The 138,408-nt window shown below is 38.4% G+C and overlaps 20 protein-coding genes across 21 annotated transcripts; 10 read left to right on the forward strand and 10 right to left on the reverse strand.

The window, feature by feature from the left end:
* Nucleotides 1-4,599: 4,599 nt before the first annotated feature.
* On the reverse strand, nt 4,600-8,842 carry LOC141014860 (thiosulfate:glutathione sulfurtransferase). The gene is made up of 4 exons (XM_073488791.1): nt 8,630-8,842; nt 6,182-6,304; nt 5,940-6,102; nt 4,600-4,991 (listed from the first exon to the last, which is right to left on the reverse strand). Exons 1-4 carry the CDS (start codon nt 8,805-8,807, stop codon nt 4,937-4,939), a joined length of 519 nt encoding a protein of 172 aa, XP_073344892.1. The 5' UTR covers nt 8,808-8,842; the 3' UTR covers nt 4,600-4,936.
* Nucleotides 8,843-11,984: 3,142 nt separating this feature from the next.
* LOC141014466 (cystatin-B-like) lies at nt 11,985-13,485 on the forward strand. Its single transcript, XM_073488276.1, has 3 exons — nt 11,985-12,160; nt 12,273-12,374; nt 13,120-13,485. The coding sequence occupies exons 1-3, from the start codon at nt 12,089-12,091 to the stop codon at nt 13,246-13,248; spliced, it is 303 nt and encodes a 100-aa protein (XP_073344377.1). The 5' UTR covers nt 11,985-12,088; the 3' UTR covers nt 13,249-13,485.
* A 5,847-nt stretch (nt 13,486-19,332) lies between these two features.
* Nucleotides 19,333-26,895, reverse strand: LOC141014845 (cystatin-A1-like). 2 transcript variants are annotated; one of them, XM_073488772.1, is made up of 4 exons: nt 26,835-26,864; nt 19,975-20,048; nt 19,771-19,872; nt 19,333-19,598 (listed from the first exon to the last, which is right to left on the reverse strand). In XM_073488772.1, the coding sequence occupies exons 2-4, from the start codon at nt 20,035-20,037 to the stop codon at nt 19,464-19,466; spliced, it is 300 nt and encodes a 99-aa protein (XP_073344873.1). In that variant the 5' UTR covers nt 20,038-20,048; nt 26,835-26,864; the 3' UTR covers nt 19,333-19,463. The 2 variants fall into 2 exon arrangements, with proteins under 2 accessions (XP_073344873.1, XP_073344872.1); XM_073488771.1 differs by lacking the exons at nt 19,333-19,598; nt 19,771-19,872; nt 19,975-20,048 and adding exons at nt 25,204-25,480; nt 25,647-25,748; nt 25,842-25,924 and having other exon boundaries at nt 26,835-26,895.
* LOC141014958 (leukocyte cysteine proteinase inhibitor 1-like) lies at nt 22,264-23,038 on the reverse strand. The gene is made up of 3 exons (XM_073488901.1): nt 22,909-23,038; nt 22,707-22,808; nt 22,264-22,540 (listed from the first exon to the last, which is right to left on the reverse strand). The coding sequence occupies exons 1-3, from the start codon at nt 22,978-22,980 to the stop codon at nt 22,406-22,408; spliced, it is 309 nt and encodes a 102-aa protein (XP_073345002.1). The 5' UTR covers nt 22,981-23,038; the 3' UTR covers nt 22,264-22,405.
* A 2,621-nt stretch (nt 26,896-29,516) lies between the features above and the next one.
* Nucleotides 29,517-30,244, reverse strand: LOC141014943 (cystatin-B-like). Its single transcript, XM_073488885.1, has 3 exons — nt 30,162-30,244; nt 29,960-30,061; nt 29,517-29,793 (listed from the first exon to the last, which is right to left on the reverse strand). Exons 1-3 carry the CDS (start codon nt 30,231-30,233, stop codon nt 29,659-29,661), a joined length of 309 nt encoding a protein of 102 aa, XP_073344986.1. The 5' UTR covers nt 30,234-30,244; the 3' UTR covers nt 29,517-29,658.
* A 9,463-nt stretch (nt 30,245-39,707) lies between these two features.
* LOC141014327 (cystatin-B-like) lies at nt 39,708-40,282 on the reverse strand. Its single transcript, XM_073488065.1, has 3 exons — nt 40,211-40,282; nt 40,009-40,110; nt 39,708-39,842 (listed from the first exon to the last, which is right to left on the reverse strand). The coding sequence occupies exons 1-3, from the start codon at nt 40,280-40,282 to the stop codon at nt 39,708-39,710; spliced, it is 309 nt and encodes a 102-aa protein (XP_073344166.1).
* Nucleotides 40,283-42,667: 2,385 nt separating this feature from the next.
* On the reverse strand, nt 42,668-43,253 carry LOC141014131 (cystatin-A1-like). The gene is made up of 3 exons (XM_073487789.1): nt 43,182-43,253; nt 42,978-43,079; nt 42,668-42,802 (listed from the first exon to the last, which is right to left on the reverse strand). Exons 1-3 carry the CDS (start codon nt 43,251-43,253, stop codon nt 42,668-42,670), a joined length of 309 nt encoding a protein of 102 aa, XP_073343890.1.
* A 7,542-nt stretch (nt 43,254-50,795) lies between these two features.
* On the reverse strand, nt 50,796-51,376 carry LOC141014328 (cystatin-A1-like). The gene is made up of 3 exons (XM_073488067.1): nt 51,308-51,376; nt 51,105-51,206; nt 50,796-50,930 (listed from the first exon to the last, which is right to left on the reverse strand). The coding sequence occupies exons 1-3, from the start codon at nt 51,374-51,376 to the stop codon at nt 50,796-50,798; spliced, it is 306 nt and encodes a 101-aa protein (XP_073344168.1).
* A 5,959-nt stretch (nt 51,377-57,335) lies between these two features.
* Nucleotides 57,336-57,919, reverse strand: LOC141014329 (cystatin-B-like). Its single transcript, XM_073488068.1, has 3 exons — nt 57,851-57,919; nt 57,644-57,748; nt 57,336-57,470 (listed from the first exon to the last, which is right to left on the reverse strand). Exons 1-3 carry the CDS (start codon nt 57,917-57,919, stop codon nt 57,336-57,338), a joined length of 309 nt encoding a protein of 102 aa, XP_073344169.1.
* Nucleotides 57,920-63,433: 5,514 nt separating this feature from the next.
* Nucleotides 63,434-64,243, forward strand: LOC141014650 (cystatin-B-like). The gene is made up of 3 exons (XM_073488529.1): nt 63,434-63,536; nt 63,639-63,740; nt 63,911-64,243. The coding sequence occupies exons 1-3, from the start codon at nt 63,465-63,467 to the stop codon at nt 64,037-64,039; spliced, it is 303 nt and encodes a 100-aa protein (XP_073344630.1). The 5' UTR covers nt 63,434-63,464; the 3' UTR covers nt 64,040-64,243.
* A 5,380-nt stretch (nt 64,244-69,623) lies between these two features.
* LOC141014649 (cystatin-B-like) lies at nt 69,624-71,052 on the forward strand. Its single transcript, XM_073488528.1, has 3 exons — nt 69,624-69,758; nt 69,850-69,951; nt 70,125-71,052. The coding sequence occupies exons 1-3, from the start codon at nt 69,678-69,680 to the stop codon at nt 70,296-70,298; spliced, it is 357 nt and encodes a 118-aa protein (XP_073344629.1). The 5' UTR covers nt 69,624-69,677; the 3' UTR covers nt 70,299-71,052.
* A 5,466-nt stretch (nt 71,053-76,518) lies between these two features.
* LOC141014802 (leukocyte cysteine proteinase inhibitor 1-like) lies at nt 76,519-77,164 on the forward strand. The gene is made up of 3 exons (XM_073488716.1): nt 76,519-76,647; nt 76,752-76,853; nt 77,030-77,164. The coding sequence occupies exons 1-3, from the start codon at nt 76,576-76,578 to the stop codon at nt 77,162-77,164; spliced, it is 309 nt and encodes a 102-aa protein (XP_073344817.1). The 5' UTR covers nt 76,519-76,575.
* Nucleotides 77,165-80,933: 3,769 nt separating this feature from the next.
* Nucleotides 80,934-83,102, forward strand: LOC141014330 (cystatin-B-like). Its single transcript, XM_073488069.1, has 5 exons — nt 80,934-81,002; nt 81,092-81,205; nt 82,555-82,597; nt 82,696-82,784; nt 82,951-83,102. Exons 1-5 carry the CDS (start codon nt 80,934-80,936, stop codon nt 83,083-83,085), a joined length of 450 nt encoding a protein of 149 aa, XP_073344170.1. The 3' UTR covers nt 83,086-83,102.
* Nucleotides 83,103-88,315: 5,213 nt separating this feature from the next.
* mix23 (mitochondrial matrix import factor 23) lies at nt 88,316-90,871 on the reverse strand. Its single transcript, XM_073488485.1, has 5 exons — nt 90,781-90,871; nt 89,863-89,988; nt 89,605-89,751; nt 88,712-88,771; nt 88,316-88,624 (listed from the first exon to the last, which is right to left on the reverse strand). Exons 1-5 carry the CDS (start codon nt 90,829-90,831, stop codon nt 88,574-88,576), a joined length of 435 nt encoding a protein of 144 aa, XP_073344586.1. The 5' UTR covers nt 90,832-90,871; the 3' UTR covers nt 88,316-88,573.
* A 425-nt stretch (nt 90,872-91,296) lies between these two features.
* fam162a (family with sequence similarity 162 member A) lies at nt 91,297-94,580 on the forward strand. The gene is made up of 5 exons (XM_073488174.1): nt 91,297-91,416; nt 92,101-92,214; nt 92,815-92,926; nt 93,350-93,458; nt 93,681-94,580. Exons 1-5 carry the CDS (start codon nt 91,374-91,376, stop codon nt 93,795-93,797), a joined length of 495 nt encoding a protein of 164 aa, XP_073344275.1. The 5' UTR covers nt 91,297-91,373; the 3' UTR covers nt 93,798-94,580.
* Nucleotides 94,581-94,820: 240 nt separating this feature from the next.
* On the reverse strand, nt 94,821-102,971 carry kpna1 (karyopherin alpha 1 (importin alpha 5)). Its single transcript, XM_073488173.1, has 14 exons — nt 102,884-102,971; nt 102,005-102,138; nt 101,174-101,287; nt 100,942-101,041; nt 100,498-100,592; nt 100,113-100,244; nt 99,799-99,887; nt 99,589-99,688; nt 99,236-99,399; nt 98,806-98,884; nt 98,574-98,699; nt 98,334-98,461; nt 97,682-97,857; nt 94,821-96,824 (listed from the first exon to the last, which is right to left on the reverse strand). The coding sequence occupies exons 2-14, from the start codon at nt 102,128-102,130 to the stop codon at nt 96,637-96,639; spliced, it is 1,617 nt and encodes a 538-aa protein (XP_073344274.1). The 5' UTR covers nt 102,131-102,138; nt 102,884-102,971; the 3' UTR covers nt 94,821-96,636.
* Nucleotides 102,972-104,555: 1,584 nt separating this feature from the next.
* nanos2 (nanos homolog 2) lies at nt 104,556-105,014 on the forward strand. The gene has a single exon (XM_073487850.1). The coding sequence runs from the start codon at nt 104,556-104,558 to the stop codon at nt 105,012-105,014; it is 459 nt and encodes a 152-aa protein (XP_073343951.1).
* Nucleotides 105,015-107,254: 2,240 nt separating this feature from the next.
* LOC141014331 (uncharacterized) lies at nt 107,255-110,007 on the forward strand. Its single transcript, XM_073488070.1, has 8 exons — nt 107,255-107,310; nt 107,434-107,551; nt 107,693-107,837; nt 107,959-108,072; nt 109,117-109,261; nt 109,369-109,517; nt 109,596-109,735; nt 109,856-110,007. Exons 2-8 carry the CDS (start codon nt 107,452-107,454, stop codon nt 110,005-110,007), a joined length of 945 nt encoding a protein of 314 aa, XP_073344171.1. The 5' UTR covers nt 107,255-107,310; nt 107,434-107,451.
* A 2,593-nt stretch (nt 110,008-112,600) lies between these two features.
* On the forward strand, nt 112,601-114,645 carry LOC141014332 (uncharacterized). Its single transcript, XM_073488071.1, has 6 exons — nt 112,601-112,734; nt 113,190-113,303; nt 113,751-113,895; nt 113,975-114,123; nt 114,225-114,364; nt 114,494-114,645. The coding sequence occupies exons 1-6, from the start codon at nt 112,601-112,603 to the stop codon at nt 114,643-114,645; spliced, it is 834 nt and encodes a 277-aa protein (XP_073344172.1).
* Nucleotides 114,646-116,075: 1,430 nt separating this feature from the next.
* On the forward strand, nt 116,076-124,464 carry LOC141014970 (uncharacterized). The gene is made up of 17 exons (XM_073488915.1): nt 116,076-116,386; nt 116,840-116,883; nt 117,103-117,167; nt 117,259-117,413; nt 117,556-117,616; nt 118,031-118,244; nt 118,450-118,542; nt 118,698-118,778; nt 119,176-119,355; nt 119,494-120,173; nt 120,450-120,974; nt 121,191-121,800; nt 122,027-122,097; nt 122,872-123,012; nt 123,582-123,742; nt 123,865-123,955; nt 124,148-124,464. Exons 1-17 carry the CDS (start codon nt 116,363-116,365, stop codon nt 124,228-124,230), a joined length of 3,279 nt encoding a protein of 1,092 aa, XP_073345016.1. The 5' UTR covers nt 116,076-116,362; the 3' UTR covers nt 124,231-124,464.
* Nucleotides 124,465-138,408: the final 13,944 nt, after the last annotated feature.

Genomic DNA, 138,408 nt, shown 5'->3' on the forward strand with positions numbered 1-138,408 from the left:
CCACCCTAAGAGGTCCGGTTGGCTTCGGTCCCAGGCTCTGCTCCTGCTACTCCATCCTTCCTCTCATTTATTCCCAATCCTCCCTGTCTGGCCAGAGTCCAAATATCCAAAAGGCAGGGCTGTGGTGATGCTCACACCTGTGCCTGGATGTTAAAACAAACCGATCCATCTTATCCAGCTGCCCCCCTCTTCTCTTTCTGTGACAGAAATAGGGACAGGGAGAGACTAAAGGAGCGTCTTTAGATCTGGCTCAAATCCAGGAGGCTTTTAAAGATTTTCCTCAGTCTATAATTCCTCTCAATGGCTCCAGTATCATATGATTCTCCACCAGAGAATCTCAAGAAGCAAAAAAGAAAAAAAGCCACTGATACAAATCACCTTGGAGTCTCCTGATGGGAGTGCAACAGCAAGTTTATCACAAAATTAGGTGTGACAGGCCATGAGAAGTAAAAACCACATCGGAGCACACACACATTAATTTTTAATCCGAGGGCACTGGTTATGTGAGAGCTTGGGTGAATGGTTTGCTTATACTTGTAGATCAAGTGCCAGTGAAAGTGATTTCCCTCTTCAGAGCTCCCTCTCATTTTAAATACCAGCTGATCCTGCTCACTAAGTGTCAGTGTGCAGGAGTCTGACCTCCTGTGCAAAATTGGACCTTTAAATGTAGGTGCCCACTTATATAGGCTGTATATGTAGTGTTGTGCTGCATGTGCCTGTATGATCTAAAGCCACTAGGAAATGAGGAGGAGATGTTAAACTGTATAAAACCTAAACTTAGGCACATTATCAGAGCATGAATGCTAGATTAAGTGAATTAAATGAAGACCTCACTGTCAGCAACTGTTTTATAGCATCCAGGGAATCTTAATTTGCGCCAAGACAAGCCTTGATCGTAAAATTAAATTAGACCTCATGATAGCGCACCTTATCAGGCTTCATAATCAAGCTCCCAGAAAGATTGGGGTCAATTTTTACTCCGCTGACACAAAGAAATGACGAGTTTCCAACATGGTCACATATCAGAGCACAAGCAGAATGGAACAATTAACAAACAAAGCAGCAGATTTGAGTGTAATTTAAGGCGTAATTTAACACTGGAGCAGAAACAAGAAAACAAGATTTCACAAAACCGAGTTCAGGATCATGAAGTAGTACCCCCTCTCTCCCCTCCTCCTCCTCCTCATCATCCTCCTCCCTCAAGTAAACACACTTACCTGTTACTGTTTCCGAGTGGAGGATTCATCAGATGCCATCGAGGAAAAGCCCGTGTGCGAGAGTTAAAAGTTATCCGGTCATCGCGTCCAGGTCCGCGAGGCGAGCGGGAGGAGCTGGAGGAGCGCTCGGTGCCATTACGCACGGGGCGAATGTGAACGTGGGAAGCTCTCAACCCGCGGCGCACTCACCACCTCCCCCCCCACCCCCACCCTAAGCTCCGTGGCTGTGTGACGGCAGGTAACACGCGTTGAGCTTATTATTTTTTTCCCTCACACTTTGGTTTTGCATTCACACCGGAGGCGCGCCTGCGTGGTTGGAGACGTCAGGTGTCTCCAGTTTGTGCGTCTAGCGACCAATTATGAAAACCTCCATCAGAATAACATATGTTTAATCTATATGTAGTTAAATGATGCTACAGATGATCACATGTGCTTGAGTTGTTACCCGCGGCCGTTCTCCTCAACATGACCCTGAACCAGTCTGGGTCGTGCTTTGCTGGGAGTGACATCCGCATAAAAATAGCCTAATGTTGGCCTCATAAAACAGGACCAGTAAGATCTACAGAGCGTGAATTGGGTCAGTCTGGGTCCATGTGTGGAAAAAAAAATGTATGGACAGTAACACTTTTGTAGCTCTGGCATCCTATTGGTCCCCTTCCAACCCCCTTCCACACAAAGAAGAAACCCTCAGTGCAGATAAAAAGCACCTGCAGCACTTGTCTTCTATCTGACATTCCCAGCCAGTGTGCTTTGTTTTGCAATCCTCCACATTTTGAGATAAGAGTAATAAGCCCAGCGGGAGCAGCAGCCGCACACCAAACAAATGAGCATTTGGTTGTATGTTAAAGGTGCAGTATGTAGATTTTTTTTTATTTTTTATGTCTAAACAAACTCAATAAACAATTTTGTTTGCATGACTGAATAAACAAACTTAAAGGACAACACAGTTTCATACAGTTTTACTTTGTTTATATGTGGCGGACCCTGCCACCTTTCTAGCTTTAGACAGCGTTCTGGGGACCTTATTTTCCTCTGAGAACAGCTTGTTTATTCAGTTATGGAAAAAATAAATATTTCTGAGTTTGATTTTCTTAACCAAAACTACACAGTGCCCCTTTAATACATATACTGTGTGTTTTTTTTTGTTAGCACTACTATTATCTGACAGTTTGGAGGCAAATGAGCACCACATACAGTAGCTCACATTTCCAGATATTCTCGTGCCTTAATGAAATCAGATACGCAGCTTCACATTACAAAACCTCCCACAAAGTGCTTTTTTAAAAACCGCAGCAGCTGACAAACAGACCCAACTGATCATTTTTCACCACCAACCTGCAGTCGGTTTATGTTTTATCGAATGCAAAGGTGTCCAAATGTCTGTGCTCATTGGAAATTTGACCCATCCTCCCCCTTAACAGCAGCATGCACACTAGAGATTGTGCTCTGCAGAGCTGAAAGGAATCTTGATACACACTGTAGCTGGCCTGAATCCATACATTTGAATCTTGACAAAACTGATGGCTCGTGACATCCATAACACACTGGATTTTGACCTTGGACGATATAACAGTGGTTTCTCCTCTCATACAAAACATGTCCAATAAATCCAGATTTCCCTCGGAGTCCGTTTATGTACATTATGCAACATTCAGGAAATCAATCTCAGTCTCTCCCACTTGAATGGCAGCTACTGGAGGGGTGTCATTTAAAAAAATAATAATTCTGGAGGGGCTATTTCTATACTCTCTGGTTTTTTGAATAGAGGCACCTCCAAACTCCTTTATCATGGTCACATGGTACGTATACACCCCCTACAGGGGGCCATCACAACCCATTCAGTCCCTACAGAGATCAGAACCAGAGAATTGAGTCCTACACACACACACACAAACACACACACACACTTGCTGGACTGTTGATGTTTTGCAAATACTCCCGTTGATGGGTTGGAAAGGAGGAAGGTGAAGTGGGATCGTCTTTGCCCCAAATGAGGGATGTATGGACGTTTTGCAGATTGGGCTCTTGGCAGCTGCTCTCAAAGCTGTTACTCGCAGGATGTATAGCTGTCGAGAACCAATACCAGTGTGAAGGTCAGGCCGTAGTGGGCATTGCTACAATAATGATAAAGGACAGTGGTAGGAGATAAAAATGACAATAAACATTTTCTGAGTTGGTTGACATTTTGCTGCCATCTAGTGGTCCAGAGACTGAACTGTCCATCCCACACTGTATCCCAAAATCCAGACTACATACTAATTCAAAGCAGGTTTTGAGTCTGTATGTGTTCGTATGTTCACACTGGAGAACTGACAAAATAAAGTATACTCAAAGCAGTCTGAATGCTTTTTGATTTTTTTTGTGAACTCCCTGCTAAAACCAAATCAAGAGCTGCGACTAAGTTTTTTTTCATCATTTATTAATCTGTAGATTATTTTCTCAATGTCAGAAAATACTGCAAAATGTCCTTCATGATGTTTTGGATCAGATGTCCAAAACTCAAACATATATCAAAAGAAAAACAGTAAAAAGTCACAGCGAATAGACTGAAACCAGAGAACTTTGTCTTTTTTTGCTTGAAAAGTGACAAACAATGAGCTGATTATCATAACTGTTGCCGAATAATGTTCAGCTGATTGACCCTTGCAGTTTTAATGAATGGTGCACAACATACTGTAAACGATTAGTATTTAGTATGGAACTGGAGCAACAACTATTTCCTAGTTTCACACTTTTAAAGCTAGTTGACGATGTAGTGTGCTCACTCTAGAAAAGTGCCAACACTGTATGGTATCACTGACCGCTGTTCTGAATTTAAAGACAGATTTGTTCAAAAAGGAGTCGTATGACGACCTATCTCTTAAGACTTAAAACAATAAAGGCAAAAAAGTTCCTTTAACACTGTATTCATATACCTAATTTCACTTTCTGATTGATATTTAGAGAATGTCTAAATTATTCTATGTAAATGTTTAATGGAAGATCAAATTGTACTTATTTTATAAATATAATTGTGTTTATTACCAATATTTTTGTTTATTTAGTCTTATTTTATACCATTTTTGTATTGCTTATTTCATTTCTTCTTCTTCTTCTTCTTATTATTATATCCTTGCTATTATCCAGGTGATTATTGCTCTGTGTATTGTGCAACAAAAGGTGCCTAATTAAAATACACAGGCAGTAAAAGAAGTAAGTAAATGCTTGATTTGGGGTTGTTTTCTACTATTTTGTTTGCTTGCAGCTGCATTTGTAAGTTCATTTTTTCAAACTTCTCAGAGCAAATAAAGGTAAAAAAAATGCATATATATTTCTTTTCAAAAAGTTCAGTATGTTGACTTTTGAAAATGCAAACTACAAAAGAGAAAATCATACAAAGCCCTGTTGTTTCCATTTGTATATCATTTATTTAACAAGAACACTTTCACGTTAATCAGTGCAATCATGTGTCTTCACACAGAATGGAAATGGCACACAGTGTATGGAAAACCTTAGTGATCAGGCTCAATCAGTAGCTAAAAAATGTTACTTGGCAAAAGTGGTGTTAACCTATAAAATCAGTCAATGTGAATCTAAACTGTAACATATTAACAGTCAACATGATAAAAACCTGTAACTGAATGTTGCCCAAGAGTAACAGAAGTTTCATCGCTCATTCATTTTGTGTAGTTCTGTATTCATTGTACTTTTATTAAAGATGTGCAGAATTCAGCCTGGATTCACTTCCCTTCTTGCTCCACCCACTCACTGTAGCCTCCTTTATAATGTCTCACCCTGAGAAGAAGAAGCATAAAGAGAAGAGCTCAGTCTCTTGTCACTGATGTTTGATTTTACACTCAAAGGTCATCCAGTGTTCAACAAACCAGAGCAGCATCCGAGGACATTGAACTTGAGTCGCAGCGCTGGGACTGATTAATTATTAAGTAACAACGCAGCAAAAATTTACCATTTATAGAGCTGGATATGTGTGTGGTAGAGCAAGACCCATATTATCAACATTATTGAAATTCAGTTGAGTTTATCTGGAATTTAAAACAACATTATGTAGCTTTTTTACCTTATTATAACAGCGTTATTCATGTGTTTATTATTCAAGTTTTACACTTAAAGGTAATTATTTCAAATTAGTTATTCTGTCTCCTGTAATTAATCACACATCTAGTTATTTAATTTATACACACTGACTCAACATGATTGAATAACTCTGCAATAAAGGTGCAATATGTAAGAATTGGCCACCTGTCAAATTCATACTCCATACCAATAGGGGGAAACATATCACCGAGTAACCGCTAACTGCTGCTAAGTGTAGCTGCCATGAGGTAGTTAGCTCAGTTAGCTGTGCATCTAGTGGTCTGGATTAGGGGTTCGGAGCAGGGGGAAAGTGCTGGTGTTTACAGCACAGCAGCTTTGGACTGTGACGGGCCGGGGCTAGCTGGTTAGCATGCTATCTTCAGTAGATATCTCTGCAACAATACATAGATGTCATAACATCAAAACAGTTGTTTCTTTTGTTGATAATTTCAGATATTTTTTGGAAGTTTTCAACTAAAACTCTTACATATTGCACCTTTAAATGTGACCCTTTACATGGAACCTATGTAATAATATCAGATGGAAAATTTGCATGTAATTTGAATACTTAAAATCAGTGTTTGAGGCATAATTACTACTTAACAATATGTTGCATGTGGGTAAACAGGCGCATCAGCTGTTACTCGCCTGCTAAATCCCAGCTGACGGGCGATGTCCAGCGCTGTTGAGCTCCTCTTGCCACTTCTGCAGTGAAACACGATGTTGTCGTCATCTTTCCCAGGAGCCCTCACTTCAAACTTCTGCTGAAAGTGCTCTGGGGACAGCTTCAGAGACTCCTCCAGGTTGCCCACTGATATTCACAAACATACAGACGAACAATATGGAAGTAAAGGTCTAAAAAAAATCACTTTACATGTGCTACTACTTACGTGGGATGTTGACAGCATCTGCAATGCGTCCAGCCTGGTACTCGTCGGGATTCCTCACGTCAAACAGTTGAATGTCACGATTGGACAGCATGGTCTTCAGCTGCGAGTAGGTCACCACTGAAGCTAAAGTGAAAACATAAAAGATCACATGAAGTTCAGATTTACTTTTTGCCAAATTACCAATTCCTGTAAAAACCTATAAACTCACCATCCATTGATGTGATAGTAAGCTGTGTTCATTTACTACTGGTCAATGTCACTGTGAGGGTAAACTAGAGCTTTCCCTCCTGACAGACTACGTATATTGTTGTCCATTTGAAACAAAAATGCCAGAGTCGACCAAACTCCCTGTTTTGAACAATCGGACGAAAAACACTGAATACACATTCTTCAGTCCATTCAGTCTGACAATGCTGGTAGCAGCAATGGAAGAAGTACTCAGATTTTTTACTTAAACGTAGCACAAGAAACTGTTAATTTATGATACAGTCTCAGACACCATCAGCAATAAGATTGGCTATTATAATTATTAGCTTTTCTTGATGTCTGTTAGCAGGTCAGATAAGTCAAAAAATTAAAACTATTGTTTCAAAGGAGTGCTGAGGATGAATTGAGGGGTCGCACAGCCTGAGGAAAGAAGCTGCTCTGTAGTCTGGTGGTACGGCACTAAAATAAAGTTTACATGTTTCACCAGAATAAAAAAAAGAAAAAGTTGTAGTAGCTTTAGGTACAAATGGTAAAACCCCAGTGTAGGAATACTGAAGAGGATTAGGTTAACTGGAATAAAAAAGAAAGTGAGATCTGACTTTTCTTTTCCAAAATTCTGACGTTAAACTGAGTTTGGGGTTTTACCATTTTTACCTAAAGCTACTACAATGAACTTTCATTATATTTTTGAAAGTCAGAATTGTGAAAAAAAAGAACTCTCAGTTAATAGAAAGTTAAATATGCATTTAAAATTTTACTTAAATGATGCAAAATATACATAAAGTACAAAAAATATGCAGAGTGTCCTATTTCAGAAAATGTAGCCTATATTATTATATAAGTTATGCTTATTGGTGCATTCATGTGTACATCACTTTATTAGGTCGACAGAGGATGCTGTCAACACAGCACTCCACACAGCCCACACACCTGGATCAGCCCAACACGTATGTAAGAGTGCTGTTTGTGGACTTGTGGACATCCCCCACAAACTAATCCACAAACTGAGCAACCTGGGCTTAGGCAGTTCAGTGTGCACATGGATGATGGACTTTCTCAGCAACAGACCACAAAACGTCAGGATGGGAGGCTGCACATCATCCACTCTCATGCTGAACACTGGCACACCACAGGGGTGTGTCCTCAGCCCCCTCCTCAACTCCCTCTTCACCCATGACTGCTCCCCCATCCACCCCACCAACACCATCGTCAAGTTTGCTGATGACACGACCATAGTGGGACTGATAACTAATAACAACAAGTCAGCCTACAGGGAGGAGATTCAGCATCTGACAGAATGGTGTTCGGACAATGACCTGGACTTAAACACCTCGAAAACCAAGGAACTAATTGTGGATTTCCGGAAATCCAAACGCACAGAGCTCTCTGCCCTCTCTACCTCCTCCCCGTGCATGTAGAGGGCAGAGAGCTCTGTGCGTTTGGATTTCCTTGGGGTTCACATGTCGGTCGAACTCACCTGGACCACACACATCTCTAAAGACTTTCACACTAGTGCAATAAACCCCCACCCTAAAACTGAAGTGCAATAACACACCTCATTTACATACTCACTTGTGTACATATTCACTTGAATCTTGTGTTATTTATCTTGTTATATATATTTTACTATTTTTCTCTATTTTTATACTTGTTTATATTTAATATTTATTTGTCAAACCAAGAGCTGCTACCCATGTTTCGTTGTTTTTGAAACAATGACAATAAAGATCTATTTTATTCTATTCTATTATTAGTAAAGGCTATAAAGGCTATAAGACTACCAGCCCACATCATTTATTAATGCAAAGTTTTATCTTAACCTGCAAATATAACGTTGATTATATTTTGTATTAGCCTATATTTTGTTATTATTAAAGAAACTAAAGTTATCAAATAGATGTCAAAGAAAAGTAAAGTTTCTGCCTCTGAATTAAGAAAAAAGCAGCAGAAAATGAAAATATTCAGGCAGCTCAAACTTGAGTCAATGTAGGCTCATTACCTTCCACCACTGGCTGGCAGCATTACGCACAAGCAGCTTATTATAGTGCAATAACTGCTGCAGTGATAACACCTCATAAAATGTTTACAGTGATCAAACAGATCTGACCACTGTGATAAAGAACATTATGACACCCAGCAGATTAAGACTTGACCATAAAGTGAGAGGAGGCCAACAGGAATATGACGACGGGGCTGTAAAGGTGATTCCAGCTGATTGTAAAGCAGGAAATAAATGTTTACCGCTGTCGGAGGCTTCTCCGCATTTAGGACTTGAGGTTGTAAAAGTCCGAAAAGCTGAAGCATAGGTCGGGTAGGACCTGCGGTTCGCTTCCGCAACAACCTGGCACAAACTTCGAGACAGCAGACAGGACAGCATGATGAAGACAAGTGCGCCCTGGAGATTCATGTGAGGCGTCATCACTACTGCGCACTTTCACTTACAGACGTGTCTCTTCTTCTTCTTTAGAGGTGTCCCACACTACAGGCTGCTTCTGCTGCCGCCATCCTCAGGTTGGAAAAGTTAGAGTCAGGATACATCGTGCAAGACAGTCTTTTTTTTATTGGAAACCAAGAATTGTAAAGTATTAACTTGCCTGTGTGGCGTTGGTATGAGATTAATTTTTATTTTTATTTATTTTTATGTAAGATATTAAATTAAATGCTTTAATTCTTTTCACCATGACAGTGTTGAGTGAGATCACATTGAAATATAGTCTTGTTACTGAATACAAGAGTTGTGTAACACAATACAATGGATTACAAAATGTAATCTAACCTGAATTACTTCAAACTTATACTGTACCTTATACCAAAAGCCACAAAATAGTCAAAACAAAACTAATGTTCTACAATATTTCTGATGCTGGTTTTTGAAGACATATTTTAGACACCTAGGCCTGCTTAATATAATGTAATATGACCTAATAATAGTTTCTTATTTTTTTGTAATTTGATCATGTAATCCCGATTATATGTAATCCATTACTACCCAACCCTGCACTTTGAACATGTGTTTTCCACAGAATTAAACCGATCCAAAACAAAAACAAAAAAAACAGATGATATGGTCAGTTAATCACATTTTTTAAAAAACAGGAATTAAATAGGCTAATAATCAAAATAATGTGCATCAACACATTAGTACTACAATTATTAATACAAAATCAAACCAAATGAAGAAGTACGCTCACACTGACTGAAGTTTCCTGAATTAAACAAAAATAAAAAACACTAACAAAACTGAGAGTCTGGAGCCAGACTTAGACTAACACTATGAACTAGATGCTAACATCAGAATACTAAGATGCTCACAATAATAACATGCTGATGTTTTAGTAGTGTTCACCATCTTAGTTTAATGAGACAGCATGCCAACACAAAGTAGTCTACAGCTAAGGTTGATGGGAATGTCATCAGTTTTTAAAGTATTAGGTCATAAATTAACGTATTAACAAACTGGAATTTTGATGTCACGGTGGTGCCAGAGGTAAAGTCAGAGGATCATCGAGGTCATTAGGATTAATCATCTGGGGGACATGAATATCTGTACAAACTTGGGGGCCAATATGGAGAAAATGTTGAGAAATGTCAACCTAATGATGACAAAAGAGAAAAAGCATAAGCATCAACAAAGTCAGAAGGGTAAATCATCTGAGGAACATGAATATCTATACAAACTTGTGGGCTAATATGGAGAAGATGATGAAATAATTCACAGGATATGTGGTAATGTCGATTTAATGTTGACAAAAGAGGAAAAGGCAAAAGGTCATCAAAGTCAGTACGGTAAATCCTCTGGGAGACATGAATCTCTGCGCACATCTTCATGGCAATCAATCCAATATGATGGAAATATTCCGATATAAAGAAAACAACTTTAACCTCATGGTGGTGCTCGAAAAACAAGTTGTGGGATCACCAAAGTCAGAGTGATTTATCCTCCGGGAAACGTGAATGTCTGTACCCAGTTTCATGGCAACACATCAAGTTGTAGAGATTTTTCAGTCTGGACCAGAGCTGTGTTGCTAACATGGTAAAAAAAAATTTTAATAAAGTTTAATCTGGAGGAAACATGAATGCTTTGCTGAACTGATCGCAGAATCTGCAGGGATTCTTTAGGAACCAATTCAAGACAAAACCTTAACTACAATGTTGTAACACTAATATAGAACTAAAGCTATTTTATTGTATTTTCCACTGATGGATATCCTGATTCAGAATTACAGAGTCTGTCACAGCTGAATCTCTCACAGATGGATTTGTCACACTTGTCCAGCAGATGTCCTCATTAGGTTCACCATTTGCTTGTTCATATGTCTCAATCATGCATCTGGCAGAGTCAATTCAGTTCTTGCACAGAGGACAGATCTCACCCCTGACCCTGCCAGTACAATAAATGAATGTCTCTAAAACTGGAAAGACAGGTTACATAGTTGGAATGTTGTATGCCTTCTAAGCTAGGATGGCGTTAAGGTAAATAGAAAGCTTGAACATAAAGAACAGAAGATTATAGACATTGCCCAACCTTAGATGCCATTGAACAGTACTCATGCTGTAGGCTTCTTCATGCAGAGGGCTTCCCACAGAATATGCTCTCGTTCAGCCACAAATAAACTAGTGATATTGGAAGTGATTTAAAAAGGGTTGAAGTCATCCCTCTGTGCAGGCCAGTCATCTTCTTCGACACCAAACTTGAAAAACATTTCTTCATAGACCCCGTCGGCCATGTTAGAAACACTTCAAAATCACTAAATGGCAAACAGCTGCATGTATCTCCTATATCACAGTATAAAGACAAAATGTATGATGATGTATAGTCTCATATCACGATAATGATGAATCGTTATATTGCCCAGCCCTAACTTGAATATAATGATTTACTAATGCATGTAGTTACTTTACACCGCCACAAATAATGGAAAATAAGTGCACAAAAATAGAGAAACACAGAGGATGAATCACTTCTTCTGGCCTGTTGAGTGGTTTACACTGTAGCTTGTGAAATCTTTTGTTTTAAAAAAGGGTGATTGGAAATCTAATCCATATGCTAGAAACTTAATCATCCACTGTGACAAATCTCTTTTAATGAACCAAAAAAAAAACATAACTGGACTTCATAGAGGCTTTTGATTCTGATGCAGTAGCCTATAGCCTACTGGTCATTTTAGGGAGCTTTGTGTAGAAAGCAGAAATGACTGTACAAAGGGGGAACTGGAGAAAGATGAAGAAAACCTTATTGAACTGTTTAGTTAGTGCATGACTCATTAGTGATACAGAAAACCCCCACACATTTTTTCCAGTCCAACCAGACCCTATTGCCCGAATCATGTCCCAGCAGTGTGCTGAGCCTCATCCAAACACAGGCACGCCTCGGACTACCCCACATCGGCTGTAAAGCGGGTGGACAGAGATAAATACGGAAAATACATTCATAGTATTCATTATTTTTTCTTTGAACGATTCTCACCACAAATTTAGAAACTTTCTCTAGAGTTATTTACATTACAGAGACTTGATTTGTTGTTTCAGTCGGTTTGTGACGTCGTTTACAAAAAAGCAGACACCCCTACGCTGATGGTACAGTCGGAAACAGAGCGTCATATGACTTCCTGACTCAGCTCGGACGCCTCAGTGAAAACAGTGAGACAGCTTCTCATTTATTCGTCTTTTGGCAGGTTTGTATCGCTGTAAACTGTCACAATGCCGATGCTTTGTGGAGGAACTTCCGAGCCCATTGCGGCTGACGCTGAAATCCAGCAGCTCTGTGACACAGTAAGTAGAAAACATATAATTACACCGTTAGTTTATTTCCTCAAAACTGTTCACACACAGTGAACTTGGCCTGGCTTTCATTTTGTGTCACTGTCATGTCATTGTTGCTCAGATGAGGACCGATGCAGAGGCAAAAGCAGGGAAGACTTTTGATGCTTTCACAGCCAAGAGCTACACGAAGCAGGTTGTGTCCGGGATGAACTACTTCATAAAGGTAATTTCCAGTTTTTACTGCAGTGTTGTGTTCATGGCTTGTTTTCAATTCCTCCAAGTGACAATAAATGCAGGTTTAAAGGGACAGTTCAACCCAGAATCAAAAATACATATATTTCCTCTTACCTGTAGTGCTATTTATCCATCTAGATTGTTTTGGTGTGAGGTTCAGAGTTTTGGAGATACCAGCCGTAGAGATGTCTGCCTTCTCCTGAGTGTAATGCAACTAGATGGCACTTGGCTTGTGATGCTCAAAGCCGCCAAAAATAAGGTTACTCAAGATAGTCCACAGACCTTGTTTTCAACAGTTTCTTGTGGGCTCTATTTTCCTTCCGTATCAACGCGCAAAAGGAACTACTCATGGATGAGATGCTAGCTTACTAAGCTAACTAAGCTAGCTCATGTTTCAGCTCATCGATGTTTACATCCTGCGCTGTCGCGGGCACGAGCCTCTCGTCCGTGAGAAGATGCTCGCTTCTTCCTCGGGTGTAGTTTGGTAGAAAGAGAATAGTTCCTGGATGAAACTACTCTCTTGTAGTTTGAGTTTTCCCACAAGCCGAGTGCCATGTTGCCACAGTCAATACAAGGCAGACATCTCTACGGCCGATATCTTCAAAATGTGGCAACTCGCACCAAAACAATCTCTACAGATAAATAACACAAGAGGTAAGCGGAAAAATATGTATTTTTGATTTGGGGATGAGCGACCCCTTTAACATCTCCCTAATACCTTTACTTCCTTGCAGGTCCATGTGGGAGGAGAGGAACACGTTCACCTCCGTGTATACAAAGAACTCCCACATGCAGGAGGAAAAGTGTCGCTGACTGATATGCAGCATAACAAAACCCATGCTGACCCAATTGCTTACTTCTAATGGGATCTAAATCCAAACCAAGCAAAGCACCAGTGCCTACAGGCTGCAGTCTCATTATACCCAGTTATTATCAGATTAGTCTGACTCAGTATACAAAACAATGTTGTCATTCCTAACATGTAATAACAAACTGTTTTCGTACCGTAGATCATGATGTTTAGAGTTTGTCAAAATGGAACTATTTTGTACAAGATAATAAATAATAATAATAAATCTGATTTGTTGTGATTCTCTTAAGTGTTGTTTTTCTGTCTGTGGTATCTGATTTGTGAGATAGCTGCAGTTCGGGGCGTAGGTCTTCAGCTGGCAGACAGCTTAATGAAAAATGTTTCCACGGATGCAAAGAAGGCAAAGAAAAGTCCATTCTTAAACTTAAGGTTTTTGTCAGCTGTGGACGTTGCTCCAGGTTCTTCATTGATATTATTGACCTTTAAGATTACACAGTCTTCCTCTTCTGTGGTCCACTCAGACACAGATTTGTGCAACAACACTCAACTCACTGTTAGTTCCTGTTTATGTCATCTATTTCTTGTTCCATAAAATCCAACATCTACCCTTTACACACAGTCATCAGGTTCATGATTCACCTACAGTTCAGTGGATGTGATTCATAAGTGTGTGTTAAGCTTAAAGGAAAGTATACAGTCACGGTCAAAGTTAACATACACTAGGCTGAATTTGATTGATAGCCTTTTTAAACTTGTTTGACCACAATAATCCTGTGACAGCCCAACCTTGAATGAATAAGAATCCTCTGAGCTATTTTATGGATACATGCACATATTCCTTTTTTAAGCTGTTGACCTTATTGGGAATCTAAGGTCCACTATGTAGTTGTGGAAAAGAAATTCAAACTCTGAAATGTAATATTTACAATATTAATAAGGTAATGATACACACTCAGACATATTTCTACAACTGAATAAACAAACCATCAACAGAGGTTGATCCCAGAACAATGTTTTAAGCTAGAAAGGTGGCAGGGTCCACCAAATATAAACAAAGTAAAACTGTGTTGTCCTTCAAAGAAAGTTTGTGTATTCAGTCATACAAACAAAGACAGTCTGTTCTTTATGATCAAGCTTTCCATTTACCTTAATGCCCTCCTGGCTTAGAATGTATACAACATTCCCATCATGTAACCTGTCTTTCCAGCTTTGTTAAAGCATTAAAAGAAATCCATCAATCAAGATGTTTCGCCACTGAATAAGATTTCCTCCCCAAACATACATAGTGTACCTTTAACAAGAACAATGATAAAAGTATAAATATTTTTCGCATGTTATATATATTTTCAATATTTACTGTTATTATTATCATTTATTATTAATTATTAATTATTATGAAGAGAAATCATAGCACTCCACCTTGAGATCTCCACCAGAATTGGAGATGTATGTTTCAATGATGTGTAACACAGCATGAGTTTGTTAAGACTGGCCCAGTGGCAGGTCAGTGGGGTTGAAGTATTAAAGTATTTATCTCTGGAAGAAAATCTACATACTTTCTGTGCACACAGGTCAAATTGTCATGTTTACCAATAAAATAGTTTTAAAGGTTTATCATCCATTTTAATTAACCACTGTTCAAACCGATAACTGTTCTGGTACACAGAACAGGCTACATATTCTCAACACACAGGCAAAAATATACAGTCGAATTTATATTCTGCACTCAGGTGCTCTCACATAAACTAAACTGTTGACCAAGCTGACAAAACTGTCTTTTCCCCTGATGATTCTTTCAACTTTTCCAGCAGAACAATGTCAACATCCCTCTTCAGACATCAGTTAAATGAAATCGACTCAATCCTTATAATCTGATTAATCACAGGTCCCCAAGCCAGACGAAATTCTGCAACCATGCCGAGAAAACTGTTGACTGTACCACAGTGACCACTCTTGTTACTTCACAATTTAGACTGACACTGCAGTTGCTGTGAGCCACGTGAATATTTGTAAATCCCTAAATGTTAGTCACACCCATGTTAGGTTCATCTTGTGACTACAGTTCCTCTTTGTTGATCATGTCCGTCTATCTGTCCCTCTCTTCAACCTTCAATACTTTCACAAGCCCCTTCAGCTCTTTTTTTTTTATACCTGTCAGACTTTTATACTTCCTTTCCTGATCCTGCCACTGCCATCTGCCCTGCAATCACTTCAGTCCCCTCACCTGAGCTTCACACCTGGACCTCATCAGTCACTCTCTGGCTGTGTCCAAATTCAGGGGCTGCATCCTTCAAGGACCCGGCCTTTGCGGCCCACGAAGGCCGGGTCCGTAAATGGGACGGTCTAGCCTTCGGAGTATTTCCTGCTTGCGTCACCAGGTGTTCGTGCATTAAAGTCTGTTTTGGTTCAAATCTATCAAACGTGTACATTTATTTGTGTGTGTACAATGTGTAAAATCTAAACTGAACTATCAACATTACAAAATAAACATTAACCCATTGGTGAATGACAACTATATTTACCATAGCATTACCAAAGTTAAAATTTGGAGGTTTTATAGTCCCTTGAAGTTTAACATATCTGGCGTTGGATGTTCAAATGAGTAAAAACCGAGTATGAACCCATTACTTAAATTTGAATGTCATGTCTGCACCACTTGATGTCGCCATTTTCTCTTGCTTCCTCTTCTGTTTCGGGACTGAGCAGCGGTGTGCAAAGGATCTTGGGATATAGCAGGCCGCGAAGGATAGTAGCGGTGCGTCCTCCAAAAAGAGGGAAGGGCAAAAAGAGGGAAGGGCAGGCTGCATTTGAAAGAGCCTTTGATTTTGGACAGCCTTCGCGCGGCGTTGTGACGTAATTGGCCTTCAAATGCGCCCTTTGAAGGCTGCAGCCCCTGAATTTGGACACAGCCTCTGGAAACAAACATGGCCGCTTCCTCTGTGTGAATAGCTTCGTAGATTCATTTGATTTTTGAAGCTCGAGCTGTTTTAAGATCAAATTTTATACATTTTGTGGACGAATTTACATTTATTCCTTAAATTACCAACAGAACATGAATTTAAATCAAAAATATTGTGAAGAAGCTGCTTTACAATCACACTGAAAGCTCGGATGTGACATGCTGGTTGTTGAATGAAATAGAAATGGTCTTTAGGGCGAGGAGGAAAGTGGTTGGTCATGAATAAGTCTGTGACTGCATGAGAGTATTGTGAGTCCAGTGACGTCGCTGTCGAAGCGTCCCTGTTATTTGCAGCTTATAAAACAGGAGAAAATAACAGTTACAGGTTCCTCTCAGTGTGAACAGAAGCAACAGATGCCTGTGTGCTTATTTTAGAGAAGCCTTGTTGGTCATGATGCTCATGATATATTCAGCTTTCTTATGTTTTTGAATCACCTACTACTTGTCATATGATTGTAGCAGCAGAGGTGTGACTTACTGTTGAAGCTGAATGTGATCATCCTGTGTAGACATGAAGTCACATTTCTAGGAAAAGAGGAAGTTGAGTATGAGGAAGGTGACGACATCCCCTCTGCTCCTCCTTCTCGTTGTACTTCTCATCTTCTTGCAGGAATTCAGTTGCTGTGCCTCAGTGACCTCTCTCTGTCTTTAGATGAGGAAGGTGAGTTTGTTGGTGAATATTCAGAAGTTGAGTACTACCCAGTGCTGTCTTCAGATGAGGAAGGTCAGTATGAAGAAGGTGAGGACAACCCCCCAGTGTCTTCTGATGATGAAGACAGTGATGACAGCATTAATCTGTCCACCCGGTATGTTATTATCAGCAGTGATGACTCTGGCAGTATCCAATTATTGATAATAATTCAATGATTTTTTGTTCTCCTTGTAGGAACACATATCCATCGCCTCTGCATTTCATTGAGGTTCTGTTTCTTGCATTAATTGTTGTCAGCTAAGAGGCCCTTGGAGCCTCTCCCCTCTTCACCTGGCAAGGAGGACGTTGTTGTCTTACAGTAAAACCGTCGAATAGATGATTTGCAGGAGACCATCTACTGTTATTTACAACTTTTAACACCATTTATCCCCTGGTTTAATGGTTCTAAATAACCATTAAACCAGGATCTCATCCTTTTAATTTTTAACAAATTATTAAACAGGAAGATGTCTTCTTTTTAAACAAGTATTAAGCTAGAACTAGAAGAAATATGTACAAGTGACCAATTCCATTCCATTCCATTTCATATTTTATTATATTTGTCTTAAATCCAGCTCCATTATAGCAGGTAAAGCACATCCTGACATAATAACTTTAATATCCCAACTAATTTTCTGTTTCTTTATTTAAGAAATCCCTTCACAAAATGAAGCATTCAACTTCCTCCCTCTCAATGCTGAATATCCTGACCAACAGACACAAAAATGCATATAACTTGTATATGAGACTGCAGCTTTTCAGCTCAGGAAAGTAGAGAAACAGAACTATAGTCAGTCAAAGGTGAATTCACAAAAGATTCAGAGTTTTAAACTGCATATCACAGTCTTCAAAGACAATTATAGTTTATATTTGCCCCAAAAGGTAAAGCATGAACATCAATGCACAGATCTATCTTGAATATAAATGTTAATTTTGCAATAAATAAAACAAGCCACACATAAGAAGACATTACAAGACATGCTAAGCATTGAAATCGGGAATATTCTCTGTTAGACTTTAATCGCTTTCATTTCATTTCTTCATCCTGACCTAGAATTCAAAGATGAGTATTTAAGACAGGACATCCATTTAATCCCACTCATATGTGGTTGATAGTGATATAGTGGAGATAGTGAGCAGTGTGCTCCTCACACATGCTTCAAACCTCTGCCAAGGCCCTACAGTTCAACTGACCTTGTGACAATGTCTAACTTGTCTGGAGGATTCAGTGAGACACAGGATGCCACTGAGAACATTCAGAAGATTTGTGATGAGGTGAGCTTCAGTCTACCTTCATTCTTCACCACCTCCACACACGACCCTCTGGTCCGTATCTCAGTCTGGATTTACCAACAGCAAAGCAAAAGGAGGGTCAGGGGGTCTCTTCAACCCTTAGGTTAAACAAAACTTTAATACATTTCCTAGTCTATGATTATTTCTATCTGAGTCACGTAGGTAGATTTTTATTTGCAATGGTGGTTGTTAAAGATGACGTGTTCTTTCTCCAGAACTTCTCTTCTGGCAGTAAAGTCTCATCTTAACAGATAATGAATGCTTAGTAGTTGCGCTCATATCTAATGACACATCATTTTACTACTACTTTTCCATTTGCCATCAATTTTTGTATTACTGTCCATATTTGAAATCGACACAGTTGATTTTCTTGAGTAAAATATTCCCAGAAATGAAGTTGGGGCGGCTGTTTCTCAGGGGTAGAGCCAGCGTCTTGTGATTGGAAGGTCGCTGTTTTGAGTCCCCTGGTCTGCATGTCGAAGTGTCCTTGGGCAAGATACTGAACCCCAGACTGCTCCTGATGTGCTGGTCGGCACTTTGCATGGCAGCCATCGCCATCAGTGTATGAATGTATGAATTACTGTAAGTTGCTTTGGATAAAAGCGTCTGCTAAATGCCCTAAATGTAAATGTAAGTTAGTGATGAACTGGCATATGAACATGGCAAATAAAACTCCAGAGTGGCGCTTGCTCATGACTTAAGAAGGACAGAGGAGACAAAGAAACAAGACGAAGATAATGGAGCCCACACCTCACTGATGGGCGTGGTGTTTGATTGACAGGTTAGATGCAGCCTCTGATCCAAAACCAAACTCTTCTTAAATCAAAGGCACTAAAATAAAAGTTAATAAAAGAATGAAGTTATGATTGTAACATATCAACTTAAATGATGCAATGATTCTTTGTTTTAAAATCAAATATAGTTAATTGATGAATGATGGTTTTATATTAAAAAATAAATTGTTGCCTTTTTAAGTCCCATGAAATGATATTTAATTAAAAAGTACATTTATTTCATTGATCACTACTAGTTTTCTGTTCATTGTTATATCCACCCCTCATTTGGTTGAAGAGACAAGATTGTCAGCACTCTAATGTTTTATCAGAAAAGTTAAATATGTAAAGTTTATGAATAAGAATATCATGATTTAATGTGTCAAATGCCTTTAGAAAATACACACATGACACAATATATGCTTCAGACTTTCTTTATTTCTTATGAAAGTCGTTCATTCAACTTGCTCCTTCCAAACAGCAACATTTTAATCTTAATGTGTAATGTGACATTCAAAATCAAAGAGCAGAGTACTGCAGCTTGTAAGCATTTAATTGTTGAAAGGTTCAAGGCCGTCGTCTGGGGTTTTGTCCTCCTGTACACTGCTCAGCTCAAGATGTCCTCCATAACAGGGAAGTGCTTGGAAGACCAACAGATGAATGTAGTTGGGACCTCCAACACAAACCTGCAGGAAAAAGAGAGGAAATTGGACTTTAATTAATATATTAATCTTGATCTCATGTTGTTGAAAACTGAGGAGCAGTGTTAAATGCTTGCCAAGATGTCACACTTTAATCAGTTCATGTACCTGAGACATTCTTACTACTCTTTAAAATAAATATCACAATATTAATTACCTGGAAGAGGTAGGTTACTCCAGCCCCACACCGATCCCTGTATTTAATTGCTCTGAATTCCTGGTATATCTTGTTCGTCTTTCTCTGCACGAGGCTCTTCACCTGTGTATGAAATGAATAAAATGTGATGTAAATCCAGACTGATGTGCAGACCACAGAGTTTTATGTAGAGATTGTAAAGAGTGAAGACAGAGAGAAGCTCACCTGATCGCAAATCCCCTGAGTTTCCTTAGTAGCATCCATCGTCTCACTCCATCCTCGACACATTGTCTCAAGTTCTGTCGAGTTTAACAGAGAAGTCAACTTTCTGCTTTTATGTCTCAACTGTTTCAACTGTGTATCAAATACACATGTATTTATATGGAGTAACCACACCCACTGCATGTTGGGTGGAGCTACATGTGTAAGCACAAACTTAACATGAGCATAGATTCATCTGACTACTTTCAGTTAATCAAATGTATGTTGCAATCAAACAAAGACTACAAATGTCTGGAGCTTTAGTAATCTGTTCATCTGGACATCAGAGAAGAAACACAGCTAATTTCCTGTTGCTTTATCTAAGAAATCCCTTCACAAAATGAAGCAATCAACTTCCTCCCTCTCAATGCTGAATATCCTGACCAACAGACTCAAAAATGCATATAACTTGTATATGAGACTGCAGCTTTTCAGCCCAGGAAAGTAGAGAAACAGAACTATAGTCATTCAAAGGTGAATTCACAAAAGATTCAGAGTTTTAAACTGCATATCACAGTCTTCAAAGTCAATTATAGTTTATATTTCCCCCAAAAGGTAAAGCATGAACATCAATGTACAGATCTATCTTGAATATAAATGTTAATTTTGCAATAAATAAAACATTTAGATGAAATAACAAAAGTAAATACTTCTTCTAAACAACTTTCCCTTTCAGGCAAAATATCTGTCAGATAAATGATGGCCATCCCACAATCATTCTGTGTTAAAGTGTCTAAAGCTGATTAGGCCTTTGTTCTGTGTTTTGTTGAGTTGTGTATTGTTTCCAACAATGTTCAAACCCAGAGAAATACATAACTTTACTCAAGGTAATGGTTCGTTATATTTGGTTGCCTTCCAAGAAAACATCAGATGATACATCAGAAAGTGAGGAAGGAAGAAGACAAAGAACATGACAGAGTGCAAGTTAAATTAAACTTTAAGACATTACCTAATAGTCCATGAGTATTTCTATCACAGTCACGTAGTTAGATATTTATTTGCAATGGTGGTTGTTAAAGATGACGTGTTCTTTCTCCAGAACTTCTCCTCTGGCAGTAAAGTCTTATCTCATCTTACTTCAGATTAACAATGCCCAAGTGATCAACAGGCTTTAAAAAGAGTGCAAGTGAAGTGCAAAGAAGCTGTAATGCCACACTGCCATATTATCACCTTATTCAGTCAATATCACTAATTTGTTCGCAGTGATTATTCTGTAACTTATCGGTGTACTTCAGTCTTTCAATTGAGAATCAGATAATGATACCACTCAAAATGTCCTACAGGATGAAATTAATGAATTTTCCAAATGTTATCATATTAAAACTTTTTCAATTAACCCATTTTTTCTCCCTATGAGTTACATAAGACCTGACCGTACTTTACAAATTTATATCAATTTACATTCAAACACTGTCCGTATTTAAAATCAACACAGTTAAATATTCCCAGAAAAATTAAGTTGGGGCAGCTGTTTCTCAGGGGTAGAGCCAGCGTCTTGTGATTGGAAGGTCGCTGTTTTGAGTCCCCTGGTCTGTATGTCGAAGTGTCCTTGGGCAAGATACTGAACCCCAAACTGCTCCTGATGTGCTGGTCGGCACTTTGCATGGCAGCCATCGCCATCAGTGTATGAATGTATGAATTACTGTAAGTTGCTTTGGATAAAAGTATCTGCTAAATGCCGTAAATGTAAATGTAAGTTAGTGAGGAATTGGTATACGAACATGGCAAATAAAACTCCAGAGTGGCGCTTGCTCATGACTTAAAAAGGACAGAGGAGACAAAGAAACAAGACGAAGATAATGGAGCCCACACCTCACTGATGGGCGTGGTGTTTGATTGACAGGTTAGATGCAGCCTCTGATCCAAAACCAAACTCTTCTTAAATCAAAGGCACTAAAATAAAAGTTAATAAAAGAATGAAGTTATGATTGTAACATATCAACTTAAATGATGCAATGATTCTTTGTTTTAAAATCAAATATAGTTAATTGATGAATGATGGTTTTATATTAAACATTAAATTGTTGCCTTTTTAAGTCCCATGAAATGATATTTAATTAAAAAGTACATTTATTTCATTGATCACTACTAGTTTTCTGTTCATTGTTATATCCACCCTTCATTTGGTTGAAGAGACAAGATTGTCAGCCCTCTAAAGTTTTATCAGAAAAGTTAAATATGTAAAGTTTATGAATAAGAATATCAAGATTTAATGTGTCAAAAGCCTTTAGAAAATACACACAGGACACAGGATATGCTTCAGACTTTCTTTATTTCTTGTGAAAGTCGTTCATTCAACTTGCTCCTTCCAAACAGCAACATTTTGATCTTTATGTGTAATGTGACAATCAAAATCAAAAAGCAGAGCAAGCAGAGTTCTGCAGCTTGTAAGCATTTAATTGTTGAAAGGTTCAAGGCCGTCGTCTTGGGTTTTGTCCTCCTGTACACCGCTCAGCTGAAGCCATCCTCCGTTACAGGGACGTGCTTGGTAGACCTGAAGATGAATGTAGTTGCGTTCTCCAACACGAACCTGCAGGAAAAAGAGAGGAGAATTGGATCTTTTAGTGAATATCTTTATCTTGATCTCATGTTACTGAGCATTGTGGAGCAGTGCTACTGGATGTCACACTTCATTAAGTTCATGTACCTGAGACATTCTTACTTCTCTTTAGAATAAATATCACAATATTAATTACCTTGATGAGGAAGTTTTTTCGATCCTCAATATGATTCCTGGATAAAGCTGCTTTGAATTCCTGGTATATCTTGTTTGTCTTTCCCTCCACAAGGCTCTTCACCTGTGTATGAAATAAATAAAATGTGATGTAAATCCAGACTGAAGTGCAGACCACAGAGTTTTATGTAGAGATTTTATAAAGAGTGAAGACAGAAGCTCACCTGATCGCAAATGCACTGAGTTTCCTTATCAGCATATGACGTATGACTCCATGCTCCGACTTTTATATCCATTGTCTCAAGTTCTGTCGAGTTTAACAGTAAAGTCAACTTTCTGCTTTTATGTCTCAACTGTTTCAACTGTGTATCAAATACACATGTATTTATATGGAGTAACCACACCCACTGCATGTTGGGTGGAGCTACATGTGTAAGCACAAACTTAACATGAGCACAGATTCATCTGACTACTTTCAGTTAATCAAATGTATGTTGCAATCAAACAAAGACTACAAATGTCTGGAGCTTTAGAAATCTGTTCATCTGGACATCGGAGAAGAAAAACAGCTAATTTCCTGTTGCTTTATTTAAGAAATCCCTTCACAAAATGAAGCAATCAACTTCCTCCCTCTCAATGCTGAATATCCTGACCAACAGACTCAAAAATGCATATAACTTGTATATGAGACTGCAGCTTTTCAGCTCAGGAAAGTAGAGAAACAGAACTATAGTCAGTCAAAGGTGAATTCACAAAAGATTCAGAGTTTTAAACTGCATATCACAGTCTTCAAAGACAATTATAGTTTATATTTCCCCCAAAAGGTAAAGCATGAACACCAATGCACAGATCTATCTTGAATATAAATCTTAATTTTGCAATAAATAAAACATTTAGATGAAATCACAAAAGTAAATACTTCTTCTAAACAACTTCCCCTTTCAGGCAAAATATCTGTCACATAAATGATGGCCATCCCACAATCATTCTGTGTTAAAGTGTCTGAAGCTGATTAGGCCTTTGTTCTGTGTTTTGTTGAGTTGTGTATTGTTTCCAACAATGTTCAAACCCAGAGAAATACATAACTTTACTCAAGGTAATGGTTCGTTATATTTGGTTGCCTTCCAAGAAAACATCAGATGATACATCAGAAAGTGAGGAAGGAAGAAGACGGAGAACATGACGGAGTGTAAGTTAAATTAAACTTTAACACATTACCTAATAGTCCATGAGTATTTCTATCACAGTCACGTAGGTAGATATTTTTTTGCAATGGTGGTTGTTAAAGATGATGTGTTCTTTCTCCAGAACTTCTCCTCTGGCAGTAAAGTCTTATCTCATCTTACTTCAGATTAACAATGCCCAAGTGATCAACAGGCTTTAAAAAGAGTGCAAGTGAAGTGCAAAGAAGCTGTAATGCCACACTGCCATATTATCACCTTATTCAGTCAATATCGCTAATTTGTTCGCAGTGATTATTCTGTAACTTATCGGTGTACATCAGTCTTTCACTTGAGAATCAGATAACGATACCACTCAAAATGTCCTACAGGATGAAATTAATGAATTTTCCAAATGTTATCATATTAAAACTTTTTCAATTAACCCATTTTTTCTCTCTATGAGTTCCATAAGACATGACCGTACTTTACAAATTTATATCAATTTACATTCAAACACTGTCCGTATTTAAAATCGACACAGTTAAATATTCCCAGAAATTAAGTTGGGGCGGCTGTTTCTCAGGGGTAGAGCCAGCGTCTTGTGATTGAAAGGTCGCTGTTTTGATTCCCCTGGTCTGCATGTCGAAGTGTCCTTGGGCAAGATACTGAACCCCAGACTGCTCCTGATGAGCTGGTCGGCACTTTGCATGGCAGCCATCGCCATCAGTGTATGAATGTATGAATTACTGTAAGTTGCTTTGGATAAAAGCATCTGCTAAATGCCCTAAATGTAAATGTAAGTTAGTGAGGAACTGGCATACGAACATGGCAAATAAAACTCCAGAGTGGCGCTTGCTCATGACTTAAGAAGAACAGAGGAGACGAAGAAACAAGATGAAGATAATGGAGCCCACACCTCACTGATGGGCGTGGTGTTTGATTGACAGGTTAGATGCAGCCTCTGATCCAAAACCAAACTCTTCTTAAATCAAAGGCACTAAAATAAAAGTTAATAAAAGAATGAAGCTATGATTGTAACATATCAACTTAAATGATGCAATGATTCTTTGTTTTAAAATCAAATATAGTTAATTGATGAATGATGGTTTTATATTAAAAAATAAATTGTTGCCTTTTTAAGTCCCATGAAATGATATTTAATTAAAAAGTATATTTATTTCATTGATCACTACTATTTTCTGTTCATTGTTATATCCACCCCTCATATGGTTGAAGAGACAAGATTGACAGCACTCTAAAGTTTTATCAGAAAAGTTAAATATGTAAAGTTTATGAATAAGAATATCAAGATTTAATGTGTCAAATGCCTTTAGGAAATACACACAGGACACAGGATATGCTTCAGGCTTTCTTTATTTCTTGTGAAAGTCGTTCATTCAACTTGCTCCTTCCAAACAGCAACATTTTGATCTTTATGTGTAATGTGACATTCAAAATCAAAAAGTAAAGCAAGCAGAGTACTGCAGCTTGTCAGTTTTTAATTGTTGAAATGTTCGAGGGGGTCGTCTTGGGTTTTGTCCTCCAGTACACCGAGCAGCTGAAGCCATGCTCCGTCACAGGGACGTGCTTGGTAGACCTGAAGATGAATGTAGTTGCGTTCTCCAACACGAACCTGCAGGAAAAAGAGAGGAGAATTGGATCTTTTAGTGAATATCTTTATCTTGATCTCATGTTACTGAGCACTGAGGAGCAGTGCTACTGGATGTCACACTTCATTAAGTTCATGTACCTGAGACATTCTTACTTCTCTTTAGAATAAATATCACAATATTAATTACCTTGATGAGGTAGGTATGTCCAGCCAAAATATGATCCATGGATAAAGCTGCTTTGAATTCCTGGTATATCTTGTTTGTCTTTCCCTCCACGAGGCTCCTCACCTGTGTATGAAATAAATAAAATGTGATGTAAATTCAGACTGAAGTGCAGACCACAGAGTTTTATGTAGAGATTTTATAAAGACAGAAGCTCACCTGATCGCAAATCCACTGAGTTTCCTTATCAGCATATGACGTATGACTCCATGCTCCGACTTTTATATCCATTGTCTCAAGTTCTGTCGAGTTTAACAGAGAAGTCAACTTTCTGCTTTTATGTCTCAACTGTTTCAACTGTGTATCAAATACACATGTATTTATATGGAGTAACCACACCCACTGCATGTTGGGTGGAGCTACATGTGTAAGCACAAACTTAACATGAGCACAGATTCATCTGACTTCTTTCAGTTAATCAAATGTATGTTGCAATGAAACAAGACTACAAATGTCTGGAGCTTTAGAAATCTGTTCATCTGGACATCGGAGAAGAAAAACAGCTAATTTCCTGTTGCTTTATTTAAGAAATCCCTTCACAAAATGAAGCGTTCAACCTCCTCCCTATCAATGCTGAATATCCTGACCAACAGACACAAAAATGCATATAACTTGTATATGAGACTGCAGCTTTTCAGCCCAGGAAAGTAGTGAAACAGAACTATAGTCAGTCAAAGGTGAATTCACAAAAAATTCAGAGTTTTAAACTGCATATCACAGTCTTCAAAGTCAATTATATTTTATATTTGCCCCAAAAGGTAAAGCATGAACATCAATGCACAGATCTATCTTGAATATAAATGTTAATTTTGCAATAAATAAAACATTTAGATGAAATAACAAAAGTAAATACTTCTTCTAAACAACTTCCCCTTTCAGGCAAAATATCTGTCACATAAATGATGGCCATCCCACAATCATTCTGTGTTAACGTGTCTAAAGCTGATTAGGCCTTTGTTCTGTGTTTTGTTGAGCTGTGTATTGTTTCCAACAATGTTCAAACCCAGAGAAATACATAACTTTACTCAAGGTAATGGTTCGTTATATTTGGTTGCCTTCCAAGAAAACATCAGATGATACATCAGAAAGTGAGGAAGGAAGAAGACGGAGAACATGACGGAGTGTAAGTTAAATTAAACTTTAACACATTACCTAGTCCAAGGGCGTAGAATTGGGTAGGGACGCTAGGGACACGTCCCTACCAATATTCAGCCGCTACTGTGTAGTCACTATCAATACAACCGCTGTCCGTAGTGTTAAGTCAATAATTATGGCACACAAAGGGTTAAATGTCGGTCTCTGCTAGAAGTCCCGCCTCTAACCTAAATACCGCTCCCTGATCGGCTGCCGGTTTCTCGCTAACTTACATGTGATTGGCTGTCCCCACTGTCACTCCTTCTGCTTGTAATACTACCTGCACCCTGCTAGCTGGACCGGACGAGAGGCTGTGCATGTTATCTGCAACTGCGAGTGTAAGTTGTCAACATGTTCGGCATTTGTTCTTCCTGGGTCACGTCAGCTAGATGGATTTTAATATCAATGGCGTCATTTACATTTGTGTTTGTGTCTGTTTGCGTGCGTGTACGTGTGTGCGTGCGTGTGTGCTGTATAGGATTTGAAGGATGTCAAAAGAAAAGAAAACTGGATATAAGACTTCTTTAGGAGTCAAAGTATAAGTTACTTCAAGGGTGTATAGGTAGAGGCTCAACAATACAGATATTGAAAAAAAAGAATATTTAATGCCAAAGAGATACACTTTTTAAAAGTTATTTTTAATTCTTATTTTCATGTATTTGTGTAGAAGAGAGCAACGGTTTAAAAACACAAATAAAGACAATTTGTGGTGGACATACAATAAAACCTCAGATTCTAGATGATCATGTGATTTTATAATTATAATTATAATTATAATTATAATTAATTAATATTAAGTAATCTTAATATTTAGTAAAAGCCTTTTTTGCTCAGGCAATAACTGTACCATCAAGCTCTATGATCATTGTATCCCTAATGTATCTGGTCATGTCATGCATCAACATATTTTTGTAAGGTGACAGACAGCAGAGAGGCTGGAGGAGGTAGAGAAGGAGAGGCCAGAGAAGGTAGAGGAAGAGAGGCAGGAGGAGGTAGAGAAGGAGAGGCTGGAGGAGATAGCGGAGGAGAAGCTGAAAGAGAGGCTGGAAATTCACAGGTGAGGTTAAATAATGATGGATATGTTAGTCATGAGATTCAGGACTGTGACAAATGTTAGTGTGATGATGATCTGAATAGCAACGCTTCACCCATGTGGCTTTAAAATCAGAGCTTTATATCAAGTCTGGTGTTCTAAGAGGCCTCATCATGTATTACTAGTGTTTATGTGTTTACAGTAGTTGCTATACAGTTGTCAAATTTATATTGTGGTTTATTCCTAAGGAAACTGATGCACCTGGAGAGAACAGCAGGGAGAGCAGCAGAGAGAGTGGCAGTAATCAGGAGGATATTCGAGCACTTTTGTGTCCCCACCAATCTCAAAATCAAACCTACTCCCTTGACCTAGTCCATGAGTATTTCTATCACAGTCACGTAGGTAGATATTTATTTGCAATGGTGGTTGTTAAAGATGATGTGTTCTTTCTCCAGAACTTCTCCTCTGGCAGTAAAGTCTTATCTCATCTTACTTCAGATTAACAATGCCCAAGTGATCAACAGGCTTTAAAAAGAGTGCAAGTGAAGTGCAAAGAAGCTGTAATGCCACACTGCCATATTATCACCTTATTCAGTCAATATCGCTAATTTGTTCGCAGTGATTATTCTGTAACTTATCGGTGTACATCAGTCTTTCAATTGAGAATCAGATAACGATACCACTCAAAATGTCCTACAGGATGAAATTAATGAATTTTCCAAATGTTATCATATTAAAACTTTTTCAATTAACCCATTTTTTCTCTCTATGAGTTCCATAAGACATGACCGTACTTTACAAATTTATATCAATTTACATTCAAACACTGTCCGTATTTAAAATCGACACGGTTAAATATTCCCAGAAATTAAGTTGGGGCGGCTGTTTCTCAGGGCTAGAGCCAGCGTCTTGTGATTGGAAGGTCGCTGTTTTGAGTCCCCTGGTCTGTATGTCGAAGTGTCCTTGGGCAAGATACTGAACCCCAGACTGCTCCTGATGTGCTGGTCAGCACTCTGCATGGCAGCCATCGCCATCAGTGTATGAATGTATGAATTACTGTAAGTTGCTTTGGATAAAAGCGTCTGCTAAATGCCCTAAATGTAAATGTAAGTTAGTGATGAACTGGCATTCGAACATGGCAATTAAAACTCCAGAGTGGCGCTTGCTCATGACTTAAGAAGGACAGAGGAGACAAAGAAACAAGACGAAGATAATGGAGCCCACACCTCACTGATGGGCGTGGTGTTTGATTGACAGGTTAGATGCAGCCTCTGATCCAAAACCAAACTCTTCTTAAATCAAAGGCACTAAAATAAAAGTTAATAAAAGAATGAAGTTATGATTGTAACATATCAACTTAAATGATGCAATGATTCTTTGTTTTAAAATCAAATATAGTTAATTGATGAATGATGGTTTTATATTAAACATTAAATTGTTGCCTTTTTAAGTCCCATGAAATGATATTTAATTAAAAAGTACATTTATTTCATTGATCACTACTAGTTTTCTGTTCATTGTTATATCCACCCCTCATATGGTTGAAGAGACAAGATTGTCAGCACTCTAAAGTTTTATCAGAAAAGTTAAATATGTAAAGTTTATGAATAAGAATATCATGATTTAATGTGTCAAAAGCCTTTAGGAAATACACACAGGACACAGGATATGCTTCAGACTTTCTTTATTTCTTGTGAAAGTCGTTCATTCAACTTGCTCCTTCCAAACAGCAACATTTTGATCTTTATGTGTAATGTGACAATCAAAATCAAAAAGCAGAGCAAGCAGAGTTCTGCAGCTTGTAAGCATTTAATTGTTGAAAGGTTCAAGGCCGTCATCTGGGGTTTTGTCCTCCTGTACACCGCTCAGCTGAAGCCATCCTCCGTTACAGGGAAGTGCTTGGTAGACCTGAAGATGAATGTAGTTGCGTTCTCCAACACGAACCTGCAGGAAAAAGAGAGGAGAATTGGATCTTTTAGTGAATATCTTTATCTTGATCTCATGTTACTGAGCATTGAGGAGCAGTGCTACTGGATGTCACACTTCATTAAGACCATGTACCTGAGACATTCTTACTTCACTTTAGAATAAATATCACAATATTAATTACCTTGATGAGGAAGTTTTTTCGATCCTCAATATGATTCCTGGATGAAACTGCTCTGAATTCCTGGTATATCTTGTTTGTCTTTCCCTCCACGAGGCTCCTCACCTGTGTATGAAATGAATAAAATGTGATGTAAATCCAGACTGAAGTGCAGACCACAGAGTTTTATGTAGAGATTTTATAAAGAGTGAAGACAGAAGCTCACCTGATCGCAAATCCACTGAGTTTCCTTATCAGCATATGACGTATGACTCCATGCTCCGACTTTTATATCCATTGTCTCAAGTTCTGTCGAGTTTAACAGAGAAGTCAACTTTCTGCTTTTATGTCTCAACTGTTTCAACTGTGTATCAAATACACATGTATTTATATGGAGTAACCACACCCACTGCATGTTGGGTGGAGCTACATGTGTAAGCACAAACTTAACATGAGCACAGATTCATCTTACTTCTTTCAGTTAATCAAATGTATGTTGCAATGAAACAAAGACTACAAATGTCTGGAGCTTTAGTAATCTGTTCATCTGGACATCGGAGAAGAAAAACAGCTAATTTCCTGTTGCTTTATTTAAGAAATCCCTTCACAAAATGAAGCAATCAACTTCCTCCCTCTCAATGCTGAATATCCTGACCAACAGACTCAAAAATGCATATTACTTGTATATGAGACTGCAGCTTTTCAGCTCAGGAAAGTAGAGAAACAGAACTATAGTCAGTCAAAGGTGAATTCACAAAAGATTTAGAGTTTTAAACTGCATATCACAGTCTTCAAAGACAATTATAGTTTATATTTCCCCCAAAAGGTAAAGCATGAACATCAATGCACAGATCTATCTTGAATATAAATGTTAATTTTGCAATAAATAAAACATTTAGATGAAATCACAAAAGTAAATACTTCTTCTAAACAACTTCCCCTTTCAGGCAAAATATCTGTCACATAAATGATGACCATCCCACAATCATTCTGTGTTAAAGTGTCTGAAGCTGATTAGGCCTTTGTTCTGTGTTTTGTTGAGCTGTATATTGTTTCCAACAATGTTCAAACCCAGAGAAATACATAACTTTACTCAAGGTAATGGTTCGTTATATTTGGTTGCCTTCCAAGAAAACATCAGATGATACATCAGAGAGTGAGGAAGGAAGAAGACGGAGAACATGACGGGGTGTAAGTTAGATAAAACTTTAATACATCACCTAGTCCATGAATATTTCTATCTCAGTCATGTAGTTAGATATTTATTTGCAGTGGTGGTTGTTAAAGATGATGTGTTCTTTCTCCAGAACTTCTCCTCTGGCAGTAAAGTCTTATCTCATCTTACTTCAGATTACAGTGCCCAAGTGATCAACAGGCTTTAAAAAGAGTGCAAGTGAAGTGCAAAGAAGCTGTAATGCCACACTGCCATATTATCACCTTATTCAGTCAATATCGCTAATTTGTTCGCAGTGATTATTCTGTAACTTATCGGTGTACATCAGTCTTTCACTTGAGAATCAGATAATGATACCACTCAAAATGTCCTACAGGATGAAATTAATGAATTTTCCAAATGTTATCATATTAAAACTTTTTCAATGAACCCATTTATCCTCCCTATGAGTTACTTATGACATGACCGTACTTTACAAATTTATATCAATTTATAGTCAAACACGTTTGCATAAAATCAACAAAACATATTTGTTTTTTAAATGTTATCCCAAATGACACATGATTTTACTACTTCTTTTCCATTTGCCATCATTTTTGTTTAACTGTCCATATTTTATATTTCCCCCAACAGGTAAAGCATGAACATCAACGTACAGATCTAACTTGAATGTAAATGTTAATTGTGCTTCGATTCAAAGGTTGGGATTATTTAATGCCAAATGTAGTAGCAGTTCACAATCAAGCAGGGCTTCGTAAACCTCAAATTAAAGTCTCTGGTTTCATGATTCATATCCAGGTGTGCAGACAACCTGCTCCCTGAAACAAGCTTCTTTCTGTAAGTGTTCAAACAAGTCAAATATAATGTTGCATGAAATCAAAAATCCACCTTATGTATTGGCTGAGATCAAAACTGTATTCACGTCTCATCAGTTCCTGATAACAGACAGTGCTCATACTCCATCTAGTGCTCAGAGTTAGGACTATAAATCCATAGAAATAAATGAAGAAAATTAATCCAGAATTTGCCTGAGAATTATCATGTTTTTAGGTTTTCTTCATTGTCAAAGTGAAACAGTGAAAAGTGTCGGTACATTCATGAGTACCTTGCAAACAGAATCTCCTAGTAGCTAATTCGGCATACATTACAATCAATCAAACTTTATTCATATAGCACCTTTTAAACAAACCAAAATGCAACTTAAAGTGACTCACCAGTGTTTGAAAAAACACAAGATATTAAGAATACAAACTACATAAACTGAGACAGCAATACAAAATGGGTAGTTAAAATAATAAAAGATAAAGAGTGAAAGACACAAGCAATAAAAATAATGTACTGCACAAAAATTGATACAAATATTAACTTAAAAAAGAAACAGTAGAAATGGGTCCAATTTGCCAAAACGAACACAAATACAGACACAAACAGTGCACAGACACACACGTAGTACACACAATAAATTAAGAGCCCTGACAGTAAAAACAAAGCCACAAAAAAGACACTTTTGTTTTAACAATCCACAGCTGCAACATGCTAAAACTTTTTTGAATTGCACGAACTGGGACTGCAGTTGAAAATTAGCCTGTACGGCTGAACCTGGTACATTTACATAATAGACTTTGGTGCTCATGTTAATTAATGTGCATTGTCACTTCTTTAAATAAAATAAACTAAAAACAAAACAAAGAATAAAACTGCCAAAGAGTTAATCACTGTTTATGTCATGATTTCTGCTTTAAGCAAAGCGTTGTAGGCTATATTCTCACAACTTAGAGTACATCAACACAAGTAAAAATTGAAAATAAATAAAGCACTGACACACATAAAAAACATAGTTCCTCTTTTCAACACTTGAGGGAGCCAAAGGGTTTTTAAACCATTTGGAGCAGATGAAAATGTGTTTATAAAAAAGTGGAATGCACCTTTTTTGACAGTTACAGTATGATCGCTATTTCAATTTTATTCATTTAATCTAATTTATCGGTTTATTAAAGGGACATAAGAAGATAATACGAGACATGCTAAGCAATGAAATTGGGAATATTCTCTGTTAGACTTTAATCACTTTCATTTCTTCATCCTGACCTAGAATTCAAAGATGAGTATTTAAGACAGGACGTCCATTTAATCCCACTCAGGTGTGGTGACCTGCTGAACTAGAACATGTACAGAGGGGCTGATAGTGAGCAGTGTGCTCCTCACACATGCTTCAAACCTCTGCCAAGGCTCTACAGTTCAACTGACCTTGTGACAATGTCTAACTTGTCTGGAGGATTCAGTGAGACACAGGATGCCACTGAGAACATTCAGAAGATTTGCGATGAGGTGAGCTTCAGTCTACCTTCATTCTTCACGACCTCCACACACGACCCTCTGGTCTGTATTTCAGTCTGGATTAACCAACAGTGAAGCAAAAGGAGGGTCAGGGGGTCTCTTCAACCCTTAGGTAAACAAAACTTTAATACATTTCCTAGTCCATGAGTATTTCTATCTGAGTCACGTAGGTAGATTTTCATTTGCAATGGTGGTTGTTAAAGATGACGTGTTCTTTCTCCAGAACTTCTCTTCTGGCAGTAAAGTCTAACAGATAATGAATGCTTAGTAGTTGTGCTCATATCTAATGACACGTGATTTTACTACTACTTTTCCATTGGCCATCAATTTTTGTATAACTGTCCATATTTGAAATCGACACAGTTGATTTTCTTGAGTAAAATATTCCCAGAAATGAAGTTGGGGCGGCTGTTTCTCAGGGGTAGAGCCAGCGTCTTGTGATTGGAAGGTCGCTGTTTTGAGTCCCCTGGTCTGCATGTCGAAGTGTCCTTGGGCAAGATACTGAACCCCAAACTGCTCCTGATGTGCTCGTCGGCACTTTGCATGGCAGCCATCGCCATCAGTGTATGAATGTATGAATTACCGTTAATTGCTTTGGATCAAAGCGTCTGCTAAATGCCCTAAATGTAAATGAAGTTAGTGATGAACTGGCATACGAACATGGCAAATAAAACTCCAGAGTGGCGCTTGCTCATGACTTAAGAAGGACAGAGGAGACAAAGAAACAAGACGAAGATAATGGAGCCCACACCTCACTGATGGGCGTGGTGTTTGATTGACAGGTTAGATGCAGCCTCTGATCCAAAACCAAACTCTTCTTAAATCAAAGGCACTAAAATAAAAGTTAATAAAAGAATGAAGTTATGATTGTAACATATCAACTTAAATGATGCAATGATTCTTTGTTTTAAAATCAAATATAGTTAATTGATGAATGATGGTTTTATATTAAACATTAAATTGTTGCCTTTTTAAGTCCCATGAAATGATATTTAATTAAAAAGTACATTTATTTCATTGATCACTGCTAGTTTTCTGTTCATTGTTATATCCACCCCTCATATGTTTGAAGAGACAAGATTGTCAACACTCTAAAGTTTTATCAGAAAAGTTAAATATGTAAAGTTTATGAATAAGAATATCAAGATTTAATGTGTCAAATGCCTTTAGAAAATACACACAGGACACAGTTTATGCTTCAGGCTTTCTTTATTTCTTGTGAAAGTAGTTCATTCAACTTGCTCCTTCCAAACAGCAACATTTTGATCTTAATGTGTAATGTGACATTCAAAATCAAAAAATCAGAGCAAGCAGAGTACTGCAGCCTGTTAGCATTTAATTGTTGAAAGGTTCGAGGGGGTCGTCTTGGGTTTTGTCCTCCTGTACACCGCACAGCTCAAGATGTCCTCCATGACAGGGAAGTGCTTGGAAGACCAACAGATGAATGTAGTTGGGTCCTCCAACACAAACCTGCAGGAAAAAGAGAGGTGAATTGGACTTTAATTAACATATTCATCTTGATCTCATGTTGTTGAAAACTGAGGAGCAGTGTTAAATGCTTGCCAAGATGTCACATTTCAATCAGTTCATGTACCTGAGACATTCTTACTTCTCTTTAAAATAAATATCACAATATTAATTACCTTGAAGAGGTAGTTTAATCCAGCCACAACCTGACTCCTGTATTTAATTGCTCTGAATTCCTGGTATATCTTGTTTGTCTTTCCCTCCACAAGGTTCCTCACCTGTGTATGAATGAAATAAAATGTGATATAAATCCAGACTGAAGTGCAGACCACAGAGTTTTATGTAGAGAATGTAAAGAGTGAAGACAGAGAGAAGCTCACCTGATCGCAAATCCCCTGAGTTTCCTTATCAGTATCCTTTGTCACAGTAAATCCTCCCCATGTTTGATCCATTGTCTGAAGGTCTGTCGAGTTTAATAGAGATGTCAACTTTCTGCTTTTATGTCTCAACTGTTTCAACTGTGTATCAAATACACATGTATTTATATGGAGTAGCCACACCTGGATACACCTGAAAGGTGGCTCCACTGCATGTTGGGTGGAGCTACATGTGTAAGCACAAACTTAACATGAGCATAGATTCATCTGACTACTTTCAGTTAATCAAATGTATGTTGCAATCAAACAAAGACTACAAATGTCTGGAGCTTTAGAAATCTGTTCATCTGGACATCGGAGAAGAAACACAGCTAATTTTCTGTTGCTTTATTTAAGAAATCCCTTCACAAAATGAAGCAATCAACTTCCTCCCTCTCAATGCTGAATATCCTGACCAACAGACTCAAAAATGCATATAACTTGTATATGAGACTGCAGCTTTTCAGCTCAGGAAAGTAGAGAAACAGAACTATAGTCAGTCAAAGGTGAATTCACAAAAGATTCAGAGTTTTAAACTGCATATCACAGTCTTCAAAGACAATTATAGTTTATATTTGCCCCAAAAGGTAAAGCATGAACATCAATGCACAGATCTATCTTGAATATAAATGTTAATTTTGCAATAAATAAAACATTTAGATGAAATCACAAAAGTAAATACTTCTTCTAAACAACTTCCCCTTTCAGGCAAAATATCTGTCACATAAATGATGGCCATCCCACAATCATTCTGTGTTAAAGTATCTGAAGCTGATTAGGCCTTTGTTCTGTGTTGTGTTAGTTGTGTATTGTTTCCAACAATGTTCAAACCCAGAGAAATACATAACTTTACTTAAGGTAATGGTTCGTTATATTTGGTTGCCTTCCAAGAAAACATCAGATGATACATCAGAGAGTGAGGAAGGAAGAAGACGGAGAACATGACGGAGTACAAGTTAGATAAAACTTTAATACATTACCTAGTCCATGAGTATTTCTATCTCAGTCATGTAGTTAGATATTTTTTTGCAGTGGTGGTTGTTAAAGATGATGTGTTCTTTCTCCAGAACTTCTCCTCTGGCAGTAAAGTCTTATCTCATCTTACTTCAGATTAACAATGCCCAAGTGTTCAACAGGCTTTAAAAAGAGTGCAAGTGAAGTGCAAAGAAGCTGTAATGCCACACTGCCATATTATCACCTTATTCAGTCAATATCGCTAATTTGTTCGCAGTGATTATTCTGTAACTTATCGGTGTACATCAGTCTTTCACTTGAGAATCAGATAACGATACCACTCAAAATGTCCGACAGGATGAAATTAATGAATTTTCCAAATGTTATCATATTAAAACTTTTTCAATGAACCCATTTATCCTCCCTATGAGTTACTTAAGACATGACCGTACTTTACAAATTTATATCAATTTATATTCAAACACGTTTGCATAAAATCAACAAACCATATTTGTTTTTTAAATGTTATCCCAAATGACACGTGATTTTACTACTTCTTTTCCATTTGCCATCATTTTTGTATAACTGTCCATATTTTATATTTCCCCCAACAAGTAAAGCATGAACATCAATGTACAGATCTAACTTGAATGTAAATGTTAATTGTGCTTCGATTCAAAGGTTGGGATTATTTAATGCCAAATGTAGTAGCAGTTCACCATCAAGCAGGGCTTCGTGAACCTAAAATTAATGCTCTGGTTTCATGATTCATATCCAGGTGTGCAGACAACCTGCTCCCTGAAACAAGCTTCTTTCTGTAAGTGTTCAAACAAGTCAAATATAATGTTGCATGTAATCAAAAATCCACCTTATGTATTGGCCGAGATCAAAACTGTATTCACGTCTCAGCAGTTCCTGATAACAGACAGTGCTCATACTCCATCTAGTGCTCAGAGTTAGGACTATAAATCCATAGAAATAGATGAAGAAAAATGAATCCAGAACTTGCCTGAGAATAATCATGTTTTTAGGTTTTCTTCATTGTCAAAGTGAAACAGTGAAAAGTGTCGGTACATTCATGAGTACCTTGCAAACAGAATCTCCTAGTAGCTAATTCGGCATACATTACAATCAATCAAACTTTTTTCATATAGCACCTTTTAAACAAACCAAAATGCAACTTAAAGTGACTCACCAGTGTTTGAAAAAACACAAGATATTAAGAATACAAACTACATAAACTGAGACAGCAATACAAAATGGGTAGTTAAGATAATAAAAGATAAAGAGTGAAAGACACAAGCAATAAAAATAATGTACTGCACAAAAATTGATACAAATATTAACTTAAAAAAGAAACAGTAGAAATGGGTCCAATTTGCCAAAACGAACACAAATACAGACACAAACAGTGCACAGACACACACGTAGTACACACAATAAATTAAGAGCCCTGACAGTAAAAACAAAGCCACAAAAAAGGACACTTTTGTTTTAACAATCCACAGCTGCAACATGCTAAAACTTTTTTGAATTGCACGAACTGGGACTGCAGTTGAAAATTAGCCTGTATGGCTGAACCTGGTACATTTACATAATAGACTTTGGTGCTCATGTTAATTAATGTGCATTGTCACTTCTTTAAATAAAATAAACTAAAAACAAAACAAAGAATAAAACTGCCACAGAGTTAATCACTGTTTACGTCATGATTTCTGCTTTAAACAAAGCGTTGTAGGCTATATTCTCACAACTTAGAGTACATCAACACAAGTAAAAATGGAAAATAAATAAAGCACTGACACACATAAAAAACATAGTTCCTCTTTTCAACACTTGAGGGAGCCAAAGGGTTTTTAAACCATTTGGAGCAGATGAAAATGTGTTTATAAAAAAGTGGAATGCACCTTTTTTGACAGTTACAGTATGATCTCTATTTCAATTTTATTCATTTAATCTAATTTATCGGTTTATTAAAGGGACATAAGAAGATAATACGAGATATACTAAACAATGACATTGGGAATATTCTCTGTTAGACTTTAATTGCTTTCATTTCTTCATCCTGACCTAGAATTCAAAGATGAGTATTTGAGACAGGACATCCATTTAATCCCACTCAGGTGTGGTGACCTGCTGAACTAGAACATGTACAGAGGGGCTGATAGTGAGCAGTGTGCTCCTCACACATGCTTCAAACCTCTGCCAAGGCCCTACAGTTCAACTGACCTTGTGACAATGTCTAACTTGTCTGGAGGATTCAGTGAGACACAGGATGCCACTGAGAACATTCAGAAGATTTGCGATGAGGTGAGCTTCAGTCTACCTTCATTCTTCACGACCTCCACACACGACCCTCTGGTCTGTATTTCAGTCTGGATTTACCAACAGTGAAGCAAAAGGAGGGTCAGGGGGTCTCTTCAACCCTTAGGTTAAACAAAACTTTAATACATTTCCTAGTCCATGAGTATTTCTATCTGAGTCATGTAGGTAGATATTTATTTGCAATGGTGGTTGTTAAAGATGACGTGTTCTTTCTCCAGAACTTCTCTTCTGGCAGTAAAGTCTTATCTTAACAGATAATGAATGATTAGTAGCTGTGCTCATATCTAATGACACGTGATTTTACTACTACTTTTCCATTGGCCATCAATTTTTGTATAACTGTCCATATTTGAAATCGACACAGTTGATTTTCTTGAGTAAAATATTCCCAGAAATGAAGTTAGTGATGAACTGGCATACGAACATGGCAAATAAAACTCCAGAGTGGCGCTTGCTCATGACTTAAGAAGGACAGAGGAGACAAAGAAACAAGATGAAGATAATGGAGCCCACACCTCACTGATGGGCGTGGTGTTTGATTGACAGGTTAGATGCAGCCTCTGATCCAAAACCAAACTCTTCTTAAATCAAAGGCACTAAAATAAAAGTTAATAAAAGAATGAAGTTATGATTGTAACATATCAACTTAAATGATGCAATGATTCTTTGTTTTAAAATCAAATATAGTTAATTGATGAATGATGGTTTTATATTAAACATTAAATTGTTGCCTTTTTAAGTCCCATGAAATGATATTTAATTAAAAAGTACATTTATTTCATTGATCACTACTAGTTTTCTGTTCATTGTTATATCCACCCCTCATATGGTTGAAGAGACAAGATTGTCAGCCCTCTAAAGTTTTATCAGAAAAGTTAAATATGTAAAGTTTATGAATAAGAATATCAAGATTTAATGTGTCAAATGCCTTTAGAAAATACACACAGGACACAGGATATGCTTCAGGCTTTCTTTATTTCTTGTGAAAGTCGTTCATTCAACTTGCTTCTTCCAAACAGCAACATTTTGATCTTTATGTGTAATGTGACATTCAAAATAAAAAAAACAGAGCAAGCAGAGTACTGCAGCTTGTAAGCATTTAATTGTTGAAAGGTTCGAGGGGGTCGTCTTGGGTTTTCTCCCCCTGTACACCGCTCAGCTCAAGATGTCCTCCATGACAGGGAAGTGCTTGGTAGACCTGAAGATGAATGTAGTTGCGTTCTCCAACACGAACCTGCAGGAAAAAGAAAGGAGAATTGGATCTTTTAGTGAATATCTTTATCTTGATCTCATGTTACTGAGCATTGAGGAGCAGTGCTACTGGATGTCACACTTCATTAAGTTCATGTACCTGAGACATTCTTACTTCTCTTTAGAATAAATATCACAATATTAATTACCTTGATGAGGAAGTTTGTTCCATTCACAAGCTGATCCCTGGATAAAGCTGCTTTGAATTCCTGGTATATCTTGTTTGTCTTTCCCTCCACAAGGTTCCTCACCTGTGTATGAAATAAATAAAATGTGATGTAAATCCAGACTGAAGTGCAGACCACAGAGTTTTATGTAGAGATTTTATAAAGAGTGAAGACAGAAGCTCACCTGATCGCAAATCCACTGAGTTTCCTTATCAGCATACTTTGTATGACTCCATGCTCCGACTTTTATATCCATTGTGTCAAGTTCTGTCGAGTTTAACAGAGAAGTCAACTTTCTGATTTTATGTCTCAACTGTTTCAACTGTGTATCAAATACACATGTATTTATATGGAGTAGTCACACCTGGATACACCTGAAAGGTGGCCCCACTGCATGTTGGGTGGAGCTACATGTGTAAGCACAAACTTAACATGAGCACAGATTCATCTGACTTCTTTCAGTTAATCAAATGTATGTTGCAATCAAACAAAGACTACAAATGTCTGGAGCTTTAGAAATCTGTTCATCTGGACATCAGAGAAGAAACACAGCTAATTTCCTGTTGCTTTATTTAAGAAATCCCTTCACAAAATGAAGCGTTCAGCTTTCTCCCTCTCAATGCTGAATATCCTGACCAACAGACACAAAAATGCATATAACTTGTATATGAGACTGCAGCTTTTCAGCCCAGGAAAGTAGTGAAACAGAACTATAGTCAGTCAAAGGTGAATTCACAAAAGATTCAGAGTTATAAACTGCATATCACAGTCTTCAAAGACAATTATATGTTATATTTCCCCCAAAAGGTAAAGCATGAACATCAATGTACAGATCTATCTTGAATATAAATCTTAATTTTGCAATAAATAAAACATTTAGATGAAATAACAAAAGTAAATACTTCTTCTAAACAACTTCCCCTTTCAGGCAAAATATCTGTCACATAAATGATGGCGATCCCACAATCATTCTGTGTTAAAGTGTCTGAAGCTGATTAGGCCTTTGTTTTGTGTTTTGTTGAGTTGTGTATTGTTTCCAACAATGTTCAAACCCAGAGAAATACATAACTTTACTTAAGGTAATGGTCCGTTATATTTGGTTGCCTTCCAAGAAAACATCAGATGATACATCAGAGAGTGAGGAAGGAAGAAGACGGAGAACATGACGGAGTGTAAGTTAGATAAAACGTTAATACATCACCTAGTCCATGAATATTTCTAACTCAGTCATGTAGTTAGATATTTATTTGCAGTGGTGGTTGTTAAAGATGATGTGTTATTTCTCCAGAACTTCTCCTCTGGCAGTAAAGTCTTATCTCATCTTACTTCAGATTACAGTGCCCAAGTGTTCAACAGGCTTTAAAAAGAGTGCAAGTGAAGTGCAAAGAAGCTGTAATGCCACACTGCCATATTGTCACCTTATTCAGTCAATATCACTAATTTGTTCACAGTGATTATTCTGTAACTTATCGGTGTGCTTCAGTCTTTCAATTGAGAATCAGATAATGATACCACTCAAAATGTCCTACAGGATGAAATTAATGAATTTTCCAAATGTTATCATATTAAAACTTTTTCAATTAACCCATTTTTTCTCTCTATGAGTTACATAAGACCTGACCGTACTTTACAAATTTATATCAATTTACATTCAAACACTGTCCGTATTTAAAATCAACACAGTTAAATATTCCCAGAAAAATTAAGTTGGGGCAGCTGTTTCTCAGGGGTAGAGCCAGCGTCTTGTGATTGGAAGGTCGCTGTTTTGAGTCCCCTGGTCTGTATGTCGAAGTGTCCTTGGGCAAGATACTGAACCCCAAACTGCTCCTGATGTGCTGGTCGGCACTTTGCATGGCAGCCATCGCCATCAGTGTATGAATGTATGAATTACTGTAAGTTGCTTTGGATAAAAGCGTCTGCTAAATGCCGTAAATGTAAATGTAAGTTAGTGAGGAATTGGTATACGAACATGGCAAATAAAACTCCAGAGTGGCGCTTGCTCATGACTTAAGAAGGACAGAGGAGACAAAGAAACAAGACGAAGATAATGGAGCCCACACCTCACTGATGGGCGTGGTGTTTGATTGACAGGTTAGATGCAGCCTCTGATCCAAAACCAAACTCTTCTTCAATCAAAGGCACTAAAATAAAAGTTAATAAAAGAATGAAGTTATGATTGTAACATATCAATTTTAATGATGCAAGATTCTTTGTTTTAAAATCAAATATAGTTAATTGATGAATGATGGTTTTATATAAACATTAAATTGTTGCCTTTTTAAGTCCCATGAAATGATATTTAATTAAAAAGTACATTTATTTCATTGATCACTGCTAGTTTTCTGTTCATTGTTATATCCACCCCTCATATGGTTGAAGAGACAAGATTGTCAGCACTCTAAAGTTTTATCAGAAAAGTTAAATACGTAAAGTTTATGAATAAGAATATCATGATTTAATGTGTCAAAAGCCTTTAGGAAATACACACAGGACACAGGATATGCTTCAGACTTTCTTTATTTCTTGTGAAAGTAGTTCATTCAACTTGCTCCTTCCAAACAGCAACATTTTGATCTTTGTGTGTAATGTGACATTCAAAATCAAAAAGCAGAGCAAGCAGAGTACTGCAGCTTGCAAGCATTTAATTGTTGAAAGGTTCAAGGGGGTCGTCTTTGGTTTTGTCCTCCTGTACACCGCTCAGCTGAAGCCATCCTCCGTTACAGGGAAGTGCTTGGAAGACAAACAGGTGAATGTAGTTGGGTCCTCCAACACAAACCTGCAGGAAAAAGAGAGGTGAATTGGACTTTAATTAATATATTCATCTTGATCTCATGGTGTTTAAAACTGAGGAGCAGTGTTAAATGCTTGCCAAGATGTCACATTTCAATCAGTTCATGTACCTGAGACATTCTTACTTCTCTTTAAAATAAATATAACACAATATTAACTACCTTGAAGAGGTAGTTTGTTCCAGCCACAACCTGTACCCTGTATTTAATTGCTCTGAATTCCTGGTATATCTTGTTCGTATTTCCCTCCACGAGGCTCTTCACCTGTGTATGAATGAAATAAAATGTGATGTAAATCCAGACTGAAGTGCAGACCACAGAATTTTATGTAGAGATTGTAAAGAGTGAAGACAGACAGAAGCTCACCTGATCGCAAATGCACTGAGTTTCCTTAGTAGCATCCATTGTATGACTCCATCCTCCGGGTAATATATCCATTGTCTCAAGGTCTGTCGAGTTTAAAAGAGAAGTCAACTTTCTGCTTTTATGTCTCAACTGTTTCAACTGTGTATCAAATACACATGTATTTATATGGAGTAACCACACCTGGATACACTTGAAAGGTGGCTCCACTGCATGTTGGGTGGAGCTACATGTGTAAGCACAAACTTAACATGACCATAGATTCATCTGACTACTTTCAGTTAATCAAATGTATGTTGCAATCAAACAAAGACTACAAATGTCTGGAGCTTTAGAAATCTGTTCATCTGGACATCAGAGAAGAAACGTAAGAATTGCAAAAAAGATCTAATTTTTTCTGTTGCTTTATTTAAGATATCCCTTCACAAAATAAGTTCATGAGTACCTTGCAAACAGAATCTCCTAGTAGCTAATTCGTCATACACTTCAATCATTCAAGCTATATTTATAAAGCACCTTTTAAACAAACCAAAATGCATTTTAAAGTGATTTACCAGTGTTTGAAAAAACATGAGACATTAAGGAAACAAACTACATGAACTGAGACAGCAGTACAAAATGGGTAGTTAAGATAATAAAAGATAAAGAGTGAAAGACACAAGCAATAAAAATAATGCACTGCACAAAAATTGATACAAATATTAACTTAAAAAAGAAACAGTAGAAATGGGTCCAATTTGCCAAAACGAACACAAATACAGACACAAACAATGCATAGACACACACATAGTACACACAATAAACTAATAGCACTGACAGTAAAAACAAAGCCACAAAAAAAGACACTTTTTTTATGACAATCCACAGCTGCAACATGTTAAAACTTTTCAACTGCAGTCCCAGTTCTTGCAAGTCAAAAATTAGCCTGTATGGCTGAACCTGGTACATTTACATGATAGACTTTGGTGCTCATGTTAATAAATGTGCATTGACCCTTCTTTACATAAAATAAACTGTTCTGTTTGGATATTTTACAGCCAAAAACGTAACTGTTTTCACTCTCATCAGTGTTTTTTCCAGCTGCAGTAGGCTGATTTTTCAGTAAAACAGCATCTGCATTACATTCAATTTTCCTTTAGATGCTTTTTTTACAAACTCAACGCTAACTTTCAAATGAAAAATATTAGCATGCTAATATGCTAAACTAAAGATTGGTGAAACAAACATCCACAGAAACGCTGCAATTGAGTTTGCATCTCACACATCCCGTCCTCTATGGCCCAGTGGTAAGATGACGTGTTCTTTCTCCAGAATTTCTCCTCCGGCAGTAAAGACTTATCTTATGTCATCTTACTTCAGATCAACAGTGCCCAAGTGTTCAAAAGGCGTTAATAAGAGCAAGTGCAAGGAAGCTGTAATGCCACAATGCCATATAATCAATTGAGAAATGCTTTGCTGAGAGGGAAGTAAAATACATTTGTTTGAATGCCTTTATGACACATGGACATTACTGATTTGTAGCAGGATGTGATAAGATAAGCCTCTGTTGACTCCAAAGGGAGAAATTCTGGAGAAAGAACACGCCATCTAAACAAAAGGCCTTAGAGGGCAGGATACGTGAGAAGCGTACTACTTAGCATCAGCCCCTCTGTGGATGTTAGTTTCAACATCTTGGTATGTGCGCTAGTATGCTAATAATTGCTGATCAGCACTAAACACAAACTACATCTGAAGCTGATGGGAATGTTCATTAGCTAGGAGTTTGCAAAAAAATCACCAAAAGGAAAACATATTTTGTTTGACAACATCTGCCTGCTTCAGCTGGAAAAAACACTGTATCAACAATGTACTTCAGTGTTTAAATTGAGAATGAAATAACGATACCACTCAAAATGTCATACAGGATGAAATTATTGAATTTTCCAAATGTTATCATATTAAAAATTTTAAATGAACCATTGTTCCTCCCTATGAGTTACTAAAGATATGACTGTACTTGTTACATTTTTGTAGTCATTCATATCAGTTTATATTCAAACACGTTTGCATACAATCAACAAAACATATTTGTTTTTTAAATATTATCCCAAATGACACATGATTTTATTACTGCTTTTCCATTTGCCATCATTTTTTGTATAACTGTCCATATTTGAAATCTAGTTGATTTTCTTGAGTAAAATATTCCCAGAAATGAAGTTAGTGATGAACTGGCATACGAACATGGCAAATAAAACTCCAGAGTGGCGCTTGCTCATGACTTAAGATGGACAGAGGAGACAAAGAAACAAGATGAAGATAATGGAGCCCACACCTCACTGATGGGTGTGGTGTTTGATTGACAGGTTAGATGCAGCCTCTGATCCAAAACCAAACTCTTCTTCAATCAAAGGCACTAAAATAAAAGTTAATAAAAGAATGAAGCTATGATTGTAACATATCAACTTAAATGATGCAATGATTCTTTGTTTTAAAATCAAATATAGTTAATTGATGAATGATGGTTTTATATTAAACATTAAATTGTTGCCTTTTTAAGTCCCATGAAATGATATTTAATTAAAAAGTACATTTATTTCATTGATCACTGCTAGTTTTCTGTTCATTGTTATATCCACCCCTCATATGGTTGAAGAGACAAGATTGTCAGCACTCTAAAGTTTTATCAGAAAAGTTAAATATGTAAAGTTTATGAATAAGAATATCAAGATTTAATGTGTCAAATGCCTTTAGAAAATACACACAGGACACAGGATATGCTTCAGACTTTCTTTATTTGTTGTGAAAGTCGTTCATTCAACTTGCTCCTTCCAAACAGCAACATTTTGATCTTAATGCGTAATGTGACATTCAAAATCAAAAAGCAGAGCAAGCAGAGTACTGCAGCTTGTAAGCATTTAATTGTTGAAAGGTTCGAGGGGGTCGTCTTGGGTTTTGTCCTCCAGTACACCGCTCAGCTGAAGCCATCCTCCGTCACAGGGACGTGCTTGGTAGACCTGAAGATGAATGTAGTTGCGTTCTCCAACACGAACCTGCAGGAAAAAGAGAGGTGAACTGGATCTTTTAGTGAATATCTTTATCTTGATCTCATGTTACTGAGCACTGAGGAGCAGTGCTACTGGATGTCACACTTCATTCAGTTCATGTACCTGAGACATTCTTACTTCTCTTTAAAATAAATATCACAATATTAATTACCTTGAAGAGGTAGTTTGTTCCAGCCACAAGCTGATCCCTGGATAAAACTGCTCTGAATTCCTGGTATATCTTGTTCGTCTTTCTCTGCACGAGGCTCTTCACCTGTGTATGAAATAAATAAAATGTGATGTAAATCCAGACTGAAGTGCAGACCACTGAGTTTTATGTAGAGATTGTAAAGAGTGAAGACAGAGTGAAGCTCACCTGATCGCAAATGCACCGAGTTTCCTTATCAGTATACCCTGTATGACTCCATCCTCCGATTATTTTATCTTCCATTGTCTCAAGGTCTGTCGAGTTTAACAGAGAAGTCAACTTTCTGCTTTTATGTCTCAACTGTTTCAACTGTGTATCAAATACACATGTATTTATATGGAGTAACCACACCTGGATACACCTGAAAGGTGGCCCCACTGCATGTTGGGTGGAGCTACATGTGTAAGCACAAACTTAACATGAGCACAGATTCATCTGACTACTTTCAGGTAACAAATGTATGTTGCAATCAAACAAAGACTACAAATGTCTGGAGCTTTAGAAATCTGTTCATCTGGACATCAGAGAAGAAATGTAAAAAACAGCTAATTTCCTGTTGCTTTATTTAAGAAATCCCTTCACAAAATGAAGCAATCAACTTCCTCCCTCTCAATGCTGAATATCCAACAGACACAAAAATGCATATAACTTGTATATGAGACTGCAGCTTTTCAGCCCAGGAAAGTAGTGAAACAGAACTATAGTCAGTCAAAGGTGGATTCACAAAAGATTCAGAGTTTTAAACTGCATATCACAGTCTTCAAAGACAATTATAGTTTATATTTCCCCCAAAAGGTAAAGCATGAAATGTAAATGTTAATTTTGCGATAAATAAAACATTTAGATGAAATAACAAAAGTAAATACTTCTTCTAAACAACTTCCCCTTTCGGGCAAAATATCTTTCACATAAATGATGACCATCCCACAATCATTCTGTGTCAAAGTGTCTGAAGCTGATTAGGCCTTTGTTCTGTGTTTTGTTAGTTGTGTATTGTTTCCAACAATGTTCAAACCCAGAGAAATACATAACTTTACTCAAGGTAATGGTTTGTTATATTTGGTTGCCTTCCAAGAAAACATCAGATGATACATCAGAGAGTGAGGAAGGAAGAAGACGGAGAACATGACGGAGTGTAAGTTAAATTAAACTTTAACACATTACCTAGTCCATGAGTATTTCTATCTCAGTCACGTAGGTAGTTTTTCATTTGCAGTGGTGGTTGTTAAAGATGATGTGTTCTTTCTCCAGAACTTCTCCTCTGGCAGTAAAGTCTTATCTCATCTTCAGATTAACAATGCCCAAGTGATCAACAGGCTTTAAAAAGAGTGCAAGTGAAGTGCAAAGAAGCTGTAATGCCACACTGCCATATTATCACCTTATTCAGTCAATATCGCTAATTTGTTCGCAGTGATTATTCTGTAACTTATCGGTGTACTTCAGTCTTTCAATTGAGAATCAGATAACGATACCACTCAAAATGTCCTACAGGATGAAATTAATGAATTTTCCAAATGTTATCATATTAAAACTTTTTCAATGAACCCATTTATCCTCCCTATGAGTTACTTATGACATGACCGTACTTTACAAATTTATATCAATTTATATTCAAACACGTTTGCATAAAATCAACAAACCATATTTGTTTTTTAAATGTTATCCCAAATGACACATGATTTTACTACTTCTTTTCCATTTGCCATCATTTTTGTTTAACTGTCCATATTTAATATTTTCCCCAAAAGGTAAAGCATGAACATCAACGTACAGATCTAACTTGAATGTAAATCTTAATTTTGCTTCGATTCAAAGGTTGGGATTATTTAATGCCAAATGTAGTAGCAGTTCACCATCAAGCATGGCTTCGTAAACCTCAAATTAAAGCTCTGGTTTCATGATTCATATCCAGGTGTGCAGACAACCTGCTCCCTGAAACAAGCTTCTTTCTGTAAGTGTTCAAACAAGTCAAATATAATGTTGCATGTAATCAAAAATCCACCTTATGTATTGGCCGAGACCAAAACTGTATTCACGTCTCATCAGTTCCTGATAACAGACAGTGCTCATACTCCATCTAGTGCTCAGAGTTAGGACTATAAATCCATAGAAATAAATGAAGAAAATTAATCCAGAACTTGCCTGAGAATTATCATGTTTTTAGGTTTTCTTCATTGTCAAAGTGAAACAGTGAAAAGTGTCGGTACATTCATGAGTACCTTGCAAACAAAATCTCCTAGTAGCTAATTCGGCATACATTACAATCAATCAAACTTTATTCATATAGCACCTTTTAAACAAACCAAAATGCAACTTAAAGTGATTCACCAGTGTTTAAAAAAATATGAGATATTAAGAATACAAACTACATAAACTGAGACAGCAATACAAAATGGGTAGTTAAGATAATAAAAGATAAAGAGTGCAAGACACAAGCAATAAAAATAATGTACTGCACAAAAATTGATACAAATATTAACTTAAAAAAGAAACAGTAGAAATGGGTCCAATTTGCCAAAACGAACACAAATACAGACACAAACAGTGCACAGACACACACGTAGTACACACAATAAATTAAGAGCCCTGACAGTAAAAACAAAGCCACAAAAAAGGACACTTTTGTTTTAACAATCCACAGCTGCAACATGCTAAAACTTTTTTGAATTGCACGAACTGGGACTGCAGTTGAAAATTAGCCTGTACAGCTGAACCTGGTACATTTACATGATAGACTTTGGTGCTCATGTTAATTAATGTGCATTGTCACTTCTTTAAATAAAATAAACTAAAAACAAAACAAAGAATAAAACTGCCACAGAGTTAATCACTGTTTATGTCATGATTTCTACTTCAAGCAAGCCACACATAAGAAGATAATACGAGACATAGTAAGCACTGACATTGGGAATATTCTCTGTTAGACTTTAATCACTTTCATTTCTTCATCCTGACCTAGAATTCAAAGATGAGTATTTGAGACAGGACATCCATTTAATCCCACTCAGGTGTGGTGACCTGCTGAACTAGAACATGTACAGAGGGGCTGATAGTGAGCAGTGTGCTCCTCACACATGCTTCAAACCTCTGCCAAGGCCCTACAGTTCAACTGACCTTGTGACAATGTCTAACTTGTCTGGAGGATTCAGTGAGACACAGGATGCCACTGAGAACATTCAGAAGATTTGTGATGAGGTGAGCTTCAGTCTACCTTCATTCTTCACGACCTCCACACACGACTCTCTGGTCTGTATTTCAGTCTGGATTTACCAACAGCGAAGCAAAAGGAAGGTCAGGGGGTCTCTTCAAGGGCTCCTCCTCATTTAGATGAAATAACAAAAGTAAATACTTCTTCTTTTCCAGAGAAATTCTAAACAACTTCCCCTTTCGGGCAAAATATCTGTCAGATACATGATGGCCATCCCAAAATTATTCTGTGTCAAAGTGTCTAAAACTGATTAGGCCTTTGTTCTGTGTTTTGTCGAGGTGTGTATTGTTTCCAACAATGTTCAAACCCAGAGAAATACATGACTTTACTCAGGGTCATGGTTCGTAATATTTGGTTGCCTTCCAAGAAAACATCAGATGATACATCAGAGAGTGAGGAAGGAAGTCAGAGAACATCACGAGGTGTAAGTTGAATAAAACTTTAATACATCACCTAGTCCATGAGTATTTCTATCTGAGTCACGTAGGTAGATTTTTATTTGCAATGGTGGCTGTTAAAGATAGCAGTAAAGTCTTATCTCATCTTACTTCAGATTAACAGTGTCAAAGTGTTCAAAAGGCTTTAAAAAGAAGGAGTGCAAAGAAGCTGTAATGCCACACTGCCATATTATCACCTTCTTCAGTCAATATTGATAATTTGTTCGCAGTGATTATTCTGTAACTTATCGGTGTATAAACAGATAATGAATGATAAGCAGCTGTGCTCATATCTGATGACACATTATTACATATTTACGCAGACAGAAGACATGAGGCAACATCAGCATCTGGAGCTACAGTCTGACCGACCAGGTTATTTAATTAAAAGGTACATTTATTTCATTGATCACTACTAGTTTTCTGTTCATTGTTATATCCACCCCTCATGTGGTTGAAGAGACAAGATTGTCAGCACTCTCAGAAAAGTTAAATATGTAAAGTTTATGAGTAAGAATATCATGATTTAATGTGTCAAATTAACAGGATATGGACAGAGGACACAGGATATGCTTCAGGCTTTCTTTATTTCTTTAGAAAGTAGTTAATCCAACTTGCTCCTTCCAAACAGCAACATTTTGATCTTGATGTGTAATGTGATATTCAAAATCAAAAATCATGTTAACATGAGTGTCTTCAACATTGTGTGGAATCATTTCAGATTGAAGAAGCAGAGTACTAATTGTTGAAAGTTTCGAGGGGAACTTCTTTGGTTTTGTCCTCCAGTACACCGCGCAGCTCAAGATGTCCTCCGTTACAGGGAAGTGCTTGGAAGACAAACAGATGAATGTAGTTGGGTCCTCCAACATGAACCTGCAGGAAAAAACAGAGGAAATTTGGACTTTGATTAACATATTCATCTTGATCTCATGTTGTTGAAAACTGAGGAGCAGTGTTAAATGCTTGACAAGATGTCACACTTCATTCAGTTCATGTACCTGAGACATTCTTACTTCTCTTTAAAATAAATATCACAATATTAATTACCTTGAAGAGGTAGTTTTTTCCATTCACAGTCTCATCCCTGTATTCAACTGCTCTGAATTCCTGGTATATCTTATTTGTCTTTCTCTCCACGAGGCTCTTCACCTGTGTAAAAATGAATTAAAATGTGATGTAAATCCAGACTGAAGTGCAGACCACAGAGTTGTGTGTAGAGATGTAAAGAGTGAAGACAGAGAGAAGCTCACCTGATAACAAACCAGAGCTGCCTCATCTACCCCCTTTGTCTTACTCCATCCTCCGGGTTTTATATCCATTGTCTCAAGGTCCGTTGAGTTTAACAGAGAAGTCAACTTTTTGTTTTTATGTCTCAACTGTGTATCAAGTACACATGTATTTATATGGAGTAACCACACCTGCATACACCTGAAAGGTGGCTCCACTGCATGTTGGGTGGAGCTACATGTGTAAGCACAAACTTAATATGAGCACAGATTCACCTACTCACCTACTACTTTCAGTTAATCAAATGTATGTTGCAATCAAACAAAGACTACAAATGTCTGGAGCTTTAGAAATCTGTTCATCTGGACATCGGAGAAGAAAAACAGCTAATTTCCTGTTGCTTTATTTAAGAAATCCCTTCACAAAATAAAGCGTTCAACTTCCTCCCTCTCAATGCTGAATATCCTGACCAACAGACACAAAAATGCATATAACTTGTATATGAGACTGCAGCTTTTCAGCCCAGGAAAGTAGTGAAACAGAACTATAGTCAGTCAAAGGTGAATTCACAAAAGATTCAGAGTTTTAAACTGCATATCACAGTCTTCAAAGACAATTATAGTTTATATTTCCCCCAAAAGGTAAAGCATGAACATCAATGCACAGATCTATCTTGAATATAAATGTTAATTTTGCAATAAATAAAACATTTAGATGAAATCACAAAAGTAAATACTTCTTCTAAACAACTTCCCCTTTCGGGCAAAATATCTGTCACATAAATGATGGCCATCCCACAATCATTCTGTGTTAAAGTGTCTTAAACTGATTAGGCCTTTGTTTTGTGTTTTGTTGAGTTGTGTATTGTTTCCAACAATGTTCAAACCCAGAGAAATACATAACTTTACTCAAGGTAATGGTTCGTTATATTTGGTTGCCTTCCAAGAAAACATCAGATGATACATCAGAGAGTGAGGAAGGAAGAAGACAAAGAACATGACAGAGTGCAAGTTAAATAAAACTTTAATACATCACCTAGTCCATGAGTATTTCTATCACAGTTACGTAGGTAGATTTTTATTTGCAATGGTGGTTGTTAAAGATGGCAGTAAAGTCTTATGTCATCTTACTTCAGATTAACAGTGTCAAAGTGTTCAAAAGGCTTTAAAAAGAAGGAGTGCAAAGTAACTCCCTATGAGTTACTTAAGACATGACCATACCTGTTACATTTTTTTAACTTATTCACATCAATTTATATTCAAACACGTTTGCATAAAATCAACAAACCATATTTGTTTTTTAAATGTTATCCCAAATGACACATGATTTTACTACTTCTTTTCCATTTGCCATCATTTTTGTATAACTGTCCATATTTAATATTTTCCCCAAAAGGTAAAGCATGAACATCAACGTACAGATCTTACTTGAATGTAAATGTTAATTGTGCTTCGATTCAAAGGTTGGGATTATTTAATGCCAAATGTAGTAGCAGTTCACCATCAAGCAGGGCCTCGTTAATCTCAAATTAAAGCTCTGGTTTCATGATTCATATCCAGGTGTGCAGACAACCTGCTCCCTGAAACAAGCTTCTTTCTGTAAGTGTTCATACACTTGAGGGAGCCAAAGAGTTTTTAAACCGTTTGGAGCAGATGAAAATGTGTTTATATATGTGTTTTCTTATACAGAAAAATATTTTAAATTGTTTTTCTGTAAATATGCCTACACCAATAGCCTTCCACTAACTGTTTAATGGCAACTTTATACCCCTGCTACTGAACACTTCTCCTTCGCCAGGATAATCCATCCACATGACAGGTGTGGCATATCAAGATGCTGAGTGAACAGCAGGATTATTGCATAGGTGAGTGTTGGGCTGGTCACAGTCAAGAAGTGTGAAGTAATAAACGATAAGATAAGCCTTTATTATCACTAGAGGAGAAATTCTGGAGAAAGAAAATGTCGTCTAACCACTGGGCAACACAAATCACGATCACAAATCACTCCCAGTGTATAACATTTAATATGTTGGGATAGAAACGGCTGAGTAATATTTTCAGTGACGTGTACGGTGTGCTGTCGTGCTGGTAGGAGCACGTTCTCAATGTCTAGTTGATCAGATTGCTTGGTTCAATCTGCTTATTGTATAACAGAAAAAAATATTGATTGTAGTTGCTTTAGTTATTCCATATGATAAGAATCTGAATCATATAATACAGAAAATATTTTGGCGGTGCCACAGTGTTAGCTGGAGTTTGATCAACACTGACCGCAGTGACGGCTGTGGTCACACATGTGCTGTATCTCCACCCAAAATCTGACGTATTGGAGCCACCTTCTAGTCTGTATCCAGGGGTGGGTACACACTATAAATATACCTGATAACCAGCTGAAAATAAACAGCTGAGACTCATAAAAGCAACCAGGTGACTTCTCTGTTAACTTCAACTGAACTTGTGACAATGGCTAACTTGCCAGGAGGATTCAGTAAGACACAGGATGCCACTGAGGACATTCAGAAGATCTGTGATCAGGTGAGCTTCACTCTGTCTTCGTTCTTCATGACCACCAAATCACAAATCTAATCACATTTCATTTCATTCATGCAGGTGAAGCCTGACGTAGAGAAAATGACAGGGAAGAAATACATGGAATTCAGAGCATTTAAATTCTGGAGTGAGGTTGAGACTGGACAAATCCACATCTTGGTAATTAACACTGTGATTTGAAAGAAAGGAGCAAAAGTCTCATATTTATAATGAACGTGAACTGTTAAACACATCCCTGATGTTAGAAAATCTGCACTGATCAACAACACCAAATATATACGATTATACATGTTTAAAGGTACAATCTGTTTCCTGCAGGTGTATGTTGGAGGACCTTCTTATTCTTCTTCTGATCTTCTTCTGAAAATCCTCCAAAACAGTGAGACAGGAAAGATCGAACTGCTTGATGTCCGGGAGAACCATCGCAAAGACGATCCCATCAAAACTTCCTAATGTGATCAGTCTGTTTCAACTGCTCACTGCCTCCACGCTGCAGCCTCATGACAACATTCAGTTTCTTTGTCCTGAAATGATTTCAATATTCATTTCCAATAATGTTACATGTGGTGTTTCACTCCAAAATATTAACACGTACAGTATGTGAGGATGTACCCTGTTGGAAGGGAGGAAGTTGAATGATCTATTTTGAAAAGGAAAAATAAAGCATGCATCAGAAAGTGAGATTTATTATCATTCTTAATTGCAAGTGTTGCCTCAATGATTAGTCAATGATTCATTTTTTTCAAATTGAACAGGCCTGGTGTAGGCTAGTATTGTTTTAGATTGTATTATAATATGTGTATTTCTATGCTGTTTAATTGTCACTAGATGGCACTGTTGTCAGATTTGAAGTTCATCAATATGGTCTTCTCTCAGTTTTCTTCAATATGTGAAAGGTTTCACAACACTGTATAAACAATTCAGCATCATTGGGTTGTCTGCCGTCTAATTTAATAAATTAGTCTACTGCAAATCAAAAGCCTCGGATGGTGACACGTCTTGAACTTTGATTAGTTATTGAGTAACACAAAAATGTCTGTGGAAGATTCCTGCATATGACACATATTTCTTCAGTAACAGATACCATCTGTTGGAGGAGCTTAGCATCCTTCCAATACATACCAACTAAATGAGAAAGTTCAGTGTTTATCAGCTCCGAACTACGGAAGCCCTAAAGGGCCATGCATTCATACATTTTATTTCCTCCGTTTTCCCGTGATAACGAGTTCATTTCAATTGTTTTCTCGAGATCTCGAGTTATTATCTCAAAATAACAACTGCTGTTTTCAAACAAATGAAATTAACTCGTTATCAAGGGAAAATGGAGGAATTAAATGTATGAATGCATGGCCCTTTAGGGCTTCCGTACCGAACAGCCAGTTCACGTGACTGTACACTAGCCGTAAGCTAACATTAGCAAGCAACGGCACACACCGAGAGTGTGTGTGTGTCTGTGTGGTTAAATTCAACAGAGTGCTGTAGGGATGATGCCCATGTTCCCTTGACAAAAAGCCTCTTGGATATTTGAATTAGATTTTGGATTATTGCTGAAAATAATCTCTGTGGCAAGCACAAGGTTATGATGCTTACACGTTTTGTTCAGCAAGATAATCTTCACAGACCAACACCACTTTTGTGATTTTCGATGTGTAAATTAAATCACTCGCATTAAAAAGCTAATGTTAGGACATAAACAGACTACATTCGATCGCATGACTTCAATGTCACCACCACTAAGCGTTTTACTACACAATTGCTGTACACATTTTCTGTAGACTGATCAATGCACAAGTTGTAAAGTTAGAGTTAGAATAGTTACAACTGAAGTCGGCCTGTGAAGACAGACAGTAGATGAGTCTCTGTGTTCGGCATAAACTTCTGTAGTCTCATTTAGCCACTTGGTAGCAACCACCGTTTGCTAAGCGAGGTTAACCTACTCTCTGAAGCGTGTTCTTTCATTTTCTGGAGACATTTCTTCATCAGGAGTCATTCGACATAAATATGTCAGTTTTTGGTGTGTTTCTCTGTGCATCTCCCACAGACTTCGATACAACTGTCACCACGGCTGTACAAATTAGTCTACTGCAAATCAAAGCCTTAAATGGTGACACCATCTTGAACTTTGGTTAGTTATTGAGCAACACAAAAACTTCTGTGGAAGATGATTTCCTGCATATGACACATATTTCTTCAGTAATGGATGGTGTGGGGGAGCTTGGCATCCTTACAAAACAAACAAACTAAATGAGAAAGTTCAGTGACAGGCCGGTGTCAGCTGACTTCCTTGTTCTCTGTCCTGACATGCAGATAACTGAACATTCACTCTACATTCTTCAACTAAAACTGATCCAATCATTACTACTGGTATAAAGACAGATTTGTATACCAGCCACAGACAGGACATCTGAGTCTACTCATCTAACGTGATCACACTGCTCACTGCCTCCGTGCTGCAGCCTCATGACAACATTCAGTTTCTTTATCATGAAATGATTTGAATATCCCTTTACAATCATGTTACACGTGGTATTTTGTTTCCAACTACTAACACATACAGGATTTGAGGATGTACACTGTTGAATGATCTATTTTGAAAAGGAAAAATAAGGCATGCATCAGAAAGTGAGATTTATTGTCATTCTTAATTGCAAGTGTTGCCTCAAAGTCACCACTAGACCTTCATTATAAAATGTGTTGGGTTGTTAACTTACTTTATTCCAAATGTTTCCAACAATGTTCAAATCCAGAGGAATCCACAAGTTTACTGTAGGTGCGTTTCATTAGGTCGCCACTGCTACAGTGCAGCAAGTGAACGAGACTAAACTTAACATGAATACGTTTCAAAATTTTAAACGACGTCGAGAATATTTGTATCACCTCGGTCCTGCCAGCATCACTGTCATGCTAATGATGACGTTAACTTACTGTCGTCATTAAGCTCACCCTCTTATGTTATATTGCAACATATCAACTTAAATGACTTTGTTTTAAAATCAAATATACAGTAAATGTATTTCATTGATCACTGCTAGTTTTCTGTTCAGTGTTATATCCACCCCTCACATGGTTGAAGTGACAAGACTTTCAGCGCTCTAAACTTTAAACAAAAAAGTAAAATATATGTAAAGTATATGAATAAGAATATCATGATTTAATGTGTCAAATGCCTTTTTAGGATCCAGAAATACTGCGTCGACTTCCTCACCTTTATCAAAATGTTGATTTAAGCTTTTTTTATATAGGCCAAACTTTAATGGCTTCAATAACTGACGTGCTACAACTTTTTTCCAGATCTTTAGAAAATACACACAGGACACAGGATATGCTTCAGGCTTTCTTTATTTCTTTAGAAAGTAGTTCATTGAACTTGCTCCTTCCAAACAGCAACATTTTGATCTTTATGTATAATGTGACATTCAAAATCAAAAATCATGTATTGTGAATCAACATTGTGTGAAATCATTTCAGAATGAAGAAGCAGAGTACTGCAGCCTGTAAGTATTTAATTGTTGAAATGTTCAAGGGGGTCGTCTTGCTTTTTGTCCTCCAGTACACCGCGCAGCTCAAGATATCCTCCATTACAGGGAAGTGCTTGGTAGACAAACAGATGAATGGAGTTGGGTCCTCCAACACGAACCTGCAAGAAAAAGAGAGGAAATTTGGACTTTAATTAACATATTCATCTTGATCTCATGTTGTTGAAAACTGAGGAGCAGTGTTAAATGTTTGCCAAGATGTCACACTTCATTCAGTTCATGTATCTGAGACATTCTTACTTCTCTTTAAAATAAATATCACAATATTAATTACCTTGATGAGGTAGTTTGTTCCATTCACAATCTGATCCCTGTATTTAACTGCTCTGAATTCCTGGTATTTCTTGTCCGTCGTTCTCTCCACTTGGCTCTTCACCTGTGTATGAATTAAATAAAATGTGAGGTAAATCCAGACTGATGTGCAGACCACAGAGTTTTATGTAGAGATTGTAAAGAATGAAGACAGAGTGAAGCTCATCTGATCGCAAATCCACTGAGTTTCCTTAGTAGCATCCTTTGGCTCACTCCATCCTCCGACTTTTATATCCATTGTGTCAAGGTCTGTCGAGTTTAACGGAGAAGTCAACTTTCTGCTTTTATGTCTCAACTGTTTCAGCTGTGTATCAAATACACATGTATTTATATGGAGTAACCACACCTGCATACACCTGAAAGGTGCCCCCACTATATGTTGGGTGGAGCTACATGTGATCACAACCATGATATGACCGCAACAATTAAAACTTCAGTGTCGGCTTCATCCTCATTTCTTACATTCTGTACACTCCCCAACCAGTTTTAATCAAAGAAGTATGTATCAAATGTGTTTATTTCCTCCACCTGTCAGATGTGACTGGCAATAAGAAAGTTTCCTTGTTTGTATAATCAGTTCTGATTAATTTGTTTGTTTCGTGCCATAACTGTTGGACAGTGTGCCAAATGTTAAAAGATATGTTACAAATATAGCATTAAAAGGCCTTCAGACCACAAGATTTGATCAATATTAAGCATGAACTGATACCGCAAACCACAGCATTTATGGCTTAAGCTATTTTGCCATGCCTGTCCATGGATGGGTCTTTCCAATACATTAAATAGAGCATCAAATACACAAGAGACAATACAGACACATATTTACAAGAACACGTACATTAAGAACACAGAAGTCATAACTCAATAAGAAAACACAGACCAATACACCTCACTAATCATAATACAGTCAACGAATACAAGCTCCAGATCATTCATGATTACATGACTGATCCCCCTTCAAAACATGTTTCAGTTTGAGGTTTAAATGATCACAGTCAAGATCCAATTTGGGTTCTGCAGGCAAAGAATTCTACGTTTCGATCCCCCGAACAGAAAAAGCTGCCCTGTTCTGGGGACATTATTTTCCTTTGAGAACAGCTTGTTTATTTAGTTGTGGAAAGTTTGTATTATTACCTCATTAATATTGTAAATATTAAAATTCTGAGTTTGAATTTCTTCTCCAAAACTACATAGAGCCCCTTTAAGAATCACGATAAGACTTTTTTAATGCTTCCTTCTTTTATTTCTTTAGACAGCAGTGCAGTCAAGAATGAAAGTCTTGACACTCATGTTTTAATACATTCAAGATGTAAAATGATGTAAAATAAAGCAACATTGTGAAAAATCATTTCAGAGCATTTTAATGAGAGACTGCAGCCTGTAAGTATTTAATTGTTGAAATGTTCAAGGGGGTCGTCTTTGGTTTTGTCCTCCTGTACACCGCACAGTTTAAGCCCTGCTCCATTACCGTTAAGTGCTTGGAAGACAAACAGATGAATGTAGTTGGGTCCTCCAACACAAACCTGCAGGAAAAAGAGAGGAAATTTGGACTTTAATTAACATATTCATTTTGATCTCATGTTGTTGAAAATTGAGGAGCAGTGTTAAATGCTTGACAGGATGTCACACTTCATTCAGTTCATGTATCTGAGACATTCTTACTTTTCTTTAAAATAAATATCACAATATTAATTACCTTGAAGAGGAAGTTTGTTCCAGACACAATCTGATAACTGTATTCAACTGCTCTGAATTCCTGGTATATCTTGTTCATCTTTCCCTCCACGAGGCTCTTCACCTGTGTATGAATGAAGTAAAATGTGATGTAAATCCAGACTGTCGTGCAGACCACAGAGTTGTGTGTAGAGATGTATCAAATCAAATCAAATCAAATTTTATTTATATAGCCCAAAATCACAAGTGAACGACATCCTCTGTCCTTAGACCCTCGATTCGAGTAAGGAAAAACTTGCCATCTTGATGGAAAAAAAAGACCCTTTTAACAGGGAAAAAAAAAGACGATGGAAGAAACCTCAGGAAGAGCCACAGAGGAGGGATCCCTCTTTCAGTACGGACAGTCATGCAATAGAGCGTAAAGAGTGAAGACAGAGTGAAGCTCACCTGATAACAAACCAGAGCTGCCTCATCTACACCCTTTGGCTCACTCCATCCTCCGGGTTTTATATCCATTGTCTCAAGGTCTGTCGAGTTTAACGGAGAAGACAACTTTCTGCTTTTATGTCTCAACTGTTTCAACTGTGTATCAAATACACATGTATTTATATGGAGTAACCACACCTGCATACACCTGAAAGGTGGCTCCACTATATGTTGGGTGGAGCTACATGTGATCACAACCATGATATGACGGCAACAATTCAAACTTCAGTGTCGGCTTCATCCTCATTTCTTACATTCTGTACACTCCCCAACCAGTTTTAATCAAAGAAGTATGTATCAAATGTGTTTATTTCCTCCACCTGTCAGATGTGACTGGAAATAAGAAAGTTTCCTTGTTTGTATAATCAGTTCTGATTAATTTGTTTGTTTCGTGCCATAACTGTTGGACAGTGTGCCAAATGTTAAAAGATATGATACAAATATAACATTTAAGCATTAAAAGGCCTTCAGCCCACAAGATTTGATCAGTATTAAGCATGAACTGATAGCGCAAACCACAGCATTTATGGCTTAAGCTATTTTGCCATGCCTGTCCATGGATGGGTCTTTCCAATACATTAAATAGAGCATCAAATACACAAGAGACAATACAGACACATATTTACAAGAACACGTACATTAAGAACACAGAAGTCATAACTCAATAAGAAAACACAGACCAATACACCTCACTAATCATAATACAGTCAACGAATACAAGCTCCAGATCATTCATGATTACATGACTGATCCCCCTTCAAAACATGTTTCAGTTTGAGGTTTAAATGATCACAGTCAAGATCCAATTTGGGTTCTGCAGGCAAAGAATTCTACGTTTCGATCCCCCGAACAGAAAAAGCTGCCCTGTTCTGGGGACCTTAAGTTCTGTCGAGTTTAACAGAGAAATCAACTTTCTGCTTTTATGTCTCAACTGTTTCAACTGTGAATCAAATACAGATGTATTTATATGGAGTAACCACACCTGGATACACCTGAAAGGTGGCCTCACTGCATGTTGGGTGGAGCCACATGTGTAAGCACAAACTTAAAACTTAACTTAGATTCATCTGACTACTTTCATTTAATCAAATGTATGTTGCAATCAAACAAAGACTACAAATGTAGTAGCAGATCACCATCAAGCAGGGCCTCGTTAATCTCAAATTAAAAATTAAAAATTCATATCCAGGTGTGCAGACAACCTGCTCCCTGAAACAAGCTTCTTTCTGTAAGTGTTCAAACACTTGAGGGAGCCAAAGAGTTTTTAAAACGTTTGGAGCAGATGAAAATGTGTTTATAAAAAAAGTGGAATTGACCTTTTTGACATTTACAGTATGATCTTTATTTCAATTTTATTAATTTAATCTAATTTATCGGTTTATTAAAGGGACAGTGCAGACTGATAAACATTTCTGTAAATGTGTATTTTTTCATCTCTAGTCTCACAAAGTCACAAACTTACAAAGTCACTGCTGGTAGGCAGTGTTTAATTTCCAACGTTTTAATCCAGTATATGATGATATTCAGCGTTGGAATGGAGGAAGTTGATTGAACTATTATTTATTGAGACGTACAACCTCTTTCCTGCAGGATAACGTGGGAGGAGACAGTTACCTTCTTCTGAGAGTCCTCGAAAGCCTTTTACGATGTCAGGCAGGAAAGATCGAGCTGCTTGATCTAAATGACGACCTATCTATGAAGTGAATACTGTAAGTACACTAACCTACATGGTTTAAGAGCTCTGTATCAAAATACAAGTTATACTAAAAGAACTGCCGATTGATTTTTGAGAACAAGGAAGATATATTTTCAATAAAGCTCACAGTATACACAACCTCTATGGGACCTTGTGAGAAAAATCTATTCTGTTTTATGTAGATTTCCATCAATAATCTTTAACTTTCTAATCTGACTTGAGCTGCTCAATGTGCTATTTTCACTTAAGTCACTAAATATACGACTTTAACAGCTAAATTATTTTACTTCTTCTCATCTGCTCCTTAATAGTTGTTTACTTTTGGAATATGGCTCCTGCCATAGTTCAAAATAGGACTTACATTAGTCCTCTCCTGACTGTAACAGTCCATCATCTGACGTGATTATGCTTTGTGTAGGCCAGACCTACTCAACTGGCGGCCCATGGGCCAAATGCAGCCCTTCAACAACCTCATTCTGGCCATTTGATCATTTTGTCAGTAGGCTAATCAGTTAGTTATTTCTGTTGCTCATCACAAAAATACTTCAATTAAAAGTTTAACCCAGGCTGTTTTACATACTTCCATTATTTAAAAAAAAAAAAAGGGGGGGGGGGGGGGGGGGGGGCATTGTTTATTCCTGTGCCCTTGAAAGTATTATGCTTCTTTTTTAATTGTGAAAACTAAAAATGTACAAGATAATTAAATTCTGAGCTTTACAGGTCAGACATAGGGAGCGTTGAAGTCTGGCCCCTGTTTCACTTTTTTTTCAAATTGAGGCTGGTATTGTTTTAAATTGTAATGTGTCTATTTCTATACTGTTAAATTGTCACTAGATGGCACTGTTGTCAGATTTGGTTGATGTCTTAAGCATACAAGTTTGAACTGCAGCCCCTGGTGTCAGTTTGCGAACACTCGCTCTAGGAAACAACTTTCTCTAAAACCTGTTTTTGTTTACATTTTAGCAAATTTCACTTTGATACTGAAGAAAACTTAAAAACATAATAATTGTCAGGCGACTTCTGGATTTTTTATACTTCTTTGTTTATTTGTATGGTTTTATAGGTCTACCTCTGAGCACTAGATTAGGTTTGTGTACTGTCTGGTATTAGGGATTGCTGAGAAAGACACTGTTCATTAGGAGCATGCATCAGGGAGTAAATGGTCATCTTACTTAGTCTTACAATGTCAGCTGAAAAAGGCTGGTTCATGCAGCTGTGGACTTTCATTATTACCTCAGTGTTGTAAATATTAAAATTCAGAGTTTGAATTTCTTCTCCAAAACTACGAAGTACCCCTTTATAATAATCTCAATCTTACAGTGGATACAAAAACACAATAAGGTTCAGCACTCAGCTGTGTTTTAAACCCTGTACCAACACAACAATGGCCTTCCTTGTTGAAGTTCATCCAATATGGTCTTCTCTCAGCGAAAGGCTTCACAACACTGTATAAATAATTCAGCATCATTGGATTGTCTGCCGTCTAATTTAATAAATTAGTCTACTGCAAATCAAAAGCCTCGGATGGTGACACTGTTTTGAACTCTGGTGAGTTGTTGAGTGACTCAAACAACTTGTGTGGAGATGATTTCTTGCATATGACACATATTTCTTCAGTAACGAGTGTGGGGGAGCTTGCCATCCCTACAGAACATACATAATAAATGAGAAAGTTCAGTGACAGGCCGGTGTCTACTGACCTCCTTGTTCGGAATCTGAATTACACAATTTGAAGCAAAGAAATTTTGAAATGTCAAGGTGTGAGCTGGAATTGGGGAGTAATTCATGAGCAACACTAACCTCAGAGCCACCTTCCTGCCTGTATCGAGGGGTAGCCACACTGTATAAATATGCCTGATGACCAGCTAATAAATGAACAGTTGAGACTCAGTTGACTTCTCTGTTAACTTCACTTGACCTTGTGACAATGGCTCAGATGCCTGGAGGATTCAGCGAGACACAGGATGCCCCTGAGGACATTCAGACGATTTGTGATGAGGTGAGCTTCACTCTGTCCTCATTCTTCAAAACCTCTGCATACAACTCTGCGGTCTGCATTTCAGTCTGAATTTACATCACTTTTCATTTCATTCATACACAGGTGAAGAAGCAAGTGGAGGAAAAGACAAAGAAGAAATATGTGGAATTCAGAGCAGTGAAATACAGGAGTCAGGTTGTGGCCGGACAAATCTGCCTCATCAAGGTAATTAATGCTGTGATATCATTGATTCATATTACAGTATATGTATATGGACTGAATTCATTGTGACCTCTGGGGGAGTTGTTAAAAAGCTTCCTGATGGGAGAACATCCTCACTACACTCACTACAAAGATCAATATATGTACTTAGACGTACCATCTCTTCTGTGCAGGTTCATGTGGGAGGAGACGGTTACCTTCTTCTGAAAGTCCTCCGAAACCTTCCATGTAATGGAGGAAAGATCGAGCTGCTTGATCTAAACGAGGACCATCGCAAAGGCGATCCCATCGTACCTTTCTAATGCAATCACACTGCTCACTGCCTCCACGCTGCAGCCTCATGACGACATTCAGTTTCTTTATCCTGAAATGATTTGAATATTCCTTTACAGTCATGTTACATGTGGTGTTTTGTTTCCAACTATTAACACATACAGGATGTGAGGACGTACACTGTTGAATGATGTATTTTGAAAAGGAAAAATAAAGCATGCATCAGAAAGTGAGATTTATTGTCATTCTTAATTGCAAGTGTTGCCTCAATGATAAATCAGATTTTCTACAGGCCATGTGAGTACTTGAAGAATAAAAGATTTAGAGAGAATATCCATTTAAAGATATAGTATTTGATAATGCCGCTATAAAATGTCTAAAAACCATTAGACCTTTATTATAAAATGTGTTGGGTTGTGTACTTACTTTATTCCAAATGTTTCCACCGATGTTCAAATCCAGAGGAATCCATAAGTTTACTGTAGGTGCGTTTCATTAGGTCGCCACTGCTACAGTGCAGCAAGCGAACGAGACTAAACTTAACATGAATACGTTTCAAAATTTTAAACAACGTCCAGAATATTTGTGTTTATTTGTGTAACTCCTTCAGTGTTTATCAGCCCCGAACAGCCAGTTTACTTCACTGTGCACTGGATTTTGGATTATCACTGAAAGTAATCTCTGTTTATGATGCTTACACGTTTTGTTCAGCAATATAATCTTCACAGAGGAACCCCACTTTTGTGATTTTCGAAGCATAACTTAAATCACTCGCATTAAAAAGCTAATGTTAAGACATAAACAGACTACATTCGATTGCATGACTTCAATGTCACCACCACTAAGCGTCTTACTACACAATTACTATACACATTTTCTGTAGACTGATCAATGCACAAGTTGTAAAGTTAGAGTTAGAATAGTTTACAACTGAAGTCGGCCTGTGAAGACGGACCAGTGAGTAGATGAGTCTCTGTGTTCAGCATGAACTTCTGTAGTCTCATTTAGCCACTTGCTAGCAACCACCGTTTGCTAAGCGAGGTTAACCTACTCTCTGAAGCGTGTTCTTTCATTTTCTCCAGACATTTCTTAATCAGGAGTCATTCGACATAAATATGTCAGTTTTTGGTGTGTTTCTCTGCGCATCTCCCTCATACTTCCATACAGCTTTCACCACGGTCTGGCCCCAAAGCAAGATTTGGTGAGGCAACAACCCTTCCTTCATTTTTAGGTTCCTTGTCTACAAAAACAAAGGAACAATTATGGCACAAAGGAAGTGCGCCTGCTATTACACAACCAAAACAGGAAGAGGCACCTTTTTCTTTAAGTTTCTTAGTGGCAGATCGAATGGTGAAAGGTTTATAGTGAACCGTCCATACGCAGATGGTGTCATTACACTGTGCAATCAGTATTTAAGTGCTACAAATGTTATATGCAGATTTTGATTTCTAACGTGTTTACAGTATATTATTGCATTAAGAGTGAGGAGGGAGCAGCTGTGAAAGAATTTTTGCAAAGGCAGTACGTACTGAGTCTGGACTGACTTGTCCTCGCTGTATTTTGCAATGCAGGGAGTTGTTCATCCGCTGTTATCTGAGAGGAGTTGGGTGGAGAAAGTGGTGGAAGCAGGAATTTAGAGAGAAATTCTTAAAGGAGGATCAACAGCAGTCACAATAGAAAGCCAAAAGTCACGGCTTCATGTCGAGGCTGTCTTCTCCTGAGTCTTCCACAGGCTCATTCATCCTGGAGGGGTTGAGCTGCAAAGTGCCCTCTTGTCTACCCCTATAGACAAAACATGATGAAGTCCCCTCTCTTCACTATAGATATATCATGATTTTGTGGTGCCCTTCTGCACACAGCTGGTGCCCTTTTTTATTTTTTTTTCGCACCTAGCCCTCAAACATCCTGAGTCTGCCACTGTCACACAAACTATTTCAAACGCTCTAACGGCTGCAGATTCATATCAAAATGCTCTGATTCTTTCCCAAACTCAAACAAGAGAGCAACGTTCAAGGACGCGTTCATGTGATTTCGGAGAGGTGTGTGCCTGGGCGCTACCGTCCGGTAATGCCAAAAACAACACAGTGCATATCTCTTTTTTCCCTTTGGGTGAAAGACACTGGCAAGTTCAGTTTCGATCACAAAAATGCCAAACTGGTCGAACGGCGTCAAGGCTATTGAATGAAAGAAGATACTACAAGGAGTGGCAGTGGCTGGCCAAATTTTGAGAATGTGTCTATTTTGTTGTTGTTATCCTGCGTACACTTCCCACATTATATTCACTGAAGAAAAGGCACTTGTCACATCTGAGACAAAAGGACAGGTGCCCTTTAGCCCCCTTTGGGATCTATCCGTGCATTTCTGAGTAGATATATTTACAAAAAAAGTCAAAGGTTCAGTTTTTAATTGACAATGTGCTGTGGTTTGGCAATCTATGGTTTCCGATATTTGACGAGTTGTGAATGAGACTCAAAAATCTACTTTTCTTACAGATTGCACCTTTAAAAAAAAAAAGGAAAAAGTTTTTTTTTTTTTTAAATAAAAGTTTGGAGTGAACAGAGTGTAACCAAACAAAGACATTGACACTGACTGAAGTTTCCCTACTTCCCCCTACTGAGGTGACCAATTTGTCTGCAGAAGAGCTGCAGTCTCATATAAAATGCTCTCCTTCTTTATCCCAGAATAATCACACACTATGTAATATCCCTTTATAATAACGTAATAGGCAGTTTTGTGTGTGTTGACTGGTGAGGATATTCAGTGTTGAGGAAGTTTATTTTGAGATGGAATATTTTGCATAAATCAACAGAAAATGAGATTTCTTGCAGGTTGATATTCAGTTGAACAGATTTCCAAAATTTCAGTGGAGGTTTTGATTGTCTGCAACACAATTTTGGCTGATTTTGAAGTGGTCCAAATGATCTATGAACTAGAAGGAAATTACTTTGCTGGGACGCTTGTCTGAACACCAACAGAAGACGTGGACATTGTTTATTACCCCCACCAAGGATGTCATGTTTTCACAGGTGTCTGTTCATCAGGCTTCTTCTGTAGATGGCTGGTATCTATGAGTGAGTACAAAAGAAGACTAGGGTGGAGATTTGAAACATGTGTCAAGAGCATACTGTACTCAGTAACTGCGACTAGAAATATTGAAAGGAATTCATATCAGAGGGAACAAAATGAAATACAATCCTGTGAGGGTTGTGCTTACACATGTAGGAGATACACTAATAATAAACACTCGTTAATGGGGCACCACCTCCGTTATTTTGTCTATTTGAATAATCCGGAGGTAATTAATCAAATTCGACTGGACAAGTTAAACTTGTATCAATTTTAATCAATTTCAGATCAATTTATTCATCTCATATATGAAGCAGTGAGATTCTACACATATCCATCGGTTCTCCACATTAAAAACAAACCTGCACAGACAACGACATGCGGTTAAATATGTTTATTGACTAAATAATTCAGGTTAAATAAATGAAATGGCAATTTAAATGAATAACACAGGTAACAGGAAATGTGAAATAACTAAGTAATGGATTATTAGTGGAATATAGGCTGATGGTGAGATCATGGGTTAGGTTGAAGCATTTAAATATTACGGTAGTAATTTTTAATACTAACGAGACCCTAACCGAATTTCTCTTAAGCTAAAAGGTTAGAACCAGAGCCATATACCATCTCATGTATCATGTGTGAATCCAGCTGTTGTGAGTGATGGAGAGCCTACTTTCTCAGCCGAGTTGCGGGCCGCGGCAGCGGATTCCCTCGGGTGATTTGCAACTCTAGCTGGCGGTCCGATGGCCGGGGTCAGCTCGTCCGGTATCAGTCGGTTGGGCACCTCGGTCCTTTGTCTTAGGAAGAGGGCAGCTGGTCCCGTACCGATCCGGTGCAGATCTTGGCTCAGTGCCCAGCGGGATGATACCGCTAGCGAGCGCTGGGGGCTTGTCAAAGAGTCTGTCTTTCGTTGGAGAACCGCTTGCACGGTCTCGGACACAGCAAGTTGCTGTAGTCGTGATGATGATTGTGATAAAGATGTTCTTCTTCGTTTCTTCGAGTGGTTTTCAGGCTCTGACTTTGTAAACTAGATTTAACTTCTTGAATAAAATAACTGAGGTCGATACGTTGATCAGGCGGATCTTCCGTTGTTAGTTAATGCAAGATAATCTAAATTAAGTTCACTTCTTCAAAAGCGGGTTACGATACTTAACGGTATAAAACAAATTAAAACAGAACTTCGTTCTGGTACAAACTTAATAAAAGAAGCTAATCAATACTGCGAAAAATATAAAATGAGAAAAATCAACGCGTGAGCACTTCTGTTGAGATCGCTGTCTTGGAGCGTGTTTCAAAGTAAAGTGAAGAGCTTCAAAATAAGTTACAAAAGAAAAACTTAAACAAAACTTTTAAAAACAAAACAAAAACTAAACTAAACCTAAACCTGTAAACAAAACTAAAAAAAACTAAAACTGAACCGAGAGACGTGATCTCTCCGTTTTATTACTTGCAAATCGAGGCGTGTCTAGGCGGGGCTTACCGGCTTTTATCTCCAAGATTTAGTGGAGGTGTTAAGATTCACAGAAACTCACTGAACTAAACCGTGCTTCACCTTCTCAGTTTCTCACCATGGCTCAATAGATGTACTTTGTCTATCATGACAAGGATTATGACGTGATTAAACATTAATTATACATATTCAGCTTAATACTTGTTAAAACAAAGACATATCAGAGTCATTTACTGGTTATAACCATGACCATATTAAACAGAATATTTCTCGTCCAACTGTATCAGGACTCACCATCAGGAGGTGCTGTGGTTCCACCGAACACAGTACAGATTAAACATTAAAATTTGATCTCAGTCAATCTTAATCGTAGAGAAACGGGAGAAAGATCAGTTTTATGAGCTTCTCTTACTGTTTCTTAATATGTTAGAAATAAGATTGTGAGATACTGACTTAATGGTTAATTAGACATGGTCTGAAATCTGGAAGAATACAGAGGTCATTTGAATGGAATGTGAGCAGATAGCATCCAGATGTGTCATAAATTTAAAGAAGACAGAGTAACAGCATAGAAAAACACGTCAGAAGGTGTCCGATGTCCACTCTGTGAATGTTTGTGGATCAGAAGTCATAGAGACAGAGAGAGAAATAGGTAGAAAGTGATCAGGCGTGTTACTTAATCTGCAAATGTAAAGACATTGTATTAACACATTCTGAAGACATTCGTTCGTCCCTCCTGGTGAACTGTCACAGGTAACTTCATGACCTGTGTGAGGAGGTTCTGGTCAAAGGGAAAAGAGAGTTCAGAAATGGGAGTTTAGTTGTAAATTAATTAAAACTGTCCTCATTTGAAGTCTTTATGGTCCAGGAAACACTATCCTCTCTGCCAGGAGATAAGATGGCACCCCTGTAGCCTGTAAATCGTCTTCCTCCAGATGAAAGGGTTAACAAGAAACAACAGGCCTCAATATAATGCAGAGGCGATGGACAGAGGTTCCTACACACATGTAGCTCCGCCCAACATGTAGTGGGGCCACCTTTCAGGTGTATCCAGGTTTCTCAGTATAAATACATGTGTATTTGATGAACAGTCGACACACAAAAGCAGATAGTTGACCTCTCTGTTAGACTCGACAGCCCCTGAGACAATGGCGTATATTTGTGGGATGGTAGGAGGACATAGTGATGTGTGTGAAGCCACTGATGAAATTCAGAAGATTTGTGATCAGGTGAGCTTCACTCTTCAAAACCTCTACACACAACTCTGTGGCTAGAATTTCAGTCCGGATTTCAGTGACATTTTATTTTATTCAAACACAGGTGAAGGATGAAACGTTTAGTTTTACAAACGAAAAATACAAGGAATTCAGAGCCACTAAATACAAGCAACAGGTTGTGGCTGGAAAGAACTTTCTCATCAAGGTAAGTGATATTGTGATTTGTGTGAATGGATATAAGAAAGCCTCAGATACATGAGCTGAATTAAATGTGACAGCCAGGTGAGTTATTCAACACTGCTCCTCACTGCTCAAGAACATCAGATCAAGATGAATATTTTTACTAAAAAGTCCAAATTTCCTCTCTTTTTCCTGCAGGTTCATGTTGGAGGTGACAACTACATTCATATGTCGGTGTTCCAAGGCCTTCCGTGTTACGGAGGACGTGTTCAACTCACGGGTGTCGAGAAGGACAAAAAAGCAGACGACCCCCTTGAACATCTTAAACCACCTGAACAATGTCAAGTTTTATCGGCTACAATGCTATCATAAACCTTAAACTTTATTGTACAGCCAGAGCAGGAAAATTATCTTGGGAAAGTGATGCAGATTAAAATGCTTCCGCTTCTGAAATAATTCTGTTGCTTTACAAAACGTCATTGTTGATGTATGTCAAGTTTGATGACTGTGTCTTTGCAAATATGATGCAGCTGGTGCTTCCATGCTTTTGCTACCATGTTATAAACATAAGTTGTTGGGTAAGTGAATATAAATAAACTCTCTGTGAATGAGTTTAGCCTGGAGGGGGGTTGAAAGCTCTTCCTGTGTAGGTGTGGTCATAGTATATCTGCGTAAGACTTTAACTAATTGAGCAAGTGATGATTGTGTAAGATTACAACGGATAGGAGGAGAAAAATGTCATGACCATGTAAATGAAAAGGTCAAATAACATCTTGAGAGAATCCACGTGCTTCCTGTTAGTGGTTACAGTTCATGTGTATTATTTCAAAATGCTATAACAACTGAGGAGAGACTGCCTCTCCTCAGTCACACTGGCAATAGTTGGTGTTTGGAGAGAGCAGGTTTATTACACTTATTTCTAAAGCTAGAATCAAGAAAGCTTTAACAAGTAAATACATTTGTTGTGATTCTTATAATCAGCATTTGTTTTTGTTTTGTGAAGTCTGATTTCTAAAATAGATACTGTCTTGTTACTGACGACAAATGAAGCAAATAATAATTGACATGCTATTAATGGGATTTAAATCAAATGCTGAGTAAACTCAGAATAAAATCAATTCAATTTCATGTGTGCGACTACTAAATGGTTTAAAAGGGTATATGGAAAATCAAATCCTTGCATTATAATATAGCTGACACAAACTGATAATTTTAACAAGCTTTAACTTTGTGGTTGTGAGTGTGCTTCAGTTGTGTTCACTCATGTGTGAAAGACAAATACCCTAAGTGTCAGAAATACATTTTATGCTCTTTTGTTGGGGTATATGTCAAGCTTGATGCTATTGTCTTCTGTTACTGTATACGTAACTGTATAGACTCCTCACGGTGGGAAAAAATATGTTTGTTTTTGTCCTGCCAAGTAAAAGTGTTACTATTTCCTAAGAATAACTTTGTACTCATTGAATGGGAGTGTTGTGATTTGGCATCCACCCCTGCAAACATTTGGCATCTATCAAAGTCAAAGGCAGGCCTGTACCTGTACCTGTACCTGTGTTTTTTTTTATGCAGCCGAGGGATCTTAATAAATAATACTGCAGTACTGGTGCTATTATCATTTATATGCCCCATGTTATGCAGTTTGTCAGTTATGTTAAGATAATTACTGAATAAGACAATCATATGTTATGGTAATGTTACCTTGCTATGGTGATATGATGTCCATGTGTGTTTTTTGTTGATAAATGGATAAATTAGATTAATAAAATTGAAATAAGGAACATAATGTCACAAAAATGTCAGGGAATAGGCCTAGTCTACTCTTATAAACACATTTTCATTTGCTACAAACTGTTTAAATAAACATTTGCTCCCTCTGGTGTTCAAAAAAGGAACTATATTTAGTGTGTTTTAGTGTTTTATCAAAGATGCTTTGAAATACTCCAGAAATCCTGTTTTCTAAACTAAAGAAAGTTACATGACAGAGGCTGTGATCTATCTCTTTTTGTCTCAGGAGTTTTTCCACTGTCTCCTCTCTGATCCACATTAAAACATCACAAACCATGATGGAGATTTGTGTACAGTCAGACACACTCACACTGTGAGTCATGAGGGCTAACTGCAGTAGAAACTGTATTTATCAAAAAGGTTTACTGATGGAAGTTTAACCTGCTTTAAGTATAAATCAAGTGCATACACATGTGGTCAACTGACATCAAATTTATGACTCTTTGGGCAGCATTTTGGTTTGTCAGACAGACAAACACTTGATTTATTAGAATCTAATTAATCAAGTTTTTTTCATCTAATTATTAGATGATCTGTCAGACCCTTATCTATAATACATGATGGGCAAATATGACTAAAAATGCTGCTACAAGATGCAATTTAAGAAAAATTCCAGTTTCAAGCAAATATTAATCAGTTTTTCTAAGTCAAGGAGTTTTGCATGTTGCAGCTGTCGACTGTTAAAACCATTTAAAGAGAAATAAAAAAAAAACTTCTTGCAATTTTACATCTAATAATTTTACATTTACGATGTAAATCGGAAATTTGGAAAGGAGTTCATATCAGAGGAACAAAATGAACCATAATCATGCCATGGTTGTGCTTACACATCTAGCTCCACCTAAACATGGAGTGCAGCCACATTTCAGGTGTATCCAGGTTTCTCAGTATAAATACATGTGTATTTGATGAACAGTCGACACACAAAAGCAGATAGTTGACCTGTGTGGCTACTCCATATAAATACATGCATGTGATGGCCAGTGCAACACTTGAGGCACATAGACGAAAAAAAGCTGACTTCTCTGTTAAGCTCAACTGACCTGTGACAATGGCTGAAGAATGGAGCAAGACATTGGATGCCAATTGGGAAATTCAGAAGATTTGTGATGAGGTGAGCGTCAGTCTATCTTCGTTTACCTACATTTTATTTCTTTCATACACAGGTGAAGAGCCAAGTGGAGAGAACCACGGACAACGACTATGAGAAATTCGAAGCAGCTGAATACAAGGAACTGGTCGCCCTTCCATTTGAGTTAGCAATTGACTGGCTCACCAAGGTAATTAATATTGTAATATTATTTGCTTGATATCATGCCTTAGAGATGTGGACTGAATTAACTGTTATTACACCCACCTGAGTTATTTAACACTGCTCCTCACTGCTCGTCACTGCTCAACAACGTGAGATCTAGATGAAACCATCAATTTTTCTCTCTTTTTCCCGCAGGTTTATGTTGGAGGAGGGAGCTACATGCATCTGAGGGTCATTCGAGATGGTGTACATAAGTTTGAGCTGGTCGGTATACGGCAGCTCAAAACAAAAGATGACTCCATCGAACAGTTTTGATTTTGAATGTATTAACACAGAGATCAAAACGTGTTTGGAAGAAGCAAGTTGACTGCACTACCTGCTTAAGAAATAATAAAGAAAGCATAACAAGATGTGTATATATTTTTGGTGATTCTTGTATGTAGAATTTGCATTTCTTTTCTGGAGTCTGATTTCAAAAATAGGCTGTATGGCAGAAATGGTTACAAATTCATAAAAGGGGCACTATAAAGTTTTGGAGAAGAAATTCAAACTCAGAATTCTAACATTTACAATATTAATGAGTTAGTTTTTTTTCCATAACTGAATAAACAAGTTGTTCTCAGAGGAAAATGAGGTCCCCAGAACAGTGTTTGAAGCTAGAAAGGTGGCAGGGTCCGCCACATATAAACAGACGCGGATTGATGCACAGGCTTCCCTAGGCTGCAGCCTAGGGGCCCCACGTGTGGAGGGGCCCTGGCGTCACAGCTGTGGGGGACTTTTAAAACAAGGTGATTTCATCCCCCCGACTTTCTCCTAAGGTATTAAACCGTTTGCCCGCTCTCGCGGTGTACCAGTGTACTAAAATGGAGCGCACCTCAGTCCCCCATACATGAAAACCCATTGGCCAAGTTAGATTGATTGACAGCCATCAAGCCAATCACAGCCATTTGACCAAACCCACTAGTCCCGCCCCCCCGGGAAAGTAAACACGTACACGCTGACACGGAGCTGCCGCAGACAGCGAACAGAGCAGAGGCATGAAACGGTTATTTAACTAGTTAATAATGTAGGATTGTGTATTAGCATGTCCGCTAATATTAAGCAAGCCAGGTGGCAAACAAAGTTAATGCAAGCCAGGTAAAGTTAATGGTAACTGACAGATAGTTTTCTAGAGACATCCACTGATTTTGATATTATTCAACATTATCATTATTCTTTTTGTTAGGAATGCCAAACAGGAAGAGGCAGCAGAAGATTGACTTCTTTTTCAAGTCAAGTTGTCATTTAATTGGAGTTATGTGACAGGAGGGAAACAGAAAGCTAGCTTTCAATCCATAAATGCACTAGTTCAATTTTATGGTAGTACATTCATATTCTTGCATTGATGCCATGTAGGTGTTCATTTACGTAACTTAAAGCTATTTGTTGGAGTTTAAAACCTTCTTTTCAATGAAGAAAATCTCCTACATCAACTCATCCCTGTTACTGCTCTCAGAAACTAGAAAAGAATAGAAATGAAGACAATGAAATGCAATAAAACTATTAAAATCTTAAATAATAAGAGGAAATAAATAATATAGAGTACAATAAAGGCTAGGATGAAAGATTAGTTAAAACAGATTAGAACAATAAAATATATGTAAAATAATTAATAAAAAGCAGATAAAAGAACAAAAAAAAAGTATTGAATGTTTCCTAATCAAAATCAAGGCTGTTTGTTCTAAGTTTACATGTTCAGGAATATTAACATTGAGCTTTTTATGTAGGATGTTTCTGAGGAAGGGAAGTTCAGGAGTCAGGACAAAGGAGAGCATGGAGAAGATGAGGGAGAGAACATGAGAGAAGTTGGAGAGAAGACAAGAGGGAGATAACACAAGAGAAGAGGGAGGAACACAATGTTCTTGCCAATTTCACTCACTCAAACTTGTTTTTTAATAAGACATATACATTAATTTCTTAATACCATGGTATGTGATTGCTTGTGAATATATAATATCTTAGGTTAAAGAGCGTTGTGCTATAATGTACATTTTGAATGCAATATTATTTGCATATCCTAGTGAAGAAAATCTAGAAATGCATCGCATTAGTTTTGGAGACTGAAACAGAGGCCAAAGGTGGTTGGCACACACACACACACACACACACACACACACATTTAAAATTGCTGCTCCACCCCTGTGGAGGGGTCCTTGAATTGGTCAGACTATTTTTTAGAAATTTAAATACACTTGTATAATTATGGTAATTGTACAATAATGGAAAAATTCATTGACCTCTATTGGTCCATGGGGTAATAAAAAAACAAAACAGCACTGATTGGGCAGACACGGGTCACCTCATCCAATCAAGCTCATCGATTCGATTTGACCTACCTGTGTGCTAACTGGAGTGTGTGTGGATCATGTTTGCCAAATATTCTCCGACAGCATGATGCATAAGGGGGGGGCCCACATAAAAAATAGCCTAGGGGCCCATGACTACCTTAATCCTCCTCTGCATATAAACCAAGTAAAGCAGTATGAAATTGTGTTGTCCTTTAAGGTCAGTTTGTTTATTCAGTTTATTCAATCATGAAAACAAAGAAAGTTTGTTCATTCAGTTTGTTTAGACATAATAACAATAAATCGGTCAAAGAAGGTCTTTCTCTTCTGATTAAAATCTTTCCCAAAACTACATAGTGCACCTTTAATAAAGACTAATATTTTATTGAGGTTTACACAAACCTCAACATGGATATAGATTCTTAACTTCACTGTAATCTTGTGTTTGTGATTCAAAGGCTTTTCAGTGTTACTGATCTGATTATATATCTGATGATACAAACCAGGAGAAAACAGAAGAAGAAACATGTCATACATAATTATGCGATTAGAAAATGATTGACGAACAAACATAATGTAACCAAACAAGAAAATACACTACAGCAGGCTCTGTCGACCAACTTTTACAAATGAAGCCAAAACTAACATGCTAGTGAGGCTGTTCTGACACACAGTGATATGCTGATATTTAGCTTGTTCAACGTTCACCACGGTCTCCATCCTGGTGTAGTGTCTAAGTATACTGCTATATGCTAATAAGAAATATATTCAAATAAATCGTAGGGTGAGCAATGTCTCATTCAATGCTTCATTCCATATGTTGTGAAAGATATTTTGGTAGCTAGCTAAAACAAATGTAGCTATAACTTAAATGTTATATTTGTAACATATCTTTTAACATAAGGCAAACAGTGTCCAACAGTTATGGCACGAAACAAACAAATTAATCAGAACTGATTATACAAACAAGGAAACTTTCTTATTGCCAGTCACATCTGACGGGTGGAGGAAATAAACACATTTGACATACTTCTTTGATTAAAACTGGGTGGGGAGTGTACAGAATGTAAGGAATGAGGATGAAGCCGACACTGAAGTTTTAATTGCTGTGGTCATGGTTGTGATCACATGTAGCTCCACCTAACATGCAGTGGAGCCACCTTTCAGGTGTATCCAGATTGGGTTACTCCACAAAAATACATGTGTATTCTATACACTGTTGAAACAGTTGAGACGTAAAAGCAGAAAGTTGACTTCTCTGTTAAACTCGACAGACCTTGACACAATGGATATAAAAGTCGGAGGATGGGGTGAGCCAAAGGATGCTACTAAGGAAACTCAGGGGATTTGCGATCAGGTGAGCTTCACTCTGTCTTCATTCTTTACAATCTCTACATAAAACTCTGTGGTCTGCACTTCAGTCTGGATTTACATCACATTTTATTTAATTCATATACACAGGTGAAGAGCCTTGTGGAGGGAAAGACGCACAAGATATTCCAGGAATTCAAAGCAGTTGAATACAGGGATCAGATTGTAGCTGGAAAAAACTTCCTCATCAAGGTAACTTATGATGTGATATTCATCTGAAAGAGAAGTAAGAATGTATCAGATACATGAACTGAATTAAGTGTGACATCCATGTGAGTCATTTAACACTTCTCCTCAATGTTTAACAACATGAGATCAAGATGAATATATCTACAAAAAATGCAAAATTTCCTCTCTTTTTCCTGCAGATTCATGTTGGAGGACACAACTACATTCATCTGTTTGTCTTCCGAGATCTTCCCTGTAACGGAGGACGGCTTGAGCTGCTCGGTGTACAGCAACACAAAACCAAAGATGACCCCCTCGAACCATTCAACAATTAAATACTTACTTATCTTGACTGTATTAACACATAAGTATCAAGACTTTTATTCTTGACTGCACTACTGTCTAAAGAAAAAAAGGAAGAAAGCATTAAAAAAAAAGTCCTATTGTGATTCTTAAAGGGCCTCTGTGTAGTTTTGGAGAAGAAATTCAAACTCAGAATTTGAATATAGAAACAACAACAAAAGAAAACATGAGCATGAGACATCATTTTCACACATGGAGTCCAGACCTTAACCCCATTGAGAATCATCGGGACGTGCTGGAGAAAACTTTACGCAGCGGCCCGATTCTCCCATCATCAATACAAGAAAGACAAATCTCCAGGTTCATTTTGACATTTATAAAGAGAGACTTGACATTTTTAATTTAGAACTGAAAAAAAGTCAAGGCAGTCCTTCTTCTCAGACATTATCACCAAAAACATTAATAATGCACATGCCCTGTTTGCTACTGTCAACAGGCTAACAAACCCTCCTCTGCCAGTAGCCTCTGAACATCTATCTACCAGGGCCTGTAATGAATTTGCATCCTTCTTCACTGCCAGAATTCAAAAAATTAGACAAGCGGTCAGTGCCACCATACCAGGTACAGGAGGTGTGTTGTCCACTCTGTCCACCTTAAACCAACTCTAATAACTCTAACCTGCAAGAAATAATAAGGCATTTGAAATCTTCCTCCTGCTGCCTTGATATTTTACCAGCAGGGTTCCTCAAAAAAGTTTCAGACTGCATGATTCCAGATCTGCTCCAGATTGTCAACATGTCTCTTCTCTCAAGCGTCTTCCCCAAAGCCATGAAAACTGCAGTCATTAAACCACTCCTGAGGAAGAACAATCTAGATACATCACTAATGAATAATTATAGGCCAATATTAAACCTCACAATTTTAAGTAAAATCTAAGTCAAGGAGTTTTGCATGTTGCAGCTGTCGAACAGATAATGTTCTTGCAATTTGTAGTTTGTCCACATGTACCTACAGGTCTTTTACTGTGGCTGTGTTTTAACTGTGTCAACGTTATTAATGTATCATATGTACTTTTCATTTTGGCAAATTGAACCCATTTCTACTGTTAACCATGTTTTTTTTTAAAATCTTATAATTTTTTTAATCAATTTTAAAAAACACTTTGAATTGCATTTTGGTTTGTTTAAAAGGTGCTATATAAATAAAGTTTGATTGATTGAAATGTTTGCCAAATTAGCTATTAGCAGACTCTACTTGCAAGGTACTCATGAATGTACAGAAAGCTTTCACTGTTTCACTTTGATAAAGAAGAAAACCTAAAAACATGATAATTTCAGGCAAGTTCTGGATTAATTTTCTTCATTTATTTCTATGGATTTATAGTCCTACCTCTGAGCACTAGATGAAGTACAAGTACTGTCTCCTATGAGGAGCTGATGAGACATTCATACAGTTTAAGTCCTGGCCAATAGGTGAGCTGGATTTTTTAATATCATGCAACACTATGTTTGAATTGTTTCAAGTCTATCAATTTACTGTAGATACCGTTTATTAGAAGCTTGTTTCAGGGAGAAAATGATCATCACAGTTGGATGTGAATCTCAAACCAAATGTTTAATTTGGAGATTAACAAGGTCCTGCTTTCGTGGTGAACTGGTGCTACATTTGGCATTAGATAATCCCAACCTTTGAATATAAGCAGAATTAACATTAATATTCAAGATAGATTTGCACACTCTGTTCACTGTGGGAAAAATAAACAATATAATTTCCTTTGAAGACTGAGAGATTCGCAGCTAGTTTGCCAAACTTTCCAAACACAGCTAAACAAATGGACAAACGCCTCAATTTAAGTGTATTATCACGCCATACATTGTTGGAAAGCTTAGATTGTGGTGATTCTATTCATGCAAAACATTTCAATATAAAACCACATCAGCAATAAATAACAATAAACAAAAAAACAAACAAACAAATAAACAAGAAAACAAGCTAGCAAATTAGCATGTGCAAAGTTTTACCAATTCAACAAAAAGGTGTCTGGGTGTTCAAGCAGTGCATCAACTCAAACAAAATCTGTCTTCTCTTATTCCCAAATGTCCACTAAATCCTTTCCAGTGACATATCTAGTCCAAAACACAGTATTCCATGCATATTTAACAACTTTAAAACACATTGTTTCATGTATTTAATTAGCATAAGTGTTTTCAATGCAGATTATCATACTATCTAACATTTTATGTTTTAACTGATACAGGTTACTGAGGAGGAAACGTCTCTGTTTTTCCCTGGAAGTGAGCTCTGGACATAAGCAGCCTGTATTTGACTGATTTGCACTGGCCTGATTAGTAGAGGACCTAGTGGCATATAAAACAGTGTCATCTGCATAAAAATGTACATTACTATTGCGGGTGGCAGAGATGACATTCTTTATATGTATATGGTGAATAAAAGAGGACCAAGAATGGACCCTTGTGGTACACCTATACCAACATTAAGGGGAATTGACTTGGAGCCATTGGACCCTACTGTAGTTCTATCTGACAGACAGTCAAAACCATTTAATGGATTGTTTGTCTACTCTAACTGAGCAAAGCTAGAATAGACGTTAAGGTATCTAATGTTAAAGTATCTAATGTAGTACCATAATTGACTGAATCTAATCCTTTAGATATGCATATTGACTATTTCAAGCCAATTTCCAAGGCTTTAAATAAGATTTTGAACGCACTTTTACTTTTAACAGAGTATTTTTACACTGTCATTTTGCTACCTTTACGCCACCACTTTCAACGAGGGGCTTATGTAAACTAACATTTGTGTAAATTAAATGTCAGTCTTCTGATGAATTGATCCTCCCTGACAGGATTGTCTAGCCATGTTGATTTTACACAAAACCTTAACTCAACATACAGTATCCTTTGATTTTCTGCAATCAAATTCGGCAATTCAAAAACTTCAAACTTCATCAAAAGTCTTTTGAGAACTGATTATACAAACAAGGAAAGAAACAAGGAAATGGTTCTGACAGGTGGAGGAAGAAAACACATTTGATACATACTTCTTATCTTAAAAGTAGGCAGGGAATGTACAGAATGTAAGAAATGAGGATGTAGCCTACACTGAGGTTTGGTTACTGTCCAGACATTAAATTGTTGCAGTCTCATATAAAATGCTTTTATACTTTATTTCAGAATTATTATGTAAAAACATTACTTTATAATAAAGCTTCAGGCAATTTTGTGTGCATAAACAGGTAAGGATGTTCAGTGACAACAGTCAAATTCTTTATTTTGAGCATTTGTTCATTTGAAAGTGGTCAAAATGGTCTGTGGACTGTGAAGAAATTACTTTGTTGAGAGGGAAAGGAAATACACTTGTTTTGCCACCTAGTGAAGATGCTGACATTGTAAATTTGTAGTATATCTGAGGAGCACACTACTCAGCATCAGCTCCTCTGTGGAAGTTTCAGTTTGGCAGATCACCACACATGACAATGATGAAATGGCCTGGAGGATGAATGAAAGTGATCAAAATCTAAATGATACGATTTGAAACATAATTTTACATTTACGATGTAAAACAGAAATTTAGACAGGAGTTCATATCAGAGGAACCAATCCAACTACAATCATGTCATGGTTGTAGTTACACACGTAGCTCCACCCAACATGGAGTGCAGCCACCTTTCAGGTGTATCCAGGTGTGGCTACTCCATATAAATACATGCATGTGATAAACTGTTGCGGCCCATAAACAAAAAAAGCTGACTTCTCTGTTAAGCTCAACGGACCTGTGACAATGGCTTACACTGAAAAATGGAGCAAGACATTGGATGCCACTAAGGACATTCAGAAGCTTTGTGATGAGGTGAGCTTCAGTCTATCTTCATTCTTTACAAACTCCACACACAACTCTATACATTTACATACAATACAATACATTTTTTTCATACACAGGTGAAGAGCCAAGTGGAGAGAAAGACAGACAAGAAATGTGAGGAATTCAAAGCAGTTAAATACAGGGAACTGACCAACATTCAATTTGGAGTGTCATTTAACTGGCTCATCAAGGTAATTAATATTGTAATATTATTTGCTTGATATCATGCCTTAGAGATGTGGACTGAATTAACTGTTGTTACACCCACCTGAGTCATTTAACAGTGCTCCTCACTGCTCTTCACTGCTCAACAACATGAGATCTAGATGAAACCATTACTTTTTCTCTCTTTTTCCTGCAGGTTTATGTTGGAGGACGGAGCTACATTCATCTGTATGTCTTTCAAGAAGTTGAAGGAAAGCTTATGCTGCTTGGCGTAGAGCAGAACAAAACAAAAGATGACCCCATCGAACCTTTCCATAATTAAATGCTTAGAGGATGCAGTCTCTCGTTTAAATGCTCTGCTACTTCATTCTGAAATTATTCTACACAATGTTGATTAACAATACATGATTTTGAATGTATTAACACAGAGATCAAAACGTGTTTGGAAGAAGAAAGTTGACTGCACTACCTGCTTAAGAAATAATAAAGAAAGCATAACAAGATGTATATTTTTGTTGATTCTTCTTTCTGGAGTCTGATTTCAAAAATAGGCTGTATGACAGAAATGGTTACAAATTCATAAAAGGGGCACTATAAAATTTTGGAGAAGAAATTCAAACTCAGAATTTTAACATTTACAATATTAATGAGGTAATGATACAAATCAGAATTTTTTTTTTCTTGAACTGAATAAACAAGCTGTTCTCAGAGGAAAATGAGGTCCCCAGAACACTGTTTGAAGCTAGAAAGGTGGCAGGGTCCACCAAATATAAACAAAGTAAAGCAGTATGAAATTGTGTTGTCCTTTAAGGTCAGTTTGTTTATTCAGTTAATTCAGTCATGAAAACAAAGAGAGTTTGTTCATTCAGTTTGTTTAGACATTAAAAAAATCGGTCAAAGAAGGTCTTTCTCTTCTGATTAAAATCTCTTTCCCAAAACTACATAGTGCACCTTTAATAAAGACTAATATTTTATTGAGGTTTACACAAACCTCAACATGGATATAGATTCTTAACTTCACTGTAATCTTGTGTTTGTGATTCAAAGGCTTTTCAGTGTTAATGATCTGATTATATATCTAATGATACAAATCAGGAGAAAACAGAAGAAACATGTCATACATACTTATGCGATTAGAAAATGATTGACGAACAAACATAATGTAACCAAACAAGAAAATACACTACCGCAGGCTCTGTCGACCAACTTTGAATTGCCAGTCACTTCTGATGGGTGGAGGAAATAAACACATTTGATACATTTCTTTGATTAAAACTGATTGGGGTGTACAGTGTACAGAATGTAAGAAATGGGGATGAAGCCAACACTGAAGTTTGAATTGTTGCCGTCATATCATGGTTGTGATCACATGTAGCTCCACCCAACATATAATGGGGGCACCTTTCAGGTGTATGCAGGTGTGGTTACTCCATATAAATACATGTGTATTTGATACACAGCTGAAACAGTTGAGACATAAAAGCAGAAAGTTGACTTCTCTGTTAAACTCGACAAGTGGAGAGAATGACGAACAAGAAATACCAGGAATTCGAAGCAGTTTTATCCAGGGATCAGATTGTGGCTGGACAGAACTTCCTCATCAAGGTAATTAATATTGTGATATTTATTTTAAAGAGAAGTAAGAATGTCTCAGATACATGAACTGAATGAAGTGTGACATCCAGTAGCACTGCTCCTCAATGCTCAGTAACATGAGATCAAGATGAAGATATTCACTAAAAGATCCAGTTCACCTCTCTTTTTCCTGCAGGTTCGTGTTGGAGGAGACAACTACATTCATCTGTTGGTCTACCAAACACTTCCCTGTAACGGAGGATGGCTTCAGCTGCAAAGTGTACAGGAGGACAAAACCAAAGACGACCCCCTCGAACCATTCAACAATTAAAAACTTACAGGCTGCAGTCTCTCATTAAGATGCTCTCAAATGATTCTTTACAATGTTGCTTTACAATACATCATTTTACATCTTGAATGTATTAAAACATGAGTATCAAGACTTTTGCTGTTTGGAAGGAGAAAATTGACTGCACTGCTGTCTAAAGAAATAAAGGAAGGAAGCATTAAAAAGTCTGATAGTGGTTCTTAAAGGGGCTCTATGCAGTTTTGGAGCTAAAATTCAAACTCAGAATTTTAATATATACAATATTAATCAGGTAATAATACAAACTTTCCACAACTAAATAAACAAGCTGTGCTCAGAGGAAAATAAGCTCCCCAGAACATTGTTTGTTGAATGTTAAAATGTGGGCAAGCTTGCAGAAGCAAACTTATATACATTTAGATTTATTAGAGACTGTCTGCTATTTTATGCTGCTTTCAAGTTTCACGCACTCTATGATCTTTTTTTACATTAACATGATTCTGTATCGTCACCATCTACAATAACCAAACCTCTTTTGATGATATACAATGGAGCAATTACAATTTTAAACAGGAAGCTGATCAGACAGCAGCATAGACCATATTCACACGATAGCCATTTTCCTCTGATATCACACTCAGGGTGGGAAGCTCAAATTTCCTACCACTGTGTCCCAGGTTGCAAGTAGAACATCAGGTCAGTCATAAGTATAATCAACAAATTACAGAACTAGTCTATAAAAACCTTCATAGAGTAAACCTCTTGGTGTGAGTTAAATGTCCTCAAATGTCTGAATTGGAGGGTTGACCTTCATTTTCTCTGTTCCAGAAAGATTTGGAACGAAATGTATTTGAAATGCATCTTCTACAAAACTCCATCAATATTCAACCAACATCAATTTGTGGAATTTCTAACAAATTTTTATGTGATTTTATGTAGAGTACTCAAATAATTGGATGTATATATGAAAGGGACAAATAAAGTTTTAGTCCCTACTATTGGGCAAACTAAAAAAAACAAAAAATTCCCAGAAGGTACTTGATAACATGTTTCATAAGAACCCTCACTTTCTCCAAAATACCCACTTCCCGACCATAGATAACCCTGATGACATGACTATTACATAATCTGTCTTCACAGGTTGACAAGTACTCCCAGTGATGAGTTAACTGAACCTAATATGTAAAACTGGTGGAGTGCCCCTTTAAAAGTTTGTCTATCAGGCAGCAATGTCCTGGTTCCTTACATCATTTGTTGGTTTGTCAGCAGGATTACACAAAAACTACTGGACAGATTTTTTCTCGCTTCCTTTAGTATTGTGAGATAGGGTTTTTTTTTTTCATTAATTGTTGTTTTTATTAATTGTTTTTCCAACATCACAGTTCCTCCTTTAGGTTTAGAGACATCATGATGTTGACCAACTTTAATGTCTATTGTCAGAGAGTTTTAGTCTCCATCTTTTACAATGATTATTATGAGCGAGAGATGATTAGAAAAGAAGGTAGCTATAAAAAATATCAACATGTTAGCTTCAGATTATAACCACTTTATGTCACCATTGCTACTTATGAAGTCTTAGGCTCCAGCCCGGCTTGTGGTCAGCCATCCCTCTCGCCTGGTCAGGGAGACAAACTTTGTCGTCAAGTAAGCTGCTGAAATTGTTTTTCATGTCTCTGAAAAACAAAAACAAAAAACAGAACAACAAAGTTGGATTATTGAATAAGGGATCATAAGACTATGACTCGGTATAACCATACCTCTGTGAGACATACATGATCATCTATATGTTGCTACAAATTAAATCAAAGTACAACAAAGTGAGAAGGGTCAATAATCAGCAATCATCTCTATTGTCACAGAATCCATCTATTACAATGACATATAGATATTGGGAGCGAGATAATGTTATAAAGAAGGTAGCTGTAAAAATAAAAATATCATTTTAGCTTTAGCTTATAACCACTTTATGTCATCTTTGCTTCTTTCAAAGTCTTAAAAAGGACTTACTTTCCTCATTAAGTAACTCACAGGTGACCATCACTCTCCAGCTCGTCTTGTGGTCAGCCATCCTTCTCATCTGGTCGGGGGTACAAACTTTGTTGTCAAGGAAACTGCTGGAAACTTTTTTCCTCATACTCACCTTCCTCATCCGAAGACATCAGGTAGTACTCACCTTCTGAATACTCACCTTCAAACTCTCCTATCTCACCCTTGTCATCAGAGGACCTGCTCTGTTGATGGGCCCGTTCACCTCCGGGAGCACGGCAGCACGGTCAGCGATGCTGTCCAAAATCCCAGCAGGGCCTCCAGAGGGGAAGTACACATATTAATATTATTTGTTGTATAATATACTGTACATACACACGAACAACACTTTGTAACTGCTCAAGGAGAACGTATGAGGCTCACTACCAGACGTCAGTGGAGGGACTGGCCGAGACAACTGATGTTTTCAAAGGAGATAGTGTACATCCTTTGATAAATTTGGGATTAGAGGAAGAAAAATTGTTGCATTCAGTCACAGTAAATCACATTTGTGTTCTGGCCTAAGGGCAGCTCCAACCAGCAGGTGGTCCTCTCAGGTGGGTCCATGCAGCCAACGAGGAGCCATTTTTCAGCAGCAGTTCACTTTTCCAGTGATGGTAGTTATCCTCTCGTCCGGTAATCCAAAAGATGTTTGTCGCTCTCCAACAATGCAGCTATTCAGGTTCAGATCTTGCAGTAACATCAGACCACTCGTTGTCAAACTCATGTGCAAAACTGGAGATTGGAACAATTGGCAGAGCTTATTTAGGCCTCCGATCTGATGTCAGATGCATGCACATGCATGTGCATGAGAAGGAGTGAAAGGACAAGAAAGAGATTGAATTAGGAATGACCTGATAATTAATGAATCATTAATGAGTAATTCCTGAATAACTATATAGTAGATACTGATTAGTTACTAGAGAACAGACTGGGAGGTACTATAATAACAAATCCTTATGTAGGCTGATGATGAGTACTGTGAATCGACATACTGATCAGTTTCTTCATAAGTCACTCCTCTTGATTAACTCTGAACCAGCTGCTGTGTCACACAAACTAGTGAGTACTCATTCATAACAATTACTTTACTTGTAGTAATACTATTATGTAAAGTGGTACATAATACTGAGTAGTTAAGAGGTCCCTAATTACTTATGACAAAATCTTCCTGGGAGTTCACAGTTAGTAACAGAGACAGCAGGATTCTCCAAAAAATATTTTAATACATGATATTTACATGACATATTAATATTTATATTATAATATTTTACTGCTATAATTAGATTCAAAGCCAGCTTTGCATCAATGGTGAGATCACAGGAAGTCATGCTCCATGAATTAACTTATACTTTCTTAGCAGTGCATTTGTTTTGGATTGTATTGTTCAAAAAGGGAAGAATCCAGACATTCAGGGCTTTTTTATACTGAAATGAATCCACAGTGTATTAACATTATTATGTTTAATATTTCCACATATTTTTGAAGTGGTGATTTAATCAGTCAAGACATAACCTGTGCTTTCATACAAATATAAAGAATGTATTTGTAAATGTAACATTTTCTACTCTTGTGCCTGCTGAGGTGGTGGGAGTTGTAGGGACAGGTCATTAGCCTGGCATAGAAAGAAACTGGGAGAAGCAACTCAACATTAATGAAGTCACGAGGTGTTTGTCTTGTTTTGACGCTATACAATTATGTAATCGCATTACATTTAGGCTATTCTGTCACTCCCCAAGCCTGCTAATTGGTTATCAAATATGTTGTTTTACCTTGAAATATAGCCCGATGTCCCTCCAGATTGTCAGTATCCATCATCTTTTCAGTTGCTGGATTGTAAGGTGTGTCATATAGCTGTCTGTACTTTTTTTGTTGATGTCGGAGTTCCTAATGTACATATTGTTTTGTTAAGTTTGTGTTTGTATTGCCTCTGGTGTATTTGATGTTATATTTTATGTGACAGGAAAAACTTCAGGAACAAAGTCAAAGGTATACTAGAGCACATGTATTTCTGTACTGAGACCACCGGACAGGCTTCCAGCTCCAGGTGAAGCGGTGTTGAGGCGAGTTGAACTCCTTCCTTCATCGTTTTATTCCCCACCTGCAGAACCCAAACTGGATCCTGACTGGGATCATTGTAACCTCAAACTGATGGTTGATGATCTGGAACTTGTACTTTATAGTCATTGACTGTATTATGATTAGGGAGGTGTATTGGTCTGTGTTTTCTTATTGAGTTATAAGTTCTGCGTTCTTAATGTACGTATTTCATGTTGAGTCTGTATCTGTATTGTCTCTGGTGTATTTGATGTTCTATTTAGTGTGTTGGAAAGGTCCATCTTTGGACAGGCATGGCAAAATAGCTTAAGCCATAAATGCTGTGGTTTGTGGTATCAGTTCATGCTAAATACTGATCAAATCTTGTGGTCTGAAGGTCTTTTAATGCTGTGAGATCTGATTACACAGACCAGGAACACTTTTTCTGTTACCTCGGACAGGTTCCTTGGAGGAGGAAGATACATTTCAAACATACTTATGAGATTAGAAAGTAAGTAAGGAAAATGTGACCAAACAAGGAAATACACTGATACCAAGTTCTGTCTATGACCTTTCCTGAATTGAGCCAAAATAAACAAGAGGAACAATGTTCAGAGTTCAGCTATGCTATCAGCACTCTAGGCTGTACTTAGGCACAGTCGGGCTTCGAGCTAAATGCTAATCTCTGCCTGCTAACATGCATGCTAAACATTTAATAGTTTAGCATGATGGCATACTCACACTTGCTAATTAGCAATAAACTCTAGACAACTGAGCTGATGGGAATGTTACTAGTTTTTGCAGGTATTTAGCAGATAGACATGTTGACCTGCTCAGGGCCAAGATATTCAAATTGCCCTTAGTGGGGCATGTGTACCAAATGCCATTACAAGCCATCCAATAGTTATCTAGATATTTCACCCCACAGACAGACCTGTTGATGGCGTTGGAGGAAAAGTCAGAGGCTCTTCTGGATCTTCGTTTGGGAAACCTTGATGTGTCTTATTTTAATGCCAATCCACCTGACAGTTGCTGAAATACTTCAGTCTGTACAAAAACAGATATCGTCATCCCTGAAAGTTTGCATCGAATCTACTGAAGAATGTAACACACAGCTGATTAAACTGCAAAACCTCATTGAACGAGTTCTTCAAAAAGACTCACAAATGATTTAAATCACAGACAACAGGTGTCCCTTGAAAACATTTCATTGTCTTTTTAAAAAAAACTTTTGTACAATGTTTCCCATGAAAGAAGCACACGGATGACAGTTTTACAGCTGTGGTAATGAAATACAAGGATCACAATGGAATACAAGTGTGTTGGACAGGAGGTCACAGTGGTCTGGAGGTTCAACCGCCTGCAGTCAGGACTCAGCAGCAGGTCACAGTTTCAGCTCCAGTCTGGATTCAGACCTCAAGTGAAGCCGCTCCTCTTGACAGATGGAGCTTCACTTCACCTTTGGAGGCATGTAGTGTATTCTGCACCTTTCATTGAAGATCTGAAGAAAAGAAAGCACAAACACCATTCATATCAGATAATAAATGATCATCTATGTGTGATTATAGGACACGATGGACGAGCATACCTTCAGACTTCTATCATTGACAACTTCTTCAACATTCAGCTCTGATTGCATCAGCTTTAACTGGAGGCAAGGAAGAAAGAAAAAGCATCAATTAAAGTATTATTTTCATTGGAAGTATGATGACAGAAAACTTAAATAAATATATAAATATAATCATTTCTGTTTCCTACAAAATTGTTTATTTAACCTCACTTTAAAGTTCAGTTCACCTAAATTATTATTAAAAAGTCGCCACACCAGTGCAATGGAGGAGAACATATAGTAATTTAGTTTGTGATGCTCAGTGTGAGGATAAATTACATTTAAAGGGCTGTGGGGTAAGAACCCCACAGACATTTCCCAGAAAGCAGCTTGATAACATTGTTCATTGGAATACCCACTTCATCCGAAATGCCCTCTTTTTTCTAACTCCACACCCTCACACAGCATTCAGTTGATATGCCTGACCACAGATAACACCAACTACTTCACTATGACATAATCTGTATTCACAGGGTGAGTAGAACTCCCAATGATGAGTAAAAAGAATTTAATATGTACAATTGGTGGAACGTCCCTTTAAAAACGTATCCAGAAGTGTGTCTTTCAGACAACAATGTTCTTGTTCCCTGTAAAAAAAACTGTCCACAGTGAGTTTGGTGGATTATCCTGAATGACTGGGACACCGTTTCTGTTTTCAATGCTGTGAGCAGATATGGCAGAGGAGGTGCAGAGGTGGATACTTCAGAACTTGGGCACATGAAACTACAACTAAGTGTGATTAGGGTGAAATGAGCCCAATCCTCTCCAAATGAGAGATGTCTGTTAGAGTCTGCACATGGACCTACTTGGCTGGCTCACATCTTACAGTTTGGTGGTGTTTGGAGCCCTCTACTGTTCAAAACAGCACTTACTTTGGTCTGCTCCTTTCTGAGCTGCTTGATGAGTGCCAGGTTTTCGTTGTCCTTTGCTCTCTCTTCACGCAGTTGTCCCACCACCTGAGATGTCTGGGCTATACAGGACTTGATAGCTTTGTCTCTGCTCAGATGGGCCTCCATCAGCTGTGGAGCACATGAGGTTGTTACCGGAGAGAAGCTGCAACAGTGTGGTATGAAAAAGTGAGGAGGAAACACTTTGAAACACTCAGAGACACGTGTTTTAGTCGCACTCACAGATTCATAGAGTTGTTTGCATGTTTGTGTGGCATCCACTTTGCCTGAGAAGGACACTGTGGGCACGGTGGTGTTCAGGGCGTGGACGATGCGATCATCTATGGTACGCATCACCTTCAGTACCTCCTAAGAAACGCACAGTGGGGCAAAGTGACAGCCAGTAGCTTCGGTTAAACTAAAACCATCAAAGGAATGACAAATGTGTGTTGTACATAACATTTTAGTGTATCAGAATAGAAACCGATGACTTTTTTCTATCAACACTTGTAAAGGGACTCAACACAGAAACAGTGGACAATACAGCTATCTGTGATCTGTGCACAATCCATGCAATAAAAAGTAAAAGGGACACAAATTGGGTCATGTTTGTAGTTTTGGGAAATAAATTTTAATCAGAAGGCAAAGATATTCATTGCCGGATTTTTTATGCCTTAAACTAATTAAATAAACAAACTCTCCTAATTTTTATTTAGGAATAAACTGAATAAACAAACTGACCATAAATGACCCTGCCACCTTTCTAGAGATAGACAGACAGACAGATAGATAGATAACTATTATTTCACATCTTTGCACAAGTGACACCCCTATTTTTTTTTTTGTCAAATTAAAGTTTTGACAGAGGGCGACTTAACACAGTGCTTCCTAAACTCTCTGGCTTGTGACGACCCGTGACAGTGACTTTTAAACCATATACAGCGTATACACCGTTGACATTCTTGCTCAATCTGCTCCAGTCCGGCTCCATGAACTCTTGTACAACACAGTGTGAGCACCAGTGATCAGGAGGGTGACTCATTCACTGGCTTACATACACAATAAACAACATGACGTGTGAACTACCAAAATGTTATAATTCGTACAGCTGCAATCCCGTGACAAGTTAGCACATATCTTTTAATCCTCCTTTAAATTTACCTGAAACATTGAAAAGTCCTCACAGTTTAAAGTTCCATCGGGCGCCGCCATAGTCAACTGCTGGGTCCTCTCCAGACACGACGCCAGGTGACTGCTCAAAAAAGTGCCTGAATAAAAAGTGTTATTATTTAGCATTTCCGTTCCTAATATTTGTATCTCGGAATACCTTGAAAGACAATATCTATATTTAAACAAACGCACTACTTAATTAAATACAGAACAGTTACATAATGTGTGAATTTTCGCTGTTGTGTCATTGATTTTTGTTTCCCGCCAACTTCCACCTACACGTAACCCAAAACAGCAATTTTGTGTTGCCTAATCGTAACATAAGCATAACTCGACGTAAGATATGACTCCAGACACGGAGGGTAACCACAATACAAAGGGAAAACTGATTTTAACAAAAGACTAGTATTATTTTTGATCAGGCATGCGGCACGGACTCTTATTCTTATATCACGGGGTCCTGTTAGGCAGTTGTTGAAAGCTCAGCTAGTTGACTTTCAGCAGCTGACTGAAGACTGGAAGTGTGGCGACGCACTTTAATGGCTTGAGAGACACGTTGTACCTTATTTACTTTAACAAAAAATATGAATTTCGTCAGATCTCGCCTTTCCGTTGGCAACCTTATAGGTTCGTATTTGTCAATTTCTTGAATTTTCTGTGTTTCTTTAGATTTAAAACTGAATGACACCCTCTCTATTTGTAACTTCATTGTTGAATTAGCAGCTAGTTACACTTCTTACAATCTCACATACTACTAACATAGGTTATATATTTGTATATTTGTATTTATTGTTTTATTAATTCTTTGTTCGTGGCTATGAAAGGTGCGTGACTCGACAGGTAACGTAGGTTATGATGGCAACCGTTCCCGTATTGTGAAATGTGTAATTCGTGTTCAGGTTTGGTCATCCCATAAAAAAAAGCCCCACCAAGATACTTTGACCTTGCAAACCTTTTTAGTTTTTTTTATTATACGATATTTCTGGGCTTTGTTTACCTGACACGCCTACTTTTTATAATGGAAGTGGAGAGTGGACATTGGCTCAGCCTTTGTGTCTGTACTTGTATGATGCATGTTCTGATTACTTATTTAGCCCCTTCATGTAAAATTGAGATTTTCTGTTTAATGTGATCTTAAATTGAACCTCACTGGTTTGTTGACAAAGAAGCCACTTCAGGAAGTCCCGATGGGCTTTAGAAATCTCAATTTTAAAATGATAAATTGGGAAAATACTGAACAGGTTAACTAATGTAGCATTCCTTCCATGTATGATACACTCAGGGTTTTTGCTTTTTTTCATATTTTAACAGGTCAGAGGTGCAGGCAGGTCACTGAAACATGGAGCCACAGAGGGATGTGCAATAAACCACAGGAGGCCAAAGCAGAGCCTCCTCCTCCTCCTCCGACTACAGCTCCAGCACACGGTGCAGTTTTGGATCATAAACAACCAGATTCTCTTGTCTTCTGTTTTTTGTATTATACATGCACATAACCACAAAGCAAGACCCAGCAGCTGCAGAAATTTACCACCACTCATTTAATCTTTTCACTTCTAATCCAGACTATCTTTATACGTCTGATGAGGACCGCTGATATTCTTGATCATTTCTAGGACAAGATGATCTACAAATGCCCTACCAGCAAATAATATGAGGGGTTAGAGAGCTCCTTTGGGCCCCCCATGACCCAGGACAAATGACCTGGTGTTCCCAAACTGATGGCTCAAACCAATCTTTTTCTTCAAAATATTTTAAGTAGATTCCCAGAACAGGTCGGCGATAAAGCATCCCTGTATTGATTGCCAGAGGATTTTGGACATCACAAGTCACTTGTTATTGCCATAGCCAAGTGTGTGAAAGTTTTCTTTGGTCTCAGAGGGAGGAGGGACACAGGAAATCACAGTCTCTGGGGTGATGGAGCTAATGACTGGGGCTTGTGAAACTGAACTTCACTGCATTCCCTCTTTTTTGTTCAAGATGTGGATTTGTGGACTAAAACCTCTGTTTGTTTGTTCTTTCACACAGCAAACCGTGCTGGTTTCCGAGTCCCAGGCTACAAACCCTCAGCGATGGACAGGAGGATGCTGTTGTGGTCGGGACGCTTTAAGACAGCGGACCAGATACCAGAGTTTGTGTCGTAAGTAGAGTTTTCCTGTTTATACCAGACCTCCCAGCACACTCGTATCTGACTGGCTCTTTGGGTGATCTAGTTAAGATACAACGCAAGAACAGAGCAAACTAATTGGATGAGCGGTGGTGCTGCTGTGGTAAGCTGATGTTCCAAGATGGCTGCAGTTCTGTTTGTGGCTGGACATAATTGAAATCAGGGTAGAGATCATATCTGATCTGTTGCTGTGATAAAAGACTTAACTGTCACGCATACAAACTGCAGACCTCCCACCTCCTGTACTCAGTATGAAGCAAGGCTCAGTTTACAAAGAAATGTTGTAATTATGTTATTGCTGTTGACTTTGATGACCATGTCTCTACATAGTGTGTCAAAATACTACTGTATCTGGCTACAGACCTTTTTCTGTTTGCACACCTGCCTTTGCCTCAGGTTTGAGATGATTGATGCTGCCAGAAACAAAGTCAGAGTGAAAACCTGCTATGTGATGATGGCCGCCACAATAATGGCCTGTATGGTGATGGTCATCATGGGCAAACGGGTGAGTGACAAGTTGACCTCTTTCTGTTTGCATGCATTGTTTTTCTCCAGTTTCAATCTAAGAGTTAAATGGTTCACAACAATGTGAAAGAAGTCTCTGTACTTTTGCTTGTAGCTTTGTCTTAAAAATTAACCCTTCTGTTCTTCTCTGCTATATCTAAATATCATGTGGAGAATCGAAAATTTTCAGCTCTTACCCGCAATTTGTCTCATTGTGTCGCAGGCTGCAGGCAGGCACGAGTCACTGACGAAACAAAACATGGAGAAGAAAGCAAGATGGCGAGAGGAAATGGTGAGAGAGAGGGAGGCTGCTGCCGCCCTGTCTGAGAAGGCTCAGTGATGGAGCACAACATCTCAGCCTTGTCATTTTTCCCCAAATATTGAGCCAACAGGTCCTCCTTCTTGCTATTTGTGACACAACTTAAGAGCTCTCCACTTCCATCATACAGAGAGACCAATAGTCATCTGCACGGTTCATTCTTAGTATTACCTGTTGCAACCTGGAGGTTGACCATCACAGAGCAAGTACGGATCATTTGAGTAATTTTGACACCCGATGTAATGTAAGGTTTTATCTTTTAAGTGAATGTACTGAGGTAATAAAATGGCACCTGTTTCACTTAAAATGTATGTGGTGGTAGCATTTGGTCACCAGAGGAGAGTGGAAACTTTTGTATGATGCAACCTGGTACTGTAATGGAGGTTTTAGAATTTTTTTTTTTTATAACAAATTATTTGCTTTTACTACATAGTGAAATAATGATTTTCAGGTAAGAAATCTGTTAAACAGATGCAACAGTGTCTATTTCCCATTGGGATTAATAAAATGCTTCTAGTAAACCTTCACATACCTCTCAAACTCTCCAACCTAAATGCATTAGGTAACCTTTTTTTCCCCTCAGTGGCAACAGTCTTGTTTGTCGATCCTCAAGGGATTTAAATTATCTTCTTTTAAGAGAGCATCAAGAAGTTGAATCAGGCACAATCCATCTGCACAATAGTCTGTCCTGTCCTGATACTCATGTAATGAGGCTGGTTTGTTCATGACTGATGTGACATCTATGTTTGTAAATAGTGAGCACCAAAAAAATATCAAAATCAATAAAGTAATCCTTCTTGAGAATTCCTGTCTGGTTTAATGACCTGATCTGGTTTCATATAAACTACAAGTCTAAAGTCACTTTCACTGTTTATAGTCCACAGGATTAATTAAGAAAATACTTGATCTGCATAAATTGCTGTCTTATACATAAGTACTACTATTTCTTTAATTGTACATCAGCAATTTGATCAAAGAAAATGTCTCCCGAAACAGTTTGTCCTGTATACTAACTACAATGAAACTGATTCACTTACACTCTAGTTCATGAAACAGCTTTTATGCAAATGGCATAACAGGGGACAGCTGCACAAACTCAGTACAACAAACAGTAATTAACATGAAGAGCTGGTCATCTCTTGCAGAGATTTCGACAAAAGTAAGCAATGTAAAGAGGACTTGGTAAACAAACATTCAGTTCTGCTAACTAAGGTGATCACCAGTATTTTCAAGTTTTAATCTGGATTGTTGTTGAAATGATCTGGAAGGATTTTTGTAGAATAAAGATTATGGCACCATCAGCAACATGACAGATGCTAACCCCAACTAAAAAACAACATTATGCTTTTTAAAAAAATACCAACTTTAGACCCAATAGCTGACACGTGTGTCGATGATTTGGCGTGATCAAATTGGAAAATACTACCTGAACATGTTTTAGACTGCTCACAGCTAAACAGCTAATTTTCCAAAAGAGTCTCGTTTACTTTGTCACAATAAAGTTCTTCTAGCTTTGCTGAGGCAGCATGATCAACTGATTGTAATTAGTGTGCTAACAGTTTCAGTCCACAATCTGCTTGAGTAAACAGTGAAGTACATTGTAATCCTTGTCATACCAGAAGGGGACCAAGATTCAGACCGGATCTCTTTACGCCTCGCTTCCTGAGGAGGGAAGAGCCCCGCCGTGAACCAATTAAATAGTTAATGCAAAAACTACTGTATATTCTCGAAGAGCAGGCGTCAGTCCTGAACTAAAGTGCTGCAAATGAAATGAAATTATGGTAAGATAATAAAAATTCCCGCTGGTCTGCTGCTGGACAGATTCCAGGGTTAAATAGTCTGTTTCTTTTTTGTCTTGTCTAAGTCTGTCCAATTGTCTCAGTGCGCGGGAAGACTCCAATTCCCATGGTTCCATGGGGTAATTCACATCACACCAGAGGCGGCAGGCAGTCTAAACTCTTCAGGATGGAGCTGTGCAGGTGGAATGTCCCGTTACTGGATAGAGGAATGCATGATATGAGATCCAGGAGGGAACGCAAGCAGCCTGGTTTGTCACTGACAAGCTCCACCCCTCAGCGACACAGTCAAGTTCCTAATTTGTCCATCTGTGGTCACTTATCCAATGGCCGGATAGAGGAAGTGAGGAACCTCCATTTTTGAGTCGATTAAGTGCCTTTCGTAGAGGTCAGGTGAGTCCTTGGGTTGGGACTGGCCACATGGCCCCCGTTGTGGGCAGCTCAGTCCAAAGACCACAAATATGTGGTCGACGTCTCATAGTCAGTCCAGTGTTTAGGTTAGATCATTCTTCTCTATGCGTGTGTGCAGGAGGGGGGGAACTCACGTCCATGTTTGTCTGTCTTGCGAGTCATTAATGCTTCAATCAGACAAGCAGTGCAGTCCTACAAACTCCCGCTTCATCAGAGACAGGGGTCGCCAATCCTGCGGGAACGTGGAGAGGTGATTTTTATACGGGATGAGCAGAGGAGGATGTCCAAAAAGTAAGACGGGGGTGTTGTTGGAGGGACAATCTGCTAGTAGGAGATGCTGGGCCCTGGGCAGGCAGGAGGGGTTCAGGCGCAGAGGTGAGATCGGCGCAAGACAGAATGATGAGTGAAACCTTCACGAACTGGCTGACAAGACTGCAGAACTTGACCCACGTTGGACGCACTCACACACATGTGCTCCCATAATGTTACATTTTTTCATAATCATGATAATGATTAAATCAACCTCTCTGATGATGAGAAGGGAAAAAAGGAGGAGGGGAGCCGAGGGTCGTCGTAACCCTAGATCGTGGCAGTGAGAGAAATGAGCAGAGGTGAGGATGAAGGTGGAGCACGGAGGGAGGGAGGATTTAGCATTATAGCTGGAAGCCTTCCATCGGGGCCTCGCACTGCTGGAAGAGGAACTGCTGCTGCTGCAGATCGACGGCGGGAGCCAGAGACGGGTCCTCGTCTTCAGTGTTGAAGTAGCGCTCAATCAGGTCGAAGGCTTTCTGGTAGATTTCCTGGTTCTCGTGACCCTGCAGGAACTCCAACTTGTCCAGACCTGAGAAGGAGTGTAGTGTTGGAATTATTAGTTTACTGACAAAGAATTATCTGTCAGTGATAAAATATAAGTAAAAGTATCTTTTCCCAGTGTCTCATATGTGAGGATTTGCTGGTTTTCCACATGTTTTATATCACTATTAATTGAACATCTTTAATATTTTGGACAAGTAATCTCACCATGGCCTTTTTGACATTTTCTGGAATCAAATAAACTCAACGACTCTCTCTGGCAGGTTACAGGCAACAGGCGACCAAATGACATGCATCGTTTCCTTGAGTAAAATTAGATTACTCGATGTTTGAACATTACTGGAAGTACACAACTCAGCAAATTATATGAAAATATCCAATTGTTTTTAGACATTTTAATGCAGAAATGTTGCATAATATATCTTTAAGGATTGATCAATTAATTGAAAAGCTAACTGTCATATAATTAATGATAAGAATAATTATTAGTTGCCAAACATTTGCTATGCTTGACTTCATAAAGCCAACATGACAAGGTTCATCATTGTATACGTTTTTACTTAATTTCCACCTAAAATGTATGTTTCCAATAAGTTCTACTTCTTTCAGGGTGACTAAAAAACAACAAACTGGTCAACAATGTCATTAAGTTGTAAAACCTTGTTTCTTTTAGTTGTTTGTGAAACCTGCATTACAAACGGTAGTGCATAAAACTGAACTCTGGACTCATAATGTGTCACAGATAGGGAAATAAAATTGCTCATCTTTCATGCATTATTTGCCCATGTGACTGTATTTAGATATTTTGATCACGTGGGTACATTTACAATTGCTCAAATGTAATTACATCATTTAAATTGAGTGTCTGTGTGTGTGTACACTTACCATAGGCCTCTTCAATGAGTGCACAGTAAGGGTTGATGCCTCCTCCCCTCTTGGCCTCCAGTTCTCCCAGTCGCAGAATATTCTCCAGGCCATTTAGAGCCACCTGAACTATTTTGGAGTCCATGAGAGTGAGCAGGTCGCACAGAGGTTTAATACAGCCGAGTTCCACCAGGTGCCTGCAGGGGGCAGCACGCACACAGAGCAGAGACAGGGCAGAACCTTTATTACTCATTCAAAGCAAATAATTGTGTTTGGATTAACAGTAGATACAAAGCATTATCAAGACACCACACCTGCATTAAAAGATAAAACTACACCACATTAGTACATTACTCATTTCTACAACAGCTACAAGAAGGTACTACTACCTCTACTGCTTTGAATGATTTATACAGGTGTAATTAATAAGTTATAGCCCCAAATTTTTGCTAAATGTATTAATTTCTGCCATGTTGAAATTATTAAACAATGCCCTAAATAAAAAGCAACAAATCAGTGATGTACTTCCGTGAGCGGTGCTAAATGCTAACCCTGTATTATTTCATAAAATGTCATTAATTACAGAGGAACAAGCCACATTTCAATGGATGTGAAACCTTGGATATAATACTGTACACACTGGTTGTATGTTAAACTGCATCAGTGGTCTTACCTAATTTGCTCTGCAGAGCCCCCCGAGGTGGCATTGGTGATGGCCCAGGCTGCCTCCTTCCTCGTGCGAAACTCTGCTACCTGCAGGATCGTGATGAGAGGAGGCAGCAGACCTGCATCTATCACCATCTACAGAGACGGAAAAAAAGATGTGATTAAATGAGGGAATGCTTTCAAACTTCTATAAAGAAAAAATGTCCAAGGTTATTTTTTGGGATGCAATGCTGACATCCACACACACCTGTATTTGTGCTCGGTTCCCTGCAGTAATGTTGGAGATCGTCCAGCAGGCTTCCTTCTTGATGGACTCCTTGGGGCTACTCAGGAGGTGAAGTAGGGACTGCAGTGCTGAACAGTTCAAAATCACCTGGGCAGTCAAGCAAATTACACACAAAGTCAAAATTATTCATCACTAAGTATTCAATTACATTCTGGGTAAGTATAACCTCTGTGTGTGTTCAAGCTGCCATTACCTGCGTTTGTAGATCATCTCCTGTGACTATGTTCCCAACAGCTCGCAGTGCAGGAGACACCACCTTATAATCAGAGTGCCTGGAACAAAGGATTGTAAAGTATGAGCAATCAAACTGATATAAATACGTTTGCCCTCCAGTTTCATGACAGTAGCGACTTAAGAGTGAGTTTACGGGTTGTTTTTTCATATGGAAACACTACAAGGACTTTTAGAAGTGTAGTCTATCCTGTCTTAACTTTTGCAGTTTGTCACAGCTGGCAATGCATTGGTAAAACTCCATTACTGTCTGGGAATGTTAACAACACACCCATATCTGGATTGTCACACCCAATGGTACACATGGGACAGTCCGTTACCGTAAAAAGCTCTTCTCCAGCAATAAATATATTTTTTGTGTGCGTGTTTATAGTGTCTCTTTAGAGCCTTACATCAGCAACTCCACCAGCCTGCGACAGACTCCAGAATCAATAACAGCCTGGATTTTGTCATTGGGGCCATCAGATAGGTAGGAGAGTGCCCAGCATGCATCAGCCAGAATGTCTGTGTCATTGACAAACAGCAGCCAGGACAGCACACTGAGACACGGGGACACCTGGGGGGACAAAACGGGACAAAGAGGCACATCAGGAGGGAACATGTTGGTGTCCAGTGTGATTGTTTTTCCAGGTTAGATATAGGCAACTTCATACAGCTTGTGACCTTGTAGTGTGAGATGTGTTGTACTTTAGCCAAGTGAGAAGTGTGCCGTTGCCATAGTGATATGGTTATCTTGGCAAATTACCTTAGTGAAGTCCGGAGGTGGGTTCTTTCCTCTGCACAGGTTTGAGAGCGCCCACACTGCGTTTCTCATCATCGTTAGACGATTCTGTTTGGCCAACAACCTGCAGAAGGAGTTTTGTAACAGAGGATACAGGATCAAAGTTACTCTTGATTTTCAAGCGTTATAAGAAGATTCAGGGGGGAGACAATGTGACATTGAGCTGCTACTTACTGCACCAAGGAAGGCAGAATGTTGCAGTCTATGACAAAGTCTCTGCATTCTGTGCTATCTCCTGCTATGTTTCCCAGGGCCCACACTGCCTGAGGGGCAAAGCAATTCAGGTCAGTCGATGAACAACATTAAAATGTACAATATTCAATAACAGAACTATATTTATTCAACCGAGCAGGTTAACTACATATATGTTGCTGTTTACATAAAAGTTATAATGGGGAAACAAAAAAGAGAAGTATAAGTGACTGTTAGTGGGGAGACATTTGACTAATAGAGGGAAGTGATGTACTGTATGTCTGAATCCTCGGTACCTGTTCCTGTACGTCTTCAAAATCCGAGCTGAGCATCTCTATGAAAATGGGCACAGCTCCAGCCTGGATCACCACCCGAGTCTGATGGGATGTACCTGATGCAATGTTGGTCAACACCCATGCAGCTTCAAACTAAAACAACAGTCAAAATATATTCATTTATTACATAATAATCACTCAATATAGATTTAAAACCGTCAAGTGTGTTATTTTCTCTACCTGCACCACACACACAATGCGTACAGTATGTGACATGCATTGTTAGTGCAGAAGGAGTTCATAACAAACAACAACACTGCCAGAATATTAAGCAGCTTCAACTCTCCCCAGCTTAGTCAGCTTGTGCACACCTGCACTGTAACAAAGACACACTGAGCAAATGTACCTGCAATGTGCAGTTTTCTCTCCTCTTCAGGAACTCAACAAAGCGCTCCACCACCCCTGCAGTGGCAATGACTTCATCAATGGGTGGGTTGGGTTCTGTGTGTAAAGGGGACAGTATGACAAAGATGAACATAGCATTATCTTGATATCAATAGATAAAAATATTCACTTTGGGATTAAAAGTTATAAAGCAATAATACGTGTTTTATTGCTGCAACAATGACAAAGGTTGAAAGTGGCAGTTTTTTCAAGTAGTTTTGTTGAAGACGAATAAATTTAGACTGATTATATAATGTACGCATGAAACAATGATTAATATTCCCTGTTGAAGGCATTAAATTGTCATCCAGCACTTGTGCAAAGGTACACAGCCAGATGCCACTGTCATGAACAGGGGTGAAAAGTATCTATGCGGAGGAATAACAGCCATCTACAGCACCCTTACCTTTAGAAAGGAGTTTCCTAAAGCGCTGAGTGCCTATTAGCTGCTGCTCAGGAGAACTGGAGAAGATCATCTGAGTCATATCTTCAGAGATGACCCCACCCTGTGTAGCAGGGACATGAAGATATGATAAAACACAGAGGAAATGAATTCACTTCTGACTTCAAACGTGTAGTGAATGTAGAAGGATGGCAGGATTGTTTTTTACTGGTTCGAGCGATCTTTCTCTTCTTACCGTGAGTGGGTCCATGTTGTTAGCCTGGGACTCCAGGTAGCCGCTATCGGCCATCCCATCGTCCTCTGGGACGCCATCATCCTCCACTGTGGCAACATTCCTCCTCTTAAAAAGCTGCAACAGAATAACATTTAAATAAATGATTTTTAGTCTTTCTAAACATATTTCTTCTTTACCATTACATAGCTAGGGATCATAGCATGGATTTGGGTTTAAACCCTGACATAACATAATATTGTAATCATTCACATGTTCAATGGTGATCTGTAAAGACAGGTCACAGTGCCTTTAATTGCCCTCTGGGAATATTCTGCTTCTACAATAATGGATGCTAAAACTAGGGATGCACAATGCATATTTTTTTCAGCCAGTACGCCAACGATAATTGCCTGCTTCTCATGGCCAATACCAATAAGATAAAGGATAATTTCACATTTTGTATTCTAGAAAGAAGTTCATAACCTGTCGTTTGTGTAGACCTGAAGGTGAGAAAAGCTCAGATAATGAGCAAAGATGCATGAGTTTATATCCCATAGCTCTACTTCTTCTCTGTGTTTATTGGTGGCGCACAAACCAAGTTTCAAGGTCCATACCGCCACCTACTGTATCGGAGATCATAAATGCTGTGCTTGTTAAGTCAATTAGAGAAATTGCGCTTAATATTATCAACTGTTTTTATTGGCAAGAATTTTACAGATACTGATGAATAGCCAATAATATTAATTTCCTAATATCTGGTTGATAATTTCTTTATCTGATACATTGTGTATCCCTAACTGAAATTCATCCTCTACTGGGAAGGGTTAGATTAGTTCCTCCAGCTTAACTCACCTGTTCATCCTTCTTCTGTTTGCGGAGCTGTAGGCCTTCCTCTTCCCTCCTTCTTCTCATTTCATCTGTGTTGAGGGACTTGTTCTTGTAGCTCTTGAGTCGTGCATTGTCCTTACCCTGACTCATTGTGTAGCCTTAATAGATGAAGAGATAAAGTTTGTGTAGTCAGACTACGATACTGTATGGAGAGTCCATTAACTTCCAATTTGGAAGTGAATACTGTACTGATAGATGGCAAAATCCAATTTTCACCACCAGTTGTATAACAATGCATATGCTGTATGTATCTCTAGCCATATCATATCAAAGTTAGCTGTAAGCAGGGCAGCCTTCGCCTGTTGTGTTCATGTGTCAAACAACAGACAATCACTCACTAATATAGCTAAGTTGATATCGAAACTTCAGCTGCAGTTTACATAACTAAATAGGACATCATTCCTCTCAGCAATCACAGTTCAACAAATGGGGGCATCTAAGGATACTAGCTAGCTCGTTAGCTTTATGTGTCTTAACACTGCTTGATTTAAAAGCAGCCAGACATATCATTATCTAATGAACCGGGGTGATGTTTCCCCCTATCAGTTCACCAATCAGCAGAGCACGAAACATTTTCAAATTCATAAAGCACAGGTTTAAGGGGAGGCTACTCGTAATCAGCTAGCTAGCTAGCTAGCTAATGTCAAACCCGTTGTTAGCACAACGTACTGCCGAAAGCTAGCTAGCTGGCTAACGTTAGCTCTGAAATGCAACCTTAACGTTAGCTCATGCGACAGCCAAATGTTTTCCAAGTATTGCCGACAGAAAGAATTTAATTAGCCTCTGGTTACACAGCGTTAATATACACAGACCCCCAAATGTGTGTAATTCTTATTAACTGACCTGTCAAATTGGGCTCCGTAATCCCCTGGTTCGCTAGGCCACCGTTTGTACAGCCGTCGCCGGTATACTACTGCGCATGCGTCACACTAAGCGCACCCCCCCTCACACACACACAGCTTCCCCCGCACCGACTCCCCGCCCCACCCACGCGACGCTCCTGCTTTGTAAATAAGTAGACAAACAGCCTCCATAATCCACATCGACATGCTGCACACTTACTGTAAACGTGTAATAATTCAACTGCAAACATGTTTGTCAACACATTTTACGTCTGACGCGTTGGTTCGTGTCTTTATTTAGAGGAACAGCCGCAGTCAGATAATGATAATACGCAGTTGGAGCCACGCAGCCAACTTCAGGGGAGGCCTGAGTGCAGCAGAACAGACCTACAGGTGTGTGCCCGGGTGGCGTCTGAAGTGTGAGCCTTTAAAAAAGAGATACTTTCTGTGAGGGGAGAGACGCTCCGGCGCCAGCGGCGCAGCTGCACACGCGTCACACAGCAGCACACATCGCAGAGGAGGGGTGCTCACAGGAACACCAGCAGTGTTTACATCATAAGCTCAGTCTTAAAAGGCTATGCAAGCTGAATTTATGCAGCTAAAACTGTTTATTGTTTATACTCAAGGGGGACACAATATGCTGATGAGGACAAAACAGTGATATTAAATAGTAACCATCATATTTTCCGCTTTATTCATGATCATAATCATCCATATTCTTGAGAGCATTTTATTTTATTTTTTTACAATTTCACACCAAACATAGAAAGTAGATATGGATAAATAAAGACAGACAAAATAATCAGATATTAGGCAATTAATCGACATTAAAACAAACACAGGCTACATAACAGCTCCTCTTCCTCTACACTAATAGAGGCTAACCTTTCCATTGTTTGTATCACTTTTATTTCTGCGCACTTGAAATTACGCAATATCTTTTCATCTTTGAAATGTGGGTTTTGTATGTGCGTGTGTGTGTGTGTGTGTGTGTGTGTGTGTGTGTGTGTGAGAGAGAGAGAGGGACAGAGTGTGTGTGTGTGTGTGTGTGTGTGTGTGTGTGTGTGTGTGTGTGTGTGTGTGTGTGTGTGTGTGTATGGGGGAGGTGAATAAAGGGTCAAATAATGCATAAACCCTGTCTGACCCCGTGGCACTTAAAGCACAATTGGTGAGCTATCTGGAAAAATTTGGGGATTTATCTCAAACAAGGAATGTTACCCCGGACACACAGACACACACACACACAGAGACAGAGAGAGAGAGAGAGAGAGAGAGAGAGAGAGAGAGAGAGAGAAACCATAAAACCAATCTCAAAGAATGCCTTTGTCTCATTAATTTTCCTTTATTATTATAGTGCCATAGTCAACATGCAACATAATATTGTGTTGTTTTCACTCATCCATGACTCTAATAAAAACGCCTGGTAGAGGATTTATTCATCTGTTGGTTTTATTTTCTGATTATTTGGCCCCTGATGCCAGGCGACAGCCAGGCTGTTGAGATGAAAGAAAACACATTTCCAATCACATTTGGAGTTTTTTTTCTCAAGACTGCACCTGCCAGCGATCCACCTCCAGCCATTAGGATCCAAACATTGTCGCACTTTAAACAAGTCTATAAATATGATGCGCTCCAACACAGGCGCAAACTGTGCGCAATTTCTCCTCCAAAACATGGCAACAATGCAAAGAGTCCAGAACAACCTCCTGCCCGACGGGGACTACTTCGACATGTGGCATGACTACATGAACCTGGGCAGAGTCATGGAGAAGCTGTGCGATCTGCGTGAGGGGGACCCCAGAGGAGACACCGAGGGACCCCGGAGAGCCGCAGCCGGAGCCGGAGCGTGGAGCCACATCCAGACCTCCCGGCGGGGGCACCGCAAGAACTCTGTGGGGACCAGCTCAGAGAGCAGCCCGTCGGACAGCAGCTCCAGCGGGACTTCTTCAGACTTCTGCCGCTTCTGTAAGCAGAACGGGGAGTCTGCACGGGTGTACCGGTCACACAAGCTGAAATCTGACGAAGGGAAAGTCATCTGCCCCGTCCTCTGGAACTACACCTGCCCCATCTGTAGAGCCACCGGGGACCAGGCTCACACACGCCGCTACTGCCCGCAGGCGCGGCGGCAGTAGGCGGCGAGGAAGCTGCCAGGCTCCCGGTCCCGGTAGACCAGCTGACAATGGACACCAAGAGACTGATGACACTGTACGGACTAAAAGATGTTTTGGTCATGTGTTCATGTTTACATACCTGTTGTGTGTTTAAGAGTTTCATGTTTGACGTTGTTTGGTCAATATGTGTTACTGTCATTCTGCTGTGCAGGGAGGGATAGTTTCATCACACACCTTCCCTGTTTCAACAAAACATGTTATCAAACCTTGAAACACTCAAGTGTCGAAGTGACATTTAGGAAACTGAAAACCGTCTTTTGTATGTAATTTAAAAACAAACAAACATTGAACATGGTAGAGTCCATTGTACTTTCCTAAGTTCTGTTGGAAAATGACAGATATTTTCAAAAATGATATGATATTATTTACATTTCAACCAGTTTCCTACTGCATAGTTTTCTGTAATCTTTGTATACTATTTTATGTCATTAATCTCAAATAAATGAATATAAAGCACATTTTCTTCCTCTGAAATTCTGCTTAAGTACACTTGGGTTTACCACTGAAAATATATCTTAAATTAGTCAACTTAAGTAACTGAGGTCAGATAGCAAGTCAGCATTTCATAACTCGATTCATTTTCAAGGTCCCACAAACTGCTTCGATCAGGTGATAAATCGCTGTTACTAAACAAGTGTTTGGACAATGACCCCTCATAGATCATATTGGATTATATAACTGATGCTTCAATGTGAAAGATGCAATTAAGTCATCATCTGTTTTGTGTGTAAAACTTTAATCTAAACTAATTTAAAAAGTACAATATTTTGCTTCTGAAATGTACAATAGTGGAGTAGAAGCAGGGAAATACTAAAGTACAAGTACCTCAAAATTGAACAACACTTGAGTGAATGTATTTAGTTGAGCAAAAATATGTACCAGGACCTAAACAGGTGTATGAAAAGTGATCCTTATAGATCTTTTAATAAGTTTAAGTAAATTAGAGTAAATTGTACAGTATTTTACTTCTGTAATGTACACTAGTGGAGTAGAAGCAGGGAAATACTAAAGTACAAGTACCTCAAAATTGAACTTCGATGAAAATGGTTCAAGTTCAACATCATTTGTCTATAAAGGGCAGTTGGTTTTGTAGCATAAAGTGCAAAAAAAAGAGAAACAACAAACATGAATTAACAGGCTCAGCAGCACTGCATCAATGAACAAGCACAATCATTAGGACAGCGATAAAAATAGACCATTGATGACTGTCCTGCATTCTCCCTAAATAAGTGTGCCAACATAACACAGCGTCATCAAATCAGCATGTGCATCAAACCATCAAACACAAAGTATGACCGGCTTTTCATATATAGACAGTTAATGCTAATGGGACAATTGCAGCAGCAGCATGCAGGCTGGATCCACCACAGGAGCCAATGTATTTGTAAAGTGTCCTCAATGCAACATCATAACCACGATCTTACATACCACCACTGTCGAGTGTTTTATAATTTGACGTGGTTATTTTATTGTAGCTTATCAAACTTGGCACCTACAGAGATAAAACAGAGATCAGTTCACAGCTGGCTGCTCAAGATGTGAACTGATCTCTTGGTTAAAAAACAGAAAACTGTGGGTCGAAGCAGCTGATGGAGAAAGATGAAAGAGGAGATGCACAGGTGGAAGACGTGTACACATCCTTTAATCCAGTAAAAGTTGTCCCAGCCCAGCGTCTTATAGCCCATCCAAGACCTCAGGGTCTGTTTACTCTCTGTTCCTATCCTCATGATACCTACAGTAATAAACTTGTTATGAGCTCCAGAAGTCACGGCGACCCCGCACCCACCACCTTTGCCATGCCACCCTTTCTCCAGCTGGAAGTGAGCCAACATTTCATTCTCATCAGCACTGAAGATTAAGAGACTCTGGTCGCACCTGCGGGGGCCACAAACGTATGTCATTGGGTGATAAAGACCTGTTACCAAACACGGCTATACTGCAAGGGGCAAAGTCTAGCCTCTTTCATAAATGTGTAAAATAATGAACCACAGTTATGATACAGAGAATCATTCATCTAAAGTTATAGGAATTCATGTCGTCACTGATTCACAGATCAATTTCGTTCCTCGTTTGAAGACGGGGGACAGAAGGAGGACATCTGCAAACTTTGATGATATAAGTGACAAACATGCACACGTGCCGAGGGGCCATAAAAGATAGTATGCGCAGTTACACAACAGACTTGTTTCAATGCAAATAAAGTCCCTCCTCAAGAGCAGTCTGCGTGTTGCTTTCAACCAAGAAGGTACAATAAACGGTACGTCAAAGGCTTAAAAAGCTCAAACTGATTTTAAGAGTGAATTATCAACATGGTATGCCCAAATTTGTTTCTGTTTTTTACCTTATAATGTGTGTTTTAATGTGTTTTGCTTGTTTGCAGATTGTTGACTCAGCAACAATGGCAAAACACAACATTAACCTGATGATTACCATCGTGCTGGCATTGATTTTCTTCATCATCACTATGGTGTTCAGTGCTCTGGCAGGGCAGGGGATGCGTAAGTTCTCATGCTCTATTTTGTAATATCAGACTCAGTCACCACCAAGTGTGTCAAAATAAGTCTTTAGAGTCATTTTTTGGATCCACACTGTTTGTGATCAGCTCTGTGATTTTTTAAAAATGTATTTTTGTCCCTCAGATCCATTTTTGGAGTCCACTGGTAATATTTCAGATGAGTTTGACACCCAGATCACCCCCGCAGGATGGACCTTCAGCATCTGGTCGATCATTTACATCTTTCAGGCTTTGGTGGTGGTCTACACTCTCTCCAGCATCTTCAGGAAGTATGTACTTTTTGTATTGTTCCTATGTTCATACAGTTGCACTAATAAATAATGGTTATCTTGGTCTCCTAGTATCTGGTTTGCTGAAATACACATTTACCTCTGTGATTTCTTTCATCAGGAATGCCTACGGTTACGTCTACTGCAGCCCTGCTGTTTTGCCATGTGGATTTTTTTGGACTTGGTGCTTGAATCTGGGCCTGAACATTTCATGGTTGTTTATGTGGGACAGAAGGTGAGTCGGGACACGAAATGTCATTTTAATGAATTCTTATAATTGAACAATTGGCTTTATGTTTATTCACAGCCCATTTTTACAGAAAAATGCTAATTCTAGTTCATGCTCAAGTCTTTAATTGAGGCTATGCCAGCGCGGTTAAAGGCGGAAAAGCACAGCGACACATTCAAAGGTTGTGAAGGGAGTTTGAATCTCTAGTCAACTTGACCTTCATGTCTTTGAGTGTTGTAGGACACAGGAAGTAACTCACAGGCTCATAAGACTCCAAAATATAGATCATCACCTGCAATTAATACAATTAATGAGGCATAAATGTATACAGGACCAGTTCAGTGACAAAAGTCAAGTAATATGACACAGAAACTGTATATTTCAGACATAAAGCAACTTAAAATGGATGTGTGTCATTCTGTTTCTCCATATTTTAATTTTAATATTGTTATTTCTGCCTATTCTGAAAATCAATCTTTTCTTAATTGAACCAAGTGTTTACAGATAGACTGACAAAAGAAAGAATCTGATACATAATAATCAAAGTATATTGTCTATTATTAGATAATATATATAGCTCTTGTCAAAAATATGTCATTACACACAATGATCTTAAAAGTAGAATTTCAGTGAGATGAATGGGGCTTGTTTTCAGACAATTTTAACTTATTCCACTGTCAGTTTTCTACCTATGACACTTTGTATTTTATTTTTTTTAAAATGTATTTTCAAGTAGCATCGCTCAAGTGTAGACAGTGACGTATTATGTACAGATTGTAAAGCCCTATGAGGCAAGGTAGTATCAGGATAAACTGAATCCTGAAAAGTAAACAAGAGTTACAGGTAACTTCTCTTCAAAATTCAAATACCACAACAGTTGTGAGCTAAATATTCTCTTGCCCTCTGAGGCAAATGCATTCTGTGTGATCCTGGGCCACGTGTAGATAAAATAGATCTGACTTCATGGGCGGAAAAGTACAAAATCAACACACGAGTTGCTGGAAATCACCATGATATCTAACATTCTATTATTTCTCATCCCTATCAAAGGTTGATGGTCGCTGCCCTGGTTTTCCTCATCCTCATCGCCTTGACTAACTACACTGTGATATTCTTCTCCTGCCACGGTCTCCACAGCTACGGAGCCTGGCTCAACAAATACCACAAGGTCGACCTGTGGCTCCACCGTGTCTTGGTGCGTATGGAAGCTCGATTCTAAGCTTGTGTTTAACATCTTGTGAGTCAAATCTCACAAGTCAAATCTCAAATCTCAGCAAGTCTACTCTGCTGTCTCTACTGCAGGTTCAGAACGGTTTTGCCATATATGCAACATGGACAACCATTGCATCCCTTGTTAACTTGACCATTGTGCTGACCAGTAATGCGAACATGTCCCAGATGGACGCTGCCACGCTCTCACTCTCCATTTTGACCGTAGTGTTGTTTGTGTGGTAAGTGCAAAGCAGGTTCTCATTCTGGATTACCTTCAGTAAGTCTTTCCAAAAGCTAATGTGTTGGATCTGTCACAGGTTTATCCTTGAGAACTCTGTTCTCGATAAATATGTGAGGTACATTCTCACCATTTACCCTGCGGTGATCTGGGCACTGACGGGAGTATTCATGAAAAACTATGACGCTGCAAATCCGACTCGCAATAACATCTTCACTGGTGAGGAACTTACACATCTTGACCAAAACAATAAATGAAACCTTTTTAAGTCATATACTTGCAATGAGACACAGATAGTTTGCACACTAATACTTCCCTCTGATATTTTCTTTCCACTAGTTGCACTGTTGGCTTCAGCCTGTGCCTTGTTTGTCGCACGGATAGTTTTGGTCACCTGGAAGAACATCAACAAGCCATTTTACAAAGACGTCAGCCCAGACGACATGTCCCCGATGGAGATCGCTGAGAAGCAGAACAGGATATTTAAGTGAAAATGTTGAGTGGATGCTTTTTTAAAATAAACATTTTTGTAATCAGCTTCTGTGTGAGATATATTTCTATATGCTTTGTATAGTGTTATTGGTTAATTTTGCCTCAGAGACCTTTAAGCTTCTGAAAAATAAATGTGACATGGGAGTTACGCAGGAGTCGTAATAATGTTCCTTCCTCCTGTTTACAATGTTTATTGTTCATTTTTGTTCATGCATTTTGACTTTGTACACTGTTTCAAATAAATAAATACTGATTTCCCTTATGTCATGCTTTTCTGTAATGATTTGTGGCATATAAGAAATAATAAATACTCTAACAGTACAACACTGTCCCTGATAGGTCACTCGAGATGCAGTAATATATAGTGATGAAAAAATAAGGAAGGATCATTAACAATAATGATAAAGGATGGATGATAGGACTGAATAGCTGATTTGTCAATTATCAGAAAATGTGTGGTACTGTTTTGATAACTGATAAAAATCATTTAAAGGTGCTATATACAACATTCAGCAACATCTAGCCATTTCAACATTGGCAAACAAATTCGTAATATTGGTAAGAGCTAATTTAAGAGCTAGCTAATTTAAGTTAACGTACCCATGAAGTTACTTAGCTTCGAATAGACATAAAATCAGCTCTGAGTCAAGTTGGAACCATCTAGGCGGCCAGCAGGGTCACGAAAACAAAGAACAGAGAAGCTTGGATCACAACACATACACAAAGTGAGACTTTATTCTCTGGTGGCGATGTGACTCCACTATATATTTATATAGCAAATATTTGTTCGCTGCTATATTAATGTTCATAATGTTATATACAGAACCTTTAAGTTCTATATGTATAATGAACTTTATTCAAAAAAAGCCAGAAACATTTGTTTTTCTTCCCTTCAGCTGAAGTAAACTGAGTCATTTTGAAGTTTAGACTGTTGATCAGACAAAACATCAGAGGAGGTCACTTTGAGCTGTTTAATTGTGACTTTAATATAAAATAAATTCACTGATCAGCAGATTAATGGATGAATCACTGAACTATGGATCATATGGGGACAAATGTTGACAGTTTGTTTTTACAATTCACTGCTCTGCTGCAGAAATGCATCCAAGATAAGAGGTGCACGTGATGCCCCGAGTGGTCGTAAAACTTCATCTTACACAACTGGTTATTCTATAAAACGGACAACCCCTCGTTCTCTGCACAGTATTCTGCTTCCTCGCACAGACAAAGGTAGGCCTGCGTCTCGTTTTTCTTTATCATGCTGGCACTCTTTTTGTTTTGCTGCCAACGTTTTATGATCCTGTTAGAAAAGCGGTGGCATGTGGACCTTTGGGAAGTTACACAAGTAGTTTTGTAACTTGATATATAATGTATTCAGTCGTTGTTATTTTGAATTCTGGGAGATAATTTCCTTAGAATTACTTTTTATTTTTTTGCTGACAATCTTAAAAAAAGGTTACAGGAGAGCTTGTGATTTAGGTAAAAACATTTAACATTGTGCAAGTGTCTGAATGGCAACTTACATGCTAAAGTACATAAGGTGACTGATTGTTATCGCTCTCCCACTCCTCAGAGAGGTCAGGTTCAAATGCAGGTCATCGACAGTGAAGCTGAAAGCAAGTTTCTTTGAGCTCACATCTATTTGCTCATTGAGTGCAAAACGCTACAATGTACTGAATGTACCAAAGAATTCATCGGTCATCTATATATCCATTGTAATTCTTCAATTTGTCTTCTTAAGAAGCTTTTTGCAGTTTTGTGGATGTGTTTAAACTAAAAAAAACCTTTCATTTCTGAATGTTTTTCCTCTTTCACAGTAGACCATGATGGCAAAACATAATCCTGGACGTCTTGCTGCGATAGTGGTGTTTCTTGTTGGCTTTGCAATAAGTCTGGTGTTCAACGGGCTGTCTGTAGTTGGACTTGGTGAGTTAAAGCTTTGCTACCCATCTCTCGTTTGTGTTTAGTTTCTTTAGTTTAAAGGTGCACTATGTAGTTTTTGGGAAGACATTTTAAATACTGAAAGCAGAGAAAGATCTTCACTGATTTTGAATGCCAAAACAAACTAAATAAACAAATTATCTTCGTTTTCATGACTGAATAAATTGAATAAACAAACTGAGCTTAAAGGACAACACAATTTCATACTGTTTTACTTTGTTTATATGTGGCGGACTCTGCCACCTTTCTAGCTTCAAACAGTGTTCTGGGGACCTTATTTTCCTCTGAGAACAGCTTGTTTATTCACTCGTGGAAAAAATAATATTTCTCAGTTTGTATTATTACCTCATTAATATTGTAAATATTAAAATTCTGAGTTTGAATTTCTTCTCCAAAACTGCATAGTGCCCCTTTAACTTGTAGAGGAAGTTAACTAATACTGTCAATAGACACACTAAGGGTGCACTCACACTAGGCAGTCCGTACTGTGCCTAAGAACGTTTGACCCCAAAGTCCAGTTTGTTTGACCAGTGTGAGCGCCCTGTACCGTGCTCAAGCACAGTACACTTCCTTGGCCCTGGCACGGTTGGAAGAGGTGTGCTACGGCATGGTACAGTCACTCATGCATGCGCACAAGCACGGGTACGCAACATGTACACGTATGAACAAGAGGCAACCATGCTCAGGCCCGGTTGGGTCCGGAGCAATGTGAGTACAGGCCAGCGTGGGGACTGGGGAGGAGGGACAATTGTGCTTTGGCACGGTACGGAGCAACTGGGCCAAGTGTGAGTGCACCCTAAGAATGTTGGGCAGTCACAAATATTAGTTTAATGTGTTACATTTCTCTCCATCGCACTCATTATTTGCATTTTTCTCCAGGTCCTTATAGTACCACTACAGGCAATGTGTCTGATTTGTTTGACACCCAGATCACACCTTCAGGATGGACTTTTAACATCTGGAGTATCATCTACGTCTGGCTGACAGCAATGGTTATCTACATCGTCTCAGGACTTTGCAGGAAGTAGGGGCCAAAATTGTATATTTTCTTGTTAGAGACCTAAAATATTTAAACCTTGGTCAATCTGTGCCTTTGTAATAGCTTTTTGGGATGATATGAGACAAATTTAGGTGTAACAGAAGTTGTAAAAGCCACAGAAAAGAATATTTCTCTAAACTGATAATTGCTGCTCTGAGGAGACTCACAGTGTGGAAATGTGTTTTTTTTTTCTTCTTGCAGGAACGGCTATGGCTACGTTTACTGCAGCCCTGCGGTGTTACCTTACGGATTCTTCGTTAGCTGGTGCATCAATCTGTGCTTCAATATCGGCTGGCTGCTTGTTTGGGACAACGGGTAGGGGTTTTAAATGTCTCATGTGGCTATTCTTTTTACAATTAGAGGTGCAATATGTAACAATTGGCCACCTCTTGAGTTCCAACTTCATCACATTAACGGCTTACTCTCGTTTGCTGTAGCTGCCGTTAGCTAGTTAGCTCAGTTAGCCGTGCAGCTAGCTGTCCAGACTGGGAGCTCACAGAGGCATTATGAGCAATGACGTGCCAGGGCTAGCTGTTTAACATGCAAACTTGTATAGATATCTCTGCAACATCACAACTCTTGCTTCGTCACATTTTGTTGATAATTTTACATTTTGACCAACTAAATTTCTTAAACATGCACCTTTAAGCTTGCTGTCGTGTATAGTATGGATTTATGTCTCACTTTGTTTTACTGTCATAGAAACTAATCCAAACAGAGCCATTAAATGTATTTTCCTGCTGTTCTTGTGCCTTTCTAAAGAATTATGATTGCTGCACTGGTTTTTCTCTTCCTGGTCATCTGCACAAATTACTCCATGCTATTCTTCATCTGCCATGGACTACATATTTATGGACCCTGGCTCAAGAAATACCACAAAGCCGACCTGTGGCTCATCCGTGTGCTGGTTAGTACGACCGCCATACAGGATTTGCATCATTAAGTGTACGTCAGTGTTTAATTAATGTGATGTATGATATGTGCAGGTTCAGAATGGCGTGATGGTCTACACAACATGGACAACCATTGCAACACTAATCAACGTGGCCATTGTACTGACTTATGAAGTAAATATGTCCCCACTGGATGCTGCCACCGTCTCGTACTCCGTTTTGTCTGTTGTTCTGCTTGTGTGGTAGGTGAAGTTCATTTAGAAATACTAATAAATTAGAGAGGTAATGTGCAAAATCATCAGTGAGATTGTGAGGCAATGTGTTTGTGCTTTGTGTTTCACAGGTTTGTTTTGGAAAACTTTGTCCTTGACAAACATGTGAGGTACATCCTCATCGTCTACCCTGTTGTGATCTGGGCGTTGTCTGGAAACTATGACAAAAACTACAATGCTGAATCGCCCAGCCGCAATGGCATCTTCATTGGTAAGACACTGACAAGATCGTAGTAATATGTGAAAGCAAATTTAGTTAGAGGGCTTTTGAAACAGTGGTCCAACTATAGTAACATTTTATCACTAGTGTATGTGGACTAACTAGATTTTCTTCTCTCAGTCGTGCTTCTGGCCCTGGCCTGCGTGCTGTTTGCCATTCGGATTGTTTTGGTGGTGTGGAGACACATCAAGCAGCCGCTGTACACAGACATCAGTCCTGACGCCATGGAACCGAAGGAGATTGCTAAGAAGCAGAAAAAGATATTTAGCTGAACATTTTTATGTCACACACTGACACGTGATTTCATTTGTGCTAGAAAACAGTTGTGCGGTTGGTGTGTTTTGTCTCATTTTGAAACTTTTAAAGGGGCACTTTGTAGTTTTGGAGAAGAATTTCAAACTCAGAATTTTAATATTTACAGATATAAATGAGGTAATAATACAAACTCAGAAGTATTTTTTTTCTTCCCATAACTGAATAAACAAGCTGTTCTCAGAGGAAAATAAGGTCCCCAGAACACTGTTTGAAGCTAGAAAGGTGGCAGGGTCCGCCAAATATAAACAAAATAAAACAGTATGAAATTGTGTTGTCTTTTAAGGTCAGATTGTTTATTCAGTCATGAAAACAAAGTTTTAGTTTGTTTAGGCATAAAAAATAAAAGAAATCAGTCAATGAAGATCTTTCTTTTCTGATTAAAATTTCTTCTCCAAAACTACATAGTGCACCTTTAATAAATCTTATTAAATTTTGATCTCACACAGTATTATTTAAAATGCACTCTGGTATAATTTGCATCGTAAAAATAAGGTAATAAAGGTTATTTGTCTGACTGATCTCTGAACCTTTTATGGCTCTTTTCTAACATATCCATTGCTAACACAACTAATTAGGCTCTGATAAGGATAGTTTTACAACACTGCACAGGGCAATCACACTGTTATCATACACTTTACAATATAGACTGTATGCTTTACCATTTTCCAGAGTTTAGAGTATGTTTGTTTTATATTGGATGTTCCCTTCCAGTGCTTACTGTACTTTTCTCATCTTGACATATTTATTTGAAATAAAGGATTTGTGCAGTTTATCAAGCACGATACAAAGTGTTTTAACATTACAGCAGCAATGTGGGTGCTTTCTTAATACTGTGGCAGATGAACAAGAATATCACAATTAAAGAAGACTTACTACTAAAGAAAAGTCTATCATAACATCATGGATATTATCAAATATTATTAGAATTTAAGCCATTTGTTAAAAGTTGATCATGTACAGAAACAACAAGGAAAACTGGGGAAGACTTTTGTAGATCTTTTTCTGAAAAAGAACCCCAAAAGAATATTTAAATCATCTTATTATCATACATTTTAAGGATATAATTATCATGACCATGATTAACCTGTAGGGGGCAGGAAAGCTAAGTGCCAACTGCCGGAAATTAAAACGTAGAAGAAGAACATCGAGTGAATTGTGATTTATTTCCCTGAGTATGTTCTTTCAGGCAGCAAAGTCGTAGCAATCAAAGGCTTTGCGCATCAGCAACAAGCTCCACCAGTAATATAGTTCAGCTTATATCATATTGTTGATGTAGTCAAGTTTATTTTATGGTTTTGAAATATAAACTGTGCGTAAGCATCTGCCAAAGTAGCGATAGGGATGTCTGTGAGGCCGAACTCAGGGCAGGAAGTAGCCCACGGATATCAGTGCGCGGGTTATTTACAATTTGTAAACAGCGCCATTGTGCTACCTGTTAACATTGGATATCAAATGAACGAAATAGCGGTCTTATCAGCTTTCACTCTATTAAATATTTAGTCACGGCTTGATTTCAGAGAGCGGGTTCAAATATATGCATTCCGGGAGCTAACCGAATACGAAGAGCAGTTATTGAAAACAAAATGCTAGCTAGCTAAACATTAGCTTGGGTTAACTGTCGCGAACAGTCACTTAACGTTAGCGCCGTACGTTAGAAATAGCTAGCTAACATAAATGGAGGACAACTACCCTACCTTGGTAAGTTAGTTTCTGCTTTATGTGTCTCTATCTTCTGCTGTTGCCGTGAGGAAAGAGGGCTGAACAAACATGTAACGTTAACCGAAACCGAGAGGAAGGGGCTGTAACGTAACACTCGGGTGCCGAGTACAAGAATAAACAAGCTCAGTTAGCTGAAACCAAAACAGCAGCCATTCAATTATTCCAAGCTTCCCTGCGGTTTAGGTAGTGTTTAGTTTTTGTTGTTGAGAGAGGTGTTTCAACTTCACAATCATGGTCATTTATGAGGCTGTAGCTTGTGATGCTGGTGAACCGTATTGCGTAATACTTCGGGCTGTAATATTGTGTCCATCCAATGTAAGTGAGCAAGGACTGTTGCATCAAACATACTGCAGCAGTTTCAGCTTTGTGTTCCTAATAAACTGGCAACCTACCTAAAAACTAGCTGTTTTTTCTTTAACTGTCTGTTCACAGAGGAGACCAAAGAGGAAACTCTGCTACATTCCAAACAAAAAAAGGTACGTGTGAAGAACATGTTTTAAAAGTAATTTAAAGGGAATGCCTTGTTATTTTAAATAATATATAACACTTATTGTCACATTGTATTCAAGTTGTGAATGTCGTATGTCTTTTTGTAAAATTTGCTTTATTGAAATTATGTTTAATGCAGATTTAATTGTATTGAGAATGCTGAAATGTTGGTCTTTTAGTCACCATATCAACATTTGTGTTTTCAGTACATCTAATCAATGGGTAGGAACGCTGGAATTGGAAGACATCGATAAGATGTTTGATGACTTGGGTGAGTTGAGTGTGTGATTATTTGACTTTAATATTTTGCAGGTTGATTTGCATTGTCATTATGTTAACCTATACTTCATTATTCTTTTCAGAGCCATCCTCGCTTGAAGAGGATGACCAAGTTCCTCAATCACTTCTGCTCCAGATCTCTGAGACCGGGACTGACACAAACCAGACTGAGAGGGAGACTCCTCCAGACCCACAGCGGGAAGGACAACTAACAGAAAAACCTCTAAATTGTGAAATGGTAATGCATGATCATTAACTATGGGGACTTCTGCTGACATTGCAAATAAGAAGTCAAAAAGTGTCTCGAATTCTTGAATTAGAAAAGATTTGATGCCTTTAGATTTGTTGAGCCTTGAAATATATGTTTTGTAACTCTTTAGGAACCTAAAGGAGACGTCCTACATCCTGCAACGGGGACACCCAGTCCAAAACTAGACATTGGTGAGAGACTCAAGCCTGTATGTCACTGTGAAAATACTTGACCTTTCTAAACGTACAGGTCACATGTCTGCTTTTTTTTGTATTGTTTAGAAAAGTGTTGATGGCAGTTCTCAGTCATCCAAGTCATGGTAATTCTAAGTGCTTTATCGTAGGCAACTGGACTTGTTTCAGTTTCTTGGAGGGCGTTTCACACATCCGAAAGGCTTCCTCAGTTCTAACTAACTGGAGGGGGAGTTGCAGGCTTTTAAACCATGTGTGGGGGTGCCTTCATGTGGGATGTTATGGCTAGGTGAGGCCAGATATGTATGGTTGTTAAGCTTTCTGGGGAGAGAACTCATACAGTACAGCATTGTAGGTGGGTGATTGTCTAGAAAAGTTTTTCTTGTTAAAGGGTGCTGCTTTTCCTTATTACAGATTTGGACAACCCATTTGAAGTGCATGGACCAATGAAGACATCCAGCCCTATTGAAGAGAAAGTAATTGTGGATGGTGAAGTAGAGATGGATAATGAAAAACACACAGTTATGTCCCCAGTCCTCTTTGCATATGAGGATGAAAGAAAAGAAGAGGCAGAGGCAGAGCCCCTACCCACCCAGAAACCACAGTGCAACGGGCCTGTCGCAGAGCAGTAAGTAACTATAATGCCTTTCATGTGGGAAATAAGTTGTTTGAAATAAATTCTTTGAATGATTATTTGCATTTCAGAGGTTTAGTTTATACAAAGTGTAGGATTCTACTGTCAATACTGATGGTCAGCACTAACAGCGAGAGCCAGTAAATTTTCACTGTTTAATCTACAGCACATTTGCTTAAACAATTTTCTTTCCCTCTAGATTTGATGATTCCGAGTTGGAGTCTCCTCCAAGCAAGATTGCTTTAAACAAACCCAAGATGCCCAGTCACCAAAACAAGGGGGAGGAATCATGGTAAGGGTCCTCTATACAAGTGATCGCAGTATACAGTCTCCAGTTTGTTTTAATGTTTGACCTTTATTTGTCTGGAACCTATGTTCATTACTTGAGGAATGCCTTTTTTGAGTTTTTACTTACATGCATGTGTTGTGTATTTTTTTTTTCTGCAGCAAAGAGAGTCAGCCAGCCAAAGAAAAAGCATCCAAGAAACCTCAAACAGCTGAGTTGGAAGGCAAAAGAAAAGCACAAGAGTAAGAACTAATGAGTGTTCATTTATTACTTTGCATTAAGATTTGCTAACTTTGTATACAATGTCCTGGCTGATGATCAAGTCTGGCATCTCTTGAAATCGGTCATTAAAGTGTTGTTCCTAAGATATGAACTGTGGCTTAATATTTTACAATAATCTTGGTTATAAACATGACAGTTAGAATATAAGTATATATATATATAAGTATAATTATTAGATTTATATCACAGACGTTTCCAGCCATATAATAAGTCAAACAAAATAGTTGATGATAAAAATCGAATACAGCAAAACCTCACACATTAATTGTTTGATGCAGCAGGCACAGTGAAGTATGTTGTGCATTGTTTAAATGTAACTAAAGAACTTTGTCCTGTTTTCTTTTTGTTTATATCCAGGCAAGAAAACACAGACCCACCCGTGTCAGCAGTGAGAGAGGAGCCTGAAGTCTCAGCTCCTAAGAAAAAGTCAGAAAGCGCTCAGAGGCAGCCACCTGTTGAGGCGCCCACCCGAGTGGGACACAACATGACGACTTTTCTACAGAAGCTTAGAGACGCTATACAGCCCAAACCTTCATGGTGAGTTGAGATAAGAGTGCACCATAATAAGTTGTCACTAGAGTTCCTTCCCGTTGAAAAATTAAAATAACCAAAATAGGTATACAAAGTAATGTTGTACTAAAACTATGAATAATCCAATCAATATTTGTTTTTAAGTTCCAGGAAGTCTCTTTCACCCATAAAAGCACCCCCTCCTCCTGAGCCAGAGGACGATTTCCTGATTTTGGAGGATGATACACCTCTTTGGTTTTCCATCCCGAGTAAAAGTGCCACCAGTAAGAGACTGAACAGAACTTCCAGCAACAGCAAGGACAGCTCAACTGACAAGGGAGCAAAGGATAGCCCTATAGAGACTGCACAAAAACAGCAGGAAGCTGAACAGGCAAGCAGCAAACCGGGAAGTCAGACTGTCAATCAGAAAATGAAGAAGATGAAAGTGAAAGAGAAGAAGAATGAGGTGACTGAGCCTGGAAATGATATGGATGAATTCTGCATTCCTGAGGATCCTCCTGCAAATGACTTAATGAAACAAGAGAAACCAAACAAAAAGAAAAGACTCAAGAAGGCATCATCTGAAGAAAGTGACCAGGCAGAGGAGCCACCTAAAGACACAACCAGCAGAGAAACGGATGAAGAAAAGAAGCCCACTCTGGAAAAGAAAGCTGACATGAAGAGATCAAAGTCTTTAAAAGATGGGAATGAAAATGCCAAGACAAGCAGGGCAAAGTCATTAAAGAGGGACAAAAAAGTGCCGCAGGGATCTGGTGCAGTGATAGAGACGGTGCATGTTGAGGCCGAGAAGGAGCAAAGTCAGGAGCCTGTAGATGCTCTTCCAGGTAATCTCCTTCTGTTAAAATCTCTTCCTATGTGCTAATATTTAATTTTTATGCTAGTTCTTATCTCAAGTTAATCAGTGTAAATGTTTCTAAATGTTCTGTATATGCTGCTCTTGTAGTCTCCAAGGATTGATATAATTAACCAATTTCACGAGAGAGATTTTAACAGATGCAGTGTGAAATTTATCTAAACATTCAAAATCACAGTAAAACTTACTATACGCATCTATGTGAACATCTATACACTGTTATATATTTTGTATTTTCTTCTTACAGAGAAAGAAATCATGAATTCTGAAACACAAGTGGATGTAAAGGATAAACAGAACAGACCACCGGCTGTGTCTAAAGAGAGTTCATCTGAAGACATTCAGAGTCCTGGGAAAAGGAAGAGGAGGCAGCCTGGACAGTGGTGGGTGAGCGGCTCTCCAAGCAAAGAGGAAACAAAGGTTACAGACAGCCAGCCTACAATGAAAAGGTCAAAGCAGAGCAGGAAGGAGCCCATCGCGGCAGTCTCGTCTCCTGTAAAGACTAAGAAGGATGGACGTATGAAAAGAACAAATCAGCCTGCGCCGTCACCCAGTCAGAAGACAAATAAAGCTAAAGAAAAGAAAACCAGCCGGAACAGAAACAGAAAAACAAAAGGAGACACTCCAGATAAGGTGAAAGCATCAGAAGTATTTGATATGGGTGAGGCAGAGCAGATTGAAGAGCAGGACCAGGAGGTCCCGAACGAAGACAAGGGTCCTGCAGAGTCGAGCCCTTTGGTCTTTGCACCCAGAGAGCACAGCCAAAACACAGGTAAACACACAGATCCTTTACTGAAGAAAATGTACCTAATACTACAGTGTAAGAAAGTCCTGCAACCACAATCCTACTGATGTTAATAAAAACATCTACCTCCAACTTAAAAAGTTTTATTTTATGTTAAAGTTGAAATCTTTTTTCAGTTTATTTGAGTTTTGCAAACATATAACCAATATGCTTTGTAACTGACTACGATGTGATGTTTTACAGGGGATCAGGTATTTCAAAGAGTCTACCATCACGTCCCTAACGAAAAAGTATCCACCTCACCAGCGCCAGTCTCTCCCAGAGGACCGAGGGAGCAGCTCGGGGCAGCAGAACCAGAGAAACGGAGGAGGAAACCTACCAGTAACTGGTGGATTGCTAATGGCCTGCGGGAGGATGTAGAGAGTGTCTCCTCGCAGCCCCAGCAGCAGGGGCCCAAACCTCGTAAGGAAAGAAAAAAGCAGTCTAAACAGAGCAGATCTCCTGGACTTGGGACGCCCATAAATGGCAACATGGTTGTCTCTCCGAAACCACTAGGGGGAGCTCATGTGCCTCCACTGAAAGTGAAGCCATTGTCGGCTCCAAAGACTGTCAAACGCTCTCTGGCCAAGTTTAAAGACATTTTAACAGAGACACCAACTGTTGTGAGCAGTAAACAAGCAGGTCAGAGTAAAAAACGTAAAGTCACTGCACATCCTGCTGTGGAAGTCACTGTTACTGATTATACAACACTCAGCAAGAAACATGAAGACAATGTCAGTATGGATGCTGGTGAGTCCAATGGTCCCCTGAACCACGAGGCCCTAGAGGATGACAACTGTCAGTCAGAGAACACGTAAGGAAACTTTTCCCTCTTTTTGTCTGTACGAGTTTTTTTTTATACTACAAAATGTATACATTCATTGTTAAATAAATAGACATCACAATAACATTCTTTTAAATAGCTCTACATATGAATTTTTTGGATTATAGATATGTGGATAAGAACCAAACAAATGACAAGAACAAACTTTTGGTGTTGGTTTATGTGAGTTTATAACTTTTTTGTTATTTTTTGGCAGGTTGAAAGTCCTCAGAAGCGGGCCATCCTCCATGATTGATCTGGAACAGTTTGAGGAGAATGATGATATGAGTATGTTTTTAAACATAAAACACATCAAATATACTTGATTATTTGTAGATAAATATATCTACTTCACTTCACTAACACCCTTGTCTTGAAAATTTGTATTTTTCCTTTCATCTTTTGGTGTTTCCCCACATTTTAATGTATGAATTTGATAATTTAACAAGTAATCATACAACTCTTTAACACAAATTCAGTCTGAGAGCACAAGCAGTGTTAATTGAAATATTGAATATGAAAATATAGTATAATAGGACTGTCAGGGTGTTTCTCAGTGCTGTTTTGGACAGAGCGTGTACACAGGGCTTCTTACATGGCTTAAAAATGATTGTAGCCCAATAAATGTGTACTGTGATGATAAATGAAAGAAGTTTTGTTACACTAACAAAACAACCTAAAAAGTCAAGGTTGTAACTCATGAATGTAAGCTCAAATATAAACGTTCATTCCAGGCACAGTAGAGAGAAATACCCATTTGAGCTCAGTCTTGGCAAGATGCCACTTTGACAGTTGTTGTGTCCTGAATGTGGGCAGCCACACTGAAATATTTATTCTTTGCCCTTTCACCTTCTGCTGGGAATTGAAAATGCAGCAGTTCGGTCTTTCACATCTGGATGTGTAGCTCACATCACCAGGTTACATCGCTCCCTCTGGTGGTTTCATTATCACCTCGATCGACATAAATGACAAATATTTGATCCTTGATTGTGTGCCTACTAAATGGGTTTTTCCTCTTCTTTTAAATGATTAACTTCTACTTTCATCTTTACTTTGTTCCAGTTCTGCCGTCAAACCGAAGCGAGGCTGTTCTGTCTGCATTAGACCTGTGTGCTCCTCCTCTCAAACCGCTGATCTTACAGCCGAAGGATACGGCCAACCTGACAGAGTGGTTTAAGAGTCTCTGGTCTACCACCGTCGACAGTAAGAAAATAAAATGTCTGCTAAACAAGCCACTGTTTGAAGCATTTACAGATGTACTTACAGTGACTTTATAATTTGTCTACTTTATGGAGCTGAGCAGGTTTAAAGTCACTTAAAATATGTCTTATGTTATACCAGTATTATTTAGATACCTTATGCATTCTGTATGAAGTCTTTCAGAGATGTTATGTGACTGATAATAATCATCCTAGTAGTTTTGGTTATTAAAAATAAAATTAAACTTGTAAATGAAATCTTAACAAACCAGGAAATGCAAGAAAATGTGGACAAAAGTAGACGCTAATATGCACGGTAATCTTAATCACACAGACGTCCCAATCCATCCCAAAATATATGATAAAACAACTCATTTTCACATAATACATTGTTTCATATCTGAATTTAAAGCATTTTAATTAGTTTTTGCTTGTTATCTGTAACGTAGATACCATATTATTAATCAAAACTCTGTATTATCATCAAATAGTCTTTACAAAAGGGTGTAAAACATGAGTAATTATTGTCCAGACCTGTCATTGAATAATTCTTCCTGTTTGATATCATTGCAGATGGTCCTGAGATCAGTCCGGACCACTTTGATTGGTACTTCTATCAAGGCAGAGCTATTGGCCTAATGGTGGATCTGAATGGCGGCTCCTTCTGTAGTGGGAAAATCCTGCTGGGCTCCTACATGAAGAAGCCTCTGTGGGTGGATCACAGCGCCACAACAGTCAGTAGACTTCTCACTCTTATCTCTCGTGTGATTGTGTTCTTATGTCATCTCCGTCGTCTTGTTCACCAGATTTCTTGAAATGCTGTCTTTAATTAATCATTGTTTTATTTTCTTTAAAGGTTTTTAACTTACTAACAAGCTCTGTGAGTGTAACCATCAACGGCAGTGAGTCCCGTTTCAGTCCAGGACAATCCTTCATGGTGCAATGTGGTAAGAATACGCCATCATCACAGATATTAAGGAAGAATTAAGATGTTTCATTGTATTTCAGTAAATTGCTCCTTGGGAAGTTAAAATAAAAGACCATTTAACTGTAATTGTACACGTTTTTGATGCACACCTATAAAACTTACTGTGCCTTGTTTGTTTTCGTGTACTGACGTTACTGTTCTACTTTTGCAGGACATGCATACAGCATCCAGAACGTCACTGCACAGCCTGCAGTTCTGTACTTCACCAGAATATTAGCAGAAAGTTCAGATTGAAGTTGCCTTTTTGCATTCTTCCTAAAAAAAAAAAGTCCAAACACCTGGTTTTGTGATATTATTTCTGTATTTAATTTGACTTATTCTCCGTATTGAAATCTGAGATGTAAATAGACATTTTCTGCCTTTCGGTTTTAAATATTTCATCTGCAGCGATGCTTGTAATGACTCAAATCTGTTGAAACGGATAAAAAAATGACTTGTAAATAAAGTTTTGTTCCTTTTGGTACTTGAGTTGTATTTGGCCATTTTCTTTGACTGTGCATGTATTTTTTCCAGCCTCTAAGAGGCAGTGTACAGCTTCTTGTCAGTGTTACAATGTCTACATTATATTTTTGAATGAAGTATTATGTGAAGAAAAATGCATTATTATAGTATAGTGTAGGTGTATATTTGTAGTACATTTTAATTTCCTCAGATTATCATATAACAGTCCTCTATTCCCAGCTGTTTTGTGTGTCACTCAATGATTATCCTGGCCAAAAGAATTCATAATAAAAATATCATTGCAATATCTACTATGAGTGATAACTTTACGAGACAGTAGTAGCCACACTGTGGTAGTAGCGAGCTGACAAGTTACTGTGTTGTCTTTTTTTTTTCCTGTTTTATGGCGGTCCTGCGCTCCTGCTACCTTCTAATGCAAAGTGACAACTGAAAGAAACAGATATAGTGTTGAGTGTTATTTGTCTTATTTGTGGAGAATAGAATAAAATAACATATTTTAGACTGGTGAGTAACTTTTACATTACATCGCCTCTACCAGCCACATCATTTGCCATAAAACAGATTTTATTGAGTGTGTTTATGCTTAGTCAGACACAAAAACATCATTTTTATTCATTTTGGCACTTTTTTGGCATGTGAGCAGCATTTAAATGGTGTAGATGAGTGTTTTCCAGTCCTATCCCTGAGTGCCCCCTGCCCTACATGTTTTTGGATGGTTTGTAGCCCCGACACACCTGATTCAAATGAAGGGGCTGATCATTTGAATCAGGTGTGTCGGAGCAGTGAAACATCTAAAACATGCAGGAACAGGACTGAAAAACAGTCGCAGGCAATATATCAAGGCCTTTCACCCAAACTCAAGGTTCGGCAGCACTAATGATGCTTGCTTTGTGGATTGACACTGATGGTTGCTGCTCCACACTGAAGGGCCGTCATCAGACAAACTACTCTGCCCTTGAGACGTCATGTCAGAAGCTTTTAAACGTATTTCATCTTCAGAGCCATTACTATCAGTCTCTGTCCTCCTCTCTCCTCCTTTGGAAATGAATACCACACTCACACAATTAAAAGTTTTCCTCACAGAACAGAAACACTGGCATTCCCACGCCAACACAACACACATCCTCTGGTTGGCATTAAGTCATACCCACTGTTCTGTCATGAAACATTTACTGACCTACTTCATGAAGGCTGAATTATCTTTCTACTATCTCTTCTCCCACTACACCCCTGAATACTTAATGATAAACTGATACCAACATGTTTCTTAAACAGGAACCTTGGGATTGCTATCTAATATTTGATTAAGGCTGAACATGTTACACACCGATTCAGCTGTCCCTCAATAATAAAACATAGAAAAGAGTGTCTTATCCACAGTAGAGCTTTAACAGCTTGCCAGTTTTATAATTTATCACTTTTGAATGTCTAGTTTTAGCTGTGCTTGGTGCACCAGCGGTCTGACTTGCCTCTGGGCAGGATCTCCTTCAGAGAAGTGGATGCTGCAGAGTATACACTGGGCCGACCTCCCAGGTCTTTAATTATAAACCATGTCTATGACCAAATATGCTGCCTGTAACATAACATCTGTGCAGTGAAATGGCTGAGATACATCTGCCACCCTGTGTTCCTGTGAAAGAAAAGGATTGTTTGTGAGAGACTTTCAGTACAAAATGAACATTTTAAGATGAAAGTGTTTCGATTTTGGCTTGTTCGGTGTGTTTTTACTCAAGATATGCCACCCAGTGAGTGAGGAATTGGTGTCCTTTTAACAGTAGCAGGACTGTAAAGGTTTCACAGCATCCTGATCGGGGAAAGCCTTCAGTTCTTATTCACTGAGGTAGCAGTCAAAGCTGCGCCTTCACACATTCATGCTGGATGGCAAAGGAAAAAAACAGGGTCAGCACTGGGGGTTGGTCTGCTGAACATTTGCAGAAAGTTAAGGTAACGCCATTAGTTTGGCACGTATTTAGTCATAAACCGAAGTATTTGACAAAGTCTAAAAAAGTTTAACCTGATGGCGGCACTAAAAGCCAGGGGATCATCAAAGTCATTAAAATACTTTGTTGAAGAACCATGAATATCGGCACAAAATGTTGTGCGAGTCCATGTAGAGGAAGTTGATATATTTCACAGGATGAGTGAAAACTTTGACTAGCTGGTGGTGCTAACAGAACAGTCAGAGAATCACCAAAGTCAAAAGGGCACGAGAAAGAAAGTAGCCTGTGTGTTTGTGTTTGACTTCTTGGCTTGAGGTAAAGCTCAAATGCAGAATTCCATCCTCGGTTAAGTTTGTTAAGTAAGTGGTGAGACAGCTACTGAATAATGTATTCCTGAGAGTCTGCCTCACATGGAGCTTATCCTTATCCCTGTACTTGTTGGGCTGCTGTCGTACTCCCGTTGCTCTTCCTTAATGCATCTGATCTAGGTGACTACCAGAAAAACTACTCTCCTGTGGATCAACAGGTAATCATCGATTTGTGACAATGACAATACAGTTTTTGTTTTAATCTCCAGGATATATCACCCTTTGAGTTCTGAGTATATTTTAATATATTTCAAGCACAGTTTTTTCAAGGCAGTGAAACTTAATATAAGCCTCTTAAACTCAGCAGATGTTAACATTGCAAGTGACAAATCTAACCCCCTGCAATGAAAGCCTGAAGAGGCAGGAAAAAACAAAGTCACACCAAAACCTGGTGACCAGGGAAGCACATTCAATAATCTGAGTATATTTCGTATTTGCCGTCGCTGAGCTTTGCATGCCATGTATTAATTTGTCCACACAAAGGCCGAACAGGTTTTCTGTGAGTCTTACTTCTTGGAACAGACTTCAAGCATTGAGTATGATTTCCTTCCTTTGTTCAACTTGGCTCTCGATGTTTCTTTGTGGCTACACTCGAGCCAACAGGCACAAGAGTGACTGATAAACTCTCGACAATGAAGCCGATGTGTTGTCTGTTGTGTGCCGCTCCATGAATCATCCTCTAACAATCTAAGAATTCTTTCAGGTTCATGCAAATAGCAGGAATAATATTTGAATGTTTATTCATTTTTACACAAAGAAGCAATTGATTTAGCAGGAAAATAAAGGCCTTTAATGCCTTTTAAAGGAGGCATTTGTGCAACTTTTACACCCACATAACAAACAGCAGAACGAGCTGCATACCCCACCTCCCCCTACTCGATTTGTTTTACATCCTGGCGACACCCTAACAGACAATACTGCGACATGCAACACAGAGACAACAAGACTTTGAGGAAATCTTTGCACCGCTAGTGGCAATTTATTTGATTAATTATCCACTGCTGAAGAGTTCATTCTTATAAACAGACTCAATGTTCTAGTCATTAATACGACAAATGATAAACACATCCATTGTGCAATGTGGAAATACACAGAGAACGCACAAAAATGCCATAACATAAAGTCTGTTTACTACACGACCGTTTCCATGTCGCAATATGGCTTGAACTATGAGATTGTTTTGCACTGGACCAGGAAAATCTGAACATGAGGTCCTTTTGGTTCTGTGTTGCATAATGTCTGGAGCAAGCTGTTGAGTCTTCTTGACAAGAACAGCTGAAGCAAGGTGCACACTTGGTAAACTCAGTGCTCCCTCATCCTGAAGGGTCGCACAGGTCAGTATTACCAACAGGGCAAAGTGGGTCCATTGGCATAAAAAACCACTAGACCTTTGCTATATATTGTGTTGAGTTGTGTACTTACATTATTTCAAATTTTTCCTACAATGTTGAAACCCTGAGAAATTCACAAATTTACTCAAGATAACAATGTGTTTCATTTGGTCACCCGTAGCTGCAGAGTGAGGAAGGAAGTCCGCAAATGCTTCTAAATGTAATATGAACAAAACTTAAACATTACCTTGAGTCTGACCACGGGATTATTTGTTCATTCATGTTGCTTACATTACAGCCAGATTACTTCACTGTACATTAGCCATAAGCTGGCACGCATCAAAACACGGAGGGGGTGTAAATGTCATCTGTGTGTTTGAGTTCAGGTCAATCACTAAACTCAGCACTCAGCAGATACTCCGATTCTCTTGCTTCTTCTTCCCCTCTCCTCTCTGGAGAATGTCACTCGTAAAGTGACATTGCTCCTGTAGCTGCAGTCTGCATTCAACATTACAGAACATAAACACCCGACAATGGAGGTCACCTCCGCGGATCGCTGCTGCAGTCAGGTTAATAAATAGGAGTGAAGATGAATCCACTTTTTTAACCCGAAGTTTTAAAGTAACCTCTGAGCTCTTTCTCTGTTCATCAATGGCTCCGGATCAGAGCAGAATCTGTTCATTTATTTCTAGCTACGCCTTCACACTCTGCCCAACACAACACCAGGCAAACGTCTTTTGTTTGGTTTTGATAGAACTGGAGTTGCACCTGTTGGCTCATGCTGGGCAAACACGAGGGGGACAGGAAGACAAACGTATCAACTAAGAAACCACTTATAAATTTAAATGAATTTCAGACCATGAGCCTAATTTCTAATGCTTCAGGTGTGTAGCATACAAAAAAACCTGTTCAGAGGAAGACTGTGCACACTGTTCTGGTTAAACAGACTGGAGGGGAAACCGTCAGTGAAGTGATTAGCTTCAGTTGAGTCCAGACACTTTCGTTTGACTTTGCCAAACAGCAGAATGAACTGAGCTGCATTACCCATCATCGTCTGTGTTAGGATGAACTGCGCATAATAAATGCAGTTTTAAAAGTGCACAGAACGGCTGACCTACAGAGTGACCCATACTTTGAGGTGTTTAATAATTCATTGGCATTTATTTAAGGGGCATGCGATAAAAAGAGAGTGGTGTGATTGCAATTTAAGTAGTTGACTGACAACATAATAACACAATGACAACGATGTACTGGGTGTAATATGGTCTGGGTCAGACAATTCACTTACTTATTTGAGTGAGAAGTCAGATTGTCCACTCTGAAAGCTGACTGAAAGACTGAAAGCTTGGACAATAAGTGGGTGTTTGCGATGAAGATAGTTGAGCCGATACTTTCACCTTTTTTATCCAGCACATTAACCACTCGTAAAATGTTCATTTTTCTAAAAAATAATCAAAATCTCTTTGTCTTTGATGCAAAATAAATGCATTTTTGGCTGAAATATAGCACTATAAAAGCTCATTTTCATTGTGTAGTTTGATTTTGGAAATCAGGCACAATGTATTGATGTCAATAATGAAAAATGATAGCTCTATTTAATGATAGTTCAGCTGTGCTATAAATATTTAAATGGGACATTTTTTAGTATTAGCTCTTCTGTGAATAAAAAGATCATCGTGACCACTTTTAATTTAAATCCATGTTGGTGTTTTTCACTCCTCGGCACCCAAGTTTAACTCATCACATCGGCCCACAGTCTCCCCTGTTAATTTGAGCCCTCGTCTGCTGAGCCTCTGTTGCACATATGATTACACAGCGGATGGACTCTCAGAGCAACAGCACAAAGAATTTTATTAAATTTTTCTTTTCTTTTTTTTTTGGAGAATGTAACAAAATAAATGATATTGGGTGCAGCAGAGTACATGCTCAAGGTGCGTTTGGATTAGTCCTCTGGGAGCAATAACAGCCTTTGAATCAGAAATTCCAATTATCCTTCGCCAGCTGGTTTGGTAGCTTCAACCCAAAGTGTTCCTTTTGTCCACATAATAGGTTTGTTCGCAATATTCGCTTGAAAAGAAATCAATAGGCCTATACAAACCAACAAATTACAGGTATCTATAAGTTTGTGTCTCCCCATTGTCAAACGGCACAGGGTTGATTTAGTCATTTTCATCACAGTGAAATAATGTTACGCATACTTCAAGACACCTTTCTGGATGGCTTGTTCATAACTCTCCTAGCTTGAATTCAGCCTGCTGCCCTTGAACACTTTCAAGTGCAAATAAATGATGACAGCAGCATGTCCAGACAGATGCAAACTGCTGAGGGCAACTCAAGACTGAGATATAAAACTAGAGGAGGCGTAACTTAGTTGAAACAGTTCGCTAAAAGTGGTGACCCATCCACCATCCCTGACCCCCTCCCCATTGAATCGCTCTTCAGACCTCTTATCCTCACTTCCTCCTCTACAGCTGTAATACCTATTACAGCTGTAGAGGTCGCCACCTAACAATAAGCGTAAATATGGGTTGGCATGACCTGCTTGATTGATTTTTTGATCTATGTGGTCGTTTGTCTGAGGAGGACAGGCGCACCAAGCAGACCTAAGTGTTAAAAATCAATTTAATTGAATGTCTGGAACATGACGGGAGGCTGAAAGGGAACATAACAACGACCTCATGTCACCATTTCTCCCGTTGCTAATCGGATCCAATCTATATAAAAAAATAGTTCATTTTAAAAATATCACATACTGTATGTTCATGGCAGCAGTTGAATTCACTTGAGTATCGGCATCCTCCTTCTGTCACCCATGTAATCAGGAAATGTGACACAGGGCTAGATGTTTTGCCCTGCTGTCTCAGACTCAGGGATTGGTTGTTGATTTCCAATAGATCACCATCAGCAGTGGCAGCAATTTATATTTTCTATTGCCCTTTTAATCTTGCAGTCATTTTCATCTCGTGGTGTAATTTCAACTGACCACCCGAAAAAAAACAAACATTATTTCTCACTCTGTCTTTAATTTGGGAATGCTAAAAAAAAAAAAAAAAAGGAAGAGAAAATGTGACATCTATGGGATTTTAGACCAATCAAAAGCCAACTGATTCTGTTTCTAATGGCTGAGAAGACATGTTGTCTGAGTCTGGAGTGTCTATTTCTTACATTTAAACCAATTTAATTGTACTGTTCTGGTGACATGTAGCCAAGACATCCCAGGTTGAAAGAAAAAATTCATAACATTGGTGAAGCTCTTTCTTCTTAAGATCCCCTCTCCATCCTAGTAATGATCATTCAGTCCTTTATTTTGTTTCCTGCTTTTGGCTTCACGTCATCACTGCAGTGAACAGTGAGGTAACCTTTACTCTTGAATATTAACATGAGACAGTTATGTGACAGATGTTTGTCTCAGACTGGTCCCCATCTATAACATCCCATCAGTTTATTTTCAACCCTGCTGGGCCTCTCCTCTGGCAGACATATCATCCCACTGCAATCGCATTTCTGTGAAGTTCCTTCACGGTGACTTAAATACTGACATTGTCACCACACAGTGATTTAGTGAATAATCATGTTAGCACTGTGCATGATCTGCCATGTGAGGCAGGAGCTCTCTTCCTGCATCCTTCTATCTATCTTTCACTAGGACAGTCCTGAAAAAAATAACATCAATAAATTCACAGAGAGCGTGGGCGGAGAATCATGACACAAAGTAGATCCGAGCAGGATGAGGTACTGCCTGGGACACGATCAGCTATAAGTCCAGAAATTCAATCTTTCGTGCTATAAAGCGCTACATTTTCAAAAAGCCCAGTATAAGCTGCCAGCGGCTATTTTCTGTGAGACTTACTTCTGCAGTACATGACGATAGCAATGATAATTATTTTGACAATAACACATGGAGGTCATAAGCTGTAAATGGAGATGTCTCTGAGCTTGATAAATGCATGAAAAGCCTTTGTATTTCAGTTCTTTTTAAGAAAATCCATGGATGAAGATGCCACATTTCAATTATCAGTGGTTTAAAATCTCATTTATGAGCCACATCCAAGGTTAAACACACTTAATTTTTCTTCAGTTGCAATGAAAGTTCAGTGAAGCTGAAGCTTGCGAGTTCTGGAGGTGAACACTCACCACTTAGATGGTGTCAACAAATAAATACAGTCTTTGATTTTGAGGATAAAACTGAGGTAATCTGCTTTTTTCTTAATGTCACAGACCCTCATTGTTGACTAAAAGCATCCATCATTGCACTGGGTGCCATTAACACAGGTGGTGTAGTTCAGCCACTTACAGCATCTTGCTACTGTAAAAACCTGCCAAGTATCTCTTGGAGTTACATCCAGAGTGCACAATAATGCACCTCATGATTTACATTCACTGCCAACGTTCAGTATAAATGCAGGAAATGGAGTGTTCTTTATGGGAGGTAAGGGTGAGAAAGTTGTGGTGGATGGGAGTATATCATGCAGAAGACTGGAGATGTTACAGACCTGCAATAACCATAACTTCACCATAGTTTATTTCCCATAACCACATTTAATTATAGTGAAGGTGAAATGCGCTAACATTGTGGAAAGCCATAATTACCTAACTACCTTCTCCTCTAGTGTCAGTTTTGGACATGAAGGGCTTCACAGTCAAGTTAGCAATAATACATTATATGCTACATCTGGTTAGGTTTTTCAAAATAAAGCTTGCTGACAAACAGTTGACATAATATGACATTTGTTATTAATGTCGTCAAACAGGGGCGCTTTGGTTAGGTTTTGACTCTTAAACTACTTGATTAGGTTTAGGCTTTAAAACTACTTGATTGGGTTTAGGCTTTAAAACTATTTGGTTAGGTTTAGGAAAAGATTATTCTTGGGTTAAGATAACTATGTTCAGTCTCGTAACTTACAGTAACATAAGTCATTTGAGTGATGTAACTCACACAACATAATGTGAGTTACTTAACAGAACTTAAAACAAGTCTTGGCTCTATGCCCGATCCAACCACCCCAACTGCCCTCCGACTTGGACGTTTCTCGTTCTTTATACTACTGCACTGGAGGGGTGACGCTAGAGGGCTACCAACAGCATCAAACTTATAAGCATAAGGCGAGTTGGACGCGAGAACAGGCTGGTATTAATCCACAGTTGAAAATAGTACTCAACCCAACAAATGCATTATTTACTCCTTTTTCATTAATGTTTACCCAAAACCAGGGTCCAGTTGTTTCAGAGAAATACTTTTTTTTTTTTTAAAAAAAGAACAAAATGAAAGTATCTTTCTGTGACCTTGTCTTTAAGATTTATAACTTCAGTAGCAGCCAGTGGTTTTTGAGCTGAGAGCTACAGACAGTTAAGATATAAAAAAGTATTGAGAGATGGACAAACACATTGTTGCTTTTGGTCTATTCATGAACTTGGTTACCAGTAACAGTAATTCTCATCCTTTTTGTCAAATATTCACATTTGTTTTGTGACTTTTGAAATATTTGTCTTCCAGCCTTCTCACATGTGTTTCTAGACAGGATGTCCACGGAAGGAAACTGAGGACCGGACAGTCACGTTAAGGTTTATTTCTAGCTACAATCAAAGTTGAGCAGCTGGCACCCTGTGGAGGGATGTTTTGTCAGGAGGCTCATCGGAGGCTGTTAAAGAGGGACTGCCAACTCTCTCTGTCGCACTCATAAAGCCAGCAATTAGTGTAAAAGCTCTGTGGATCTTCCCCTCTTTCGCCTTGTGAATGTGACATTTGGAGGGAGATATAATGGTGGTGAAAAGCAGCCAATAGCCTCTGAAATCCATCTGTGGTCTAAGGGGGTGAATTAAAGGAGATACTGACTCAGCTCTCTCAGGTACCTCCTAATTCAAGAGCCTGGGGTTAAAAACAATAAAGTTTATCAAGATTAATGTTGTTAAAGAGTGAGAAAACTGTCCCTACACGGCTTTTAATGGTTTGTGAAGGACACAAAAAAGTTTGAAAGAAGCAATAAAGACACATTCAAAGGAAAAACACATCTGTATTTGCACACAATGTTCTCCATCATCAATCAATGTTAGTGAATTGAGTTATTTTATGATGTTATGTTGCAATTTACTCCCATTTACGCCGAGCCAGTCATCTCCAGGTAGTGACTTCCTTTATTCCCCAAAGTTATTTTTGCCAACCTCCAATAAAGTATATCAACCTGTTGCCTTCAGCTGTGTGTCAAAGGTTTTAGCTCAGTAGGCAAGAGCAAAGGAGTGAGTTTTTCCATTTCAGAGTTGCAGTTCTTACTCATGAATGCACCATGTCCGCTGGCTGTGTTGATGCTACCATACCAGACTTGATATTTTATATTGATATTTTAGATAGCTGAAAATACTTTTGTTTGAAACTTAATTTTTAACTACGATGGATATGATGTCCAAAAGAGCACATTCCCAACAGTGTTTCAGGGTAGAACGATGTATAGTCTACCTTTAAATTGATGCTTATAGCTCGTTCTTGGCTTCAGATGCACGTGTCAGTGGTTCTGCTGCCTGTGTTGTGGACAGTTTTCCAATAATACCGGAGAGAACAGTTCCAGATAATTAGGCAGGAAATTGTATTGTTTGTGCGACACACTTTAAACAAGCAGCTGGAATTATAACTTTCTGGTGAGCGTCATCAGCATTCAAGTCACAACAATATATTTTGTGTCCTGCTTTAGAGGATTTTTCACATTTCTACACCAGTGAACCTTACGTAACCTGCACGTTGATTGAGCAATGTGTGTAGTGTGTGGCGAAACGTGCCAAAAGGGTAAATGACACTCTTATTGTAATTGTATGGGAGGTTTCTCCCCTGGGTGCTCTAACAGGAGTAACATATGTGCCTGTGTTCCTAACTGTGAGGGTGTTCTGTCAAGCACAGCCTGAGGTAAATGTACAAAACGGTGTGGTTTGTAGTATTAAAGGGAATGATTGCTGAGTCTGAAGCTTCCAGGTGATGTTTGTCACTTAAGTCAAGTGGAGTTGCTGTAACACACTATTGAATGTGAATGTGTGTAACAGGCTGCAAAGACAACGCTGACATATCCTTAGCTTATACATGACGCAGATGTGAGCTTACCTTTACCTTTTTACACATTCTGCAGATACAGAGCAACAATAGCTAATTCAATTGAAGTTGTGTTTGTGTCTACTTGATGTATGTTTGTCCAGTATTCACTCTTTAAACTACTGATTCCCTGAGACTCAACCAAAACAGTGAAGTTGTGTGAGCTAAAAGATGCTAAAACCAGCCCGTCCTAATCAGGAAAATAACCATATAGGTCGACTGTGAAAGCAGCTTATTATAACCCATACTGAAGATAGTTGTTAGGTGGTAACCTCTAGTGGCTGTAGTAATTATTATGGTGGCAAAGGAGGCAGTTAGGTGAAGAAATGTAAGGGCGATGCGTTCATCTCTCATGTGAAACCAAAAGTCAACGGTCAGTTATTTCACATACGTAACGTTGGTACGTTCATAACTGAATTTACATAAGTAAAGTAGTTATTTAACGCAAACCAAGTAGGTTCCTGGCCTAAATCCAGCTAAATGCGACAGCACTATGAAGGTCGCCCATCGCTGTATGCTGCAATGGTCATGTCGTTTTGGGAGTCATTGGCAATTGACTTGTTCAGTTGTTTGAGTATGAGGATGTGTTGGCTTCAGAGTCTGACAAAAGCTCTCTTTGGGATTGCCACCATGAACAACACAGTTCACATTACCGTCAATCCATTGTTCAAATACAAATATTGATCAGTGCAGCTTTTAGTGAGGCGACCAAAACTTCCAGTGAAGGATGGAGGAAAGCTTGTGGTCATAGTTTAAAGAAAGCATCGTTAACTGTTGTAGAAGACGTGACTCCAGCATCAAAGTCAGACACTTTGTACTCCTTGTACACTATAAATATGTCACACTGCGTCTGTCTGTGCTGACAGACAACATAATTCACACAATGACAGGAGGTTACTTGTCTGGAAAATGTAATCATACTTTGTTTTAACCGTTTCAATCAATTCTGTCTTTGTTTTTCTAGCGAGTCTCTCTGATACATGTTAACATGTTACTCTCTTTCTTTGTGATGCTCTATTGGGTTAACCCAAAAGTAATATTAAACATGGAGGCGTTACAGTTTGTCAACTTGCTCATTTCAGGGTTTTTCCAGTCCAGTAACAAGTAAAAGAATGTATGTGAGTTGGTATGTGATCAACATTTACACACTGTAGAGTCAGTGATGAGTGCCAACATATACAGCGGTGGGGAAGCTGTGAGTGCACATCTTCTTGTGTGGCCAAAATTGAAGAGATCTCAAGTATCTCAACCAATGTTCCTGCCCTCAGGTTTAGTTGGAGGGCGCATAACTGGAGTGGCAGGTGTGTGCTAATTCAGCATTGAGACGTGTTCATGCATTTTATCTGATGTACTTTAAAGTATCTCCATGATGTTGGGTCAACTTGATCCCGGATGCCTGTTGTATAATCAGGGTATTGTGAAAAAGAAGGCTGGAAATTTGATTTAAAGCTGATAAAGCACTTTGGCAGTTTCATACAGAGCTAGCAAGTTAATATCCTGTCCCACTCTGCAAGCTCTGCTCTGTACTGGGAGTTGACAGTACAAACTCAATGAGGGATGGAGGAGAAGAGATGGTGAAAGAAAAAATACTTTCGTCAAACAAAACTCATTATATGGTGAATTTATTCACATGGCTTCACACATTTGCATCCATATTCTGTGTGTAGGTTTGGCTTTCGATCCATCGTGGTGTTTTTCATTCAGATGCTGATTCTGCTGAGGCGATCGTTCATTTTGAAAGTGATGCAGAGCCGGACGATCGGACGGACACCTTTGAATTTCGATTCATGTAATTTGGCTTGCAGAGGGCTTTGGAAAGTTAAAGGTCTGTTGGATTGAAATGAAGCTGAGGATGTACCTCAGAGGCGCTTTAGTGGAGTTATAAACTCAGTAAATTAATTGAAAGGTTCAGTTGAACATAATGAATAAAGAGTGTGACGCACTTGGAGAGGAAAAACACCAGAAACTGGCACAGTGTTTGTCCGGACAGGCCCAGAAGGATGTTAAAATATGTCTGCATTCTGCTGTGTGCACAATCTGTTCTCTGGCACCAAAACAATATTGATCTGTGACGTAATCAGCTTAATCCAATTTGTGCGAAGATGAAAGACCAAACAATGCATTTGCGTAAGTGAGGATAGAGGTGTCAGTAAGCCGCTTACCAAACAGCGTGATGGTTACTAATAAAACAAGTTACATTCTCTATTTTTATGATTTCAACATTTCAATTTTGAAATTATTCATCTTTACAAACCTGCTCTGAACTGTTCATAAAACCATGTGAATGTCAAAGACTGAGTAAGCAAAGGACAGTGCCTTAATCGTGAAATTGATTTTTTTTTTTTTAACATTGATTTTCTCTGCTTGAGTCACAGATGGGGTGAGGTGTGCTGTTTTCAGGCGCTGTTGGAGTAATTTAGAGCTGAGTTTATTTACTGGATCAGATGAACTCTTTAATCCTGTCTCTTTCTCATTAAGCGAACATGCTCTCAATGCCTCAGTCACCAACCTTGCAGACACTAATTCAACAGACTCCACTGACATGAATAAAGTGAAACCTTGTGATTATAAAATTGTATTTTCTCATCTAATCATTTTGTTTTTCAGTTTAAATACATCTAAATTAGCATTTAGAGATCAGTCCTTGTACAAAATTTCAAATGATCAACCAAATATGTTTTCTAGGAAAAATATAATATAAAAAAATATATGAAAATAATTTTGTTGCAGAGATTTCCTGAAATGACGTGAATACGCGAAACTCATGTCATAATACCAAAGGCTTTGGTGAAAAATGTGCATGTGTCGCAGGATTGTGTGCAGAGCCAAATTTTCTGGAGGAATAAACACCTGGACTCACATTGGACTCGGCTCTGATCCAGAGCCGTTTCCTAAGGGGAGGAGAGCTGAGATATTACTTATATCAATTGGGTTTTGAATTTATCTTCACTCCTGTTTATTAACCTGACTGCAGCAGTGATCGGCGGAAGTAGCCACCATTGACGGATGTTCATGAACTGTGTTGACTGTTAACTGGAGCTGGACAGGAAATGTACTTCATTTCATGAATGTGAAGGAGAGGGGGAAGAGAACAGAGAGAGAAGTGGAGTCTCTGGTGAGTGCTGAGTTCATTGAGAGGCTCAACTACATTCAAGCAACCTTGATGCGTGCAGTGCTGGCTAGCTTACACTTTATGTACAGTGAAGTGTTTTGGCTGTTTAGGGCGAATAAACACAAAT

Source organism: Pagrus major, chromosome 19, assembly GCF_040436345.1.
Source record: "Pagrus major chromosome 19, Pma_NU_1.0".
Classification (NCBI taxonomy): Eukaryota; Metazoa; Chordata; class Actinopteri; order Spariformes; family Sparidae; genus Pagrus; species Pagrus major.

Excerpts from the sequence above, each read along its gene's own strand:
- LOC141014860 (XM_073488791.1), bottom strand. The coding sequence starts at position 8,807 with ATGACGCCTCACATGAATCTCCAGGGCGCACTTGTCTTCATCATGCTG. Across the intron at positions 6,103-6,181 it reads AGATGCTGTCAACATCCCAC|TGGGCAACCTGGAGGAGTCT; the intron begins GTAAGTAGTAGC and ends TGTGAATATCAG. Across the intron at positions 4,992-5,939 it reads CGTCAGCTGGGATTTAGCAG|GGTGAGACATTATAAAGGAG; the intron begins GCGAGTAACAGC and ends TCTTCTTCTCAG.
- LOC141014466 (XM_073488276.1), top strand. The coding sequence starts at position 12,089 with ATGCCGATGCTTTGTGGAGGAACTTCCGAGCCCATTGCGGCTGACGCT. Across the intron at positions 12,161-12,272 it reads TCCAGCAGCTCTGTGACACA|ATGAGGACCGATGCAGAGGC; the intron begins GTAAGTAGAAAA and ends ATTGTTGCTCAG. Across the intron at positions 12,375-13,119 it reads GGATGAACTACTTCATAAAG|GTCCATGTGGGAGGAGAGGA; the intron begins GTAATTTCCAGT and ends ACTTCCTTGCAG.
- LOC141014958 (XM_073488901.1), bottom strand. The coding sequence starts at position 22,980 with ATGGATATAAAAGTCGGAGCATGGAGTCATACGTCATATGCTGATAAG. Across the intron at positions 22,809-22,908 it reads CTCAGTGCATTTGCGATCAG|GTGAAGAGCCTTGTGGAGGG; the intron begins GTGAGCTTCTGT and ends TTTCATACACAG. Across the intron at positions 22,541-22,706 it reads GAAAAAACTTCCTCATCAAG|GTTCGTGTTGGAGAACGCAA; the intron begins GTAATTAATATT and ends TTTTTCCTGCAG.
- LOC141014845 (XM_073488771.1), bottom strand. The coding sequence starts at position 25,913 with ATGGATATAAAAGTCGGAGCATGGAGTCATACGTCATATGCTGATAAG. Across the intron at positions 25,749-25,841 it reads CTCAGTGGATTTGCGATCAG|GTGAGGAGCCTCGTGGAGGG; the intron begins GTGAGCTTCTGT and ends TTTCATACACAG. Across the intron at positions 25,481-25,646 it reads GACATACCTACCTCATCAAG|GTTCGTGTTGGAGAACGCAA; the intron begins GTAATTAATATT and ends TTTTTCCTGCAG.
- LOC141014943 (XM_073488885.1), bottom strand. The coding sequence starts at position 30,233 with ATGGATATAAAAGTCGGAGCATGGAGTCATACGTCATATGCTGATAAG. Across the intron at positions 30,062-30,161 it reads CTCAGTGGATTTGCGATCAG|GTGAGGAGCCTCGTGGAGGG; the intron begins GTGAGCTTCTGT and ends TTTCATACACAG. Across the intron at positions 29,794-29,959 it reads GAAAAAACTTCCTCATCAAG|GTTCGTGTTGGAGAACGCAA; the intron begins GTAATTAATATT and ends TTTTTCCTGCAG.
- LOC141014327 (XM_073488065.1), bottom strand. The coding sequence starts at position 40,282 with ATGGATATAAAAGTCGGAGCATGGAGTCATACAAAGTATGCTGATAAG. Across the intron at positions 40,111-40,210 it reads CTCAGTGGATTTGCGATCAG|GTGAGGAACCTTGTGGAGGG; the intron begins GTGAGCTTCTGT and ends TTTCATACACAG. Across the intron at positions 39,843-40,008 it reads GAACAAACTTCCTCATCAAG|GTTCGTGTTGGAGAACGCAA; the intron begins GTAATTAATATT and ends TTTTTCCTGCAG.
- LOC141014131 (XM_073487789.1), bottom strand. The coding sequence starts at position 43,253 with ATGGATATATTACCCGGAGGATGGAGTCATACAATGGATGCTACTAAG. Across the intron at positions 43,080-43,181 it reads CTCAGTGCATTTGCGATCAG|GTGAAGAGCCTCGTGGAGGG; the intron begins GTGAGCTTCTGT and ends ATTCATACACAG. Across the intron at positions 42,803-42,977 it reads GAACAAACTACCTCTTCAAG|GTTTGTGTTGGAGGACCCAA; the intron begins GTAGTTAATATT and ends TTTTTCCTGCAG.
- LOC141014328 (XM_073488067.1), bottom strand. The coding sequence starts at position 51,376 with ATGGATATAAAACCCGGAGGATGGAGTAAGACAAAGGGGGTAGATGAG. Across the intron at positions 51,207-51,307 it reads CAGCTCTGGTTTGTTATCAG|GTGAAGAGCCTCGTGGAGAG; the intron begins GTGAGCTTCTCT and ends ATTTTTACACAG. Across the intron at positions 50,931-51,104 it reads GAAAAAACTACCTCTTCAAG|GTTCATGTTGGAGGACCCAA; the intron begins GTAATTAATATT and ends TTTTTCCTGCAG.
- LOC141014329 (XM_073488068.1), bottom strand. The coding sequence starts at position 57,919 with ATGGATATAAAAGTCGGAGGATGGAGTGAGCCAAAGGATGCTACTAAG. Across the intron at positions 57,749-57,850 it reads AAACTCAGTGGATTTGCGAT|CAGGTGAAGAGCCAAGTGGA; the intron begins CAGATGAGCTTC and ends TTAATTCATACA. Across the intron at positions 57,471-57,643 it reads GAACAAACTACCTCATCAAG|GTTCGTGTTGGAGGACCCAA; the intron begins GTAATTAATATT and ends TTTTTCTTGCAG.
- LOC141014650 (XM_073488529.1), top strand. The coding sequence starts at position 63,465 with ATGGCTCAGATGCCTGGAGGATTCAGCGAGACACAGGATGCCCCTGAG. Across the intron at positions 63,537-63,638 it reads TTCAGACGATTTGTGATGAG|GTGAAGAAGCAAGTGGAGGA; the intron begins GTGAGCTTCACT and ends ATTCATACACAG. Across the intron at positions 63,741-63,910 it reads GACAAATCTGCCTCATCAAG|GTTCATGTGGGAGGAGACGG; the intron begins GTAATTAATGCT and ends TCTTCTGTGCAG.
- LOC141014649 (XM_073488528.1), top strand. The coding sequence starts at position 69,678 with ATGGCGTATATTTGTGGGATGGTAGGAGGACATAGTGATGTGTGTGAA. Across the intron at positions 69,759-69,849 it reads TTCAGAAGATTTGTGATCAG|GTGAAGGATGAAACGTTTAG; the intron begins GTGAGCTTCACT and ends ATTCAAACACAG. Across the intron at positions 69,952-70,124 it reads GAAAGAACTTTCTCATCAAG|GTTCATGTTGGAGGTGACAA; the intron begins GTAAGTGATATT and ends TTTTTCCTGCAG.
- LOC141014802 (XM_073488716.1), top strand. The coding sequence starts at position 76,576 with ATGGATATAAAAGTCGGAGGATGGGGTGAGCCAAAGGATGCTACTAAG. Across the intron at positions 76,648-76,751 it reads CTCAGGGGATTTGCGATCAG|GTGAAGAGCCTTGTGGAGGG; the intron begins GTGAGCTTCACT and ends TCATATACACAG. Across the intron at positions 76,854-77,029 it reads GAAAAAACTTCCTCATCAAG|ATTCATGTTGGAGGACACAA; the intron begins GTAACTTATGAT and ends TTTTTCCTGCAG.
- LOC141014330 (XM_073488069.1), top strand. The coding sequence starts at position 80,934 with ATGGCTTACACTGAAAAATGGAGCAAGACATTGGATGCCACTAAGGAC. Across the intron at positions 81,003-81,091 it reads TTCAGAAGCTTTGTGATGAG|GTGAAGAGCCAAGTGGAGAG; the intron begins GTGAGCTTCAGT and ends TTTCATACACAG. Across the intron at positions 82,785-82,950 it reads GACAGAACTTCCTCATCAAG|GTTCGTGTTGGAGGAGACAA; the intron begins GTAATTAATATT and ends TTTTTCCTGCAG.
- mix23 (XM_073488485.1), bottom strand. The coding sequence starts at position 90,831 with ATGGCGGCGCCCGATGGAACTTTAAACTGTGAGGACTTTTCAATGTTT. Across the intron at positions 89,752-89,862 it reads GCAAACAACTCTATGAATCT|CTGATGGAGGCCCATCTGAG; the intron begins GTGAGTGCGACT and ends TGTGCTCCACAG. Across the intron at positions 88,772-89,604 it reads TCAGAAAGGAGCAGACCAAA|TTAAAGCTGATGCAATCAGA; the intron begins GTAAGTGCTGTT and ends CCTTGCCTCCAG.
- fam162a (XM_073488174.1), top strand. The coding sequence starts at position 91,374 with ATGAATTTCGTCAGATCTCGCCTTTCCGTTGGCAACCTTATAG. Across the intron at positions 91,417-92,100 it reads TTCCGTTGGCAACCTTATAG|GTCAGAGGTGCAGGCAGGTC; the intron begins GTTCGTATTTGT and ends ATATTTTAACAG. Across the intron at positions 92,927-93,349 it reads CAGATACCAGAGTTTGTGTC|GTTTGAGATGATTGATGCTG; the intron begins GTAAGTAGAGTT and ends CCTTTGCCTCAG.
- kpna1 (XM_073488173.1), bottom strand. The coding sequence starts at position 102,130 with ATGAGTCAGGGTAAGGACAATGCACGACTCAAGAGCTACAAGAACAAG. Across the intron at positions 101,288-102,004 it reads AACAGAAGAAGGATGAACAG|CTTTTTAAGAGGAGGAATGT; the intron begins GTGAGTTAAGCT and ends ATTCTGTTGCAG. Across the intron at positions 100,593-100,941 it reads TAGGAAACTCCTTTCTAAAG|AACCCAACCCACCCATTGAT; the intron begins GTAAGGGTGCTG and ends CTTTACACACAG.
- nanos2 (XM_073487850.1), top strand. The coding sequence starts at position 104,556 with ATGGCAACAATGCAAAGAGTCCAGAACAACCTCCTGCCCGACGGGGAC.
- LOC141014331 (XM_073488070.1), top strand. The coding sequence starts at position 107,452 with ATGGCAAAACACAACATTAACCTGATGATTACCATCGTGCTGGCATTG. Across the intron at positions 107,838-107,958 it reads CTCTCCAGCATCTTCAGGAA|GAATGCCTACGGTTACGTCT; the intron begins GTATGTACTTTT and ends TTCTTTCATCAG. Across the intron at positions 109,262-109,368 it reads TGTGGCTCCACCGTGTCTTG|GTTCAGAACGGTTTTGCCAT; the intron begins GTGCGTATGGAA and ends TCTCTACTGCAG.
- LOC141014332 (XM_073488071.1), top strand. The coding sequence starts at position 112,601 with ATGTACACGTATGAACAAGAGGCAACCATGCTCAGGCCCGGTTGGGTC. Across the intron at positions 112,735-113,189 it reads ACGGAGCAACTGGGCCAAGT|GAACGGCTATGGCTACGTTT; the intron begins GTGAGTGCACCC and ends TTCTTCTTGCAG. Across the intron at positions 113,304-113,750 it reads CTGCTTGTTTGGGACAACGG|AATTATGATTGCTGCACTGG; the intron begins GTAGGGGTTTTA and ends GCCTTTCTAAAG.
- LOC141014970 (XM_073488915.1), top strand. The coding sequence starts at position 116,363 with ATGGAGGACAACTACCCTACCTTG. Across the intron at positions 118,779-119,175 it reads GGCAAAAGAAAAGCACAAGA|GCAAGAAAACACAGACCCAC; the intron begins GTAAGAACTAAT and ends GTTTATATCCAG. Across the intron at positions 123,956-124,147 it reads ATCCTTCATGGTGCAATGTG|GACATGCATACAGCATCCAG; the intron begins GTAAGAATACGC and ends CTACTTTTGCAG.